This window comes from Lynx canadensis, chromosome B2 (genome assembly GCF_007474595.2).
Source record: "Lynx canadensis isolate LIC74 chromosome B2, mLynCan4.pri.v2, whole genome shotgun sequence".
NCBI lineage: Eukaryota > Metazoa > Chordata > Mammalia > Carnivora > Felidae > Lynx > Lynx canadensis.
Genome location: NC_044307.1, coordinates 141,243,240 through 141,387,418, shown reverse-complemented (window position 1 = coordinate 141,387,418; position 144,179 = coordinate 141,243,240). Strand labels below are relative to the sequence as shown.

General features: G+C 43.0%; 1 protein-coding gene and 2 long non-coding RNA genes across 6 annotated transcripts; 2 read left to right on the top strand and 1 right to left on the bottom strand.

Annotated features, from left to right (window-relative positions):
• Window positions 1-37,519: 37,519 nt before the first annotated feature.
• LOC115514555 lies at window positions 37,520-91,444 on the top strand. Of its 4 annotated transcripts, XM_030316659.1 has the most exons (4): window positions 37,520-37,635; window positions 40,714-40,864; window positions 41,860-41,960; window positions 65,522-66,292. In XM_030316659.1, exons 1-4 carry the CDS (start codon window positions 37,527-37,529, stop codon window positions 65,548-65,550), a joined length of 390 nt encoding a protein of 129 aa, XP_030172519.1. In that variant the 5' UTR covers window positions 37,520-37,526; the 3' UTR covers window positions 65,551-66,292. The 4 variants fall into 4 exon arrangements, 3 of the variants coding, with proteins under 3 accessions (XP_030172519.1, XP_030172518.1, XP_030172520.1); XR_003969025.1 differs by lacking the exon at window positions 41,860-41,960 and having other exon boundaries at window positions 40,714-40,925; XM_030316658.1 differs by lacking the exons at window positions 41,860-41,960; window positions 65,522-66,292 and adding an exon at window positions 90,900-91,444.
• A 6,210-nt stretch (window positions 91,445-97,654) lies between these two features.
• Window positions 97,655-110,317, bottom strand: LOC115514558. Its single transcript, XR_003969031.1, has 3 exons — window positions 110,296-110,317; window positions 109,664-109,670; window positions 97,655-97,754 (listed from the first exon to the last, which is right to left on the bottom strand). It is a non-coding gene; the product is annotated as an uncharacterized LOC115514558 (long non-coding RNA).
• On the top strand, window positions 107,219-123,060 carry LOC115514556. The gene is made up of 3 exons (XR_003969027.1): window positions 107,219-107,324; window positions 118,865-118,990; window positions 122,503-123,060. It is a non-coding gene; the product is annotated as an uncharacterized LOC115514556 (long non-coding RNA).
• The last annotated feature ends 21,119 nt before the right edge of the window (window positions 123,061-144,179 follow it).

The following is a 144,179-nucleotide window of genomic DNA, read 5'->3' as shown; positions in this document are numbered from 1 at the left end:
TATGAGCATGTGCCTTGCTTTCCCAATTACATTGTAAGACACTGGGGCCAGGAAGGAAGGGCCATACTTCCAGAAATTCTCCACAGTGGGTAGCACAGAGCTGTGCACACGGTAAGCGGGAAGGCTGTGTGCGTCGTCATTCAGTGAGGGCATCGTATTTCTCCAAGTATTGGCATTTGTGTTGGTTGGTGGATGGCCGGTCAGCAGAGTGGCCTTGGAGAGTGAATTATGTGTGGAAATAGCTCTAGGTTATGTGAAGAACATCCATTCATTCATTAGGTTGTAATTAACCCTACAGGTTCCCACCGTGTTGTTACGTTGAATAAAAACAGAGACAAGATGAAAAGCCCTTTCATGTTGACACAAACTTGAATAGGCCAGCTATTAACCACTGATGTTGAGCTATATTTTGTCAAGATAATTCATGCCTCACTTCGAGGCGAATCTAATACTAGGACCATTTCCTCTACTGCTCAGCTCATACACCCACCTTCCGGTAATAAGGTACCATATCCTAAGATAAGCTGTGGGAGAAACATCAGAGTCATCACTTTACTTATTTTTAAATGCCAAATGAAATGGATCTTGTGCTGTTCATTTCTGATGAAAATGAAGCTTTCTTGTCCTATATTTCTCATCCTGTTTAAAACGGAAACAATTCTATTTGTGGCTATGAAGACTTGAGATACTTAGATATATCATGCCACAGACGTATACAGTATAATTATTAGCATTGATGAATTTTCCCAGTGAATCTTAAAACAGTTGGAATCATTGCATCCCTTTAAAAAGGGAAATCACACATAATACAGTGATGGAGGCTGCTATGAATAATTTTGACCCACTCTGACAGGGAGGGAGACCGGTTTCATCTTAACTGTCCCCTCTAATCTGTTGGTAGGAAGTTAACTAGGGCCCTGGGGTAAGGATCACGAGGCTACCAGAAGCCAGGAAGTTGTTTTTACAAATGATCGTATGGTAAATATTTTAGACTTTTAGAACCATGGAGTCTCTGTTGCACTTGCTCAACTTTGCTGTTGTAGCATAAAAGTAATAGGTAAACCAAAGGGTGTGGGTGTGTTCCAATAAAAGTTTATTTACAAAAATGAATAGTAGCTGGAAATGGCCCACCGGCCATAATTTGCCAAACCCCTGCTCCAGACTCAGAAAAAGCAGTGGCTAATTAGTTTTGTCTGCTGTGGGCATGAGCGCAAGTAATGATACGGGTACCCTTCTTCCCTTTTCTGCAAGTGCCCATAGCTTTCAGTGAAAAAGAGTTCTGATCATCATTCTGGCTATGGATCATGTGTATAACCTAGTTATATCAATGGAAGTTTTAGATAAGAGTTAGCCCATTGTTCTCTACAAAAATTAATACAGTCCATAATTCCTTATTCATAATTCTAAAATCCTAAAAGCTCTGAAAACCCAAAGTGTTTTGTTGCAGGCTGCAAAATCCGAGCTGACCTGAACTCATTGGGCAGCAAAACCTGGCCAGAGTGGACATAAGGCCCTTCATCATCTTTATTTATCCTGCTTAATGCGACAATTCATGCGTCTTGCTGTTTGATTACAGAATGCCTTCCCAGATCCTGCTAGGACTGTTACATACTGAAAGGTATATGTACCAAATTACCCTTCTCAAGTCCCAAGATTTCTGAATCTCAAAACCATCTGACACTGGTTTTGAGTCTCTGATGAGGGAGTTTCTGATGAATTTCTAATGAGGGACTGTGGACTTACAAACACAAACTCTCCTTTTTTTGATGCTGTGTGTAAGAAATACATGTCAGAATAATGACGATAAATTAGTCTCATCAAGCCATCTGACCGATTACTGGTTATAATGGTGTGATCAGCTTAATCACCTGTGTTAATGAAGAGTTAAGCTTCCGATTTTTAAACCCAAGCAAAGCCAGGAAAATCAACATTAATCTTTCCCATAATGACCTTTTCTCTGCTTTTTTTTGTGTGTAAATGCATGTTGGAAGTACTGTTTGGAGCACCTCTATCCATGCAAAACCGTGCAGATCTTTTTGGCCAATAATTGGCTTCTACAAACTTGGGTTACCGCAGCAGGTGCAACCAAGTGTGGTGTGTTTCGGTGAATGTCAAGGCGATGCGCGAGCCATTGAGTCACATTAGATCTCAGGACCCATTAGAGCCAGAAGTTAGGACTGGACCCATTCTTGCCCTTCCACTGGCTGTGTCATAGGTTTGTTCTAGTTAATCCATAAAACGGGACTGGTGACATAAGAGTGGAACAGTACATCTCTCATTGTCTTTATTGTTTCTTATTGCCACCTTTTATGCACTTCTCTGCCGGCGTTTACTATTTTCCCCTTTCCATGGGACCATAATTTCCTTGAGAGTCAGAAAATATGTTTTGTTCCTTTTATATCTTCAGTCTTTAGCACAGAAGTGAAGATGTTTGTTGACAGACTGACTGAACGTTCCTAGACTCAAGGACTCAAGACTAAGGGGGACCTCAGAAACCATCTTAGCCAAAACAGGAGGAAACTGATATCTGAAAGGGTTTATTAGACCCTCTCGTGTACTGGGCACCATGACCAAGCACTGTGCTGGCACTCCATTAATCCAGCGACAGTTGTGTGACTTAGGTGCGTCACCAATCCTTTCACAAACAAGGCAACTGAATCTCAGGGTCGGCAACCTAGTAGAAAGCAGTGAAGATTCGACCCAGGGTCTGTCATGCTTCCAAGTGTGTGTTTTCCCTCATTATATCGTAGGATCATCCCTGACTATTGTCTGACCATCCCAGACTGATAGATGCTTCTAGATCCTTCTAGGATAGTCAACTCATTTTGATTCATATCCACTAAAGGGTATTAAGGTGAGCTAAACATGATCCCTGCCTGCTAACAGTTTACAATCGAGGAGAAGCAGATGTGTGCAAACCTGGAGTATTGCCATAGCTTCTTCCCCCAGTTTCCAGCCTTATTGAGGTATAATTGACAAAATTGTAACATGTTTAAAGTGTACGATGTGGTGAATTGATATGCATATACATAGTGAAATGAATACAATAATCTTTTTTTTTTTTTTTTTTAACGTTTATTTATTTTTGGGACAGAGAGAGACAGAGCATGAACGGGGGAGGGGCAGAGAGAGAGGGAGACACAGAATCGGAAACAGGCTCCAGGCTCCGAGCCATCAGCCCAGAGCCTGACGCGGGGCTCGAACTCACGGACCGCGAGATCGTGACCTGGCTGAAGTCGGACGCTTAACCGACTGCGCCACCCAGGCGCCCCTGAATACAATAATCAAGTCAGTTAATATATCTATCATCTTACATACTTGTGTGTGTGTGTGTGTGTGTGTGTGTGTGTGGGTAAGAACTTTCAAGGTCTAGTCTCTTAGCAAATTTCAAGTATACAGTACAGTATTATTAGCTGTAATTAACATACTGTACATTAGATGCTCAGAACTTATTCACTTAAAACTGGAAGTTTGTACTCTTTGACTGACATCTCCCCTTACCCCCCACCCCTCACTTCCCTAGGCCCTGGCAACTACCGTTCTACTCTGCTTCTACAAATTCAACTTAAAAAATTTTTTTTTTTAGATTCCCCATAGAAATGATACCACCCTGTGTTTATTTTTCTCCGTTTGGCTTATGTCACTTAGCATAATGCCCTCCAAGTTCACCCCTGTTGTTGCAAATAGCAGGATTTCCTTCTTTATGGTTAAATAATAAATGGAATATTATTTATACACACGCACGTGTGTGTATGTATATATATCACAAATATAAATATCAGATTTTCTTTCTGTGGATAGACACTTGAGTTGTTTCTATATGTAAGTGGTTTTAAATAATGGTGCAGTAAACACAGAGATACAGATATCTCTTTGGGAAATGATTTCATTTCCTTTGGTTACATACTTACAAGTGATATTGTTCTATCATTAATTTTTTGAGGAAACTCCATACTGTTTTCTATAATAGCTATACCAATTCACATTCCTACCAGCAGTATAAAAGGGTTCCCTTTTCTCTATATCCTCGACAAGACTTGTTAACTTTTATGTTTTTCATTTTAACAGCTATGGGGTGCTATCTCATTGTGGTTTTGATTTGCATTGCCCTGATAGTTTGTGATGTTGAGCATCTTTTCATGTGCCTAATGGCCATTTCTATCTTCTTTGGAAAAAATGTCTATTCAGGTCCTTGGTCCATTTTTTAACTGTGAGATCTATATCTGTACCTATATCATCTCTATATCTATATCATCTCTATATCTATATCTATATCTATATCTATATCTATATATCTATATCTATCATCTATCTATATAGCTATTGAGTTGCAAGAGTTTCTTGCATACTTTGGATATTAACCCCTTATTGGGTGGACAAAAAGCTTACTTTTTGTCTATTTTTGTACTTTATACAAATGGAGTCATGTTGTATGTACTGTTTTATATCTGGTTTATTTTGCTTCTTGTTTTTGAGCTCTGTCTATACTATTTTGTATATCAGCTGATAGATGATATACATTCTTATTTATTGCCAAGTAGTATTTCTTTTTTTTTTTTTTCCAACGTTTATTTATTTTTGGGACAGAGAGAGACAGAGCATGAACGGGAGAGGGGCAGAGAGAGAGGGAGACACAGAATCGGAAACAGGCTCCAGGCTCTGAGCCATCAGCCCAGAGCCTGACGCGGGGCTCGAACTCACAGACCGCGAGATCGTGACCTGGCTGAAGTCGGACGCTTAACCGACTGCGCCACCCAGGCGCCCCTAAGTAGTATTTCTTTATACACGTGTTGTTTATCCATTCTCCTGTTGATGGACTTTTTGGGTTATTTCCAGTTCTTGGCTATTCTTATGAATAATGCTGCTATTATCATCCTTATATATGTCTTTTTGTGGAAATACATTTTAATTTTGCTTAGGTAAATATCTAGGAGTTGAATTTCTAGGTCACAGGGTAAATTTATGTTTAACTTTATTAGAAGCTGTCAATTTGTGTTTTTTCTTTCTCTCTTTATTGTCAGTCACGCTAGGGATAAATCAATTTTACTAGTATTTTTATTTTTACTATTTATTTACTTATTTTGAGAAAGAGAGGGAGAGCGCATGAGCAGGGGAGGGGCAGAGAGAGAGACTGGGAGAGAGAGAGAATCCCAAGCAGGTTCCACACTGTCAGCATGGAGCTTGAGGCGGGGCTCAAACTCACAAACTGGGAGATCATGCCCTGAGCCGAAAGCAAGGGTCAGTTGCTTAACTGACTAAACGACCCAGGTGCCCCTTACTAACATTCTTAAAGAAAAAACCTTTTGATTTTGTTAGTTTTTCTACTGTTTTTCATTTTATTTATTTGTGCTCTGATCTTTATGATTTTATCCTATTTATCTTGGGTTTAAATTCCTCATTGCTTTCTGGATTCTTAAGGTGAAAATCTAAATCACTAATTTTAAACCTTTCTTCTTTTATCATATAAGCATCTAAAGCTATAGTTTTTCCTCTAAGCAGTGCTTTAGCTGTATCTCATACAATTCAATATGTTAGATTTACGTTAATGTTCAATATGAAATGTTTTCTAATTCTCTTGTGATTTCTTCTTTGACTCATTGGTTGCTTAGAAGTATATCGCGCTAAGTCCAAACACTTGAGGGACTTCTCGCTTTTTAAAACTGATTTAAGATTAATTGCTTTGTGGTTAGAGAACATACTTTGTACAATTTAAATCCTTTGAAAGTTATTGATATTTGTTTTCTCCATTTATTTTTTGTTCCATTTTTGCTCTTTCTTGCTCTTTGAAAGTTAATATTTTTCATATCCCATTTTATCTCTTCTATTCGCTTTTTAGCTTAATTACTGTTTTAATTTCCTATTGCTGATATAGCAAATTACAATAGATGTAGTGGCTTAAAACAATGTAAATTTATTATTTTATAGTTTTAGAAGTCAAAAGTCTAAAATTAAGATTGGCTACATTTCTTCTGTAGACTTGAGGGGAGAACCCACATTCTTGCATTTTCCAGCTTTTCGAGGCTGCCCATATTCTGTGGATCATTGCTCCTTTCCATCTACACAACCAGCTATTATGTCACTCTGACCTCTGCTTCCATTACCACATCTCATTTTCTGGCCCTCTTTCACTTATAAGGACCTTTGGGATTGCATTAGGTCCGCCTGGATAAAACGCGATAATTTCCTGATCTCCACATCTTTAATTTAATCATTATCTGCTAAGTCACCTTTTCCACGAGAGATTATGTATTCACAGGTTCTGGGGATTAGGGTCTGTACATCTTTTGGGGGCTGTTATTTCACCTATCACAATGACTTTGTCCTATCTATTAGTATTTGCTGAAGGGATTATAATACACATCTTTTATTTATCGTAGTCTAGCTTGCATTAATATTTAATCACTTTATGTGTCATTATGTGTTATGTAAGAACTTAACAAGCACATAGTTTTATACCCTCCAATCCTTTGTGATACTGTTGCGACACATTTTACTTTTATGTGCGGTATGCCTCCCAGATACTTTGTTATTATTTTTTCTTTAAACAGGAAATTTTCATTTAAAGGAATTAAGAAACAATAAAGAGTCTTTTATATTTAACCATATATTTACAATTTCTGGCATTCTTCCTTCCATCAGGTAAACCTGTTTCTGTTTTATACAATTTTCCTGTAGCCTGAAGAAATTCCTTTAATCCCATTATGAAGGTCTCCTGTTAACTAATTCTTTCAGGTTTTGTTTAGCTCATAAGGTCTTTATTTCACTTTCATTTTTGAAGAACATTTATGCTGAATGTAGAATTCTAGTTTAATAACTTTTTTCCCTTTACCACTTTAAAGATGCCATCGTATTGTCTTCCTGCTTTGCATGTCTGATGAGACTGCATTCATTCTTTTTGGTGTTCTTTTGTATAGAAGGTGTCTATCTTCTTTTTTTTTTTCTTTTTGGTTTGTCTGCATTTGTGATTTTCTCTTATTTTTGGTTTCCAGCATTTTGAATATTATGTATCTTTGTGTGGAATTTTTGTGTGGGTTATTGGGTTTCACTTATTTTTTTTTGGTTCTGTACATTTGAAATTTGGAAAAAAAATGGAAAAAATCTGCCATATTTTCTTAATTTTTTGTATCTCAATTTTTCCTTCATTGTTTTAAGTTCTAATTACCTATATGTTAGATTTTTTGATATAATTCCACATACTATAAGGGTCTGTTCATTTTTATTTAGTCTATTTTCTCTCTGTGCTTCAGTTTCCTTGGTTCCATATTTGTCTTCAAGTTCACCAGTATATTCTGCAATGTCAAATCTGCTTTTAATTCCATGCAATGAATATTTGACTTCAGATATTTTATTTTTTAGTTCTGGAAATTCCATTTAATTGTTTCAAATATTTTCCCTTTCTCAGTTTAGATCCCTTATCCATGGAGTCATTTGTTCATATTTTCTTTTAAATATCTCAACATATTTACAAACCTGTTGTACAATTTTTATCTGATAATTCTAACAGCTATGTCATCTCTGAGACTGTTTATATCAATGTTTTTTTCTACCAAGGATTATGAATCACATTTTCTTGCATTTCCATGTATCTAGTGCTTTTTGATTTTCGGCTAGGCATTGTATATGCTAACCTATCGATAGTGTGGATTATGTCCTTTACTTGTAAGGAATATTAGCTTTTGTTCTGTCAAGCAGTGAGTTAAGAGGCTTAGTTTAATACAGAGCAGAAGCGCTCTTAAAGTGTGAACTTTCTTAAGTGAATGCCCAGGGTGTCCATCTTGGGATGGCCACTTTGCTCGGTCAATGTCCCATGTCATACCGTGATAAAACCTCCAGAATCTTGGTTGGACCTCCCCATGTGCTAGGCTTTCTGAAGTCTTTCAGTGAGCACGCACTGCATCGTTTTGTTTGAAGACTCACAGTGACCCCATGCAGATTGCTGGGAATCCTTCACTTTTCGCCTTCTCCTGATCTGCAAATTCTGGCTGCCACAGTAACCCCAAGCAGATATCTGTTTCCTTTTTCCAGTGAGACCACCAATCTCTGTTTTGGTTTTACTTTCATGTGCTGCACTTTGTCAAGTGCTTCCAGGCAGAAAACTGGGGTAGATGTGAAGTTGATCTCTTGTATTTCCCTTTTATCATGGATCACAGCCTTGTGATTGGTAGTGCCAATGTTTGAGATTATTTGCTTCGTACAATTTGTGAAGTTTAGTGGCTGTTTACAGTGGCTGAGTAAGTCTGATACTCCTTCCTCTATCACGGCCCAAACTGGAAGTCTATCATCAAAGCTATTTGAGTTTAATTCCAATTATGAAAACCTGCTAGTTCCCTTCTTGGTGGCTAAACCACCACAAGGTGCAGAGTTGACTAATAGTAGGCTGGCTATGTTGTAAGTCATATATCTATAGACAGATCTTATTTCATATGTGATTTAGTGATGGGCCTAATAGTGTAATCTCAAAGTATTGTTGAGTATAAATATTAAGACATCTGCAATAACTGTGATGGGATTCTTATTGATGATAAGATCACAGGCATTGCTAATATTACTTGATTTATAATTTCTATTTGGCCTAGTTTCAGGTTCATTGATCTTTTCTTCTTCAGTGTCCAATTTGCTATTAAGGCTATCCAGTGAATTTTTAATTTCAGATATTGTATTTTTCAGTTTTAGAAATCCCAATTCTTTTTTTTTTCCCTCCGCTCTCTGTTTTTATTAAGATTCCCTATCTTCTAATGCTACTGTGGTTTGCCATCTACATTGATGGTTAAAGGAAGTACAGAATTTCAGTAAGGGTACATAGATGTATTTTTTTTTTTCCTATCCAAATTCATGGGTCGCCTGGGATCTAAAAATATTAGTAACGGTTACCTCTGGGTGAGGATTATGGGAGATTGTTTTTTTCTTCTTTGTTATTTTCTGTTTTTCTCTCCTAACATTTCTTCAATGAGCACGTATTACTTTGTAATTATAAAGAACAAATGTAGCTGAAAATCTATTAACACTTAAGTGGCATGTAATATTCTTTTCAATAATGCTAATGTGAATTGAAAATATACTGTATAATTTTTTCATTATTATATTCTATTTAAGGTGAAATGATTAAACAGACATGTCAAAATGACGGTGATTTTTCTTAAGGATGGAAAACATAGAAAAAAGCAATATGATTAAGATCATATTGATATCTTTTGTAACTGTTTTTTCAATTTTAACATATTTCATATCCTCTAATAAATTCATTTCATATATAGAAAAACCATTACTTTAAAAATGATAATTTATATGACTAGTATAACTGCAAATACTATGTGATATATATGTGCATCTTTAGTCTATTACATTTTATTTTTCAGTGTTGGAATTCATAATAATTATGTCTTGTCATTGAGAGGAGATGGTTACTTGATTATTCATTACAGTTAACCACAAGTATCTAACCAGATTATTTAAAGGTATGAGTTATGTCGTGGGAGTAGGTTAAACTCTTGAGAAGTGAGTATTTTTTCCTTCAGGATATGTATTAAATCACTATTATGTGAACTGAGGTCATAAGCCAGTACTGATTAACTTCCAAATAATCATTTTAAGCAATCATTACTTAATATAAAATGATGCCACTTTCCTTTAGCTGTGTGTCTAATCCTGCTAGGCTTGGGCAGTGGTGTAGACAGAATAGATGCTGAAGGAAGCAGCGTTTCTAGATAAATAGTGAACTCTATTTAGAAGGTGACCTATTTACAGATTTAAAAACATGAGACAGGTGAATGTTAAGTGAACCATCCCATGGGACTTTAATAAAAGCACAAAGTCTTTTCTCTGAAGGTGAGCCCTCTTACAACTTGGGGTCTGGGGCAGTCTGTGGGATTCCAGCATGTTCCTCAAACACTGCCCTTCATGGGGGAAAAGGTGACCGAACTCTGGATTTTGTCTGCCTCTCCAGTGCTTCACTGCTGTGTTCTGGGTGCCATTATTAACATTACTCAGTTGTACATGGCTAAGTGATCCAGCCCGGGACCATTAGTGCATTTCCCTTAACGCGTTGGCATACAAATTCATTTCTAGGGGTATGGAAACAGCACTCCATCTTGAGCCCGAGCCCCAGTGATTTGTAGTACATTCTGTATTAATTGCTCACTATTCTGGGAACTTCACATATCAATTTGACTCTGTCATATAGTGTGATCATTCACCACAAATGTGTTTGAAATATATCCTTGCAGCAGCAACTGCTGAAATGAACAGATATTCCTTTTTATCATAAAATGAGTTATATCCTAGGCCCTCAGGCTTGAAAGGGGGTGTGTGGAGCCACCTACATAAATAACAAGGGAAAGAGAGACCTTCATTTATAAGTTTAGGTGAAACATCTGGCAAGTGGGCGATATTTAGATTGTAGGAAACATAGATGCTTGGCATCTTCCACGGTGGAGACGGTCAGGTCCTCCAGAAACACAGTCAGCTCACAAAATGTGGTCGGGAAGCGTGCTCTCTGCTCGTCTCAGGAGAGGCCCCAGGACAGTGAGGGTGGCTGGGAGATTCCTGGGGCTTCGCATCACTTTTACATCAAAATGAAGAGCAGTGAGAACAGGTTCCATCACTATTTTCCTCTCCAAGGCACTCCAGTTGCAAGAACTTTCTGGAATTTCTGTCAGGGCACAAATTCCCAGAATTGCATTTGGGCCCCTCACCTGTATTTCCTCTCTCTCCGCTGACCTCAGAACGCAGGTACCTCTTTATTCTGGGTCCTCCACAAAAGAGGATAGGCTGTCTACTACTCTTAATTATTCAGACTCCCCTTTCTTGAGTATATAAAGCTGTTGGCAGGGGCGCTTGGGTGGCTCAGTCGGATGAACATCAGACTCGATTTTGGCTCAGGTCGTGATGCCCACATCAGGCTCTGTGCTGAGTGTGGAGTCTGCTTAAGATTCTCTCTCTCTCTCTCTCTCTCTCTCTCTCTCTCTCTCTCTCCCCTCTACTTGTGCTCACACACTCTCTTTTAAAAAAATAATAAATAAAAGCTGTTGTCTTGCTAATAACTACAAGAAGAGAGATAGGTATAGTATAAAATGACAAATCAGAGAGCTCATAAGAAATCTAAAAAAAAGTAGAGTAACGGTCCCCCCTTCTCTCCTGGTCTACACAGAAATGAAAAGTGAGGCAGGATATCTCTTAGGGCTTGCCTATTTCTTTGTGTGTTCCTTCCAAGTTATTTCCGTCCACATCCCTCCCTTCTATTCTTTAGGATGAGGTGAATCCTGATTTTGCCCAACCGCACAGAACACAGCTTGCTGAACCACCCAATTATAGGAAATAACCGAAGCTCTGGGCAAAAATATGGATCGAAAGGCCCCACTCATGAGGTAAAACGTCAGCCTCTTCAGAGGAGAGGGTCTGCTTGTCTGTGTTTTAAATAATTGCTCAGGTAATTTATATTATCAGACAAACTTGGGAAACATGGTAGAGACCGGCTTTTAGCACCAAGTAAAAGTCCCTCTCCACCTTTCTATCCACTGGTGGACTTCACACGGAGTGGGGGAAAGGTAAGGCTGCACAAGCTGGTGTGCAGGGCGCCTGGGTGGCTCAGTCGGTTAAGCGTCCGACTTCGGCTCAGGTCATGCTCTTGCGGTTTGTGGGTTCAGGCCCCGTGTCGGGCTCTGTGCTGACAGCTCGGAGCCCGGATCCTGTTTCGGATTCTGTGTCTCCCTTTCTCTCTGCTCCTCCCCCACTCATGCTCTGTCACTCTCTCTCAAAAAGAAAATAAACATTTAAAAAAAAAAAAAGGAAGAGTATGCCTGGTGTGATCTCCTCTCGTATGTGTGGAAATTCACGGAAACGTCCGTGAGAACACAGCCCCCTGTTACTGGGGTGCGGAATGGGTTTGGGTTTTGGTCTATGTAGTTCAGTCTTTGATGGTCTTCTACCCATACGTTGCAATACACAATAAATATTGTCCCTATTTTTAGAACTAATAAGAGTTTTTAAAAAAGACAGTCGCCTTTCTCAGCAACAGCCTGTTAAGTCTTCTCCACCTTCAGGAGGCCAGCACAGCCATTTGCGACTGATCACAGACAGCAGCTGAGGCCACCCCTCTGTGAACTGAATTTGATTGACGCTTTCATTCCTGTGTCTGGTTCCTTTTTGGCCATGATTAGATTTTCCGAGCCTCTTTTTTTTCCTGTGGCCTTTTCAGGGAGCTCTGCAGAGGCCCCTGCTTCTCAGGAGAGCCATTCAGGAAGCCCAGAGATGGGCTGGATCAGGGCTGCATGAAAACAACAACAACAACAACAACAAAAAAACCCAAACGCCAAACTGCATAAGAAAACAATCTTCCTGCCATCCAGCAAGTAGCAAAGTGCTCTTTTAATTGTAGCCGTTGCTATAATTTAAACGGAAAGTATTTTACATCCATTTTTCTCAAACTGCTCTAATCATAGTAGTTTTCGTTTTGCCTTAATGTAGCAAATACATCCAACTACTTAATTTTGCTCCTTTATAAGATCGCACTTTACAATTAAGCGTCGCAGGCTGCTCTTGTGTGTTTCCAGAGTAGAAATAGACCGAGACATCTCCCTTAGTTATGCTATGACTTTAAAAAATTAAACTGTACTTCCAAATGACTTACTTCGTTCAACTCCAAATGAAATAATGGCTTTAGATGTCTCTTGTATTTTAAATTTAGATAATTAAATTCAACACAAATCACATTGGGTATATAATAGTCAAATATCATTTTAAGAGATTATTATTTGAATGGATCATTTTCTCAGGGGCTACTATTTGTAGCTAAGTGAATAACACTGGATTCTGCCTATGCTTATTAATGCCTGGATATCTTTTCTTGTTTTCAATCCTACAGATAAAAATCTTTTTCCAAAGACAGATATATAGGGAGAGACAAAAATTCCCACGGGGATATTGTACTTTTTTTTTTTTTTTTTCTCCTAGGATAGATAAATTTCTCCATACACTTATCTTGAAATATTAGCTTACCCATTGTCCAGAGAGTGGCACTAGATTGAATGATTTTAAGTGCACTTTGAGATTATAATTTTTCCTGTAAACATTGTGTTTCAGGTTAATCAGCATCATGGGTGGGTCCTCAAATGATCGCAGATCCCGTGCGCCGTGAGGGGGGGGGGGGGCCGGGGCGGAAGTAAGCAATCACGTTGGACGGGAGTCTGAACTTGATAATGTTAACCTCTCAAACTTGATACAGTCCTCTTCCGATTATTCTCTTGCCAAATCTGGACCAAGAGCCTGAAGAAGTGTAGCAAACCTGCCACTGAACAGAAGACTTTCCTACAGGTGTCGGTCACGGTCGGCCATGTCGTCTTGTAACTTTTGTGATAACCTTACGCTGCTTGACGGGACTAGTTTACCTGTCTGTTCTCACTCTTTTCATTTTAATTAAAATTTATGAAATGCACGAAGAGTATAATTAAGAGAAGTTAGCACCATTGGGCACAGATGTCAGCCTCAGGCCAAAGAAAGGGCTCATACCTGAAGGTAGAAGGTCTACACTTCATCATTTTTCTGTGCTCATTGCGATCTGGGGAAGGCGCCGAACATTTCAGGGCTACGTCCTCCTCATCTGCAAAGTGGAGATATGCTGGTGTGGCCCACGATGGACTTCATCTCTACCTGCTCATCGAGCTAGATCACTTTTCCAACTGTGGTTCCCCCTCACTGTGTCCTACCATGAATTGTTTAAACATATGAAACAAGTCTAAAAGCATCTTTAAATATCTATCGAATGCAAAGCATTGCCTTTAAGAGATTTGACATAGATCTTGGCCACCTTAAAAAAGATAGGATTTCGAGGCAGGATTCTGACATGAAGAGGGGAGAGGCAGTTATTTTTGGAAATCCTAAAAATTAAGCCTTATCTTTCCTGAAGAGAGAAAAATAGCTCTTAAATTTATGTTGACATGGATATTAAAAAAAAAAAAAAATTCCTCCTTTGGTTCTGTAGGCAGGCCTCAGATGGACTAGGGCTGATAGGCAGTTTGTGGCAAAGGCTTTCATCTGTAGCTTGGCTTAACTTTTTCTGAATTACATTAAAAAAAATCGCTAAGCAGGTAACAAATTTCCTTAACTGGTTGGATGCAGCTTTTGCCTGTATTTAGGGTGTGCGATGCCTATTTTTAAAAAGCAGGACATAAATAAAAGATATAAATAAAATATCATTTCACTAACGTTTTTCTTTTTTTTTTTTTTTTTCCTCCGGCTTTTTCCAAGGGTGTTGAAATCTGCTGAGATTTATTTTGATGAAGGTAAGTCGCTTCTCGTTATCAGGCAGTAAAGATGTTCTGTTATTGTTTACTGTTTCAGCAGCTCTGAAAGGTGCCATCTGAACACTTGTGGTTATAATAGGCAGAAACAATGAAAAGCCATTTTTTTGCTGGTTATGTCCAAAGCTTTGATTTACCTCTTCAGAAGGTGAGAGATTTATTAGTGACACCTAAGGTGGTTTTGAAAGATAACGGGTCACGGAGCCTCGTGAGAGACTTTCGAGGTTTGATCTTGGGAACAATGGTTAGTAGATGGAGGACGGTTTTCAGAGATGTAGATCATGGTCATGGACGCTGTGAGGCTTGTGCGGACCAGGCGACCGCTAGGTATAGTAATCCAGGTCAACCAGAGAAGGTGTAAAGTCATCACCTTGAGTTGCTTCTCGGAAAATGCCATGTGTTAAAGGGAGCACGTGTCTCAAGGGCAGTAATGAGGCCTGATCGTGTCCGTATATAACAGACAACCCTAGACTGGGGAACAAGAGGACCTACCTGGGTCTGATACTGGCCATGTATGTGATCTTGAGCAAGTTGTCTGCATTTTCTGGAACCCAACCCGGACTAGATCGATGACCAGGGAGCTCAAATCCCCCGAATGAATTTATTTTATTTAAATATGCATTTGTTGAATATCTAGATGTTAGGCATCTAAATATGAATAAAACTCGGTTCTGGTGGCGGTGTTGAGCTAGATACAAAGGTGAATATGGACAGTGCAGTGTAGTGAGAGACATATTGGAGAATGGATATGGAATGACAGACACACAAATTTGGAAGCCATTTCTTTAGGGGTAAAAGGACTATTCAGGGGAAGTGAGGTTGCTTCTGGACTTCCTACGTGATGGTTCAGAGAAAAAAGGCTAACAGGGAAACAAAAGTGTTTCCCATAAAGGGCCAGACAGTAAATGTTTTTGGCTTTGCAGGCCACTTGGTTTCTGTGACAACCACTCTACTCCGACGTAGCACACAGGCAGCAATGGTAAGCGAACATACGTGACCGTGTTCGGATAAAACTTTATTTATGGAAATAGGCCAGCTTTGGCTGGCTTGCAGTCTTTAGTTTGATGACTCCTGCTACACAAAGATGATTTGCAAAGATGAACTTCATCAAACACCCTGGTTAACTCATTGTGGTGCTTTTTCCCATCTTCGGGATTTTTACGAACGTGACTTCACAGACTTGTATATGGGGGTGTATGTCTAAACCTGGGCACGTGCATCAGGAAACTGCTCATATCCTTGCAGCGCTTACAATTTCTAGGCGTGGGAGCCCCGCTTCCCTCTCCCACACTTGCAGCTCGTTGTCTGCCAGAGCTATGGGCCATGCATGGGGAGCGGGGCAGGCGTGACTCTCCCCTCCCCTAGGTTCTCAGTCAGTGACTGACTAGATGTGGCGGAGGAGCATCTGGGCTCCTGACCCCTGGGGGGGGGGTTCCCTCTCAGCATGGGCTCCATGGACTGTGTCTGAGCTCCCCAGTGGGATTAAGTCCAATGGCCCGCTGTTGTACCTTGCTTTACAACACGCTCTTACTGGCTTATTTCCTCCCCTGTGTCCCGTACCTCCTTCGCCTATACGTCCACGCTTATCTCCTAAAGCACCACCTTGTACTCAAGCCCATACATTAACATTCGTTTCTGGAGGAATGCAAACCAAGACGGTATTTGGGACATGAAGGACATAAACTCACCTCTATGTGATTACTTAGAAACTCCTCATTAAGCGAGGCTGTGGGAAAATAACAACAACAACAACAATAACAACAACAACAACAACAAAATGGTTCATGAGTTCAAACCCCGTGTTGGGCTCCGTGCTGATCGCTCAGAGCCTGGAGCCTGCTTTGGATTCTGTGACTCCCTCTCTCTGTGCCCCTCTCCTGCTCATTCTCTGTCTCTCAAAAAATAAATAAATGTTAAAAAAAAAATTTTTTTAAGAGATGGTGTGGAAAGCCCTTCTCCAAGTAGGGTCGCAGTGCCATTATTGAAGATTTTATTTGGATGCAGAGACCCAATATTTTTCTTAACGATTGACAGATTTCCCTACTTATTGGTTAGGGTCAGTAGCAGAGGCCGTTGATCTCCCTCTTGAAGACCCCCACCCCTGCCCATGGCTGATGATAGTACCCCCCCTGCCCCTATCTCAGGCACCTACATTCATCTCTTTTCCTCCTACTTTAGGGCCGGGCACAGGTGCATCCTGGAAATGTTGAGTGATCAGGGTTGGAGGAGGTTTGGAGAGATGGGGCTTACTGGGAGGGCTTGGGAGGAGGTGAGGCCGGACCCACTGCAGAGGAGGGGTCTGGCCGTGATGGGCCCCGAATGACTGGCTGAAGAACTTGGATTTCATCTTGCACCTAAGTTGAGCTACTGGCCATCTTTGAGGACAGTGGCAAGAGAGCTCAGTAACATTCAATAAGTACTTGTTGATGACCGACATACGCTACAAATAGTGAACAGGTGCAGCAGCGGGGACAGGGAGAGGCTGAAGCGTCACCTTAAAAGTCACTTTATGAAACCCCTCCTGATCCTGCAGGTGGACGGCACCCCTCCGCATCCCACTGTTCCTTCTAATATGGCACCTCCCTCACTTTGGTGCATTTATGAAATACCACCCGTCTCCACCCCTACAGCCTGTCTTATCCACTTCCGCATTGAGCTTTGTGCTACAGTTAGCCATAATTAATGGGCTTCCCCAACTTTTTTTTTTTTTCCTTTATGTGTCACTAGGTTAATAAAAACATTGAGCTCAGCCTCTCGGGAGAGAGAAGTCATAATCAGTCAACACGCTTCCTGAGAGGGGTAGTCTTCTTGCCCAAAGATCATCGATCATCTTTACCCTAATGCCCGAGACCTCAGGGCTCTTTAAGTGGAGCTTAGTTAGTGAGCTGTCTCTTTCTCCCTCCGCCAGATAAACGCCCAGGAAACTCTTAGACCCCTGGTTTATGGATCTGCAACCTTTTTGAGTAAGGGGAACTCCATTAAGTATTCATTGTGAAGATTTTCAAACATACACCAATGTCTTAATAATGAGAACAGTAATAATGAATCCTCATATGCCCTTGACTCAGATTCAGTTGTCCAGAGTTTCCCTGTCTTGTTTCCTCCATTCACTTCTTTTCATTTTTGCTTAAGTGTTTTAAAATAAATCCCAGCCAGTTCTCATTTCACCCATACATACGTGAATATGCAGCTCTTAAAAACATGGCCATTTTCGGGGCGCCTGGATGGCTCAGTCGGTTGAAGGTCTGACTCCTGGTTTTGGCTCAGGCCACGATCTCACAGTTCCTTGAGTTTGAGACCCACGTCGGGCTCGGCCCTGACAGTGCAGAGCCTGCTTGGGATTATCTCTCTCTCCCTCTCTCTCCGCCCCTCCCACACACTCAGTCTCTCTCTCAAAATAAATGAACTTAAACAAAAAAGAAACAATGGCCATTTTCTCTCATGTTACTAACAAAATTAAAAAATTAACCATAATGGGTATCATCTAATGCCCCGTACTACACTTGTTTCCCTGATTTTTTTTTTTTTTCCTTTTTTAAAGTTTGAATCGGGAGTTAAATGAAATCCACATGTCACTTCCTTGTGTTTTCCTCAATTTCCCTTCTGTGAACTCAGCGTTCTCTGCGATGTGACCTGACTTCTGCTGGGGACATCTAGACTTGTGACAATCCTTCTGTGACAGTTTTTCCCCACCTCCTCTTTCTTTTTGCCCTTTCTTAGTAGCAGAAAATTAGGCTGAATGTAGATCGTTTGGGCGGGGTACTGAATTTGAACCTGTGTTTTTATGTTAGAATGCTGGTTCTCGTCTTTGAAGATTTGGCCGGAAGGTTAAAGCATCGTGAAAAATAAACCTACAGGTGTCAACCTGCAGTCTTTTTACCCCTTACAGCTTTGGCCTTATTACCGCAAGCAATAAGTCTGACCCTTTTTCCTCGGTGTATTGAAACTAAAGAGTAAGTAGTTGATCCCCACTGTTCTTCCCACAAGTTTTCAGCAGGGTAAGGCCAATTCACTGCTTGTTTTAGGCTTAAAACTGCTCCTGACATGTAGGGATGAAAGGTGGTGTGTAATTGAAGTCGCTGGGTATTGTGTGCCTAAGATGGGAGAGTGAGTTGAATTTCATGGGCTTTTCTGAAGCTTTCTCTCTTAACTAAAAATGTTGGCATTTTCTGCGAAGTCTGCTGTATGTTTATGGAGAAAGAGAGACTTCTCTTCAAGCACGGTGTGACATTTCTACAAAAATCAATGATTTAGAGGCAGGTAACCGAAATGAAATGTGCAACTTCACTTTCCATCTGTTGGAAAGCCTGCTGGGCTGGTTTTGAAATCTTCATATATGTTTGGTGTCCCTTCGGGGGGTAAAAATTATATTGACTCTGCACTTTGGAACATGTAACAAATATCTTTCGGAATGTGGCAACAAATAGAACAGCCACCTAGTCCTATGTTTTCCAAAATGGATTTTGTAGTAATGTCTTAATTAAACAAACAAACAAACAAACAAACAGAAAAACACCCACTTTTAGGACTAGGGTTTGCTTTTTCCTTTTTTCTTGAAAGATTTTCATCTTTATTAAACCTGATTACCTAATCCAGTGGAGGGGACGGTCATGAATGTGGCTCAGCACTGCCTTATCCGTGTGTCAAGCCGAAACTTGTTCTTTGATTATTAGAGGTAGTGAAGCTTATAGGAGCATGATGATGTTTTAATTTGAATTTTGAAAATTAAAAAAGCCAGGCGTAACTATTGACACAATGAACAGGGAGAGCTCAAGCCGCTTTGAAATCCAGCCCCTCCCCCCGGATCCTCGAGAGGTTTTATATCTTCTTTAAAGTCTTTAAAATATAAAAGGATTAACTTCTAAAGTGACTGATAAAGCCAGAGAGAAAAATACGGAAGAGTATGGAAAGAGTCTAATGAAAACTCAGCACAGGGCTGGCACTTAATTCCATCTCACAATAATAAGAGAAAAAGCATAATGGAGAGTGAGAGGCAGAGCCATTTACATAATAACTTCCTAGCAACAGCTGTAATGAACAAATACGGGCAGATGAGTCAATTCTCCAAGACACCACCTCACATCAGAGCTTAGAAAAAAGGGGGAAAGGAAGGCACAAGTAAATATGGGAGAGCCCCTGAATTCGGGTTCTTTTCTATGCAGTTGCAGACCGGATCGCTTGCTCTTTGCTATTGTGGCTTAAAACCCGTTTGGCAAAGGAGACGCAATCTGGTGAGAGAGAGAGAGAGAGAGAGAGAGAGCGAGCTCGTGCGGCCATCCAGGCCCAGCCGCGGGGGATGGGAGCTTCCAGGGGGAGGTCTACCTTTGCTGCAAATGGGTGTTTAGGGCTGATGCCTGTGAATTTCCTGGCTTGGCTCCAGGGGCACTAACATCAAAATCCTCCTCCTCCTCCTCCCCCTCCCCCTCATCTCAATCCTCAGCATCACAACCATCATGTGCTGAACATTTCCTCGCTCGGTCAGGCACGGGCGCTCCACGCTCCACGTCTGTTTCTTGCAGACCTCGCAGGGCTCCTGTAAACGTACGTATGATCGTCGCCACTTTACGGATAAGGAAGCGGAAGCTCAGAGCAGGAAAAGCGATTGATAGTGAAGTAAAAATAGTTCACTTTCATGGAGCGTGTCCTGACCCGATGTGCCCGGCACCGTGCCGAGCGCTTTCCACGGGCTGTGGGATGCGACCGCGCTCAGATCGGAGATGAGGAAGGAGAGACTCCGGGAGGGCAGATAATTTGCCTGAGGTCGCATAGCTGCTCCGGGTGAGAGCCGAACTCGAATTCAAGCGGTTGAGTCAGGAGGGGGGAATGTTAGGAGTCAGACCTAAGGGTGCCTGATGCTGGAGCTGGCGCTGGTGCAGCCGCTCACGGGCGTGCACTCACACTTGGAGAGTGTAGCAGCCAACGATCAGACTGGATGTCCTCATGGCCACGCCAGCGGATGGGACAAGATTATGAGCGGGCAACCTGGGCTTCTGACATCTAAGTCCAATCCTGGCCAAAATCGTAGAGAGTCTGCGTGTCTCAAAGTGTGGCGTGTGTGTGTGTGTGTGTGTGTGTGTGCTTCTTTTGGTGGCACTCCAACTAGACAGTATCTCTCACCCTGGGACTTACCGTCAAGATGTACTTAACTCACTTACCTGTGCCTCGTTCGAGTAACTGGCCAGATACCCTGAGAAAACTCTTTGTGCCACAACTTTAACAACTAAGAATGGACCAAAGGATTCTCCTTCCAAAGTAGCACACACATTTTTTTTTTAGATGCAGATGTTTTCAGTGCTTTAACCAAAGATAGGAACTTCAGGCCCTTGACGGGGAGCAGGGGATATCTTGGTGTGTGTGTGCAGATGCACAGGGGGAATGGCTCAGAAAGGATTTTCCGGGCAAAAGAGAGACCTGAGTCTCTCTCTCTCTCAAAAAACTGTCAAGCAGGCCCCTGTTGCTTATTCCATCTACGTTGTGATCCCCAGACCTACTCTTTTCTCCCTATTGGTTAACAGGAAGATTCAGCGAGGGGCAGGGATCTGGGGAGATGTAGCCCAAGGAAAGTGGGTCAGTAGGCTGAGAGACAGGGGACAAATCCCTATTCAATTTCCTAGATTGTGCCCTTTGTCAGAGTTGCCTACAGATATGTTGCCTGTGTTCCAATTTTGCAGAATTACCTTCCCTGGTTAGCACCTACCCCCCAACCGCAGGCTCTGCAGAAATCCTCCCGACCTACACCCTCTTCCCTTCCCCTCTCCTTCAAGCGGTTCATCCTCCTCCGGCTCTGCCGGCGATTTGGGGTATCTGAGGAATTCGCCCTTTATCGAGCAGGTCCTTAAGCACAGGTGAATGTCTCCACTGCCTTATTTTAAGCTGGCTCCTTGTCCCAGGGCACCTCTGAGTTCTCTTCACACAGGAAGGCTCCTCGGCCTCCCCGCCACCTGGAGGTGGGGGGTGGGGACTGGGGCGCAGTCAGCAGCCTGGGCGCGGGGCCCTGGCGCGCAGGGACCGCGGGCACCCGGCTCCCTGCGATCTCGGCCCGGCCAACGCTGCTCCACGGGGCTGTCTGCTACTCACACCTGAGGCCATTAAAAAAGGCCTAAGGCTTAACTCGCTGGCGCGCGGGGGGATGAATTACCCAGTAACCTCAGGCGCCGGGGCTGCGCAGAGACAACAGAGAAAACTGGGACAGCGGAGGTGGGCGGTGGCGACGTCCCCCGTGGAGTTCACCTGGCGTGTGGGCACCACCTCCTGGCAGCCTTCCCCTCGCATCCGGGGCGGGTGGAGGCGCTCCCCCTGCGGCTGCGGTCCTGGGGTGCGGGGACGCGGGGGTGACAGCCGCCGACTCCGTTCTCCAGCGCTGGTGTCTGAAGGTCGCGTGAGCTAGAGTCTCTTAAACATGTTTTTCTTTTTTTCCCTCCCTCACGTTTTCGCTCTCGGTTCCTCGCTAATCCTGGGATTGGAAACATTCTTTGATTTCCAGCCTTGAAATGGTCGGGGTGGCGAGGGTGGGGGGTGGGGTGGGGGGAGACCCATCAGGCTTGTTTTTCCAGCTTTTGTTTGGGGTCCATCGGAAAGGTTTTGCATGGACAGAATGGTGCCCCTGCAAATTTCTTCTTTCTTCTTTCCCAGGTGGAAAAAAAAAAAAAAGCGCAGTTTACCTTCACAGCGAGAACCCCCCCACCTCTCTTTTGGAGAATTTCGTTCACAGCCACGAGCATCCTATATTAATAGACCAGTAAGGGCTACATTTCCCACCATGGAGGTTTCCCTCCGAAGCGACAGTCCCGTTGGGAGACTGTGGTGGGGGCTTAAACGGAGCACCTAAGGTCCTGGGCCGGCGAGCATTTCCCCACCTCTCATCTTTTTCCCCGAACCTTTCAATGGAACTTACGCTTCTCTGGGTAGGAGCAGGGCTTCCAGTTGGAGTTCCATGGCTTAGTTCGGTTCTTTAGAGAAGATTCTAAGACCCCCCAGTTGCATCCAGAGATGCATTGGCGGGCCTGGGTGTCAGAGGAAAGCGTGAAGCCTCACGCACATGCTGCGCACCGTGGTTTCAAATCGGGGCTTTGGAGATGAAGCCGTGAAGCCTCCCAAACCCAAGCCCTTAGCCGAAATCACCGGCTTCGATTTGCACGTTGGCTTTGCCACAACGTTTTCGCTCAGCCCCGTTCCAGGGGCTGTGACGTCTGGCGAGTAAGAATATTTTCTGATGTTTAAGCCTTCTTGCTCTTTTCAAAAGTCAGCTGCCTGAGACAACCGAGGCACCTGTGCTGTGGTTTGCACAGTATTACTTCATGTACTCAGGGGCTGGCTGTTCCTCCAGACTAAATAAATCTGGTGTCACCCTCTATTAAGTTGAAAAAAGTATCTTTCCGCCGACTGAAATACAAAAAGAAAATGCAGAAAGCTTGGGTCTTCCTTTTGTTGTGCCTTCTCTTTTCAATCCTTGCAGAGGGTTAAAATACATATTTCGGTGTTCAGCCAGTGAGGCTGTGTTTTATTAACGGCTGTTGGCATCGTAGGCTTGAATTTACCATTTGCTGTAGGGTTGATTGACCCGGTCACAGCCAGACCGGAGGAAGCCACTATTTCGCTGCACCTGTCGTCATCTTTCCCCTCCCTTCCATACTGGAAGGCAAAGCAATGTCTCTAATCTCAAGGGGTGAAAAACATGTTTATTGGTTTTTCATTAATTGGTAAAAGAGAATTAAGTCCGTTGGCAACAGGTGTCTATTCTACCATGCGTCGGGAAGGGAGGCACCAGCTGACGCGGGCCTTTGCCTGTGCCTGTGGATCTAGGGCGAGCCGAACTCATAACCGCTACCAACCCCCTAGCAAAGCCCATTTAGTTCCAGCAGTTGGCTCATTTGGCAACTGTTTGAATCACTACCCAGGGTTTCACAGATGCATTTCTGCTGCAGAGACCCTTCTCTTAGTCACACAGGAAAAGAAAAGGAGAAGAAAAAGAAAGGGGAGGCTATCCAGCAGGCACACTGCTCATTGCTCAGGGTTGAGCACTTGCAGGCCTGATTGTTACAGAGTTTGTGGGAAGATGGCCTTTTCCTCCATGACCAAAACTGGTAAAGAACTATCAGGTGATGAGGAACCAAAAAGAAGGTTGGCATCTTTGAAATTTTTATTTTTTAATGCTGAGTTAGTTTTTAGAGAGAGAGCGAGAGAGAGAGTGAGCAAGTGGGGGAGAGGCAGAGAAAGAGGGAGACACAGAATCTGAAGCAGGTTCGAGGCTCTGAGCTGTCAGCACAGAGCCCGACGTGGGGCTTGAACTCACAAACCATGAGATCATGATCTGGGCTCAAACTCACCACGAGATCATGACCTGAGCCGAATTTGGATGCTTAACCAACTGAGCCACCCAGGTGCCCCTGAAATTTTTAACTAAGGGTTTTGTACTAAGAGCGTTACATGAGGCCCAGGTAGCTTAAGGCCCCTTTAGACCTTTCTGCTCTGAGAGCCTTCTTTTAATTACTTACAGGAAAGAAAGCTCTTCGACTGCTGGTTGAAATATATGTAAACAGATCAGACATCCCACAAGTTTTTGATCTTGAACATTGCTGTAATTGAGTATCCCACATAGAATGTTAAGGTGAGGGGTCATTCTTATTGAAATATATTCTAAAATCTCTGATGCGGAAGCATTCGTCTCCTTGTTAAAGATGTTAGTCACGAAGGAAGTTCTTATCTTGGAGACTTTGATAGTTGATACAAATCTTGAAAGCTCTGTTTTCTTGAACTGATTTTGTCAAGGCAGATTTCATTTGGAGTAATAATTGTCCATCCTGGTCTTACGATATCTCAAGGCACTACTAATTCTTTGGTACTGAAAACTTTTCTGTTTTCAAAACTTTTCATAGATCTTTTCAAGACAACATTTTGTCCCATCACCTTGTCTCAAGACTTTTGATGGTTCTCCATTGCCCTTTGAATCTCGGAATGGGAGGGACCATCGAAGGTGGAAATAACCTCCCCAATAATCTTTTTTTCTGTCCCCAATTTATCGTTTCCAGCACTAGGGACTTCACTACCTCATGAAGTAATTGGTTTCATTATTAGGCAGTCTGAGGTATTAACATATTTGATTTTGTATTGTGGTGAGCTCAGTTCCTTGAAGGTTGCACCAGTTGGACCCGATTTTGCCCATGAGAGCAACTATCACAATATCTGATCTCTTTTAGATATGATATTTGAAGACCTTACTCTGTCTTACATTATTCTCACCGATGGGGGCTCAGAGTCCTTTCACTATTTCACATGTCTGGTGGCAAGACTAGGAAAGCCCTGGGGACGGTTTCATTCACCATTGCTTCTCTCAAAGTGCACAGCCAGATCAAGCCCACGCTTACCAGCTTCCGAGAGCTGCCCTGCCAGCCTATTGTATCTTATCCACATTTGCTTCCAGGACTTCCCAGTACAAACCCCCCAACTCAGGCTGTCTCTTCACTGTTCCCTACATATAGGAATGATAATTCTTTTTGGTCAGTGTGAAAGAAACAAGAGACATCTAAGTTATGGTAATATAATAACATCATGATTTCAGGATATGTGGAGTGCTGATGCTGGATGAATGAATCATAGTCTCTGCCATCTTGGGGCTAACAGTAAGCTGCTTAGATGGACGGTAAAAAAGAGAACAAAGAGATTAGTGATTGCAAATTTCAGTAAGTAAATTTCAGCCACAAAGCTGAGAGCCATGGGGCGCTGTGCTGGAGAGTTATGCCTTGGGTAGGTTTGTGTATAGGAAACCCAATTTAGATAGGATTGTCACGAAGGCCTCTCTAGGGAGACAGTATTGAAGTGATGTCTGAAGGATGGTAAGAAGCTGCGGCTCTCGGAAGGGTGGAGGAAGAAGAGGAGAGGAGAAAGAGAAGGAGGAGGGAGAGGCGAGGGAAGAGGAAGGGGAGACGGCTGCAGGTGCAGGCGTCAGAGGCTGCAAGGGCGTCCGTGCTCTAGGAACCTAAAGAAGCAGCAACGGGCTGGGGTGTGGAGAGAGCGTTAAGGGCAGAGGCCAGATCTTGAAGGGCTTTGCTAGCCATTTGCAGATTTGAATTTGTCCCTAAAATCAAAGGGAAGTTCTACTCTGAAAGTAATAAAGCAAAAGTGTGCCTGTGTGTGTGTGTGTGTGTGTGTGTGTGTGTGTGTGTGTGTGTGTGTGTGTGTCTGTGTGTGTATGCATGCATGCGTGTGCTTTTGTGCGAGAGGGAGAGGGGAGGAGAGAGGGAGAAAGAGGAGGTTCAATTTCAGAAAGATTACCCTGGCAGCAATGTGAAGAAGGATTTGTATGTCCAGCCCTGAGATGGGTGCCGTGGTGGGGGAGCCTCGCCCTGGAGGGGGCGGTGGAGAGCATGCCTGTCTGGTCAGAGCTTGTCCTGAGAGTCTCTCAGGGTCACTGGGTATGACGTAAGAACACTGTAGGAGAGCTCAGCGTGCGCCTGCCCACCAGGCGGGTCTTGTTCGGAGGAAACTCAGGCAAGAATGGTAAGGAGCCGGCACCTGAGGTCTGGGACCGTTGGTCAGTTCCCTCTACTGTCTTGCTCTCTCCTAGGGACCTGGAAAGCCACCTGACAGTAGGGTCTTAGTGACCCCAGAGGGAAGGATTGCTCTATTTGGAGGAGGAGATAGACGTGACGACAGGTGCATACGTGGGTCTTCCTGAGTTGTGGGTGGGAGGCACCCGGGAGAGATGTCAGGTGAATGGAGACCAGACTGGCTTCCTTCAGTCTGTCCTCCTGACCCTCATCTTTTCAGTCTGGCTTCCTGGCTTCTCAGAAGTTCGGTGAGGATCAAGGTGGTGAAGAGGGAGGGTAGGTTTGTTCCTCACCCCAGCCTCAAGGAGGGGTATTCCTTCCCTAAGCCCCCTCCCCCATTTCCTTCCCATTGTTTTCAACCCCCCTGGTCCTTCCTTAATGGTACCTGAACTATATAGTCCACACCACAACCCAGCGAAATGAGAGGAAGGATTTAGGCGTACGCGTGCCTCTAACCTCGACCTCTGCAGGTAAGGCATCAATCTATTAAGCAGACATCACAGGAAGAAAGAGTCCTTGTTTTTAGTTATTAGGCTTCTGCACTTGAGGAGAAACAACCTACTCTGGGTCCGAGTGGATGAGGCCCCGGGGGAAGGGCAGTTAGCGGTGGGAGAGCGGGAGCTTAGAAGTGGAGAAAAGCCATTGAGAAAGTTCATCCAGCGGCTCCTGGGTTGGCTCAGTGGGTTGAGTGTTCAGCTCTTGATTTCAGCTCAGGTTATGTTCTTACAGTGGGTGGGATTGAGCCCCGAGTTGGGCTTTGCGCTGACAGTGCGGAGCCTGCTTGGGACTCTCTCTCTCCCTCTCTCTCTGCCCCTCCCCTGCTCATGCTGTCCCCCTCTCTCAAAATAAATAAACATTAAAAAAATCTTACCCGTTTCTGCTGGGCGGCTTCTGTAATGAGACTCCTCCCCTATTTCTCCAAAAGAAAAAAAAAAAATCAGCTGAATATAAATTTCCCCCTGATCTACAGAATTGGACTTCTTTTTGGCTGCCATGAGTTAAAATGCTTCTTGCCAGCTCGATGCCGAGGGCAGGGTGTGTCTGTGGGGCGCTGTGAAATCAGTTCACAAACATGCGAAATAAAGGGTGTGCCCGCCGCACGCACATGTGTTTATATTGGTTTTGTCTTGAGTTTTGGTTGCCTACAGTTTTTGGTTACTCACGAGGCCCGTGCGCCTTAAAATTCTGCATTATCGTTGATTCACGAAAGAGAAGAATCTGGTACTTCCAGAACCCTGGCACGGTATTCTGTAATTGCATTATATTTCATAATTGTTTGGAGCTGGATTATTTGTCCAATTCCATCACACATGATTATTTCCTTCTCTTGCCTTATAAATTGGATAAAGCTCTTATCAGTATTCGCTCAGCCATAGGAAACAGACTGAGTTTTTCAGGCCCTCACATCGTGCTTAAAGAGAATTTTAACGTATCTAAAAATACCAGGCCCGGCGCTATTTGTTTAACACTGTTATTGCAGAGCCTTTTTTTTTTTTTTTTCCAACTAAACCAATCCCAGCTGCAGAAAGCAAAGATTACAATGAATGAAAATCCAGAAATCGGGAGCACTGCTAGCTGGCAGATGGGAGATGGAGAAAACTCAGCGGCTGCTGCCTGGGGTCAGTAGACAGGGCCTTTGGCACAGAAGGGGCAGCTCGCCATTCCCACAGGTGGACGGCCGGGAAACCGGCCTTCTTGGGTTTCCTCGTGGAGGGTCTCAGAGCCTGCCCGTGTAGGGACAGAGGCACTTTGTGTGGCAGGCAAGGCTCTGGACCAGCGGGGATATGGGTACCATGTGGCCCCGATGTCCGCCTCCAATGATCTCTCCATCACCTGTATTTGTAGATACCATGATGCATGTTTGAACATACTTTTGCTTCCCACCAGCCTTAGGAAGAATGCAGAGATGGTGGGATTTCTGTGTACAGATGAGTGATTCCCGTCTACAGGCTCAGAGAGGGCTCGTAGCACAAATGCAAGTCGGAGACTTCACCGGGCCTTGAACCTTTGCTTTCTGACTCTGCTCTGAGCGCTCTTTCCACAACATTTTGCTGGCTTATTCCGCTCCCTGGGGCAAATGCTTCTAGCTGTGCAATAAAAGCCTTGAGTCAGGGAAAGGCTGAGATGGCTGGGTTTGAACATTCTTGACGTCAACAGAGATTTTAGCAGAGAGAGAAGAGGAGGGTTTGGGCTTTCGCCCAAGGGATTGGCTCAAGCTGTTTTGTGGACGTTGTATAGACCAGAACATTCAATAACGCGGCCTTGGATCTGGACAGGTGTAGGTAGCTGAGACCCACACCTGGGCTTGAGGTGACCTTTGCATGACGTTCCTTTGGATTTGGGTATTCCTAGCTTCAGCCCCTGGGTGTTATAGAGTAAGTAAGGATTTAAAAATACCCTGAATCGTGAATGTTCACGATAAGGGCAGCAAATCCTTTTAACGGAAGGAACCATGAGCACTGCCTGAGTTCGGGGAATCTGATATAATTTCAAAGAGAACACTCACTATTTTAATTTTTGTTGTTAGCTGTAATATTCTTAACAATCCTAATGTATCCCTAACCAGTTTTTACAGAGTTTAAACAGTCTGGTTAAAAAAAAAAAAAAAATGCCAAAAAAAGTTAAAATTTCTAAAACGGGTTCCTGGGTTGGATTTATTTAAACTCTACTTATGTATTAGTATATACAAATAACAAATATAAACAATGTCACAAAGCAAGAAACACAATCCGTGTTTAAAATTCTATTATTATTCAACTAAGAAAAAGCTGTTCTATTTTTCATTTGAAAGAACAGCTTTCCTAAGTGAGTAGTCACTAAGATTACAGATAATATAGCATGATGAATTTCACAATGTTACAAGTGCTTCTTAATTTCTCTTGTGTTTCTTTCCTTCTGCTTTTCGACTTTGCCTCCCATTCAGTTGTACAAGTTTTCTGTTCTTTTCTGAATGGGCCATCTTTCTTTCTTTCTTTTTTTTTTTTTTTTATTAAAAAAGTTTTTTTAACGTTTATTTATCTTTGGGACAGAGAGAGACAGAGCATGAACGGGGAGGGGCAGAGAGAGAGGGAGACACAGAATCGGAAACAGGCTCCAGGCTCCGGGCCGTCAGCCCAGAGCCCGACGCGGGGCTCGAACTCCCGGACCGCGAGATCGCGACCTGAGCCGAAGTGGGACGCTTAACTGACTGAGCCACCCGGGCGCCCCAAATGGGCCATCTTTCTGTGTTTTCATCTCTGCTTCCTGTCCACCTTGGGCCTGGCTCCCTCAATGTAAAGGTCCTTGATTTGTATATGACATCTCAACTCTTCTTTTAGTAGCTACGACTGGTGGAACCATCTCGACCGACCGTGGATGTGGTCCCCCCTCAAGGATAATGCTTTGGTCCCCGGCACCTGAAGCCTCAGGTAGCTTTCAGCCTTCGTGGCATTCGCTGCTGACCTGCCTTGGGATCTGAGTTCCCCGATCAGGGGCTTGGCCAGGTCTAGCTGACCAAGGTGATGGATGGCGCCAACATTTCCTTTGTTCTTCTCTTTCGAATTCAAAAGGAGACCTCAAAGGGAATTCAGAGCTATTACAAGTCTCCAGGCGGATAGGTTGCAAGTCAGGAAGACTTTTAAATGAAGATACAACCGAGGGTGTCTGGGGGGCTGTCAATTAGTATCACATGGAAAGGTGTTTTGGAATCTAGCCTAGACCCCTCTCGACTTCCACCGAGAATCTCCATGGGGGCCTCCTCTTTGGAAAAAGTTGTCGGGGGATGCCGGCCGACCTCACATTGAAGAGCCACTGGTTTAGAAAAAATTACCCCTCGAGTTGTCTGGAGGCCATCGGACATCTGGGCTGTGGGGGTATTCCTCCCGGCTTTCATCCCCTGCGGCACACATTGTTTCCTAGGGCATCAAGGTATCTCTCACTCAGAGCGCCTGACATGGTGCTGGAGGGCGGACCGGTGGGTGCTCACTCAGGAAAACAAGTATTCAGCAAGTTCCGTCATCCTTCACTGTGCAAAAGAACGTAGGCACCTTCACTGGGGAAGGGCTGGGCCGAGAGCCATGGGCTGGTGATAAGCAGACAGATTCTACTCCCAGCTCTGTTTTTAATTAGCTCACTTGATTTCTCTGGGCTTTGGTTTTCTTGCTGCTAAAATGATTAGATTGAGTAAGGGTAAGGTCCTCTGAAGTTCTAGGCTACTTTGAGTTCAACTTAAAAAAAACCTTAAAGTGTTAGACAATTGACCTATTTTTACTGTAGAAAACCATAAAACGTTGGGGTAAGCAAAAAGGAAAGAAAAACCTCATTATCCCATGACCCCGCCACCCTGAGATGACCTTTAAATATAATTTTTTTCGTTCTTATGCGATGATAAACACAGATTTGGATGTGTGCACATAAACATAAAAATTCATATATTTTAATGTGATAGTATTTTCCCAAAAGGTGTTCGTCCTGTGTGCTACCTTATGATCTGTCTTTTTAGTTAATATAACAGGAACACGGGAAGACCTTTCCAGGGCACTAAATGCACATTTGACACCTTTAACTTGGGGGCAGATAACTTAGTGATCAAGAGCCTGGCCTTGGCGACTATCACTGGCTCTGCTGTTCACTAGCTGTGTAACCTTGAGCAAATCACTTCACCTCTCTAAATCTCAATGTCCTCCCGTGGAAAATGGCCATAATAATAATACCCACTTCATAAAGTGTTCTGAGGGTTAAATCAGACAGTGCATGTTAAGTATTCAGTGCAGTGCCTAGTAAGGGCCCATAGCAAGGACCCAATAAATGGTAACTAAGAATGCTGCATATCATTTCATTTTGTTAACGTGCATAGTTTAACCAATCCTCTATTGCTTATTTAGATTTTCCTTTGCAATTATACATAATGCCGCATTGATTGTTTCATAGATAAATATTTGTATCTATTCTTAAGGCATACTTCTAGAGGCAGAATCACTGTGCCAAAGGACACTTACTTTTAAAGATGTTGATATGTAAACCCAACGTGCCCAGTAGAAGGTTGTAACAGTCTAGGAGAATGCCCATCCCCCACATCTAAGGGGCGCATTAGTTCTCCTTTATCTTAATGTGTATTTTTTTCAAATGCTTTTTTATTTTTTTTTATTTTATTTTTTTTATTTATTTTTGAGAGAGGGAGAGACAGAGCATGAACAGGGGAGGGTCAGAGAGAGGGAGACACAGAATCTGAAACAGGCTCCAGGCTCTGAGCCGTCAGCACAGAGCCCGACGCGGGGCTCGCACTCGCTGACCGTGAGATCATGACCTGAGCCGAAGTCGGCGGCTTAACCGACTGAGCCACCCAGGCGCCCCATAGGCAAACAGAAGAAAAAAATGGGTGAAAATGCCATCTTTTTATTTTGCATTTACTTTCGTAAACGCACTCACTTTGCCCAGGCTTCTGCAGTGTTTGCCTCGTTATTGAGGATTTGGGACGATGTTCACGCATCTAGAGACGCAGCCCTTTACTTCAGGTATTAATTCATGAGCGTGAGCTCCGCAGTCGGGGGCTGGGGTAGGCGCCGGTGGTGAAGACAGCAGTCCCAGGTCCTTGCCCTCATGCATGTAAGGTTCAGGGAGGAAGTGGATATTAAAGGAATAATTAAAACCTGCGACGAAGGAGGAAGACAGGACCATCCTGGGAGACTTCGTGGAGACGGCGGTGAGTGAAGAGAAACTCAAGAGGACTAAGCTTGGCACAAATGGGGTTTCAGGCGTGGAGAAACATTTTCCTTAGTTGGTTCTTCGCTTTTTTTTTTTTTTTTTTTTTAACTTGGCTCATGGTCTACGTTGAAATCTCAAGGTTTTTAAATGAGTAAAATTTATAAATGTTTATATTCATGTGTATTTTCCACCTTTGGTGTTTTGCTTGGCAAGCATATCCAATTAGGTTTTTCTTGTAAAATTTTGATACTTCTAGAACCCTTCATCCTACGTAAGACAGATGCATGTTTAAAATAAACACCAAAGATTGTACTTCTAGAAGTATCTTGTGGGGCTAGGTTCATGGACAGTAAGACTAACATTTAAAACCTGTGCTCGGTGGTAACAGAAGCTGGATAAGAGGGAAAATGTGATTCACAGGAGACCTGGGAAGAGGAAAGTTTATTTTCAGATCTCTCTTTTGAGGTATTTGATTTGTGGTACCTCATACTGTTAACAAATCTCTATGGCCCCAGGTCTTGGTGCAAGAAAGTTTTCTATCAAACTAATTCATGCTAACATGTGAATGGCTGAATAAGCTGTCTGTCCTCAGTCTATTTAAATTTAACAGAGCACCATAACGAGAGATCAAAGCTTACCCAAATAAATGGGAGAATTTCAGACATCCAAGTCAGACTGAACGTAGGAAATAGTTTTGGTTAAACGAATCCTCCCTGTATTCCTAGACCTATCCACGAAAGCATCAGACTTACTCACCTTAGATGCTAAAGGCTGAGAGGTATTGAGTATACTGGAAAAAAAGAGAATGAACCCAAGAGGCAGAATACCAGGGTCTGGTTCTAGGTCTTTCATTGACTCATTATGTGACTGTGGGCAAGTTTATTAATCTCTCTGTGCTTCAGCGTCCTCATCTGTGACATGACAATGAATGTACCCATCTCATAGTAATGGTGAGAAGACTGAATGACTTATTAAATGTCTGGTACCCAGACTACTGCCTGATACAAAGCCGGTACTCAACAGATAATAGTAATTGTTGGGGCGTCTGGGTGGCTCAGTTGGTTAAGGGTCTGACTGTTGATTTCGGCTCAGGCCATGATCTCACAGTCATGGGATCCAGCCCCGTGTCAGGCTCCACACCCTGCTTAAGATTCTCTCTCTCCCTCCCTCTACTCCGCTCCAACTTGTGCACACACACGTGTGCATGCATGCTCGCGCTCTCCCCACCCTCCCTCAAAAACAGTAATTGTTATTTTGACTGAGGACTTTCCTTAAGGAAAAACTAGAAAGCTGGAATCTTCCCTTTATGCATGCCCTGGGGATTTCAATATTTCATTATCTTGGTTTTCCTCTTACCTACCTCTTTGTTTCTTTGTTTCTTTCTTTCTTTTTTTTCCTTTCCTCCTTCCTTCCTTCTTTCTCTTCTCTTCTCTTCTCTTCTCTTCTCTTCTCTTCTCTTCTCTTCTCTTCTCTTCCCTTCCCTTCCCTTCCCTTCCCTTCCCTTCCCTTCCCTTCCCTTCCCTTCTCTTTTTTTTTTTCTTTTCTCTCCTGACTCCTCCGTGCCTCAAACTTCCCTTACACATGATTTACACAACCTGATTCTTGTTATCTTTTATCCCTCATTCCTCTCTCCCTGGACCGCCCTCGCTCTCTCACTTCATGTATCACCTCTTTGAACTGGTTTCCCAAATGTGTATGACCAGCCCACAATACCAGTACATAGCATTTGGATATTTTGTCAGTTAATTGGCTGGAAAATCCAGAATATATGGCTTCAGGTATGGTTTGACCCAGGGGTCCCCATGATATAATGAAAGCCCTGGATTTTCTCATGTTTGCTCTGGCCTTCCCTGTGATTGGACCCATTGTCTGACAGCCAGGAGCTGAGCTAGAATCAACAGAGTGCTCATGCTTCTTTGCCTACCATACTACTGATGGAGAAGGGAGAGCCTCTGTCTCTTATTTTTGATGGGAATCAGTTTTGCCACAGTGCACAGCTTAATATCTGGGCACTGCTTTATGGAAAGAAGTGTGAATGGATGCCGATGTGCAAAGCAGCAGAAATTCCCTACAAATGTATCGCTTTTCCTCAAATTTATCATAACACAACCAAGAGTGTACTTAATTCCTCTGTTTTGACTTGACTAATTCTAATCGGGCAGTTATCATTATCCATGATCCCATAGGTTCAAATGGTCAGTATACACATTTGTGTTCCCTTCTTGATGACGTCACTTGTGTTCCAGTTCATAGATCCTAGAATACACTCCCACCTTGATGTTGATGCCCCACCGATTGGTCCCGTTCAGTATAAGACCTATCTGCTCTGTGCAATGTTCTGTGGACACTGGGATCCACACTGAATTCATCTGCCCAACTCTTATAACAAGGATATTCATAGTATTCATGCATTTCTTATTCTATTCTGTTTTATATTATTATTTATCTCTACTTTATGTCCTTTCCCAGTTGGACTTGGAATGCCTCAGAAGCATATCTCCTATTTCCCGGAGTCTTTCCACACTGCCTGGTATAAGCTCTCTGTGGTATGGAGACTCAGTTAAAGCTCCTGTTGACTGGGAGAGACCGGACCCCATGGAAGCATGCTGGGGTAGGATTCTCTGCAGTCAGCATGTACTTTGGGTCGGCCCAAGTCTTCACAGAGCTGCCCAATGATGTGCACTGTGGAATTGTGTGTCCACAGCATATGAAGAGATGTGATATGGAAAATGTTCAGGGGTCAGATATGTTGGAGGAATGGCGTCTCAAACAAGGTTAGCATTTTCTTCACTATATGAGTTTTCAGATCCTTGATAGTGTAATATGTGTGTGAATCTGCATAAAAAGGGTTGTGATGGCTAGACTGTATACCCCCCAAATTCATATGTTAAAGTCCTGACCCCTTGTGGAACGTGACTGCACTTGGAGTAGGGTCTTTTCCCCCAAAATGTTTATTTATTTTTGAGAGAGAGAGAGAGAGAGAGAGAGAGAGAGAGAGAGAGAAAGAGAGAGAAAAAGAGAGAGAGCACACATGCCACAAGTAGGGGAGGAGGAGGTGGCAGAGAGAAAATCCCAAGCAGGTTCTGCTGTTGGCACAGAGCCTGATGCAGGGCTTGATCTCATGAATCATGAGATCATTACCTGAGCTTAAATCAAGAGTTGGTCATTTATTTTCATTTTTCCCCCATATTTATTTTTTTTAATTAAAATACATGTTAACATACAGTGTAATGATGATTTCAGGAGTAGAATTTAGTGACTCATCACTTACATATAGCACCCAGTTATGTATAATACCCAGTTGTAATGCCCATCACTGATTTAGCCCATTCCCCCACCCAACACCCCTCCAGCAACCCTCAGTTTATTCTCTGTATTTAAGAGCCTTTTATTTAACAGCCTTTTGCCTCCCTCTCTGCTTTTACCTTATTTTTTCTTCCCTTCCCCTATGTTCATCTGTTTCGTTTCTTAACTTCCACATATGAGTGAAACCATATGATGTTTGTCTCTCTCTGATTGACTTATTTCACTTAGCATAATACACTCTAATTCTATCCATGTTGTTGCAAGTGGCAAGATTTCATTCTTTCTGATGGCTGAGTAATACTCCATTGTATACTGATACCACGTCTTTATCCATTCATCAGCCAATGGACATTTGGGCTCTTCCTATAATTTGGCTATTGTTGATAGGGCTGCTGTAAACAGTGGGGTACATATGCCCCTTCTAACCAGTATTTTTTTATCCTTTGGATAAATAGTAGTGCAATTGCTGGGTTGTACAGTGGTTCTATTTTTAATTTTTTGAGGAACCTCCATACTGTTTTCCAGAGTGGCGGCACCAGTGTGCATTCCCACCAGCAGTGCTAAAGGGTTCCTCTTTTTCCACATCTTCACCAACATCTGTTGTTTCCTGAGTTGTTCATTGTAGCTATTCTGCCAGATGTGAGGTGACATCTCATTGTGGTTTTGATTTGTATTTCCCCGATGATGAGTGGCGTGGAGCATCTTTTCACGTGTCTGTTAGCCATCTGAATGTCTTCTCTGGAAAAGCGTCTATTCATGTCTTTTGCCCATTTCTCCACCGGATTATTTGTTTTGGGGTGTTGAGTTTGATAAGTTCTTTATAGATTTTGCATACTAACTCTTTATCTGCTAGGTCATTTGCAAATATCTTCTCCCATTCCATTGGTTTCCTTTTAGTTTGGCTGACTGTTTCCTTCACTGTGCAGAAACTTTTATCTTGATGAGGTCCTAGGAGTTCATTTTTGCTTTTGTTTCCCTTGCCTCAGGAGATGTGTCAAGTAAGAAGTTGCTGCAGCCAAGGTCAAAGAAGTTGTTGCCTGTTCTCTCCTCTAGGATTTGGATGGTTTCCTGTCTTACGTTTAGGTCTTTCATCCATTTTGAGTTTATTTTTGGGTATGGTGTAAGAAAGTGGTCGAGGTTCATTCTCTTGCATGTCACTGTCTGGTTTTCCCAACACCATTTGCCAAAGAGACTGTCTTTTTTTCCATTGGATATTCTTTGGTGCTTTGTCAAAGATTTGTTGGCCATATGTTTGTAGGTCCATTTGTGGGTTCTCTATTCTATTCCACTGATCTACTTGTCTGTTTTTGTGCCAGTACCATACTGTCTTGATGATTACAGCTTTGTAATACAGCTTGAAGTCCGGAATTGTGATGCCTCCAGAATTGTTTTTCTTTTTCAACATTGCTTTGGCTGTTTGGGATCTTTTCTGCTTCCCTACCAATTTCAGAATTGTTTGCTCTAGCTCTGTGAGGAACACTGATGTTATTTTAATAGGGATTTCATTGAGTATGTAGATTGCTTTGGGTAGTATCGACATTTTAACAATATTTGTTCTTCCAGTCTACGAGCGTGGAACGTTTTTCCACTTCTTTGTGTCTTCAATTTCTAACATAAGCTTTCTATAGTTTTCTGAGTACAGATCTTTTACCTCTTTGTTTAGGTTTATTCCTAGATATTTCGTGGTTTTGGTTGGCCATTTAACTGACTGAACCACCCAGGCACCCAGAGATAGGGTCTTTAAAGACACTATTAAGTTACATTGGGGTCATATGGAGGGCCCTAATCCAAAATGACCGGTGTCCTCGTAAGAAGAGATTATGGCACAGACCTGCACAGAGAAAAGACCATGTGAAGACACTGGGAGAATATGAAGAATATGGTTGGTAGACCCCAACCCTGACTACACTTTGCTCTTGGAATTCTAGTCTCTCGAATTGTGAGAAAATCAATTTCTGTTGTTGAAGCCCTCCAGCCTGTGGTACTTTGTTATGGCAGTCCTAGCAAACAAATACAGGGGTGTATTTGAGTGTGTTTTTCCAATGAACTTGACCATACAGTTCCTCTTTTGAACCAACAAAATTCCCTAAGGTGACATCTGCTGTCATTCCTTAGGCTACAAGAGTTGTTGGCACTGCTGGGCATGGCAGATGCCTCCTAGGGAGAGACTGACTGGTGCTGTGTGCTCTGCCCTTTACACACGTCCATACACTTGGGAGCTCTGCTGTGTCTCATACCCACATTCATGTTCTGATAAGCTGTAGAAAATGGTGGGTCCTAGTTTTGATCTTCATAAGCTATGGAAGACTCTGATTTCTACAACCACACAATCTTAGTTGGGAGTCCCTGGGAGTCAGAGATGGTGTTTAATATGTATGCTATAAAGTGGACACTTAATCCTGAACTTAGGAAGGAGATTTAGATAGGCATGCAATATATTTCTTTTTCAAAAAAGATCTGTATTAAAATCCTTGCTTTGAGTAGAAGTTTCTTTCTTTTCCTTGACCATTGTGTTGTCCTTCTGGAGCATACTATCTCTTTTTTAGTGAAAGGTTTGCCCTATGACATAATGGAAAGGTTGAATGACAAGGAGATAAGCTCTTTTCCTTCCTCATGAATATTTTCTCTTCACCAAGATTCCTCCTGGTTTCTTTCTTGTTGTTGTTGTTGTTCTGTATTTCCCTATTTGGTAACAATAATGGTAGATTGGAGGATGGCCAATGAGACAGAGAAAAGAGACGGTGCTGTTTATTTATCAGAATGTGTCAACGGATGCTTGAGAGTGGTGTCAATGTCGAGCACACATGGTAAGTAGTTTTTGTAAGACTTTCATGGAGGAACAGAGAGGCTCTTAAAAACAAAATAATCGTTGCTATTGGAAGTATAGAGAGAAGAGGTGGGGCTCCTGTTTTTCTCTGATAAATGCAGCACTTGTTCATAGGGTCAAACTAACTTCTCTAGAAAAGTCACAGCACAGGCTTCTCCGGAGAAGAGAGTCAGGTAAGGACTTTTACTCTCTTTTATAAGTGCACGGCTGCATATGTGTTTATGGATTCAATGGAAAATAGCACCTCCAGTGAGGATGGTGATGGTGGAGAGTGGGACCAGGGAAGTGGCTGTGGACACTGGATTTGAAAGGTGGTCCCCCAGCCTTCTGGCGCTCATATGGGGTGACCGGGACTGACCAAACACAACTCAACACGGACGGTCTCTGGACATCAGGAAATTAAGATGCATATCAAGGTTCGTATATCAGTCTTCTGAGGTCAGACTACTACACTGAGCTGGAGAATCACCATTGGATGTTTGTTCAAATACAGATTCCAGGAACTCTTCTCCCCAAGATTTGGATTTGTTACACTGGAGTCTGCATTTTTAGCGGGTGCCCAGGTTATTTTGACATAGTGAGTCTACAGACCCAGCTTGGAAACAACTGGCCTGGAAGCTTCCATTTCTGGGCGGTGGATGGGCCCAGCTGTCTCTCTCCTGCAGAAGGGCTGCCAGGAAACCATGCAGCCTGGCTGTGTTATTGAGATAATACTGCAAACGGAACCCAGATGAGTCATATGTAAACTTATTAAGTTCAAATGTTTTCATAAGCAACTTGTCCTTTCCAAAAATCAGGTTATAATAGATCTGAGAGGAAGTCTTTGGGTTTGCTTGTCAGAAGCGATACCAAATGTAGATTTGGGGACGTTGCCACCCAAGCAACGGATTCTGTCATCGTAAGAGCGCAAATCTTTTTGACAATCAGATGACAATTACACTGGACTTCTCTGTAGGGGCCCAGCTGCGTGTTAACACATATTTGTGGCCTCTTATTTGGAATGCGATAAGCTAGATGCCTATTAAAAGCCCTTCATTCACTTTAAAATGGTCTCAGGAGATTATTTCTTTCTGTCCCACAGAGTTTAGAGACTTGCCTGAGGAATGGGCCTCAATCTTTGCTAAATTAGCTCTTCAGGTATTATTCCTCAAGAAGGGGCATCTCAATTGTTCACAAATGACAGAGTCCGTACTCGGTGGGTCCCTTATGTAATTTGCAGCCCTGTGTTTAACCTAATCCTAAAATGGCTTAGAGTTTATGCAAAGCTAGTTTAGTACTGATCACTGCTGTACTCTCTTTCAAGCCGCCGATAAAATAATGTAAGAAAATTACAAAACTTTTCTTAAGGTTTCTTGCTGTTTCATTGGTCTTTAACACCTAGACAGGAATTTTTTTTGTTTGTTTGTTTTTTATGGTTTTTAAAACCTCAACACGTATCTCAGGCCATGAAGGTGTCTCAAAGTCCAATTCGTAATGCTATTGCCAAAATCAAAGTGGGAGAGACGTGTTTTTTGTCAAGTCAAAATCCAGTTTAAGTGATATAAACCAAGGCCGTTCTTCGGTTAAGCATGTATGTAAGTAGTGATGCAGGAATTAGATAATTTGGGTGCTTCTCTGTCTGTCATGGGAACTGAGAAGACACATATCCACTTTTATGTTGATGACATAATCTTAATATCACTTATTGGAACAGCTGCAAAACACTGATGAGCCTGTTGGCTGATCATTATCAGAAAGAATCACTATCAACTGAATGAAAACTGAAGTGGCCGTGGTTGGCCGAGATGTCTCAAGAGTTGAGCCGGATTTTGTCATAACTGGAGAGTTTTAAATGAAAAAGCAACTCATTTAATGTTAAAGAATGATAATGAATGAAGGTTTTGTCACATTAAAGAGTGTTTTTGTATTCTTGGGTCTACCTATGGGAGCTAATATTGTGGTGGGCTCATCAGAATTCAGAGCTATCGAAAATCAGAAATCCTCCTGGGGCCATGTTGGGATTTTAAAATTATTGAGGTAGCCAACCAGTAAGACTTAACCTTAAAAAGTTTCAGACCAAAATCCTTTGTTTTCTTTTTTGACATAGAAATTTGGGAGTTGCAACCCCAAATCTATGGGCACTTGGCAGGTTAAAAGTCCAGTTTTTGTGAAAGTCTTTGGCCCAACATCTAGGCCATTGGTTCTTAACTGGGGTTATTCTCCCTACCCCCAGGGACAGTGGACATTTTGCTTGTCACACCTGAGCAGAGGTACTACTGACATCTAGTGGGCATCTAGTAGGATACTAATCATGCTACAGTGCAGGGGACAGCCTTCTCCCTGCCCTACCCACCTCCCCCCCCCCACCCATGTCCTAGAGTTTATCCCCGCTATGTGTCAATAATACCACAGTGGAGAATCCCTATTCTAGTCCATTGTGGGACCACATTGGGTGTGGTTCTGGGCTGGCATCCCCTCCATGACTTACTGATAATGAAGACCTTGTCAGCGACATTCACTCCAAAAGCGATTCAGAATTTGCCAAAAGGTCAACTGAGTTTTGATCTGAGTGGTATGGTCCAAGGAAAAATTTTGCCCATTCACTCCACTAGAGTCTCTAAAATCTTTCCCTGCATTGCATAGATGTTGAGAGAAAACAAGCAGACAAACTCAACATATGTGCATTTTATTATTAGTTTTCCGAATATTTCCCAATTGAGGTGATGAGATGATAAGCCCCTAGGATGGGTTCAGTTAATGAAGGAAAACTGTAGAGTGCTCTCTGAGTCTCCTGTTGATGATGATGATGGAAGGTTTTCTTATAGCTTTTTCTGTGGCAGTATTTAGGAAGCCTTCATATGAGGAAGATTTCTGTGACTTTATACATCCCACATGTATAACTGTATGTATCCTACAAGCTAACAGTGTTGAGTTCCTGAGAGATACAGCACAAGGAAGATTCCAAGCCTGCTTTCCACACTTATTAAATCTCCCCAGGTGACACAGGAACCTCAGTGGCCTTCATAACCTGGACCAGACCCAGCCTCGAAGCTTTAGACCTTTACCTTTCCATCCCCAGGTGCTGGCCTGGCCCGGTATCCAGACCCAAAGCTCTTCATAAGGGATCAGCACCCTGAGTCCCAAGTTTCATCTTCCAGAGAGAAGGCGGAGGAAGCTGGAAGTTTCTTTAACCCGCAGCTTGCTTCTGAAGATTCTGCGGGATGCATTAGGTGAACATGAGGCCATTACAACCTCTCTGAGAGGCCTTTGTGCGGAGTTTGGGCTGAGGTGGTGAGTAGGGTGTGGGATGGAACCCACATTAGAGGTGGAGACATCCCTTACCTATCACTTTTTTAAAATTTTTTTTTCAACGTTTATTTATTTTTGGGACAGAGAGAGACAGAGCATGAACGGGGGAGGGGCAGAGAGAGAGGGAGACACAGAATCGGAAACAGGCTCCAGGCTCTGAGCCATCAGCCCAGAGCCCGACGCGGGGCTCGAACTCACGGACCGCGAGATCGTGACCTGGCTGAAGTCGGACGCTTAACCGACTGCGCCACCCAGGCGCCCCAACCTATCACTTTTTATATAAGCATGCCAGCAGTAGCATCATCCTGGAATATGGTACCTGGAAGATCAATTAATTTCTTTTCAGTGAACTTGGATAGTTCCTTCTACTAGGAAACCAGTGTCAGCTAATAGAAAGCCAGTTGGAATGCACGGTTGTAGCAACTGATTAAACTCAGACGCCTGCCCCTTAATTGGTTTTGATCTGTTTTTTGTTTTCTGTTGTTGTTGTTGTTTTAAACCTTGAATTTTTCTACATGATTTAATGATGTAAGACAACTTATCTACTTGGGAATGTGAGCAGGGTAGAAAGGATAAGTAAGTGTCAGGTAAAAAAAAAGATATGAAATTTTTCGTTTGTTTTCTGAGAGGGGGTGCAAGTGAGTGAGGGGCAGAGAGAGAGAGAGGGAGAGAAGGAGAGAGAAAAGCGGGACTCACCCAAAGCGGGGCTTGTGCTCACCCGAATCGGGGCTTGGACTCATGAACTGTGAGATCATGGCCTTAGCCAAAATCAGATGCTTAACCAACAGAACCATCCAGGCCCCCAATATACGAAGTTTTAAAGTTAGTGCCTTTTTAGTAACACGAAACTAACCAGGAACTTTTGCTAGCTGTGGTATGAATAAGGAAATCATGGATCATTTGTGTAATTTTTTAGGGTGCGAGTGGTTCCCATGGATGTGAATGGCTTCCCCAGCAATACTTTCTTATCTGCCTTGCTCATCTCTCATGGACTGGATGCGCTCTGCCATTCCTACTGTTGGTATTCTTCTCCCTTCTCCAATTCTACTTGTACCCTTGCCCAAGCTTCGATAATTTTAAGACCCACAAAGCCTTGAAATAGGTTAATTCCTTTGCAAAGAAGATTGCCTGTTGGTTGTCCCTACGCTTGTTACAAACAGCACTCCAAGAGAGCAGAAATCATGTTCAGTTCCTCAGTTTCTGAGATGACTGGTTTTAATGCTGCCAGTGTTGACTGGGGTCCTCCTCTTTCTATCCTTAGCATCTTCTGCTGCACTGAAGCTTCTCTTTCCCTTAATTCTAGTTCCATCTGCCACAAGGAACCTTGGGGATTACCCATCCTCTCCCGTTGGATAATGGGACTAAGGCCCCCAAAGCATGAGGACCGTTGTAAATTCTTCTTGCGGTCTGACGCCCTTCCTGTAATACTCTGCGGGACTAACTCCCAAACCATTTGAAACTGAGTTCTGGCCATTGTTATTTCACAGAGCAAAGGCATAATAATTCAGGTGTCCTAAAGTTAGAATTTATGGTCACTCACCTTTAGTTAGCCAAAGTGTGATCTTGTGCCAGATATATAGAAAGGGTTTGCTAAGTCAGCATTTCCTATGGTGTGCTATTCTGTCAAATGCTGGAAAACACAGTTTTATCATCAAATAAACAACGTTTGGGAACCACTACGTATTATGCCTAGCTCTTAAGAGATTCAAAATGTACATTATTGGTACATTATAGGCTCAGAGCATTCTTGCAGAGTTCGAATTTATGTATTTATTTAACTCCGTATTTCCCAAACGTGCTTAACCATAACTTCCTCTACTCCCTCTCTATCCTGCCCTCCACCCCTCCATGTATATATAATCAGCTAATAACATTCTGGGAGTTACGATTCCCTGGAACACAGTTTGGGAAAAGATGTTCTAAGCAAAGACATGGGGGGACTCTCAGAGCCCCTGACACTGTAAAGTTATCTGGAAAACCGTGTTTTGCCATTCTCCATGGAGTCAGCCTGCATTTCGCATCCGTCTCCACGTAATAGAACATCTACACGCATCCATTTTATCTGGATACTTTGAGGGCTCAGTATTTTTCTGGTCCATAATCTCTCTGATGGCACCAAGTTATAAACAACTGGCAAGACAATGTATTTTAACCACAAAATGAAACTGCAGTTCCTGCAAAAAAAGCCGGGATTTCATGAAGTCCATGAAAGTGATGTTGGAAAACAGCTCAAAGCTTATGGAAAGCCACCTACAAATGAAATTCCGTGAGAGTTAACCTACATAAGAGCCAAAGAAGAAAAACTCAGGAAGAATGAAGACTAGCCGGATCTTCCCAGCAAAAAATGTTCTGAATCTCCAATGAATTCGAGAGGCTGCAGGCAAAACCCATCATTCCATTAAATATGTTTTTGCAAGATGACCTTCTTCATATTCATGCTTTGGAACTCAAATGCAAAATAAAGGGTATCAGAGAATTTTATCAGAAATTTAGTAAAATTGGTCTGCTCAAGGGTCATTTGCTGTTTATCCTAAGAATTCATGCCTTCCTAGTTTACCTCCAAAATGAAGTCTTCAAAGCTATCACCTTCATCATCATTGACCACTGAGTTTTGGCCACTGCATTTATTTTAAGTGCCCTTTTCCCCCTGGTATTAACTATCCTCAAGGGAGAACGGTGGGTTTTGAGAAATAGTACTTCAGAGGACAAGTGGTTTTAGGGACTCTCAGACGTTCCGTATGTTACCTGGGGATGTTGCTGATTTAAAATGGGTACTATTTTTTTTTAATTTTTTTGTGTGTATTTATTTTTGAGAGAAAGAGAGAGAGAGAGAGCACGAGCAGAGGAGGGGCAGAGAGAGAGAGAGAGGGAGACACAGAATCTGACGCAGGTTCCAGGCTCTGAGCTGTCAGCACAGAGCCCGACGCGGGGCTCGAACTCACAGACCGTGAGATCATGACCTGAGCCGAAGTCGGCCGCCTAACCGACTGAGCCACCCAGGCACCCCTAAAATGGGTATTAATGAATGCCGGGGCAGCTCCACTGAGTAGGTGTTGTGTGGTGATGGTGAGCATGGGCCTCATGGGAGTCAGACTGTGGCATTCAAGGCCCAATTCATCCCCTGCTGCTTCTGTGACCTCGGACGCTGTTCTTAGTCTCTCCGAGCCTCAGTTTTCTCTCTGAGATGGAACAGGAAAAGCACTCACCGGATGGGAGCATAGTGAGGATTTAAGGAATCACCTGCATTGGTTTCCTAGAGCTGCCACAGAAAAGTGCTGCCAACTGCGTGGCTAAAACAGCAGAAATCACTTTCTCCCGGTTCTGGAAGCTGGAAGTCTAAGATCAAGGGGGCAGCAGGGCTGCTCCCTTCTGAGGGCTGTGAGAAGTCCATGAAGCCAGGCTTCTCTCCCAGCTTCTGACAGCGTTGGCTAGTAGATGGTGTTCCCGGTCTCTTCAGACCATCTTCTGCCTGTGCACTTGAATCTCTGTGCCCCGATTTCCCCTTGTATGAGGGCACCATTCATATTGGATTAGGACTCACACCAATGACCTCATCTTAGCTTGATTACCCCTGTGAAAACTCCAAATAAGGTCACATTCTGAGATGCAGAGGGTTCAGAGACCAATGTATCTTTTTTGGAGGATACAGGTCAAACTGTAATAATGTTTAGGAGGAGGTGTTAATAACACAACACGTGGTAAGCCTTCATCAAATTTGAATAATTATTCTTGGGTTCATCCACATGAAATTGCTGATATTGACCATTTTGCCCTATAAAAAATGCAGATATAATATAATTAACCTTTTTTTGCTTTCCTTTACTTCCCGTGGTCTCCGGCTAGATGCTCTTTGTCCCTGACACAGATCCCTGCCTCGGGCAACCGGCAAGAGGCAGGCTCTGCTTAACCGCAGAAGGAGAGAGTGCTGGACTGACTCCTTTTGCCACTTGCATTCAGAGGCATTCATCTGTCTCAGCGCTGGAATTTCTTTCCAAATCTTTACCTCCTGAATTTAGTAATAGATGTACCATGAAGCTTACCTGTCAGGCCCCCCCACTTGTAAGGGATCTTTCCAAGGCCCTGGGAGAGGCTCCCCAACATGTATGTGTTTTTGTAAAATTTGCGGAAATAACATATTTCATCCCGGCCAGATTAAGATCACCATCTCTTTGCCCTCCAACTTCTGCCACGCTTTCCCTCATCTTGGGTAGCACTGGGGTGGCCCTGAACACATTTTTAAAAAGAAAACTTAATTTTTTAGAGCTCTTTTGGGTTCACAATAAAATTGAGCCCCAAGTGCAGGGATTCCCCATATACCCTCTGCTGCTGCCCATGCACAGCCTCCCCCACTGTCCCTCACGAGTGGGACGCTTGTTACAACCAGTGACTATGTCAACATATCCAAACCCATAGTTTACATTAGGGTTTACTCTTGGCGTTGTACATTCTCTGGGTTTGGACAAATGGATAATGACATGTATCCACCATTATAGTATCACACAGAATAACTGTGCCTTAATAATACTCTGTGTGCCACCTATTCTTCCCTCCCTTCTCCCGACACCTGCCGACCACCGACCTTTCTCCTTTTGGCACAGTTTTACCTTTCGCAGAATGTCATATGGTTGGAGTCATACAGTATATAGTCTTTTCAGATAGGTTCTTTCTCTTAGTAATACGTATTTAGGGCTCCTCCGTGGCCTTCATGGCGTGATAGTTTGCTTCTTTTTCAAACCGAGTACATTCCAACGTCTGGAGATACCGTACAGTCACCTACAGAGGGCATCATGATTGCTCCCACGTTTTGACAACTATGAACAAGACTGCTATAAAGCCCTGGGCAGTCTTGAGATAACTTGAAGGAAAGGAGTCGGGAGCACATTTACAGTGGGATTCGTGGGATTCACGTCTATGAGTTGCGGTCGCTCCACGTATCACCAAGCACTCTTAGCTCTCCTGGTGTAGGAATGTGCCGGGTTGTGGCCCGGATGTGCCGGGGTGGACATCACCCAGCCATATGACTGTGTTCTCCTTCCCTGCTTCCCGAAGTGTGTGGCTCGGTGGGGGGAGAAACCAGATTTGAAATGTATGGAGTCAGAGGCCAGTTAGTGAAAATTTCATCAGACGTATGACCTTGTAAGTGGAAGAGTTGGTCCTTATTAACACCTCGTCAAATGGAAGTTCTCTCTGTCAGGAATATATCTGTTAAGGCAGCACCTTCCTATCAACTCTGCTAGAGGAAAGATTGAACTATCATTCTCTATGTAGAATACATATAACCTTTTTGTCTTGTGAAGAGGTGCTCAAAGAACATCCACCCCCCCCAAAAAAAAAGTGAAGGAAAAAGAAAGTATTATAGAGTTATGTTAGTTATTTGGCTTAAAAAAATATGGTTTTGTTGGATTTTTATCCTTGGTATTTGTCAGATTAAATTACATAATTTGTTGAGATTTCTTTTCTCAATTATATATTAAATATGCTTACATAGAAAATTTTAATTTTGTATTCTTTTTTCTTAAAGAGGGACTCAGATTGTGGAGCCTTCTAGTCTGCTGAGCCTAGATCCTTCTGTGTCCCTGGGCCCCTTTATGTTAAGATCTGGCTGCTTTTTGTGTGGCATCTGACCAACTCTTTTTATTACATCTGGGCCATTTTCATACCGAACAATAAAGCAAATATTAATTTTAATATGCTCTTGACTTACAGAGAAAGTAAAGGCAACTGTGTATAAAGTTGTGTGTCTTAGTATGAATGGAGGGATCTGTATGAATGGAAAGATGGAGAAATAATCTTTTATCATATAATTTTACAAATGTTGCTGTTATGCTCGTGGAACAATTAAACAATGCTTTATAATTCTGTAAAACTCCTATATTTTCTTGATGTTAAGATAAATTCTTGATCTTTTATCACAACATAGGTGAGGTCTACTTTTAACTAGGGAGTATCTGACTCTGGTTAACTATATTTTAATTTATTTACTATAAACTTTCTATACCTGCTTTTCCACTTATTCATAAAATGTTGAAAAAGATCATAAATAATGACGTGGTTTTGTCTGTGGAGGATGCTGTTAGGACTGGCCTTAGTTCACAGCTAGTGGAGAGATGATATACATTTCTAAGTAGCTCCGTTCCCCAAGCCCCACTTTTGTTGTCATTTATTTGTTACTTGAGATTCAATTTGGTTATTTTACTTGAGCTGAACACATTTTGGCCTCATTTAGGGGGGCAGCCTTAGCTTCAGATAGATGAAAATTTGCATATTTTGGTTCTAGAAAGAGACACAATAAAGGATTTGGGATATTTATGTGGCTAGTTAAGTTTTCTTTTAATGTTTATTTCTGACAAGAGTGTGAGTGGGGGAGGGGCAGAGAGAGAGGGAGACACAGAATCCGAAGCAGGCTCCAGGCTCCGAGCCGTCAGCACAGAGCCCGACGTGGGGCTCGAACTCACAAACCGTGAGATCATGACCTGAACCGAAGTTGGAAGCCTGACTGACTGAGCCACCCAGGCGCCCCGTTGTGTGGGGTGTGCCTAGAAAAAGGCTGGGCTCCCTTTTAGTTCTGTTAGTTTCCTGAGTATTGCTGAACGTGTGCAGCCAGCCTTTGTTGCCAGCAGCAAAGGGACCGCTGCTGGTTTACGTCAGTCTGTGTCAGGACATTTAAACCTTTGCTCCCATTCTTCTTTCCAGAGTGGAATGCATATGGTGTCCACGTTGCATCTCACGCCTTTACCGTGAGAGATGTCGACGTTATACAGAGCCGGGGAGGATTGCAAATCCTAAGACTCTTGAAACACATTTTCTGGCATTGCCTTCAATTGTGCAAATCTTACAGAGTTGTCCTTAAATTATGCAAATGGTGTTATAAAAAGGAAACAACATAAGAAGAACTATGCCGGTGTCACATCAAAATGACTATAATGCCATATAAAAGAAAAACGGCTTTTAAATTTGATTTCATTCACTCATTATTGGCAACATGCTTTGAGGTACAGAAAATGTTTCTAGTCACACAGGCCTCGCTGGAGTTCTAACCCACAAAACGTGGTGGATCCCAATCATCCCCGAGGGGTGGTAATCAAATCGTTAATGTTTTCAATCCTCAGCTCCTTCCTGAGCCACTGCTGTATGTTTGGCATGGTTTCCAGGCCTACAGAGGCAGTGGTCAGTGCGGCACAGAAGTCCCTGTTCTCAGAAGGTTTCTCTTTTAGCGTGATGGGAAATAAACCAGTGAACAAATGCGTGTGTCACACAGGCGTCACACAAGCAGGGTGAGGGAGCGGAGACTGAGGGAGACGGTACTTTAGGGACAGCTCTCCAAGAAGGCTTCTGGGAGGTGGTGACATTGGAGTAAGGACTCTACATGCAGGAAGAGAGGACGTCATGTATGTTTCTAAGAGAAGAGTTGTCCAGATGGAGAGAACGTCAAATGTCTTGAGGTGGGAACAAGCAGGGTCGTTTAAGGAATAGCAAAGGGCTGGCGTGACCAAATGGAGTGTCGGGGCTGGTGACGTAGGCGGAGAGGAAGCCGGGGAGGGGAAAGGTGCGATTTATTTGGTTTGTCACTTTAAAAAGACGGCCTGCTGTCCTCTGGAGAGGATGTCCTACGGAGAGGACACGACCGGGAACAGTGTTTATTCGTTAGTGTTTGCAGATAAACCATCCCAAGATGTGACAGTTTAAGGCAATAGCCATGCATTTTGGCTCCCAAGACTGGGCGATAATAATGTGGGCTGAACTTTGCGGGTCGTCTCCTCTGTGCTGAAACCTTTCGGATCAGAAGGGCAAGGTATTCATGAATGTTGTGTGGGTAGAGAGGCATAACGCGGGAGCTGATACTTGACCCTCTCAGACAGATGTGGTGGGTAGGTGGACAGTGTGGTGAGGGCCTTCGGGAGGAGGGGGAAGCATGAAGAAAGAAGCTTGAGGGGTGAATGCACATGGTGTGTTGGTCATAGGGTGGGAAACCAGTCCAACTGGAGATGATGAATCTCGGCCAGTGCTGCATAGGTGGGAGGGTATGGCCAGGCTTTGGAGACACTGGACAGCAAGAGGATTTAGTTCTGAAGTCAGAGGAACTAGCCACAGAAGGCTTTTGACTATGAGAACCGCATAGAAGATGAAGGGGAACCTTGCCATTGTGCTTGATGATGGGGACTGGGCGGGGACTAGGAACTTCCCCCGCCACTGGAGAGCCTGGCACTGAGAGAGCCCCCCTCCCAGGAGTGATCACCATGGAGTCGGGAAGAAGATAGGCAAGCTAACTGGTAAAGTGAGGCGGAAGGACTTGCCGATGTGCTGGATGAGAGAGGGAGGGGAGGGGTTCACAAGAGGTGATCCCGTGGCATTCCCGAAAGTGTGTTCTCTGTTCCATAGTATAATGCTATGTACTGCTGTTCTCCTATCATCATGATGGTCAAATACAAAGGAATGACTCTAGGGTGTTCAAGAAGGAAGAGATTTAATACAGGGAATACTTAGCTTTTAGAGAGACGGGAGGTTGTAGGCGTCTCCAGGAACCATCAGAGGCAGCTGCCTCCAGCACAGAAAGTTTAAAAAGAGAGAAAAGAATCCCTGTCTTGCCAAAGCCCTCACTCACCACGCCCCGCCTGTCAGAGGAGCACTACCGTGATGACGGTTTCTCTGGTGCTTCCCAAAGCATGCATGAGTGCTCCTCCTGGGTAGAATCTGGCTGGGAGTCCTGCAGGCAGAGATTCTGGAATTGTAGGTATTAGATTTCCAGCTCTGAAACGCGGGGGGATAAGGGCAACAGAGACCGATTCATGTGGGTCATTCCTTCCTTTCAATTCCAGTTGCAATTCCTACAGAGAGCCTTGCCATATTTTGTAAGATTTCTTTTAGCAGAGTTTGGTCAAAATCCACTTTGGCACTTCCATCGAAGTTGCAAAGAAGAATTTAATTTTAAAGACCATTCAGCGGTGTTTCTTATTGTTTCCTCTTACGGACCAAGGCTGGATAGAAAATTTGGTGAAATAGCTTATTGGGTTGGAGGTAGACTCATTTGTACCTGCCCTATATGTGTTTTCAGCCTGTACATTTGTGTATCTATACATCTCTCTCTCTATATATATATTTATATATTTATTGAAATAGAGATACTGATTTTTAACTTGCTAGCTGATTGAATTTCAGACTCTCCTGCTATGGACCGTAACATCAGAACATACAGAGATGGAGAGGCGTTGCTCAAAAATATTTTTATAGAGCTCTAAGGCCAGCTTTCCTAATTTTTTTCTCCTGAAAGCTTTGGTGGAACAAGAAAGGAAGAATTAATAAAGGAGAACAGAGACTAAGAAAAGTTAGAAAGAAGGCTCATCAGAAACCAAGAGTGAGAGGTAGATTTCTGGGGCGCCTTCTTGAATCTTCATTGCTATGAAGTGTGTCAAGAATGCTCAGTGGTCATTCTCACGCCGTCTCCCCCACCTTGATTTTTCTATCCCTTCATTTTACAAATGTTTATTAGGGGCCTATTGTATGCCCAATATTGTGTTAGAATTGGAAGTTGAAAATCCAGTCTTAACTCTCAAAACCTCAATTTAATGCGAGGGAATAGATATATTGATACATAATTACAGTGTGAGCCTCGCATAGCAGGACCACAAATTTACAAATATTTCAGGAGGGTAAACTTAGCTTCTCTGTGTTCCACCAGTGTCTTCTCTGTAAGTCACCGTGATGGTTAACTTTATGTGTCAACTTGACTGGGCTATGGGATGGATGCCCAGAACATTATTAAACCATTATTTCTAGGTGTGTCTGTGAAGGTGTTTCTGGATGAGATTTGAACCCATGAACTGAATAAAGCAGATGGCCCCTCCAGTGTGAGTGGGTATCATCCAATCCTTTAAGGGCCAGAATAGATCAAAATGCAGGGGAAAGGAAGGGCAGCTGGGTGGCTCAGTAGGTTAAAGTCTATGCTGTCAGCAGGGAGCCTGCTTGGAATTCTCTTTCTTCCTCTCTGCCCCTCCCCCACTTGTTCTCTCTCTCTCTCTCTCTCTCTCTCTCTCTGTCTCTCTAAATAAATAAACTTAAAAAAATTCATAGGAAGGGTTTGCTCTCTTTCCACTTGAGCTGAGACCATCATTTTCTCCTGCCCTTGGACATCAGGGCTCCTGGTTCTCAGGCTTTTGGACTCAGAACAGGACTTATGTTGGTCCTTGGTTCTCAGCCTTTTGGTCTGGGACTGAATAACTTCACCGGCTTTCCTGGTTCTCCAGCTTGCAGGTGGCAGGTTCTGAGACATCTTGTCCTCCATCATTGTGTGAGCCAGTTCCTATAATAAATCTCTTGTATCTACCTACCTACCTACCTACCTACCTACTTACCTACCTATGTATCTACTTATCTACCTATCTTCTGTCTGTCTATAATATATCTATCAATTATCTATCTATCTATCTATCTATCTATCTATCTATCTATCTACCTATCTATCATCTATCCGTCATCTGTCCATCTATCATCTGTCTATGTATCTATGTATCTATGTATCTATCTATCTATCATCTATCTTATTGGTTCTGTTTCTCTAGAGAACCATGACTAATAAAGTCCCCGTCCCACTCGATCTGTGTTTCTGTCTGTGTGTCTCTATGTGTTTTAGACTCTAACAGGCCAGTTATCTCCGTCTAGCTAGTTAATTTAGTTACTAAATTAAATAGTAAACTAAATACAAAATACTACCAGTTAGGTAAATTGTCTCACCTTCTTCTAGCATAAGTAATCTCTTACGAGTAATTTAATTCCTTTTCAGTTATATGTTTAACCTTTTTGCTTTCTTCCCCCCATTGCCACCCATTCTAAAATGGCATGAGCACATGGTTGCTGGTGGTGGGGAAGAGAAATGGCTCATCGGCTTCTGTGCTGGTTCCTCTGTGGTCCTTTATGTCACCTGGCCTCTTCATGTACTATCTTCTCTCTGGGACAGATGTTACTTTGGCCCGGTGCTCTTCCCTCAATGACAGGGCTCCTCCTCAGTGCTCCCCGGCGTTTCCCCCAGGCCTTGGCAATGTAGTGACTTTTCCCCCAACTTTCCCACATTACCACCCGCCCCCTCCCACCCCCCATCTCCTCACCTTGCTAAGAAGCACCATCAGCAGCTACCTTCCATTTCCTGATGGGGCAGGTGGGAGCTTCTTCCGCCTAGAGAGGTAGAGGGAACCATGGAGGTAACCACTCAGGTTCTCTTTCCTTTACCACGGCGTGTACCATTTTTACTCAGTGCAGATACCCCACATTGCTAGTGGGCTAGCCTGCCAAGCATTTCCTCTTTCATTTTTATTCCAAATAGAAACTGGGGCACAAAGCCCATCTCTTTTATTTTTTTTCTCAACCTAAGCCTTCAATCCACAGGTGAGAAGCCACAATCTGTATATTTTACCAATTGTACCCTGTCTTCCTCCAGTTTTTCTTTTTCTTTCTATCCTTTGCTAGGCTGGAAAGGTCAGGATTTCCATTTCTTCTTATCCCTGGAAAGGACATCCTCGTTGACATATGCTCATTCTTGCCATGGGAAGTAAGTTTTATTGACCTGACTTCAATGGTAGATGGTATGCAGGGAGAGAACGAGGTTTACCACGGTTTACCAATATGTGTACAAAGGCACACATCTTGTGAATACTGAATCACCGTCTCTGTGGTACATGCTATCTGGGAGAATCAGTGGGAGCTTCACAGAACAAGTAATTCTTTTTTTTTTTTTTTTAATATTGATTTTTGAGACAGTGCAAGCAGGGAGACAGAAGATCTGAAGTGAGCTCTTCGCTGACAGCAGTGAGCCTGATGTGGGGCTTGAACTCATGAACTGTGAGATCATGACCTGAACCAAAGTTGGATGCTCAACCAACGGAGCCACCTAGGTACCCTCAGAACAAGTAATTCTTAAATTGGGACTTGAGGAATAAGCTAGAATTTTCTAAGTAGACCAGCGTAGGAAGAGCGTTCCAGGATAAAGCACAAATATTTTCAAAGTCCTAGAAGTACACAAGTTTGATAAGCTCAGAAAAAGAGTTTTTGGTCTCTGTTATTTCAGAAAGTCCTGGACAAGAGTTGGTTTTTGTTGTTGAGAGTAAACCAGGCAGCACAAATGAGCTGAAAATCAAAATGTGTGGCTCCAATTTAAGACAGACTCTGAACTTGTGCATGCCTCTTTCTTCTCTCCAAAATTTGCCTTTCAAATGACAATAAAGGGATAGCAACAGCAACGATAATGATAATAATACAGAAACAAATGACAGAAATGTAGGAATTGCCTTTTATGACCTGACCCTTTATATTTTTAAATTATAGTTCCCGGAGTGAAATCTGAGGGAAAAAAAAATCATATGTAACACCTGAACCCATAAAACATTGAGGAGGAAACATAGGCAATAAGCTCCCTGACACAGGTCCTGGGGATGACTTTTTGAATCTGTCACCAAAATTAACAGCAACAAAAACAAAAATAAACAAGTGGGGCCACATCAAACTATAAAGCTTTTGCACAGCAAAAGAAGCCATCAACCAAACAAAAAGGCAACTTACTGAATGGGAGAAAATATTTGCAAGTCATTATGTCTGACGAAGGGTTAATATTGAAAATATATAAAGAATGCATATAACTCAATAATAACAACAAAAATAATCTAATTAAAAATGGGAAGAAAGTCTAAATAGATACTTTTCTAAGGAAGTAAGATAGATGGACAACAAGTATGTGAAAAGATGCTCACATCATTAATCATCAGGGAAATACAAATTAAAATCACAATGATATAGTACCTCACACCTATTAGAATGGCTATTATAATAAAGAAAAGAAAGGCAAGTTAGGAATGCCCAGGTGGCTCAGTCAGTTAAGCATCAAGACTCTTGATTTTAGCTCAGGTCATGATCTCACAATTCGTGAGATCAAACCCCACGTCGGGCTCTGTGCCCGACAGCATGGAGCTTGCTTGGGGTTCTCTCTCTTCCTCTCTCTCTGCCCCTCCTGTGCACTCTCTCTGTCTCTGTCTCTCTCAAAATAAATAAATTTAAAAAAACAAAAGGTAAAAAGTTTGGGCTTTGAAATTCTACAGAACTAGGTTAGAATTCTAGCACTGCACACAGTAAAGAAAAAAATCGTAAATAGTAAAAGAGTGAGTGAGTTTTCCTTGGAAGAAAGAGAATACCCCTGCGAGCTCTTTGGCATCCACTACTCTCTTGCTTATTCCCCCCAGCCGGAAGATGGGTAGTTTGACTTCTAGGGTCTCAGTTTCTGCAGTTCTGCCCTCACCTCTCTTCCCAGCCAGAAATACCCTGCTCATCATGTATTCTCCAAGTACTGCTTTTGTATATTTTATTCTTGAAAAAAAATTTTTTTCGTGTTTATTTATTTTTGAGAGAAAGACAGAGTGTGAGTGGAGGAGGGGCAGAGAGAGAGGGGAACATAGAATCTGCTCCAGGCTTGGAGCTGTCAGCACAGAGCCCGATGTGGGGCTAGAACTCGTGAACCATGAGATCAGGACCTGAGCCGAAGTTGGACACTTAACCGACCGAGTCACCCAGGTGCCACTGTGTATTTTATTTGTAACATAGCCTTCAGTCCTGTACTGTCTCTGCTCTTCTGAACCCTGAAGTCTCTTCTGGCCCCATAGTTCCACTATCTGACCTATCCTGGACTTTCAGCCATACCTCACTTTCCCTCTCCTTCCTGTTTCTATGCAACCCAGAGTTGCTGAAGAGTGTCACCAAAATGTGTTGATTGAGTCTCCTAAGAGTTCTTTTGCTACATCATACAGAAAGTGGGAGTGTTCTTTTTCCCTAGCTAAATTCTTTTTCTCAAACTCTCAACCCAATGCCCCTCAAGCTTCCATGGAAAATGGCCTTGACTCAACTTTAATGTGAAGAGTGTTCCCATTTATTTATTTTTTAAGTTTATTTATGTATTTTGAGAGAGAGCATGCATGCAAGCAGGGGAGGGGCAGAGAGAGAGAGAGAGAGAGAGAGAGAGAGAGAGAGAGAGAAATAGAGAGAGAGAGAATCCTAAGCAGGCTCTGAGCTGTCAGCCCAGAGCCCCACGTGGGGCTCAGACTTATGAATTGTGAGATCATGACCTGAGCCGAAACCAAGAGTCAGATGCTTAACTGATTGAGCCACTGAGGCACTCCAAGAGTGTTTCCATTTACATTCGGCTCCCTCAACATCTTTCCTCTCCAGCACTTGTCTGTATTTTCTCCTGTCCTTTCCTGTGTCCAGGGAAGAAACTGCCGTTCGCTCTTACACCCTCCTGTACCCAAGCTGTGGGTTGAATTCCCTTCTACCTCCTAGCACAGCTGGCACCATCAGTTTTCTGCACTTTTAACCCCTTTCCTCAACCTCTCTCTTGCCAGGGCCTGTTCTTTGTCTTTATATATATTAAGATTTCCCAATCATAAATCTTCCCTGTACTCTGCCATCTCCTTGAGTAACTCTTCTAAATCCCCCTTCTTTCTGCCTCCAGAATTCTTGAATGACTGGCCAACTCTTCCTGTTCCTTATCCCGTGCTTCTTCACTCTAACCCTTAAACATTGGCTTTGCCTCCAATCGTCTATTGGTATTTCTTTCTTGAAGGCCATGAATGAACTTGACTTTCCGTATCTACGATCTTTTCTCAGGTATAATTTCCCCAGACCTTGTTTTAGCATTGGATATTGTTAATTAGCCTTTCCAGTTTTAAACCCTCTCTGCTCTTTGTTTCCGTGGCAACTCATTTTATAGGTTCTCCCCTTTTTGTTTTCTTTCTTCTTTTTTTCTTTTCTCTTCTTCCCCAAATGAGCACATCTGTTTATGATGATGATGATGATGTTACTAGTATTGCCATGATTATTATTACTAATATATTTTCCTTGAGCCCTAAATATCTACCAGACACCCCTCCAGGTGCTTTCCATATGTTAGCATAGTTAATAACGACCACAACCCTTGGTGACTACCATTGTTCCCCTTTTACAGATGAGGATACTAAGGCATGGAGAGGTTAAAAAAAAAAAGCCAGGCATTCTGACTCTGAAGTCCAAGTTCTGGACCATTTTGATAACCTTTTGTACTCACCTTGACGTTTTCCAGGCTATCTCCTCTCCTTCTAGGCTTTGACTCTCACTCTTAGTGTATGGTGAGCATCTGTACCTTTTTTTTTCTCTCTAGCCTCACACTATGACCTCGACAGTGCAGCTTTGACACCCATGTCCCATCAAGACTGTGTATTTCCTCCCCCAACAGTTTCACCGACCTGGCATCATTACATTTGTTAACGGTCCCACCTGGTTCTAAACTTGTCATTGTCACTGATGTTTCTGCAGGTAATCACACCTGTAAATTAATCTCATCAACATTGCTGCCTCTGCTGACATCATCAACTTCATGCTCAGTGTTCTTCTCCTTCTAGTGGCCTCTAGGCCAGTTTACCACTCACAAGAAAGCAAGATTGATGATGTATGAATAAAATATATAGTTGCCATTGAGTGGGCTCTTTGGCCAATTTCTCTGTGTTTGATATGTCACCAAAGGGTTGCTCCCATTTTAACATCCCTTTTACTCAACTCTGTGTCTGTGGGCAAGAGCCTTAGCCAGGCCAGGTCTCAAACATAAATGTTTACAACTTTGGAAAATAATCTCCCATTTGCCTCCACAAAAAGGTGCCAACAGCTCCGTGAGTTGGCTTCCAAACCCTCTTGAAACACACGGATTTTGTGTGATTGATAGAAGACTGAGACAAAATGTTTTCCCATGAGATGGAGTTGGCTGTATGCCAGGCTGGAAGAGCAGACCCCGTTGAGGGGGAACCATGGAAGTTGGTCCTCATGATAAGTCCTCTCGACAATGTGCTGAACCCTGACTTTGGCGCGTTGGTTCAGCTCCTGTTCTCATACCTAGTTGTGCCCGGGGCACTGTATCTTGGATTTTCCCTCCCCATCCTTACCATTGTGGCACATGAGTCTCCTTCTCTACATTCTTAACCCTAAGGTTGCTTTTCTCAATGATCTAGTCTAGTGTATAGAGTACTCTAGTCTATACACTAGACAGAGTGCTCCCTCAGAGCCTGGGGAACCTGGGGGATCCCATCTAGCCCCTGCCTTCTCTCTATGCAGCTCTTGAAGAGGCCTTGGTGGGCGTGAAAGGACAGGAGTGTGGAGGAATGATTTACATGGAGTCCTTGGTGTGGGGTTTCCTTCCTTGGTGTCCTTGGGTAAAGCACTCAATCCCCTGGAACCTTGGTTTCCTCGTGTTTATGACTTGTCTAGTAAATAACACTTGCCTTACCTATCCATACCTTAAAGGATCTTATAGGTAAAGTCTTTTTTTTTTAGAGGATAATATTAAAAAAGGGGGAAATTCCTGCAAAACTAGGAAAAGTTTTGCAAATTTTAAATGCTGCATTTGGATTAAAAGAACTTTCCCAAATTTAATCAATATTTAATAAATGAATAGGTCTCTATAATTATTTGTAGCTACTTCTTTCCCATCGTGGCTCCTTCAGTAAACAATTCCATTACTGTCTTAGGCAAAAACACTATAAATGTGCATAACAAATCTCATTCTTTCTAATGTGAAATGGGTACACACTAGGGCATATTTTGTGTTATAACTGTGGGATGCTTTGAAAGTGTATCATTGACCGAAAAATACAGGTGTTATATTTGTTCTTATTTTTCATGTTCTACATCTGAGAGCTACAAGAAAAAATGCCCCAAGACCAAGGTAATGGGGGCTCGTTTATGTATTCAGCCCTTTATGCCCTGCAATATAATTCAATTGCTTGAATGTATTTTGCATGATTTTCCCATAGAGCATGCTGTATTTAATAGCATCTGGCACATCTCGGAGAGCCCCATTGCATATCATGAGATGTTTAAATTGTATTGAATACTTTATAAAAGCAATTTCCATTCTGTTGTGTTCTTTTTGCAGATGGTGATCTGAAACAGTTAACAGTGATAATACTCTTTACTTTCTTATTTGTGACTTATCACTGTTGCAGATGAAGAAACAACATTTATGGATCACTCTTTCTATTCCCTGATTTTGAGGCTGACTTCTCCTTAGACAATACACCGGATTTCACATTTAGGTCTCTAGTGCCAGATGGAAGCTAGGATTTGTGCGCGTGGACTTGATTTGTACCTGTAATAGTCAAGTAGAGTGCTCGATTTAATAATGACTGGTACCTACAGAGACCAATGAACTCGATTCTTAAGGTAGTGGAACCAACACAAATACCATTTGAAGAATGTGTCTGTCTTGCCCAATTTCAAATGCCCATGAGCACACACTTATTCAACGAACATTGAGCAAAGTGGTTGACTCTATGGGGATGCACTGTTAATAAGACGCACTTCCTGCTCTCAGGGATTATATAATCAAGCAGGGAGGAGTTAGGCAATGATAACAGATATATATCAGATGCCTCCTTTGTGCCAGGCATTATATTGTTCAAGACAGTACACTCGTATTTTATTTAGAATATTTCAAGGTAACTCAAAAAATGCACAAGTTGAAGCTTTCAGGGGGAAAATAAATGCTATGAAAGTCACTGTGATAGATTTAATAGCCTCACCCAGTAAGCTCTATCTTGGTAAACTGGACATTCTGGTTGGCAACCCAATCGTCACCTATTAATTCATTCACCAGTTACCAAAGATGTTTCCAACATTCTGCTTCCAAGATGCAGAAGCTAATGTTTTGATCTAGGGAAGAGAAATAAAACTAATATAAGGAAAGTTTCTTCTAATTCATTTAGAGAAATGTCCAGATTATTTACATCTTCATGATGGGATTTTTAAATATAACTGCATATGTATTCACACACACATGCTAAAATGCTTTTTGTATATAAAGTGTAACCATATCATAATGAAGTTGATGAAATACAAGAACACACACACACACACACACATCTTCATATATATGTATGTATTTCTATAGCTCTCAAATGTCCGTTGTCATTCTATAGGCAGATAGGTGTTACTGAAATCACGCAGTTGAGGATAGAGAAGAAAAAATGTCAACATTCATCTATTTGTTCATTCCATCATATAGTCTTTAAAAATATGTACGTACTAATACATATAAATGTTTAAAGAGTATCTATTATGTGCTAAGTAAATAGTGGGTGTTGGAAAGAGAAATGAATTAGGCAGCATCCCTGCCCTCAAGGAACATGAAAACAAATGCCTTTAATACAGTGTGAGGAGAATTTTTGCAGAGGTAAGCAGTGGACAGAAAAGGATGACTTCTGCCTTGGGGGCAGGGTGAGTGGTGTGGACCGTATGAGTTAAGCTTTCTCAGAAGAGAAGATGGCAAACGTGGGACAAATCAGAACTGTCCAGGCAGGTAACAGGTATGAATGCACTTGGGTGGCGGCACTAAGGTGCAGTGTGTGTGTGTGTGTGTGTGTGTGTGTGTGTGTGTGTGAAGGCTCATGGGCTCGAAAGCTCACTCTGTGTGTCCCATGGTGGGTCATTAGATCGGAGCACAGGTGACTGGAGACAACTGGCCAGAGATGAAGGCCAGATGATGGAGGGTTTGCACGTGGGTGACACTGAAGAGTTTGGACTCCAAGAAGTTCTCTAGGCAACGAAGGGCCAACAAAGGGTTTTAAGCCATGTCATGTTTTCATTTTATAATGATGCCTCTGCGAGTAGTGTTGAGGATAGATTCAGAAGGGGTACATTTGCAGACAACTAGTTAGTTAGGAAGCTGATCACACCACAATTAGTGAAGGGCCAGGGGGATGTTCAAGAAGGGGGCATTGTGTAGGGATGAATGGATGGAGGCTGGGATGAGGGAGAGGAAGGTTCTTAGGGCAAAAGCCCGATTTTGGAAAACCAGAGGGGCGGCGGTGTGTACTTCTCAGGAGAGAGAAATGGCGAGAGAGGCGATCTTTGGGTGCAGGGTAGTAATTGAGTTTTGTGTCTGTTGAGGAGAAGGGGATGCCGGGCCGTGTGGGAGAGAAGTCCTACAGGCAGGGTTTGCAATATATGACTCACTCTACTCTGCAGCCCGGGAATATGAAGGTAAATAAAACATGAGTTTCTGCAAGGAATTCACAGCTCAGTGGAAGACTGAGTGTCCACATTCTAGAAGAACGCAAGCCCAGGCTGACCCTGAGCTATGATGGAAGACATTCCCAAGCTTCTGCTCCTACTTATCTTTCTGCCTCCAGCCTCTCGGCAGCTCTCCAGCTCCCTGAAATCCAAGCCCCAACCCCCGGCCAGACTTTGGAATACATATTTAATTACATCACTCCCTAGTTAAGAAAACCCTTTGATGGCTCTCAATTAACTGTGGGAGAAATCTCGCACTCCTCAGTGTGTCCTTTAGGGATCCTCAGGGCTCACACTCCACACACCCCATAAACACGGATAATTGGAGCCTGCATTTGACAGGCTATCCTTGTGCTGGTGCAGTTCACGATCCTAAACTTGGCCTGATGCCTTTTCTCGGCTTGGCCGGGCATCCCTCGCTGCTCCGTGGGGACAGTGGTCCTTACTGACACTCGGCCTTGACTTCGTCGCACCTAGAATAATTGCTGTGTGATAGAAGAATATGTAATGAGGGGTGGATACTAGTTGTGAGACGCGGGTTCTTGTCTCGGCCCTGTGCTTTCCAAATCACATGGCCCGTGGTCAGTCGTTAAATTTCTTTAGATTTCATTTCTTCATCTGTAAAATGGAGGTAAAAATGGTCTTGCAGTTTTCCCTGGGTGATGGAGAAGTTCAGAGTGATAAATAGACATAGAGTAACTTGTAAACGAAATGCTTTATGAATGTATTTTATATGGACATTTCACTTTAGGCATTGAAATGCCCATTTCTAAATAATATGGCAAAATGTACAATTAATGACGTCTTTCGATTGCAAACCTTTTTTCTTCCTGAGACATTTTTGATGAATACGTACTGCAAATAGGGAGGAGCCATCTATCACCAGCCTAAATCGATCACTTGCTTTGTACTTGGGGCCCCGCTAGGTACTGAAAACTTATCATTTATTTTCTCCTTTTGGAGATTATGCGTATTTATATGTCACAACTAAGAGACCATGTTCTCTTCTGTTTGGGAGAAATTCAGCTTGGTCTCGGATTCCACAACCAACTCTTCCTTAGATGTGGCTGCACCGTGGGTAATAGATAAGTTCTTGTACTTTGGCTGGCTAGTCCTCAAATATTTATGATTTGTTCTTCTTCTCTCTGCATTGAGAGACGACGCACTTAGCATATGATGGCACTTGGCATATCCCTCCGTGAAGACGGTGCAGCTGGAACGACGGTGACGGGTAGCCCCCTTGGCAATGACATTCAACTTTTTATCTGCTTGTCCATGCATTTGCAAAAGTGAATGCACAAACACGGAGAGAGAACAGACGACGAGGCTGCTGTGCAGATAAGCGTTTGAATGTGTCATCTGAAATGCGAGTCCTAATTGGCCCTAGACAGCTGTTAAAAACATTCCCGTGCCTCTGAGTTGACCAGAGCTTCTGCGTCGGAAGTAATTATTTCTTTTTTCTTTCATCTAGGTTTCTGTACCCACCAGCAAATATACGCGAAATATACGCACATCTCCGTTTTCTGAAAATTCGTGTTTTCACCCGCCACCCATCCTTAGCTGCTGACCTTTGGCTTCCGGCATCACTTAGCAACACTAATAGCAACACTTATCTTACCAATATCGTAGCTGGTTTTATCGAACATTCCACGCGCCAGGCTCGGTGCAGAGTGCTTTGTTAGCATCATCTCTTTTATTCTTACAATGTAGGTCGGTAGGAACAATTATATTAATAGATAAGCACTAGGATATCCCTACTTCCCTGATGACAAAAAGGAGGCATGGAAAAGTTAAATAATTTGCCCAAGGGCCCCCACCCTACACCAGGTAGGGGGAGGGCAGAGTGGAAAATCCAGAACTTTCCGATTCTGAAGGCCGGACAGCTAACCACTGAGCCCACACGAGGTCCTGGGGCTCTGTTTAAGGGACGATGCGTTAGTTTACGTCACAGGCTGCTTCTCTCTCCTCCTGTCTTTCTCTCTGCCTAATTAAATCCCAACATGCACCTGCCTGAAAGCAAAGCGTCTGAACCGGAGGGCTTTGAGTGGGTGACCAGGGGTGATGAGTGATCCCCTGTGTCCCTGGGGCTGCCAGTCCTGTCCTAAGGTGGCTGGTGGCTCGGGCCATCGCTGGCTGTGAGCGGCACCTGTTTACTCCACGAGGTACACAAAGTTGAGGGTCGGTTAGAGTCTACGCCAAGTCTGTCTCCTTCAGGAAAGCCTTCCCCGAGTTCTGGCTCCTCTGCTCTCATGACATTACATTCACTGAATCCAGCTGCGAATGGATCATTGTTCACATTCACTGATCTTTCTAGAGTCCGAGTGTTGACTTCAATTAGAATAAAACTTCCTGAGGGCAGTGCCAGGCACCCGGGAGTTACTTGTTGATAGATGAGCATTATTAATAAATAAGCAAATAAGCTTCTGCCCTGTACAGTGACCTGTTATCATCCTGCGACTAGGTTTCTAAGTCAAAGCGAAATGGAAAATTGAGGTAATTATCTGGGCAATTTAGCAGGAAAATAGTGGCCGGCTAAATTTTTCAGATAACGTGTGAGTGCTTCCCGTAGCACTTAGATTAGGGGATCTGCCCTATGTTTGCACACCTGGTCCTATATATTAGGATTCGGCTTTCAGCCCTTTAGGAGAGGACTCTGGCTGTTTATCCAGAGAATTCATCTAAATTCACGTCTCCAGCCTGGCCTCTGGCAACGTCCGCAGCACGGTCATGCATCACGCGGTCTGCAACTCCCCTTGACCGCCCTGTTGGAGAACCAGGTAACCCATGTATAAATATACATGGGTCACATGCCCCCCGAATGTTCATATACGGTGGGGGGGGGGGATGTTTGCAAATGCCGTGATGTGCACGCCACACGTGGCCTGGGTAAAATGCTTTCTTTATAGAACCATCCCAGGCGCAACAATCCTCATCTAATTAAGGCACCAAAGCCCAGTCCACCAATAGCAGCAAAGGACACAACAACACCGAAGCATCTCTTTCTCCCCAAAGGCACGTTATTTTGTGCTGGAGACTCTCCATAGGTGGAAAAGCACAAAGAGAGACAGCACAGCATTTGGGCTCTTCCATTAGGGCAGAGCGGTGGGGGGTATGAGTAGGGCAAGAGGGTGGGAGACGACTTATTTCTGTTTCTAAATCACACCTGCCACTGGCCTCTTTCCTTGTAGCAGTCGCGATACCCACGGGCGTTTCCCTTCCTGCCCAGCTCTGCAGTTGGGTATTTCCTCTTTGATTTCTCAGATCAGTCTGTGGTAGCTGGTATAAGCCAAACAGATCCTTAGAGCACTTAATAAATCCAGAAGAGGCATATAGGGGAGCCCTTATAAATATATAATAGCCACCTCTGGATAACACTTAGACATTTTAACTCCCTGAAAGTGATGTATTTGGAGGGTCCCCAGTCGCAACCTCATGAAAGGAGCCACACGGGGGACGTGGAAATGGAAGAACATAATGCATTTAACATGGCTTTTTCGGACCACTCTTTCATCAACTATTGATTTGATTGCAAAAGCCTTTAGTTAGTGCAGGAATTCCACTGGTAATAATTAAATTTTCAAGGGATCCGCTGGTAGAAGCAATGAGGGGAGCAGGGGAGGGAGGGGCTGCATTGTGGAGTGGGTTCCACGAATGTTAATGACTCTGTTAGAGTTACATAAAATTAACAGAAATTAGATCTATGGTTATTGAAGAGCCTCCTTTATATTGAGAAGAGCCATTTAAGTATAACGATTGGGGATTATGGTTCAGTGGAGCCTTTTAACTGTTCATTTGCCTGCCTAACTGACCGCCGGGCGGGCGCGATAAATTCAGGATCTTGTCAAGCGGCCCCCGGTTTCCCTTTCATTTGGATCCTTTCCCCAGTTCTCCCCGGAACATCACAGCGAGGGTCAGGGCCGGGATTTGTCCTTTGCTAAGTGGGGTGCCCTGCAACTAGTAATTCTTGCGGAGCCTACAGTAGTGAACTGTCCCCCCAGCCCCATTTGCCTGGATTTCTGTCTACAGGACCTTCCCCCTCATTTCCGAAGAATCGAATGGGACTGTCGCGTTCGTTAGGGTTTCCCTCCCACACGGTCCCACAATCGCTGTAAAAGGTTACCATGATCCGATCGTGCCTTATCTCAAGGTGGAGGTGGGTGAACGTTCTGACTGCCAACAGCAACGTTTAAGACAATGGAGGGCAGCTCCTGCAATCGATGGGGTTTTTTTTTCTTCCTATGGAAATATTTCGTATGCTAATGTGTGCTTCTGATGGCGAGACCCGACTTTTTACTGCTAACTTCAGCACTGCTTGCCGAGTGTGTTAGCTCAGGTTTCCTGGGAAAAGATATTCTTTGTGAGTAATGAGCTGAGAAGTGAGGGGAAGGATGTAATCTGACTGCTCATGATGGAGACTTGACAAGAAAGAGTTAAAACCCAGTCTATTGTCTGAGACGCGCTGAGTGTTAGGAAACTGGGGCATATAGATGAATTCACTGGGGGCCAACTGTTTGATTTCTCTCCCTGCTGCTTGGCACAGGAATGAAATTGTAGCTGCGTTAATAGCAGAAGGTTGGATTATATTCTCTTTTGTAGGAATTAAACCCCGCAGAGTAATTTATGGACAGCCGAGCAAAATTAAGCCAAAACCTGTAAAGAGAGGTTGGTGGAGTTATCTCGAGGCAAATGCCCTTGCTTTCGGTGTTAAACGTGGGGTTCGTGGCGAGTGCCATCTTTGGATGACCCGTGTCCTTTGGGAGAGAAATGTATGCAGAATCTGCTGTCGCCCCTTGCGTGGGGTTCTCTTTTCCACTTTTCTTTCTGCCAGAACCCAGGGAAGCTGGACTCCTTCAGAGAATGGACAGACTCTTTCACAGTGCCCCTAGGATTCACCACTAGCTGACGGACATGATGCTTTTACTGGGATATGAGTCCATAGGAAAAAGTGTGTCACCCATGAGCCTGTGACTTAATGTGCATTTACCCAGGGTAAATAATTCGGGTGGTATAGGGGGAAAGCTAGGTTTTTACATCAATGTTGAAGGATCTGCTTTAATTGCTTATTGTGCCCAGACGGCCACCACCTATTAGACATGCGAAGGCCAAAGTTAAAATGATGAACTAAGGCACGGGATGACTATTGTTCTAAGGGGCTGTGCCAAGAAGCGTCAGGAGGATGAAAGGAAGATCAGTTGCGGGACGTTCAGCGCCCCTCCCCCCAGTATGCGATGCCGTTTTAACAAGTGCTCCCCAAAGTACTTGAGTGGATGCGGCACTCATTGCCAGACACAAAGGAAACCTCCCTGAGGAGGGGGCCAAGGGCCCTGGTTCTAGATCAGGTTTAAACCCATCGGTATTATTGTTCCTATTGTAAAACCACAGGTGATTTTTTGGGGGAATGTGGTGTTTTTTGAATTGAGGAAGAACCCCGTCGTTGCCAAAGAGCTGGGGTGTGAATGCGTATATGTCCGTTCTGCTCTAACCCTTGTTTTGAAACCTCGAATTTATTCCAGCGCCATTGATCCACCAGGGGACAGGTTGAATACCAAGCGAATTTTGTTTATGTGGCTTGCGCCCGGTTTCGTCAGCAAGGGACACTAGGTGGATGTGGGCAACTGTGCCCAGCTGGATCAAGCCGCATCGGGACACACGAAAGGCACACGCCTCAAATATCTGCCACCGGGCTCAGTTCGCCTCGTGTGTCATGAGCCACGGCCACGCACAAGGAGAATGGCGGTGCACCTTCCCATCCGGTTCACAAAACCTGCAGCCATCACCTGAGAGTAATTCACAACCTTCGACACCCACAACATGATGATGGTAAAATGCCTTTTTTCACTGTGGTATGCTTGTTTCTTAACCATCTCCCCTGGGCGCCACTGTATTTCATAGGTTCTTATTGAAAACATTTTGAAAAACATGTCACTAAGTTGGTTTTTTTTTTTTTTTCCATGTCACTAAGTTTTTGAGTGTTGTGTCCTAATCTCATTTTCCCCATAAACCCTGTGGTTTTTACTGTGTGATTTTGCATAGTGCAGTGCTATTTAGGAACCCATATGTCACATTATAGCAGAACTGACCATATTTGTTCCAGTCATTCGGCAAAAAGTGAAAGTTTTTGTTCTCTCTCTCCCCTTTAAAATATGTGTTTCCTGGGTTCGTTAGAACCTCTCCTAGTTCTCAACTAGTTTAACATAAAATAACATTCACCATCACCCATACATTTGGTTTTATAAAACCATAGATCTCTTCATATTGAATAATCTCAATAAATGTTTGTTGAACTAATTTGAATTGGCTTATTCACTGTTTAAATAATAGAACCCGCAATTAGGGATGCTAAGATTCCTGTCTTAGATATCTGTCCAAGCTCACCACACTCATGTGCGTGAATCTTCCAGATCTTATTTGCAGAAATAAAATTCTATGGAGACAGCAATATTTCCAAGGATTGGATTTCATAATCACCCACTGACAGCAAGATTTTGGTGACCAACGGTGTAAGGATCAATCCACCTTGCCTTCTCTGTGGCTTGTAAATGCTCTCAGTCACAGCTTAATCTGGAAGTGGGCTTACCAGGAACTCTCAGCATGGTCCTTCCTGTGTTAAGTTCATTTTCACCTTGGCGTTGGCCAGGGTATATACGTGGCCACAGCTCTAGCATTGCAGGCTGGATTGACAAGGGTAGTGTGAGGAATTGTGTGTGGAAGTACTTCACACATGGTTTATGAATAGATGTCATTCTCTACTGTTTTCAGTTATTTCATAATTCCCTTCCTTTTTTCAGAGGAAGAAAAAAAATGCGGTAAGTATGAAAATTCCCAATACTTTTTCTTTTCCCAGTATGGGAAATAAAAGTTTCCCATCCTTGTACAAGAAGAGAGAAGCACTTAAAACAGATATTCCCACCAGTTATAGGCTCAAGTTTAAATTCGGTGACCTCCTTCTTCCTCTGGGGTTACACGAAATGGAGGTTAGGGCAATCCTGGAGCAGATCACAATGTTCTATTTGGTTGACGAGTTTCTTAGAACAAATGTCTTAAAAAACTGCATTTGCTGCCAGTGAGGTTTGAAGCATTCAAAAATATTTCTATAAGATTTTATTCTTAAAACATTACCTTAAAAACTTTAAAAACATTTAGAAATTCAAAATTCAAAAAAAAAAAAAACACAACAAAACTTTTCCTTCAGGGTGATTTCATTTCCTGGCATTTTTCTGTCATTTTTTTCCTGATTCTTTTCTTTTCTTTGCTATCTTAATATTTTTGTATAGCTTTTATGCTAATTCCTTTTTTATTACTGCTCCTAACTATTCGCGAGGAGTTCCTGTCATGGAGAGGCCAGAATCATGGCTATCAGCCATGATATTCTATGGAATAAGGAATAGTTCTCCTTATTCCATAGGGAGTATGTGAGAGAAAATTCTTTTACTGCTTACTTCTCTTCAGCCAACAGAATATGGAGATTGTAGACCTGTTTACAATCTGACTCTCTCCTTCACCATATCTCATTGACAGATTGCTTCCTACAAATATGACTTGTTTGTGTAATTCTTTGTTCAGACTTAGTATTCCGCATATGACTGAATAAAGCTAGAGAGGAATATTGCCCAATGGGAAGTCGACATGCTGTCTCTTGGATGGTGAGAAAGAGAGATTGATTTTAGGGAGGCACTCAAAAATGTTCAAAATACTCTCACATAACTTGGAACTAATTATACTCAAATTCTACAGATAATTCTCCAAATTGATTTAATTAATATTTTCTACTCCCCCAATACTGGGACTTCACCAGAAGGGTCACTACATTGGAAAGGGACTGACGGTTCTAGAAACTCCCTTCCCCCCCCCCCCCTTGTCACATACTCTCTGGAAAAAGTATTGAACATAAGACAATAAAAAGAACAGATAAAGGGAAGTCAAGGCTGAGTACAAAATCCATAAATTAAATCCTAGTGTTCTCATAAGTGATGAACTGTCTTGTATTTTAGTTAGTAAAGTGGAACAAAAATAAATATGAGGACCATTGGAATAAACAATGGATCTAGGAATTAAAGAATTGTCGGCCATTTTCATTACTCTGTCTTTTCTTTCATCTAGTTGTACAGTCTTGAGTAACTGTATCATAGTCTCCCTGATCTTTATTTCTTCATGTATATACCTTGGTTTTTAGTGCCAGATGCTTCTTTAAAAATAGAATATGTTAGGAGCACTTGGCTTGCTCAGTCAGTTGCGCATCCGGCTTCCTTTCTGGTCATGATCTCGTGGATCGTGAGTTCGAGCCCCATGTGGGCTTTGTGCTGACAGCCCAGAGCCTTGAGCCCGTTTTGGATTCTGTGTCTTCTCTTCTCTCTGCCCCTCCTCTGCTCATGCTCGCTTGCTCTCTCTCTCTCTCTCTCTCTCTCTCCTTCAAAAATAAACAAACATTAAAATAATTTAAAAAATCAGAATATATTAATAAACTTCGCCGCTTGGTTCGTGTGATAAACAGGTTCGAAAGTCGTTCTAGGAATTTCAAAAATGTAGAGTCCTAGATATCCACAATAAACACAATATGCATACTGAAAAAAATGTGTTGGTGATGATCTCAAATGTTCAGAAAAGACTAACGGTAGGCAGCGGATGTTTAGAAATCGCAAATAAATTTCCTCAGCCAGGCTTGTTAACTTGCTCTCGGTTTGCCAGGCTCTCCTCTCTCCCACAGACTGACAGACTGAAAGTCCAGCAGATAAAATCATTCTGCAATACAGAAGCAATCACACCAACATTGTGCCAGATAATAGCCCTGTTTAAGTCTGCAGGTGGGATACTTTATTGACTGTAAACTCTTCGAGCCTACGCACAAATATTGGCAGGCAGGTAAGCAACTAACAGTTGGAAAAGGTAGGCAAATAGATGAGGTAGAATCAGAGTCTGAAAAAAAAGGCCCTCATTACATGGCCATGTGAGTGGAGACTATTTTTCCTTATTCCTTTGCTTTACCCCACAGAATTGCCATTCAGTCATTCTTTCTCCAATGATTGCTTCTGGCCACACCTTTGGTCTACACCAGTGGTTTTCAATCTTGGCTGCACGTTAGAATCACCCTGGAGGTTCTGAAAAATACTAACGCCTGGTCGGCACCTCTGGAGATTCTGATTTACTTGATGTGGGATGGGGCCCGGGACTCGGTGAGTTCTAAAGCTCCCAAGGTGACTCTCATGTGTAGTCGGCATTGAGCGTTACCGATCCCATCAGTTTCTTCGCACCGTAGAGGTTCTCGGGTCTAGAGAAATGACTCTTAGCCTTGGCCGTATATTAAAATCACCTGCGCAGCTTTAAAAACATGCCTATGTCCAGGGCACGCCCCTGAGCAATTAATTCAAAACCTCTGGAGTTGGAATCCAGGGATTGTTATTTTCAAAAGCTCCTTGGATGATTCAGCTCTGCGGCCGAGGTAACGCACCCTGGATGGGGAATGATGTGGGGCCACACAGGAGAAGAGTCCGGGTGTGAGAAATACCTAGGCGTGGAAGGATGTACTCTGACGGCGTAATTGGCTCTGTCATAGAGCAAAAGAAAAATCCCTAGCACCTAACAACACATAAAGAGTTGAATTGAGTTCCCTACTTTGCAGTTTCTGGAGCTGCAGCCCAGCCGTATAGGAATACAGGAGCCATCTAGTTTATTCATGAGAAAATAGAAGTGCAAAGAGGGAAGTCACTTGTCCAATGCCACACAGGTGATTTAGTGGTGAAGTCGTGATTCAGATCCTGATTCACCTGAACACCAGCCTGGTCTCTCTCTACCCCACCCCCATTTTCTCGGGAGGCTGCCCTGATGAATGGGGGTAGGGGAAACAATGCCATTCTCTTCCTGCCCCTGCCACACGTGGGGTGCAAGTCACGGCAAGTCCTTCGTATGGGCTCAGAGTCTGAATGCGTCATCTGTCTTCTCCCTGAGACCTCCTGCATTTAATTTCCTTTAATTTTGAGCTTTTTGTATGCATGCCTGCCTTGAAAGAAAGGATTCTACAACTAAAATAAAGTTCCCAAACTGCAAGACTAGAGGATTTCCAAGGTTGTCTCCATGCTCCCTCCCAGCACTTTGATTTGAAAATTCTAGATCTCAGAATTGGCTCCGAGGCCCCAGATAGAGGACTGCAAATCCTCTTTGCCGTGATTTGGAAGGTGACCCTTCCTCTTCTCATCTCTGACCTCTCATGACCAGCTTACAGAGGGCAGAGGAAAATTCTGGGGTGCTCGCGCTTGGGTGTGGCCATATTAGGTACCACACTGTGATTTATCAGCACAGGAAAATAGAAGTGGAAGCTCCCATGCGGGGGACTCACAAGAAGACAATCGTTTCTAAATGGGTGAAATCCCCTTTATTGGAGGATGGTAGGCAAAGATGCGTGAGATGGAATTCAGGGCTATCATCTGTCTCACTTTATCAGTCCTGTTTTTCCTCTTGAGGAGGAAAGCACAGCTTGTCACTTAAAGCGCAGCTTGCAAATCTCCCATATCAGCATCACCCAAGAGCTTGTTAGAAATGCAAGACCTTGAGTCTACACTAGATGCACTGAGTCAACATTTTCGTATTAAAGACTCCCATGAAGTTTGTGTACACATGAAGGTTGGAGAAGTCTTGCTCTTGAGAAATACTGAAAGCCACCGTCATGTCGGATCAGAACCCTGTCACAGAGGGAGAGGGTGGTAGACGATTGGTCTTCGATGTGTGATGGCCCGCATAAATCCAGTGAAAATGCATTGCGAAGCTTAGCAATCGCAAGGACAGATTCTACTGTACGATGCAATTCCCCTTTCCTCCTCTCTTTCTAGGATTCTAATCCGTAGGCAGACGCTTGCTGGAATGCCCAAGTTGGGTGTGATATGGAACTCTATGTTGGGATATAACCGGCAGCTCAGCAAGGAGGCAGAGCCGTTTGGGACCGGTTGGGGCCAGGGGAGAGAGGATTCTCCCGGTTGTCAGTCACTTCTCAGTGTCTGAACAATAAACCTTGGTAGGATTTGGCCCAAACTGCAGGAAATCTGCTGCTTGGTTTAGAAATAAATCACGCGGGATTGCACTTCCATGAAGGCTGAAGGTCCTTAGTACCTGTGGCTCTGCCAGATTGAGGATGGTGGGGGCTGACCCCGGTCTATGGTGAGCATCAGCCACGAGCTTTATGTTGCTGTTTTCAGAAGAATAAACCAGACTAGTTGCCATAACAGACACGCCACCTCTCAGTAATAGAAGCTTATTTCTTGCTCATGTCGTAGTCTAACGTGGGTCAGGTGGCTACCCCCCAAGCTTCGCCTGAGGGACCCAGACTGCTTCCTCTCTGTGGCTCTGTCCTCTTGTGGCTTCAGGTCACCTTGACCTCATTCAGAACTGAAGCAAGGGTTGTGTGAGACGCTTTCATGGACCAGGCCTGATTGGTATCCATCGCCTCTATCCGTCATCCAGAATCTGGTCACACGGCCCTACTGAATTCGAGGACAGCCTGGGAAATATTGCAGAGAGGGAGGAGATGTAGTGGCCATCCAGCAGAATCTGACATTGTCTGAATACATAGAAGAATGAGTACTGCCTCACTCATTGGGAAAGCGATGAAAAAAAAATCTCTTTTTCCTGTGTTTTTTTAGGTGAAACCCATTTGTCTGCGGTAAACGTATTTTGATGCGTGTGTTCTATATAAGTGAGTGTGGGGGATACAAGTTTGACAGTGTCCTTGAATTGATGGGTAAAGAGTGCACGCTGGTGAGTTCATCTGAAGACCGTAAGGAGGAGTTAGGGATCCCGTAAGAGTCCCGTATGCCTCCTTGATATGGCACTTAAAATCAAGAGGTGGCACAAATGGGCACTTTTTTAAGATGATCATGTATGTGTGTAAATGGTGGGAGGAAGGGAAGAAGGAAGGAGGAAGAGGAGAAAGGAAAGACTGTTCTCACTAGCTTGTTCATACCACATGCTTCCCTGGAAGAATCCCAGTTGCTGAACTGGGCTGGCTCAGCTTTTGACTCCTTGTTTTCCTTCCTGGCTGTCCACCATGACTTTGGCCATGTGATTGCTGTCTACCTGCCGGCTCTATACCTCCCTCTACCCTTTTCCGATCAGGTATGCCTGCTCTCCTACAAAGAACCACACTTCCTTTCTGCCCCAGCTCTGTCCTGCTATTATTTCCCTTTCTTCTACTTCTTGATTTCATTTTGAGTTTTTCATTTTCATACCTTGACCGGTTTCATCGTGGAAGGAAGGAAACCAGTCCTCACTGAGTACCCGTGTGCCTGGGGCTGTGAAACTGGCCTAGTTTTCCAGTCAGTCGTTGAGGTGGGTGTTAATAATCCCGACTCTGATGCTGAGAAAGGGTAAATAATCTTTCTATGGCCACGCTTCCAGTAAGTGCTGGAGTGAAACTCTGTAAGAGCGGGATGTCTGACTCTAGAGACGGGCCTGTCTATTCCAGCTCAGACCAGCCTGCTGTGGACCCACATTACCACCGAATGGGAATGTTTGTCTCCATCAGTGACACATCTGAAGTTCAGTCCCGGTGTCGAGAAGCCTTCTCAAGGTGTGGGAGAGTCTGGGCCCAGACTGGGGTAAAAACCGTGATCCTGAGACTCAGAGAAGAAGAGGTTAAAAGTCAGGCACAAGAGCTAGCATGAAGGGGCAGAGCCTATATCTTTTGGTTCTTCTGATGACACGATTTGCGTGTGGGAAGCACTTAATAAATTGTTGTTCCATGAAGGAAAACCCACATCTCTAAAACAAGAGCCGCGGGGCTGACTAGAGGTGAAAACCCCTGTTTGGGTTTCTCTTGGTGACCTCCCCTGAAGCAAGGGCAACCAGGGGCACAGAAAATCATGGCAAGATCATTGCTGTTGGGAAGCAGTGTGCACTAAGCCCTTCTATGCGCTGCCTTGTGCCATGGGACCTTGCGCCACGCAGAGAAGCAGCGTGCTGAGAGAAAAGCATATGAGTCTGGAGAAACACAGGTAGGTTTGCGTCTGGCTTCGCCACTTCCCGACAGTGTGACTTTGGGTAGGTCACAGAACAGATCTGAGCCTCAGTTCCCTTAGTTTTAAATTTTGATTAACAATACATTGCAAAGGCTATTGTGTGGAGTGTCTGTGTGTGCGCGCGCGCGCGCGCGCGCGCGCGCGCGTGTGTTGGCAAAGAGCAAGCTCTCGATAAATTGTAGCTATTATCTCCATTCTGAGCAGACGTAACTTCTGCCCTGTAGAAATGTGTGCTCTGAACCGGCTAATATTTACTCCGATTCCTTATTGAAATGATAAATGGCAGTGATCGGACAGGGTCGGCTTGATGTGTGGTAGGAGCTAGTGTCGTCTAAGGCTTTGCTACTCAACGTGTGGTCCGTGGACCAGCAGCCCTGGCATCACCTGCGAGCTGACAAGAGATTTAGGCGCTCAGCCACCGCCTCCCTGCTCCAGACCTCCGAACCAGAATCCGCATTTTTAACCAGATCTCCTGGTAATATGTCTACACGTTAAAGGCACTGGCAGGATCTGCAAATCTTACGTCCACGTCTTCAAACTAAAAAAAGGATAACTGTTAACTCATAGCTCGAGGAAAAATGTTGTCATTTTCTTAATTTTCTCTCTGGGGGCAAATATATTTGTCATGTGGTGTGCTGGGTAGCGTCCGATGGCTTCTCTCCCATCACATGAAAGAGGGAGCCACCATATTTCCAATGTTTATTCTCGGTCTGGTAGAGAGATGGAGAGAGGAGCTCCCGGCTGGCGTCTACTTTTGACCTCGATCTAAGTGATTGCTTTTGGTGGCTTGTGGCCGGGGTGTGTGACCGGTGCTGCTGAGTCAGGGCGTGTTGGGGAGGGGAGGAGGGCATGCGTCTGCTGGTGGTGGCATCTGCAGTTGTGACCCGTGGCCTCCATGGAGCACAGTGCAACGGTTGCCATGGTAACTGCAGCGCGTGGCCAGGGGTGACTGGCTGCGCTGTAGGAACTGGACCAACGGCCCCTCCCCAGTGTCCTCTTGTCGCTGACACAGCAGGACAAGCGTGGTTTGGCTCTGCCCGCGTGGGAATTTGACAGAAAGGCAACGAGCCTCTTGGTCCTTGTTTTGTCATACGTCCTTCACTCTGGGGAAAACCAAGAGCCCAAGAAATTGAAATGAAAAGAAATTAATATGAACTCGAAAGTATTCTGCGAGAATGAATACGAAGCACACACAATGAACATGGAGCGTGGATGGTACATAGGAAGTAAAGGCACAAAGGGATGCACCCCCCCACCTTGCTCCCCGAAATTCCCGTTTCAGAGCTAATTGAGATGAAAGTTCAAGGGGCTAAGAGGTCGCCTTCTCCAAGCCCTCCATTTTACGGATGACAAGTCTGAAGTCCAGAAAGGGTCAGCAATTTGCTCAACATCACACAGCAATGGGCAAATAAAACAAGCTCAGTTTATGATCTTTACAAGCTTAAAAGAAAGGCTGATTCTAGAGCTGGTTCCGATTCTAGAATAAGGGTTCCTTATTCCTAGTACAGTGCTCTTTCCAGTATCACACACAGCCTCTTTGACTTATTATTTATGTTCTTTGGTTCTCAGTTTTCCCCAAGCAGAGGAGAATAATGTCACCTGTCCTCTGCTGTGTGGTGATGTGGTCCCGAGGAAGGGCTGTGCCAACTTAGGCTCCAGCCCTGGTTCTGATACCTACGAACAGTGGCTTTGGTCAGGTTATCTTCCTGCTCTGAGTCTATAGGTATAACACGGAAATAATAAAACCAATAGCTAACTTACCGGGATGTAGAGATCATGGATGGAAAGTGCCTGGAATAGTTGGTGTTCGATCAATGTTAGTTTTCATTTCTGCCCTAGCCTTGGGGTGGAAGGGGCTTCCCCTTTGTGTACGTGACCTAATTACTCTAGAAAATCGGTAATATTGAATGAAGTGCGTATTAAATGCATGTCATTAGCGTGTGATTTCAGACAATGAGGAAGTGGGGGGCCAACAGCAAAGGGGTTATAACCTCTAAACTCCCAGCAGTCTGTGGTTCCCATGTAACAGTAGCTGGTACTTGAAACCACAATGATAAAGCAATACAAAAATGTACCAACAGCTTTGAGAGGTGTGAATAGAATATATTGAATTTGAGTCAAAGAGAATTATTCTACCATTATATGAAAGGGCTAGCAGAGTCTCATTTTGAATATCATCTTCAATTCTTATCACTTTGGTGTAAAAAGGATGTTGTAGCAATGAAGAAGGTAAAGCAAAAGCAGTGAAAATCATTCAGGGACTAGGGGAATTTGGTCATATGGAAAAGCCAAAGGATCTAGGTTCTTGTCGATTAAAAAAAGAGAACATTCCGCTGGTGCCATAGAGGCGGAGGCAACTGTTTGGAGACCATGAAGAATCACTACTCCAGAGATACTACGTTTGTGCTTATGTGAGGAGGGATGATGCAGGGGGCGGAAAGTAAGTTTTGTGCAACAGAAAAGCAAATTCCCAAAGATTCTGGGGGGTTTATGTACATGGTATACCAGCTTTCTCGGGCTGCCAGACAAAGGGCCACAAACTGGGTGACTGAAAACAATAGGGATGTATTCTCTCACAGTCCGGGGGACTTGGGGTCCAAAGGCAGCACATAGAAGGGCTGACGTACGGTACGTTCCAGAGCCTTCCCCCACATGGCCCACCGCATGGCCCTCAAAAACCCAAAATCAAGGTGTTGGCAGGGCCAGGATCTCTGAAGGATCGAAGGTGGAATCCTCCCTTGCCTTTCCAGCTTCTGGCCTCTGGCGGTGTTCCTTGGCTGGCACCCGCGGTATTTCCGTCCTTGCCTCCATTTCCATGTTGCACGCGCGTGTGCGTGTGTGTCTTCTTCCTATGAGGACGTCGGTCCTATTGGATTAAGGGCCCACCCTACTCCAGTATGACCTCACCGGAACACATTACGTCTCCTATAACCCTGTCTGCAAATAAGATCGCATTCAGAGGTTCCAGGGATTAAGACTTGAACACAGATTTTGAGGGGAACACAATTGAACTTACAACATGTAGAGATAACTCGTTGAGTTTTCTATTGAAAATTGCCCTCTGCTACCAGGAAGGTAACCTGGTAGATATTTCTGACTACGGGGCTGTTGTTATTGTTATTATTATTGTTGTTGTTAGTAATTATTGTTAAACTTGAGAAACGCTTTCATTTAAAAAATTGTGGTAAAAACACAAAACAGAAATTTTACCATCTTCCCCATTTTGGAGCGTACAGTGCAGTCGTGTTGTCATACGTGAGACCACAGGGTTTTTGAGGGCCGTGTGGTGGGCCATGTGGGGGAAGGCTCTGGAATGTACCGTAAGTCAGGCACCGAAAATGTGGGCAAGAAACTGACTCTACTCCAAGCAATGGGACTTCCTTTTTGGATGAATATTGATTGTGAAAGTTGGAGAATGGGCAAGAAAACACTTACCCGGAGATGAAAAACGAGAGCTGGCAAAAACAAAAGTTGAAATACATTGAATGGAGAGCAGAGGTGGCGATGTTTGGCTGTGATCCCCAAAGTAGAATTGATGAGGAAAGCAGCAGAGGCCTCCTGGGACACTCATTCTGTCAGCTCTGGAAGCTTCCCCTCTGTTGGTTGGGACCTCTCCCACACCAAGGGTATATGCAGTGTGCTACCAGGAAAAGTAGGAGGAGGAAATGAACACTCTGAAGATCCCAGACCTGCTTCAGGACTTCCTGCTCTGGTCAGGGTTGGGGGATGGGGAACAGGGATCCCCCGTGTAGAGAAAGGACTACCTTCTTCTTTAGCTGGGCTGTGGGAGTTGGGGGTGGGGGTGGGGGGATGAGAACCAGCCCCAGAATGAAAAGAATGAGACCAAGAATGAAGCTGGTACTTTCTGTCTGCTTGTCCCCATCCTACTTTCCTTTCCACTGGATAAGAAAACCTGGTCATTCTTTCTCAGAGAGAGAGAGAGAGAGAGAGAGAGAGAGAGGGAGGGAGAGAAGGGGGGACAGGAAGGAGAAGAAAACCATTACTCTGACCCCCCCCCCACTTCTCTTTTCTTTCAAGTATTATAACTGGGTTTCAGGAGACAATCATGACTATTTCATGAAGTAGTTTTGAAGGCTGCCCAGAGGCGGTTGCCATGTTTTGTGTTGGGATGCAAAGGTGACTAGCAACTTTACAGGACAGAGTAATAAATGTTTGAATGGGAGAGGGCCCAGTGCTAGGAAGCCCAGAGAAGGCACATGTCCAACTGGAAAATGAGGCGTTACCTAAGCTGGGTCCTGAGGGGTGAGTAGGAGCAGCCAAGTGAGAGGTGAGGGGAGTAGGGTGTCCTGGTGTGAAAGGTGAGTGGGTGGGCCCACTGCGCAAAGGGTAGGGTGTGGGACCCCCGTGGGCAGTGGAGGACCTCGAGGCTGGGGGGATGAAGTTCCACGCTCTATTGAGAGCTCCTTATGCAAAGTATCCAGAGAAAGACTTTGGTTAAGGGTAAAAAAACAAATGAAAAGGCTGTTCTAGTAGGTTACCTCATGGTAGGTAAACTCTTAGCCAAGAATTACAGGCTAAATGTATTCACTCAAAATTCGAATGTTGAAGCTCTAACCCCCAATATCATGGAATTTGGAGGTGTGGCCTTTGGGAGGTAGTTAGGTTTAGATGAGATCGTGATGGGATTCGTGTTCTTTACAAGAAGAGGTAGAGACACCAATGTCCTGTCTGTCCCTGTCTTGACATTGGAGGACACGGAGAAGGTGGCTGTCTGCAAGCCAGGAAGAGGGCCGTCAACAGGTACAGAATTGAACCTTGATCTTAGACTTCTCAGCCTCCAGGACAGTGAGAAGTCAGCGCGTGTTGTTAAGCTACCCAGTCAATGGTATTTCCTTACGATGGCCTTAGTGGGCTAATCCACAGAGTTTGTGATTGAGTTTAATGTAGAGCTCAGACCGTAATTGGGAATGCGTAAGTCTATCTGAACGGGCAGAAAGAAAAAGCCCCTTAACATCCACAGCGCGGAAACCCTATGGCTTTGAACCTCATCTGAACATTTCCGAGTCCCATTGCCCTGCCCTTTACTGTGCCTTTCTGTATCTCTGCATCCTTCTGTTCTCTGGGTCCAAAGTCAGACCTGCATTTGCCTGTCATCGGAATCCACTCCTCCGCCCTCACCATTTCAGCAGTGCGTGGAAGGCCAGGTCAAATTTTAAATACTAATGGTTTGGAACTCTTTCACAGAACAAGTCGGGGGTGGTCCAGTGAGCCTCCCCCTCTCCTCCTCCTCTTCTCTGCCTCTCTCCCATTTTCCGTCAGTTCTGAGTCATCTGAACTCCTCAATGACCTGTCAATGACACCTCCCCGTACACCTCATCTCAAAGCTCACGCACAAGGTGCTGGCCCTATCTTTTAAAACCCTAAGCAGAGAAGGGGTGTGAGGATTGTAAATGAGTCTTTCCCACCGCGTGGATGAGAGCTAACCTCGCTTTCAGAAGCAGCCTCAAGCCAAAATAACTCTTGGCTGCCTGGAGCCATGATTTCCCAGGGTGTTGTTGACAGTGAACACATCAATGCACAGCACTTGCTGACATCAGGAGATGTAAATGTGCAGGGAGAGGCAGGCCAGGAGGCAGCTGACTGGGGAGCTTAGCGCAGGGCAGATAATAGTGCAGCGTAGTGAATTATTTTTACGTGGATAATTAATACTGGAGAAACAATATAGCGACAGAGAGCCTCCCACGAGAGAACACTGTCAGTCTCCTTATTCATTTATTCTTTTCTAACCAAATTGATGGGCCAGTCGGCCGCCTTTCTAGATCCACACGGATGATGAAATTGCAAACAAGTTTCATTTAAATAATGGGCAAATCTTCCAATTAGTCAAAGCCTAATCCTCGTGCCTTAAAAATGACAAACTACTCTTACCACCGCCTCTGTTTGTTGAAAAGATAAAAAAAGGCGGGGGGGGGGGGACCTCAAATGAAAACATTGATTGAAAAAAAAATTTAAGATGCACAGATTCTATTGCACATTAATCTAGGGGGAGCTTTACAAAGTCAATAATTGTCATAAAGATTCATTGGTCAACGTTTAAGACCTAATTAAAAAAATATATATTTTTTGATGGTTTTATTCCTAGAGCCTATGCACTTTCTGACTATCAGACTGTTTTAATTTCTCTGTAAAACCAAAGGGGAGTTTTCAATAACGGGACAGGTGTAGCTGATATAAATAAGTAGGCATTTAGAAATAAGGACTTTAAAATGAATTTATTGTCTATGTGTTCAAATGTCTCTGCTGCTGACAAAGACAAAATGAATCTTGTACTGGGTAACTATTTGGGTTCTGGTCTAGAAATTGTTCCCAAATGTGCAAGAGCAAATCACCTTCAACATGTTCTTTAGTTAGTTATTCCTGTATGTATCCAGCAAGCGTTAAACATCTATGATGTAGCCGGCTCTCTGCAAGGAACCTGTTAGCCACAAAAATGGCTGTCCTCAAGGAGAACGATATGTAAATAAGCGACTGTTGCACTATTATGTTGGCCAGTTCTCTCATTTCTTGTGCTTTTCAAATTGTAATGTGAATAGGAATCACCTGAGATCTTGTTAAAATGCAGATTCTGAGGGGCGCCTGGGTGGCGCAGTCGGTTAAGCGTCCGACTTCAGCCAGGTCACGATCTCGCGGTCCGTGAGTTCGAGCCCCGCGTCGGGCTCTGGGCTGATGGCTCGGAGCCTGGAGCCTGTTTCCGATGCTGTGTCCCCCTCTCTCTCTGCCCCTCCCCTGTTCATGCTCTGTCTCTCTCTGTCTCAAAATAAATAAAACGTTGAAAAAAAAAATGCAGATTCTGAGTTAGTTGGTCTGGAGCAGGGCCCAAGCTTCTGCGTTCCTATCCTGCTCCCAAGGGATTCTGGGTCCCACTCTTGGAGGCCAAGGTCCGCAAGGAGAGCCCCAGGAGGCTGGAGAAAGGAAGAGGGCACCTCGGCAAGGGGGGAAGAGGCTGGGGATCAGGAGAGGGCTTCCTGGAGTAGGAGATGGGTGATGTGGGCGAAAGGAAGCAGGAGGAAGCGTGGTTGGGATCCTGTGGGAAGATGGGCGTGGCCTCATGTTGCAGCCTCCATCTCTGAGGTTAGAGAGAGAGCTTGTGTCTGGAAAACGTGGATCAGCTTGATCTGGCTGGAATGGAACTCCTTGAGTTATCCATTGTATGCGCCTTGGTGTTCTCTCCCCTCCTTTTCCCTTGGCCCCAACCCTGAGCAACACCACACGTGCTTTCTTGAGCTAGTATGAATTGGTTTCCAGTCACTTTGAACTGAGAAACTCCTGAGAAGGTGGGGTAAGTGTCAGGGGATGAGGTTGGTGAGCGGTCAGGGGCTGGGAAAAGTGTTCTGAGTTCATCTTAACGTCCTTAGGATGAGTTTAGAGGTTGAAGTCGCTTACGCAGTCATTGGTGCCACACTTTGTGTGCGTGCGCGCTTGGCTTTGCAGTTTCAACCCCAGAGGGGGTGAGTTCCACTTGTGTTTCTCTAGAATGTGATATGAAAGTCTACTGATCCCTTTAGAAGGTAAGGGTTACAAGCGGGCGGCTGGACGGTGACTCAGGCCATGGAGAGGCTGTGCCACACCAGCAATTGGGGTTGTTTCGTCTCTTCTCTTGGTGTCATTTTCCTCATTTGTGACATCTCTTTTACTTACGAAACTTTCCACCCAAAAGTTACAACCTCGGACATGCTTTCACTGCCAGCCTCCCGCAGTGCTGCTGGTCTCTGGGCCCTGCCTGTTCCCCTCCATTTACACTGGGTCAGGGGAAGTTTTCCTGCAATACATCGTTTAAAAAAAAATCATTCACTCTTCCGGCCAGGATCTCTCCGTGACTCTTTTTCTGTTTAAATATTTAATCCGAACCTCTTGGCCAGCTGTTCCAAGTTCTCCTTAAACCGCTTCTCAGCTTCCTCCTTTTCAGACATCACTTCTGAATACCTGTGTGCCCTTTTCATCCCATTTCTGCTGTTTCACTTTGCCTGTCCTTCCTCCAGGCCGTGTCAAATCCTCAATTCCCCTCCTCCCTCCTCCACTTCCCACTGCATCTAATGAGAACATCTAAAGAGAGCCTGCCATGCGATTGGACATTCTGCGAAGCATTTTGTACCTATGGTCACATTACTCCTCATGGCCATCCAATGGAAGAGATACCGTTATACCCATTTCATGGCAGAGGATACTGAGGCATAGAGAGATAATACTACTCGTCCTAAATCATAGTGCATCTATAATCATACCAAAACCTGGCAGAACCAGAACTCAAGGTCAGGTCACTTGCTCCCCAGAACTGGTATTTGTACCCGTTAATGATTCTATCTTCCATATCAGGCTCTTCTTTGTATACACAATAACTTCTATATGACAAGTCTTTCCTCATTCCTGCTCAATCTTTGTCTCTTTTTGCCCTTCAAAATTTGGCTTCCAGGAGCCTTTCTACTCAGATAGCCATGCCATTCGGATCTTTCTCGCATTCCATATCCCTCTGCTCTCCATGGTGGCATTGGGGTCTTGTCTCATACCCAGGCCAATGTCGTTCCATAACTGACCCCTAGATTTTCATCTGCAAATGTCTGTCTTTTCGCCTTTACTGTGCTTTGGACTATTTTTATACACACAAATTGCTTTCATTGATGTGTGTCCAATACTTGTCAGAGAAATGACTTATTTTTGCAGTGTACTCTTGAGATGGATATTTCCTCTTGCACATACATAGTGGGAGGGATTGGGGAAAGCAAAATCTTTCTGTAGATATTCATGTCTCTAACTATATTAATTTTGTCTATATAAATTTGCACAGGATAGGTTGACTTTCAAAGTGTGATGCACAGATCTTTTGGGGTCCCCAAGACTATTTAAGGGGGGAAATCTGTGGAGTAGAAACTATTTTCATAATAACCTTAGATGTCATTTGTCTTTGTTGTGACATTTGCACTAATGGTGCCAAAGCAATGATGGGACAAACTATTGGTGCCTTAGCAGGATCAAGGCGGTGGCCCTAAACTGTGCTACTATTCATTGCATTCCTTACCACTGAATGCTCATAGCAAAAGACAACAAACAAAATAAAACCCAACGAAAACGAAATACCAATTTCACCTAAAAATGTTTTTAACAAAGCATTAAAAATTATTTTATTAGATCTTGGCCGTGGAGTATGCATCTTTTTAAATACTAGGTGTAAAAAAGCAGGAAGTACAGGGGTGCCTGGGTGACTCAGTCAGTTAAGCATCCGACTCTTGGTTTCCATTCAGGTCATGATCTCACAGTTTGTGAGTTCGAGCCCCACGTTGGGATCTGTGCTGACAGTGCGGAGCCTGCTTGACATTCTCTGTCTCTCTCCCTTGCTGCCCCTCCCCCTCTCACTCTCTCTGTGTCTCTCTCAAAAAGAAATAAAGTTTAAAAAATTTTTTTAAAAAGGCAGGAAGTACACAGAAAACATTTCTCTTGCATAGTGAGGTACAATATTGTCTGGAGGAGAAATAGGTATGTGATGGAGCTGTGAGCTGAACGAGCTGCTTTTTTCATGAAACACTAGTTTTTACTTGAAAACGTCTGACAGGCAAACTGGTTATTCAAACTTGAATATTTGGCAGACATTTTCTTTTAAAAATGAATGAGGGGAGCCTGTCACTTCTAGGAAAACAACTGACAGTATTTGTTGCCAATGATAAAATCTGAGCTTTCAGGGAAAATTAGAATTTTGGAAAACCTGTACCTGCCATTATGAGGTTGACAGCTTCCCAATGCTTAAAGGCATTTTTGATGAGGTTGGTGGTGATATTAATGAATGTGACTTTTTGATGTTATGTAATGACAGAGTCAACAATTGGAAGACTTGCATAAATTAATGAACCAATCTTTTCCAAATAATCAATGCATGAGTCAAAGATCCATTCAAAGTACAGAATAGATGAATAGATTTTAATGTAACCAAGTAGGGAAAAGTTCATCAATATAGTCCCCGATTCCATATCACAAATAACTTTTAAGAAACGACCACTGTTGAGTTTTGGTATAGTGTTGAAGAATATCCACAATTATCTGAAAAAAGCTATGAAATGCTCTTTTCCAACTACGTAACTGTACCAGACTGCATTTTCTTCATAGGCTTCAACTAAAATAAATATCTCAACAGACCAAATGCAGAAGCAGAAATGAGAATTCAGCTGTGTTCTATTAAGCCACATATTAAAAGAGATGTGCAAAACCACAAAACAATGTCGTTCTTATCACTCTTTTCTGTTTTAGAAAAGTTGTTTTTCATAAAATTGTATTATTTATGGTGATAGGTAATAGATATTTGTTGTTTTTTTAAAAATGAGTCGTAAGTATTTTAAAATATTCATCATTTAAAAATTTAAATATATTAATCACTAGACATCATCCCCACGAATAAAAGCAATTTAGCATTCTGAATGAGTTTTCAGAGTCTGAAAGGGTCCTGAAACCAGGCATTTTGAGGATGGTTATTGTACACAGTTGTGGACACAGAGGTGGGAAAGGATAGATTTTATTGCTTCCCCTACCGTCTATTCGTGAACAAATGTCATTACATAGTTGCTCAGACCCCAAACCTAGAAATCACCCAATGGTTCCCCATTCCCCTCATCCTCGATGCTAATCAATTACCTGGTCCTGCGGGCTCCACTTGCTTCGTATAATAGAAATCCATCCACTTCTCACCGTTCCCATCTCCATTCCACCACCAGGGGCAAGGTCACAAGAGGGAGGTTGCAGTAATAGCCCCGTGATTCTTTCATGCCTCCCTGTATCAAGCCCTGGAGTAGTTTTCCTGTTGGATGATTCTTGGCACGGCCACATGAATTGCTTTGGCTAATGGGATGATAGCAAGCATGATGTCGAGCGGAGACTTGAAAGTCGCTTGTGTTTGGGACTGGCTCTCTCTGACTGCTTTTGGAACACCGTGAGTACCACCACACGAATCAGCTTGGATGGTTAATCCGCGGTTTGTTCCCCTACATCACCTCCTTAACTTAGTCACACCAGTTGACCACAGATCCACATCCTAACCCAGCTGAGATCGGCAGAACTATCCAACCGAACCCAGCCCAAATTGCTGACCCACAGAATTATGTGCTACATAAATGATTGTGTTTTAAATCTCTAAGTCTGGGGGGCAGTATGTTAACTAGTAAGAGATAGCCGATGTACCACAAAACATGTAATATGCTGTGTTCTCCAAACTTGCACGGACGCAGGAATCACTAATATTAATAAAATACGCAGTTTGGGTTCTATGGGATCAGAATCGCAGGGGAAGCTGCCTGGGAATCTGTATTAAGCAAACACTTCAAGTGATTCTTATGATTAGCAAGAAGGAACACAGGCTTGGAATCAAACAGCATCAGTTTTAAATTCTTCCCTGGGTCTTACTGGTTGAGTCATCCTATTCTCTTCCTCCCTCTGTCACTCATTCATTCACTCCCTCACTCCCTCACTAATTCATTTAATAAACCTTTAGTGAGTACCTACTATGTTTAGACACAGCTCTTGTAAAGCAATGAGCCAGTGGGTAAGGTGCCTGTTCCCATGGGGTTACTTGAGGGGAGACAAATAAATGAACAAGGTAATTTCAGATCAGGTAAATCCCATATATGGGATGAAAAGAGATACATAAATCAGGATGACGGAATAGGGACTAGAGGGTGCTTTTAGATTGGGCAGTGAGGAAAGGCTTTTCTGTAAGGCAGCCTTCGTGTCGAGTTTGAATGACAAGAGGATCCAGCCTGAACATGAAGTGTCACTAAAGCATTCATTCGGAAGGAACAGCGCAAAGCCCCTGGCCTCAGTGAGTCTTGATTTCTTCATCTTTGAAACAGTAGGAACCCAGTGGTGGTGTTAGGTTATGAAAGAGTGTTGGAGAATACAGTATATCCAGTGCCCGATGCATGGTCGCTATTCAGCAGATGTTATTTTCCTTCTCGCCTGGGGGCAGGAGCTGAGATCATTTCCTCCTTCACTTCTTCAACACGTGTTTATATGTGTGAGGCACTGAGCATAGGAGGGTTTCTCTCCTCAAAGGACTTGTAGTCTAGGAGGTAAGCTAAAGCAAGTGTATAACCTCAGGCAAAACAGAAAGTGGGAAGTGCTTGTAAGTTATTCCTATTGTCAGCGGAGATTTGATGGGACCAAGGGGGCAGTGAGATGGGGTGGGAAGGAGGGAAAGATCTGGGGATATAGCACGATGCCCCAGACCCTCTTAGGGTATTCATTCCAGGGCTGTGCATAGCTGAAGTCACCTGGGGGTGTTGAGAAGGTTCTTAAAGGACAAGAGGTGATTGGAATGGTCTTGAAAATGACCTTCACCTGCTTATTAATTTGCTTTTGACTCCCTCCCTCCATTTCCCGCATCCCTCAAGGTCCTGAGAATCACTTGCCAGAAAGTTAGAGTCCATGTCAGGGGCCAATATCCATCAGGGAGCCCCTTGGCTCCTTCTACTCTGTGCCTGCCCTGGTTCTTACCAGCCATACACAATCCAGTCACCGCTGCTGGGGGACACGGGCTCCTTCAGCTCGTCAGCAGGCAAAGGGGGGAACAGGAGAAAGGGCAAAGGAGAGTCCCCTTCCCTGCCATGCCCAGGTGACAAATATCTCAGCAGGCCAACAGGGCATGTCATGTACTATTTATTTATATTTCTAGTATTATTTCTAGGAATTTGGGTATGATTACAATTTTTTATCATTAAAATTAAAAATTAAAATTTTTTTACAGCTGTAGACACCGAGGTAATATAATAGGTAATGGAAACCTTTCTCCCTTAGGTTGATTAAGGACAGGACTTTATTTTCAGTGTATAGATTCCTTCGTAAGCACAGAACTGAGATCTTGTGATGCCGCAACGGACGATGGAGCTGACCATCTTAGTTCAACAGCTGCTTCGGTAGGGCAGGGGGATCAGGTATTTGATGGAATCAACTTGTAGTTGAGATGACAGCCTGGTGTTGTTTAGAAATATGGCTGAAAACTAGTAGCTTGGTGAGGGTAGATTCTGAGCCACGTGCTTTATTTATGTCATACGATATGGTTATTTTGGAGGGTATGTTTATCTGACGGACCACCAGGCGAAAGGTGGAAAGCGCTTTGATAAAATGCTTCAGTGAAAGAAGAAACTTAATTTCATTAGAAACGCGGGAAGCAATAACAGTGAAGCAAGTCTCCGGTAGGATCATGAGCATTTTGGGCTTTTGAATCACCAGACTGGAAGCCATTAATCCTTGTGATACTGTGGCTCTGAGCCAACCTCAAAGTTGTGAAAATTATTGCTGTTTCGCCAACTCAAAAAGACACCGCTATATGCGTGTTTAGCATCACTAAATGGCGTGTTTGACTTTGATCAAAATTACTATTACATTTTGCATAGTCCTCATTATGGTGATAAGTAATAATAACATTTAAGCATCATGAAGTATCTCATTCCAATTGCACTCACATTTGATATTTTCCTGTTCTTTAATTTATATTGATATTTTGTTCCATTTCTCTATCTCTCCATATTGATATTTATACCCATCTATCTCATCTGTCTGGTTAAATTCCAAGTTACTTTTTATTACCTAATTGTTCATGGAATGCTACTTTTAGTGGAAAGCACCCTTCTCCTGCAAGTCTCACTAAATTTTATGGACAATGAAGGCTAGTGCATATTTAGAAAGGAATGAGCGTTATTTAGAATTCAGAGAGGAGTCAAAGTAAAAACAATTGAGCACAGCAAAAGAACCTTGACATTCGTAGAAAATAATGAGCTGTATCTTTCAACTTCCAGAGCCTCCACACACGTAATCAAGCGTAACACTGGGGAGAGAGGCGTTTAACCAGCAAAACTGCATGGAATGGCGCAGTGCGGAATAGCAATGTCACCAGCACTTTGCACTTCTAAGGGTTCCTGTTAGAACCTCGGACCCAAGAGCATTCGCCTTAAACACAACAACACCCTCCTAGACTTTTAGATCTGATGCTGCCTCTAATAGCTGTGTGTGATTTGAGGGAAGTCAATTCACATCTCTAAAATCTCATGTTCTTGCCCTTTGAGAAAGGAAGAGATTGGACCAGCGCAGCGTTTTGCAAACTTATTGTAGCTGTCAAAGGTTTTCTTACTTCCGTTTACTAGGACGCATGAGCACCCCATAGGTAATGGGGGGCGGGGGCAGCTCTGGCTGCAGGATGAGGGTGAATGACCCTGAAGTTCCTCGGAGGAATGTTTAGGGTTCCAAGGAACACAGTTTGAAGATGCCTGGGCTAGTCAGGATTTAGAATCCTAATACCCCATTGAAAATAGGCATTGGTAACATACCTTTTCACTACTTGCCACGTGATTGGCAAAGTATACTGGTATACTAGTAAGAAACTAGTAATTATCCTCACCATCCTAGTTATGTTCTACAATATTCAGGTTTTGACCCACATCTTGGTTTTGTACAACAAAATATAAAGCTTTGAAACAATGGACAGAAATATTGTGATGATGCTTTTCCAGTCGTGGCTCTGCCCTGCGCATTAAAGCAGGGCAGTGTCATGCGGGAAAGAGTTTGGGCTTGGGCCCAAGTAGACCTGGGCTTAAATCCTAGCCCGCTGCTGATTGATTTTGTGATTGGTCTATTCTTTTACTAGTATAGGGGGAAGTACCTCAAAAGTTTAGATGATATTTATATATAAGAGCTTCTAGAAGGAGCCGTGAGTAAAATAGTGCTCAATAAAATATTAGTAATAGTAATATAATAATAATGATAATTATAATAATTATATAATAATATATAATATATATTATATAATATATATAATAAATATTATATATATTATACAATAATTATATAATAATAATAATAATAATAATGATAGTCATTGTTTGGCCCAACCTTTTTTTTGGAGTCATCTTATTGTGCAGACATGAACAACACAAACTGTTTTAATTTCTTTTAAAAAAATCACTTGTTCATATTATATTAAAAGTGGTATCACCTCATCCTAATGCCTCAATAAACAAGGGAGAAAATTAAATGAGGGAAGGGTGTTTTTTTTATTGTATTAAAACACATCACATTTTTTATCATATCTTTATTTTTCTTGAAACATAGGCTCTCTTAGTCAATCTTTCATATTTTTCACTTTTTCTAGAGATACCGGTACCAGAAATACATCCATATCTTAGCTTCCATAAGAAAATCATTGGCCAGAACATGAAAATAAAAGGCAACTCTCTCCGGTCTTGGTAGCAGGAGAGGTTGGAGGTGGGACCCCTTGAGGGGGAAACAGCCCCCAGCCCCGCTCTGCCCCAACCAAATATTGCCACCTGTGAATCAGGGTCCAGTATGTCTAGACGGCACAATTTTTAAAAAAGGAGGTGGAAATCCAAAATTTTGTGTGGAAGCTCCTAATTTTAAATGTTGACTCTGTTTTTAAAGATGTGTTACGTAACAAGGAGACCATCTGTGGGCTGCTCAGATTCAGCAGCTAGAAGCTGATAGGAGACCAGATGGATGTCATGGCGCATTGGGTGTCATGGCTGAATCACTACTGGACACCCGGGTCTGTCTAACCGTCCCTCCTCTGCCCTTTGGGGTTCCTAAGGTAGAGATACAGATATGGGATAATACCTGGATGGGAAGTGAAGTTCAGCAGTATTAGCAGGACAAGCTCCTGGCCCCTCTAATACAGTCTGGTGGGTCCTCAGGCTGGAGGCTAAGTGGGGTCTTCCTCTCTCTTACTCTCCCTGCTCTGCCCTTCCCTGGTTCCCACTCCTTGGGGTCTAGTCCTGGGGACCAGATACTCCTGTGTGCCCACAATGGGACAAAGACAGAGAGGCTGAAGCCCTGGAGGGCCCAAGTCCACTTTTGCCCCCAGCCAGATGGGCCCTGGAAGGGGCCAGGGCTGGGGCAGAGCTTAAGAAGAGTGAAGTTTTAGAAAGAACATTGCCTCCTTCAGAGGCACAGCAACCCCACCCACCAGCGCATGTGGCCCGTTCAAATCAATACCTCCGGCGACTCTAGCAGTGTGATGATTAGAGGCTTATCCTTTCTGGGGGAAGGGGTGTAGAGGGGGTTCACAGGGAAAATGGGCAGGAGCAGGGCTCCTGTGGTGAAGAGGGAGGGCACATGCGACCTTGGGTCGCATTTTTCTTCAGCCTTTAAAAGAAGTCTTTTGGCCAGTCTTGTCACTTCATAACTTCCAACGTATCCGAGCCACATTTCTTCAGCATCCCCATGTCTGTGACCTTAGCCCGAGGGGTGGACACGTCGTGCCTGGCGTGGTTCCGCATGGCCACTCTCTCGTCCAGCTCCCCTTATTCAGTGACTTCTCTGGGCTTTCCGCAGCTGGGCTTCTTCAGCGCATCCTCTTGGCCAGTAACAGCGGCTTCGCGTGTCTTATTGCGACCAGCATACACCCCCTCTCTGTTCTTTCCCCCCATTCTCCAGTCTGGTCCCATGCTGCTCTTTCAGGGTTGATTTTCCATTCCGCTGCACTCCTCTTGGTCTGACCAGGCAGCTTTCTCCCCAAGGAGACGCTGAAGCCACCATGCTTCACACTCGAAGGCCAAGGCTTCCATTCTCTCCGTTTGACTTTGGCCAAGCATTAGGGAGAATGAACACTGCCGCTCAATCTCTCACGACTTGGAAAAAAAAGCTGGATGCCAAATTTTATAATTACCGTAATTACAATAAAGTGTTTACATGTGGGGAAATCCTGGAAAGAAGTTTTTAAAACCGCGTTAAGCGTGTTAGAGGGTAGAAATCAACAGGAGGTTTTCTATCGTGTAACTTTTCTGTAGCGCTCTCATATTGCTTTGATAAGTACACCGAAACAAAGGTGATGCGTTTTATTTTTTAACGTAGTTAAACTCTGCACCGATGAAGATCTCTATTAACCCAAAATCTCCAAAAATGTCAAGAGGAAACGAAAGGGTGATTCAGTTCACGGATTGTTTGTAGCTCTCCACAAACACAATATTCACATATACAACCATAGCTAATGCAAAATAAGAAAAGGTGAAGGTGAAAATTTCTCTGTTGAGTCAAGAACCCGGATGATGAGGTATAATTATTTAAGAAAGGGGGTGTCTGGGTGTCTCAGTCGGTTAAGTGCCCAACTCTCGATTTCGGCTCAGGTCATGATCTTGTGGTTTGTGGGTTCGAGCCCCATGTCAGACTCTGTGTTGGCAGTATGAAGCTGGCCTGGGATTCTCTCTCTCCTTCTCTCTGTGCCCCTCCCCTGCTGTTGCAATTTCTCTCTCTCTCAAAAATAAACCTTAAAAACAAACAAAAAATATTCATGTGCCAAGCTTTGTGCAGACATGTTTTCATTTAAAAACAAAAAAGTGGGGCATCTGGGTGGCTCATTGGTTAAGTGTCCAACTCCTGATTTCGGCTCAGGTCAGGCTCTCATGGTTCATGAGTTCGAGCCCCACATCGGGCTCTGTGTTGAGAGTGCAGAGTCTGCTTGGGATTCTCTCTCTCTCCCTCTCTGTCTGCCCCTCTCCCACTCGTGCTATCTCTCTCTCTCTCAAAAATAAATAAATAAACGTTTCAAAAAAATAAAAAAAGAAAGAATATTATATTTCAGAAAAAGGTTCTCAGCTATTTTTTTTTTTTTTTTTTTTTTACCAAGCATGCTATTAGAGACGAGCTCTCAAGGTTTATCCTTTTATTTGTCTTTTTTTTTTAAACATACTAAGCCAACTTTAAAAAAAGATGGAGAAAGAAAAAAACAGCCTCTGATAGATTGCCCAGTAGAGAATTATTTATATGAAAAATCCTGCCTAAGCATAATTTTTTGAGATAACATGTGCTTTGAAAATACAATGTGATTTCATCTTGAATGTAAAAGTCACTGTCTTTTTTTTTTTTTTTTTTTTTTTTTGCTGACACCAAGTGATACAGAACCTGCTGATGTAACACGGATGATAGCTGACTCAATCAATCCGAACACCTATAAATCTAGGTGTTCTACAGCGGACGGTATCGTATTGAGGGAAAGATCACTGATTTATGTAATTGCAAATTTGAGTAATACAGTTTTACTTAATTACGTTTGGTTTTCCTGCCCGAGAGCCTGCCTCTCTGATGAGTGGGGACACGGTCATGATTCGCACAGAGCTGCCGTTTCTTGCCACCCGGTCCCTCTCTGGAGCGTAAGTTTGGGTCTATTAGCGCTGCCTTTGTGGCCCGCTGAGTGTGACATGTGCAATGGGCTGAGAAGTGAGGAGGTGCGCGGGTTGCAAGGGTTCTTCACGCAGAAAACTCCAGCACGTGGCACTCAGGGAAACAAAAACACAACCGGATCAAAGCGGGCCCGCTGACCAGCGTGCTGACAGAACAACCTCAGGCAGGTACCAGCCTTACCTCCGTGCACATGGGCGTTTTCGTCGCGTGTGATCTTTTGCTTCAGGAAGGATGCTTGTTCTCTGTTAGCTCCTCTCGTGCAGAGACTGTGTGCTCCAGACCTGTTTACGGAGTGAATGACTTTCCTCTCCTGGGGAGCCCACACTTCTGCCAGGAACACCTTTCTCAAATCACTTCCCAAACCTCAGTGGTCCCGCTGCCCCCAGAGCCCACACTCATTCCAGGTTCTTTGCAGTTTGGGCTCCCCCTCCCCCTGGCTTTCTGACTTTGTCACCTGCTCACTGCTGCCCCGGAGAAGCCCCCGACTGTGCCTGATATCCAGCTCCCCGCGGGCTCTGGAGGGACGGGCCCTACCAAGAGCTGTAGCGGAAATCTTCTCACCCTTTTCCCTCTTCCTGACATCAGAACTTTCCCTGCTTAATCCTGAATCCTGGCTGCTTCTATGAGACTTTCCCTTCAGCTCCCCACCCATAAGTGGTCCAGCCCAACCTGTAAGCGGTCCCTAAAGCCTTCCTTTAAAGTCATACCGCCACCGGCAGCAGCAGGAGCAGCCGCAAAACTTTTCGTTTTGCCCCGAATCCCGGGCTTTGCTGTGATAACTGTGCAATTGCTAATGTTCGTGTGTCCGTCGTGCCGCGTTCTCTGGGGCAGGAAGCCTGATCCTATTTGGGATCCCCGACAGACCCTGACACGGTGCTGTGTACAGGGACATGTACCGTGGGCCGAACTGTGGCTCCCCCAGATCCCGATGTTAAAGTCCTCATGACGAGTACCTCGGAATGTGACTGTATTTGGAAATAGGGGCATTGCAGATGAGTAGGTAGTATGGGCCCCTAAACCAATATGACTCGTGTCCTTACAGCAAGGGGAAATTTGGAGGCAGAGATACATACATACGGCAAAAGCCACGTGAACACAAAACAGAGATCAGGAACTCCAGAAGCTAGGTGGGAGGCATGGAACAGAGTCTCAGAGCCCTCAGAAGGAATCAACTCTTACCTATACTCTGACGGTGGCTTTCTAGCCTCCAGAACTGAGACAATAAATATGTGTTGTTTACACCCCCCAACTCGTGGTACTTAGTTAAGGCGGCTCCAGGAAACTAATATCACATAATAAGCGTTTATTAAATCACGGTGGAAGAGAGAAAGGGGCAAAGGGCTCACTATGGGCTTTTTATTTATTTATTTTAAAGAAAGCAATGTGTTTGTCAGAACAAGACTTTTAAAAAATAGACTATTTTTGGAGGTGTTCTAGGTTCGTCACAAAATTGAGCGGATCAGAGACTTCCCACACTCCCTGTCCCCACATACAGGCAGCCCCCTCCACTATCAATAGCTGTTTATCAAGTGGTACATTTGTTACCATTGATGAACCTACGTTGACACATCATTATCATCCAAAGTCTATAGCTTGCCTTCCGGTTCATCCTTGGTGTTATATACTCTATAGGTGATGACAAAGGTGTAATGAAATGTATCCATCGTTCTAGTAGGACGTTCAGTGTTTTTACTTCCCTAAAAATTCTCCGTGTCTTGCCTGTTTATCTTTCCCCCCAGCTCCCCTCAGCCCCTGGCAACCACTTAGCTGTTTACTGTCTCCATAGTTTTGTCTTTTCCAGAAGGTCACGTAATTGGAATCGTACAGTGTTGTGATCTTTTCAGATTGACTTCTTTAACTTAGGAAGTTTCTTCCATGTCCTTTCATGGCTTGATAACTCATTTCTTTTACTGCTGAGTAATATTCCATTGTTTGGATGGGCCACAGTTTATTCATTCACCTGCTGAAAAACATTTTGGTTACTTCCAAGCTTTAGAAACTACTCATAAAGCTACTATAAGTATTCACTTTCAGGTTTTGTGTGGACGTAAGTGTTCAACTCATCTGGGTAAATATTGAGGAGTGTGATTGCTGGATTGTATGGTAAGAGTATATTTACCATGTATATATTTACCAAGAATATATTATAGATTTGTAAAAAAACTGCCAAACTGTCTTCTAAAGTGGCTGTACCATTTGACGTTCCCATCAGCAATGACCCAGAGTTCTACTTGCTCGGTACCCTCGCCAGCATTTCGTGGTGTTAGGATTTTGTCACTCCAATGGGTATATGGTGGTATCTCGTTGTGGTTTTAATCTGCATTTTCCCAATGACATATTTTAAGCAGTTTTTCATACGCTTCATTGCCATCTGTTTATCTTCTTTGGTGAGTATCTTTTCAGGTCCTTTGACCATTCTTGAGCTGAGTTGTTCATTTTCTTATTGTTGAGTTTTAAGAGCTCTTTGTATATTCTGGATACCGATCTCTTATTAGATATGTCTTTTGTAAATATTTTATCCCAGTCTGGGGCTTGTCTTCTCATTCTCTTAACAGAGTTTTTGCAGAGCAGAAGTGTTTATTTTATGCAGCTTAGTTTATCAATTATTTCTTTCATAGATCCCGTCTTCGGTGTTATATTTAAAAAGTCCTTGTCATAAAAGCCGAAGTCACTTACGCTTTTTTCCTATGTTATAGGAGTTTCCTTTTGAGTTAATTTTTGTGAGGAGTGTAAGGTCTGTGTTTAGATTTATTTTATTGTTATTATTATTATTATTTTGCACAAGGATGCCAAGCTCTTCTAGCACCATTTGTTGAAAAGACTACCTTTACTCCAATGTAGTGCCTTTCCTCCTTTGTCAAACATCAGTGGACTCTATTTATATGGGTCTATTTCCGGGCTTTCTCTTCCGTTCCATTAATCTATTTGTCTATTCTTTCACCAATACCACCCTGTCTTGATCACCCGTAGCTTTAATGTAGTGAGTCTGAAGTCAGGTCTTGTCAGTCCTCCAACTTCGTTCTTCTCCTTCAATATTGTGTTGTCTATTTCGGATCTTTGCCTTTCCATATAAACACTAGAAGCAGTGTGTTGATATCCAGTGTCCCCATGTCCTTAGGTGGGACGTGATGCCTTGAGTGGGCTGGAGTTGGGTATTTCCCTTCTCCCAGGTCAGTTAGGCTCTGATAAAACTCCACTATTTTAGGCACCTTAAATAGTTTCTCTTGAGGACAGAGAAAGAGAAAACTTCTTGTTAAGAACACAATGCTCTGGCATGTTTCTAAATCAGTCCTTCCCCTTCTCCCATGCCAGAAACACAGGGTTGTTTTTTTTGTTTTGTTTTGTTTTCTGATAGTCACCGTAAGAACCTGGTCCATCTCCTGGAGGTAAAACTCACAAAAGTGCGGGGCGCCCCTCTGACTGAGTCCCCCTGGAGTTTTTCTCTCTCTGACTTGTCCACACCGAACCTCCAGCAATTTTTCAACTGTAGTTCAAGTTTCCCTACTCCAGGACTCGTTCCTGTGAAGGTTTCTGCTCTGGTAATTGTGATTCTCTGTATCCTCCTGTCTGTCTTTCCAGTTTTTGAAGCAGTGGTTTGCCCTGTGACCCCACTTCTTTGACTTGTTATCAAGAGTGACAACTTCCAGGCTCCTTAGATGCTGGACCAGAAACCAGAAGTCCTGTGGATTGTATAATTACGTGCTGGAGTCACACACAGCTACTCTGGCTATGCGTTTAAGGCAGAGATGGACTCCCTGTGTTTTGAGTATTGATACAATTTTAAAATTACAATCTGTTATTGGAATTTCAATAGGAGTTCATTGCACACAACAAGAGCTTGGATTAAAATATCACAAGAGAAGGTTTTGCAAGTAAATTAATTGCTGCAAGAAGTGATCAAATTCATGAAAACAGAACAAAAACAAATTAGGTAAATTTAATCATTTGTATTTCATTAAGAGCCAAGTATATATCTGTGTGTGTGTGTGTGTGTGTGTGTGTGTATATATATATATATATATATATATATATATAAAACGTCATTCATTTTCCCTTTTTCTGCTGTAATATGTGGCATTCAAAAATACTTCCATTAAAAAATGAGCACAGTGTATTTTAGCATTTTTAGGATCACATACTCATCTAATATCAGAGGTCAGGCTGGATCATTATGGTTGGCGTAGACTCAGATATTCCTCTGCTCTCACCCCCTTTCTTCACTCATAGCTCAAGAGTATAAATCTCATTTCACAGGACTTTCTCTTTAATAAATGGAAGAGAAACATCACTGCACATTTTACAGTAGTTGCATTTTTTTTTTGAATTAGGTTGCTCCGAAAATTAATTGGTTCCTCTTGTAGAGCTCCCATCCTGACTCTTTTAGAAATGGGAGCTATAGTTTATCTTCTTTGAAGTATTCCATCATTTTGCTTGTTTTGTTCTGACAGTTTGAAAATGAAATACGACTTTTAAAAATATTTTAGTGTAAAATGTCTTTCAGTCATGGAAACATTTAATAGTAATATTAAATATGCAATAAACTGCAATGTCCCAAATCTATCTTGAAGTATAACTATATAGTAACACAGAGGAGAGGTAAGTGGCTGCCATTCATATATCTGGTGGTTTCCCATGCTGTTCTGGGCATGCCTACCTAAAGGCATTATTATGTATTTAATATATAATAACAATATATATAAATATAATTGCCAGTTTGGACTTTTATTTTTCTTTTATTGTCACTTTGGTCCACAGAATGACTATTGCTGACTCAAAGAATGCTGTTTCATCAGGGATTAGTATTCTTTTCCTCATGGTGGGTACACCCAGATAGGGTTTATTTGGGTGGTATAATTTATTTGTGTACTTGGAGAACTTATCAAATTACATTGTGCATATACATATTATATATATATAATATATACATGTTATATTGTATATACTATGTATATAAATGTAGTATATATGTATAATATATATACGGTATAGCTATGATTCTTTGGAAGTGGAGAAAGAAATCTCTGCACTGGGATAGAGTTAAGCTCTGGATATTGTCAACTTCTTCTCTGACTTGTTTCTTGATTTTGCTGCTTCCAATTTGATGAACTAATGTTAGCCCCATGACTACCCATTTCTTTGAAACTCTGTAGGAGGCAAGCGCTTGATGCTACGTCTAGAAAACCCCGGGCCCTTCGGACTTGGCAAGGTCTTCCCGTTTGACTTATTCTAGCTCAGACTGGTTGGTGTGCACCCTGCGTTCCTCAGGGAGGAGTTTGAACCGTTACCTCATCTTTACTATGGAGACGAGGCTCAAACAGACAAGCATGCCGCGTTTCCACTCAGCATGTGTTCTGTTCCAGCCTCTCCCTCAGTTGGCCATACCCCGTGTCTCCTGTGGGGGAAGTCCCAGAGATGAGTTTACAAAGGACAGTTGCCCAGGTCTGCGGCCATCAGTTAAGCCTTTCCCTCCAGCCCTCAGCATAGCATGGGGTGCGACCTGTCTGGGCCACATTATCCAGAAGAGAGGAAGGCACAGTGGAAAGTTGGCACATGTATGGAGAATAATGTAATCACGCCCCTTGCCAGTGTCTCGTCCTATCTGACTTTCCTCCAATGAAAGAATGGGAAGATCTCGGTGAAGGTAGATATTCCAAACTTTTGTGACCCATGCAGCAGTTGCGTTTTCTTTCCCTTGGGAAAACTGTTAGCCGCAGTTGTTGGATGAAATGAAGCTTTATTTCTGCCTCTCTCCGGTTTCGCCAAATAACTTTAAAAATTGTGCCGCTGCTTTTAGGATCCTGAGTGTGCGTGCATTCAATATATACCTCTCTGATATATGGAGGTGGTTTGAGTAATTAGCATCATATTACATTTTATCACTCAACCCTACAGTATTTAGTTATATACTATCAATTAAATCATGCAACCTGACAAAAAATTCTAGAGAGTGGTTCTTATTAATAGCTGGTGTTTGGTGTAACGCAAAGAATCAAAATAGCATAGACCTAAGGTGCACATTTCTGTTGTTGCGATAGATACTACTTTCCCGGATTCCAATAATTTTTTTCACGTTTGAAAAATACCAGAATAGCCTTCTCCACCGCTCACCAGCCCTCAGTTTCTTTTCTTTGTTTTTCTACACACCAACATTTTTATTTTTGAGGATGGAAATACACAGAGATGCTGACATATGAGAAGGAGCTTGTTCTGACAGAATTTCCAGATTAGTTCAGTGGATGAATTTCATGAGAACAATCACTTTTATAAGAATTCTGGGATTTCATCAAACTGGTCAGGGAAGGTAGTAAGGAAATGAATGTCCACCTGCAATATTAAGTAATTTTTGCCTTGTTCTTCCCTTTCCAAGACATATAAAACCGGGAATAAACAAGTCCCTGAAAAAAATGCTAGTGTGTGTGATTTTTTAAATTTATTTTGAGAGAGAGAGAGAGAGAGAGAGAGAGAGAATCCCAAGCAGGCTCCACACTATCAGGGCAGAGCCTGACCTGGGGCTGGATCTCATGAACCGGAGATTATGACCAGAGTCGAAATCAAGTGTCGGGTGCTTAACCGACTGAGCACCCTCATGCGTCCCACCAGTGGTGTTTTGCCTTGGAGTCCCCAAATAATGAAAGGTACTGGGTTCATAACCTGCAACGTCCTCCTTTCTTGCAGAGTGCTTCAACAGTGCTGGCACCTTCCCGCTCCATTTGTCGTCCCCCAGCAGGATCTGAGCCGTTTTGCTCTCTGACTCCTTCCCGTCTGCTCTCCAGGGGACAGGTGCCTCAGAGCAGCCTTCTGGTCTCCTGACCAACTTCCAGGGGCTGGGGAGAGGCTCTGTGAGTGCATTTCAGTATCGTACGTGAGAGCTCAGCTGTTCTTGTCAGATAAAACTCGCAAGGACTTCAGCTGATTCCTTCCCCAGAGTAAACGTTCTGCTACCAAAGAACATCTTTCATTGGAGTTTGGGAAGCCACTTACACTTTTTAAATTTATTTTTATTTTTATTTATTTATTTATTTTTAATTATTTTTAAATGTTTACTTATATTTGAGAGACACACACACACACACACACACACACACACACAGAGCATGAGCAGGGGAGGGACAGAGAGAGAGGAAGGCAGAAGATCCAAAGCAGGCTCGTGATGTCAGCAGACAGCCCCATGTGGGGCTCAGACCCACAAACCACGAGATCATGACCTGAGTCGAAGTCGGACGCTTAACCGAGCCACCCTGGTGTGCCCCCCACTTTTTTTTTTTTTTTTTTTTTAGAGAGAGAGTGTCAGTTCTGGTGTTCAGAGGCCCATCTCTCCATCCAATGTTTTCTTCACCTTCAGAACAAAAAACTAAAAAACAAAAACAAAAACCCAAAACCAAAAGACCAATTCGAACCTACAGATTAGGGTTCCCTTTTTGTTACAACTGAAGCTGTCCGGTTTATAATTAGTGGTTAAGAAAATGAGTGTGCAGGTATATCACGAGTAATCCCACAAATTGCAATATCCGTCACTCGTCTACCTAAGACCAATAACAACGCGTGCTGTTACTACGTTTCTGGACTACATCCTGGAGTGAAGAAAATTTAGAAGGAAGATTAGTCTCACTAAATCATCTGTACTTGCTTGTAGTGGTTTACAACGCACACATGTGTTTGGCACTTAAAAATTCATTTTGCCCTCATTTTCTGTTTCTCAGTGCTGCTGAGTCATTCATTGATTTATTCAGTATATAGGTGTTGAGTACTTGCTACGTAATTGCACCGTGTTCTGTGCTACAGACACCATAGTGAATCAGAGGGACATGAACTTGAACTTACAGCCTTGTAGGCTAGTGACTGTAGATCACATTAGTAGTTAAGTTCATTATAACTGCCCATCTCAACTTAGAAATGATTATCTTTAGCCAACTGGGTGGCTCAGTTGGGCAAGTGTCTGACCCTTGATTCTTGTTACGAACCAGCACTCTGGTTACTTTCAAGGTGAGAGCAAATTCTATTTTATTTTATTTTATTTATTTTATTATTTATTTATTTTATTGAGAGAGCGAGTGAGGGAGTGTGAAAGCGTGTGTGCACAAGCAGAAGAGGGGCAGAGAGAGAGAGAAGGAGAGAGAGAGAATCCCAAGGAGGCTCCATGTAGTCAACACAGAGCCCAATGTGGGGCTCGATCTCCTGAACCATGAGATCATGACCTGAGCTGAAATCAAGAGCTGGACGCTTAACCCACTGAGCCACCCAGGCTCCTCAGAGAACAAACATAATTTTAAAGCACAGTAGTCAAATAACTCAGACAGGTGCTGGTAAACGTGACTGTTTGAACAATGTTAATTTGTAATATGTTCCGCCTTTGGCACTACGCTATGAGACTTGTCCAGAACCGTATCTGCTTATCAAGGCACAACGGTTAATTGTAAATATAAGATGCTTGTTTTGTATAAAATGCAAATTGACATGTCAGCAATACGTTTGGTCTTTCTGAGACATCAACGTGAATCGTAGAATGCCGTAGGGGCCCAGAGAATGTCTTATCCCAGCCCTTCATTTCACAGAGATTCCCATGAAGAGGGGCGCAGTGAGAGCTCTCCCCTACACCCTGCTTCACACGCAGGGTTTAACTGAGATCAGCTGGGCCCGAATGACATCGCCACTGGCTCCAACTATAAAAAGAGAATCGCAGAGGAAAACAAAAACTTCAAAGAGGAAGCTGGGCTGTCTCCCGAGAATTGGCCTAGTACAAAGCCTTGTCCTCCAGGATGGCTCAGAGGCAGAAGCCTAATAAAAGAGAGGAGGTCTGCTTGAGATTTCCAGAAAGAGGAGACAGACACCTCTGAAACCCTCAAAAGTAAGATCACCAGGGGCCAGGTCTCAAAATTTCACTCTAAAGGTAGAATTTCCTTGGGAAGTCTAGCCATTTAAGAATAAAACGCAAAATGCTTTAGAGGGAAAGAATTGGCTAAAATAATTTATTAAAAGGCAGTTATCCATTTCATTAATTCTAAGTCACAATTGCTTTTAAATGGCCTGTTATTTTATATACCACTAAGAAGGAAAGATCACTGCCCATTAAACTATGATGCCATGCTCTCTCATCACTTAGAATTTCTTTAATACTCATAGAGCCCTTGGAACGTAGACATGGGACTTTGTCATCTGTCACTCTTTTGTCGACAGAAAAAAAAGGAAGATATAAGGGAAGCAAGTCGGTTGAGGTGTCCCTAAAGCTTCTTCACCTCCAGAGTCCTGGTCTCCTGTGTCACTTCTCATTTATTGTCATTGCTGTCCACGTTTGCTGATATATCTGTGCCTTTGAAGATGCCGACGACGCATCGTTTCTTAAAGAATCCATGAGATAACTAAAAGCCATTGGTGCAGAATGGCTCTGTTGTTAAGTAGTACAAGCCTGCTTTGACTCCCAGGTCAGTACCATTTGGTACCATGGTACGATGACCATTTAGTACCACCGCAGACCCGCCCCCCCACGAACACTTGACTGCGCGCTCTTTTACAAAAGTGCATTTCTCATTTCCCAAGAATTCTTCTCCAAGTTGCTGATGTTTGGCGATGCTTGGTCAATGAGAACTCTGTCAAGATTGTCACAGGACAGACAAAGATGGTCAGACACCGACTCTGAGACACGTCCCGATTTTGGATTTCGGAGACGTAAACATGTAAAACGAAACGTGACTCTCAGAGCTAATGAAATATGGCACTAAGAGATTCCTTGCCTTTAAAGCTCCCCCCCCCCCACCCCGTGTGGTATTTGACCCATTTTGTTGCACACAAAGTAAATTAGCTGCTTTAGTTTTGTTATTGCACATAATTGAGTTTGGGGTTGTGTGTGGTATCTGCATGGCATTCCTCTTGGTCGGCATTTCCTACACTGCCTTTTTGGAACACGGGTGATCTCGGGGAGTTGTTAGGACGTGTTCCATGTGGAAAGAATTCTGTGGTTACAGAAGTTTGGAAGATGCCATCCACCACATTTCTTTCTGGGAGAAGCACAATTACCATGAGCATATTGAAGCCTCTGAGAAGTCCTGTAGTGAAGAATCCCATTTAAATGCTTACTTCTGTGTTCTCAAATTTATGTGACTGTAAAAGTCTTCCCCCCCCTTTTTTATGAGTGTGTTCTAGCAGAGTTTGAGAGATTCTCCTCTAGGGTATTTTACTGCTCAATCAAAATAGCTAAGCCTGAAACACCACCGAGGGCCTTCGGTAAGGTCCTAACATTTATTACGAAGCCATTGAAAATGGCTGCACCCCAGGGGAAGGGCATGTCCACAGAAGAACTAACAAGTCCCAGGGGATTTTCCCTGTCATCCAGCAGCATGGGACTGTCACAGAAATAAGACTTTCTTCCCCCAAGACTCTTTTCCAGAGACTCTTCTCCTCATGCACACCTCTCCTCTCAGACTTTGTGGCTGACACCTCTTATAGACTTCCTCACACATCTGTCCTCACCTATGGTCCTGCACACTTACACAGCTTTCCTGGATCATCTTCTCCATGTCAAGACCTCACTGCAGTCATCATGCTGGAAATTTCCAAAGCTGTTCTCCATCCTGGATATAATCTGGAGCTATCAATTTGGTGATTGATAATCCTCAGGCCAGCATTTCATATGCCCTTTGACCTCAACGTGTCCCGAAACAAATTAATAATATTCACATTTCCCTCAAACACACAGTTCTTGGGTTCAGTCTGTTGGTTAATAAGCGTCTGGGAGATAAGGTCCCCATCAAAGCACCTGCCTTAGTCCCCCACTGTCAGCCTATGAATTCACACTCATGGATCCCTAGGCTGGGTCCTTCCCTGTCTGCCCACTGCAGCCTTAATTCAGGCCCTCTTTGACTCCAGCTGGAATATTGGTGCCCTTGGAATTCTTTTTTGTTGAAATCCAGCTTCCATGCTGCTCGGGTTGTTTCTTCACAATTATATCAAGCCATTCCTCCTCTTAAATTTTCAAGTTCCCATTGAATGAGAATACCCAGGATAACTTGTTTGGAAATCATGAGAGGGGTTGGCTAAAAAGAAAATGACATAGGCACTTATAGTAGGGTACTAAGCAGACTTTTAAAAAGTTGTACTTTATTTTTATGTTTTAAAAAATATTTGTTTAGGGGGCGCCTGGGTGGCGCAGTCGGTTAAGCGTCCGACTTCAGCTCAGGTCACGATCTCGCGGTCCGTGAGTTCGAGCCCCACGTCAGGCTCTGGGCTGACGGCTCAGAGCCTGGAGCCTGTTTCCGATTCTGTGTCTCCCTCTCTCTCTGCCCCTCCTCCGTTCATGCTCTGTCTCTCTCTGTCCCAAAAATAAATAAACGTTGAAAAAAAATATTTGTTTATATATTTTTGAGAGGGAGAGAGAGTGCAAGGGGGGAGGAAGAGAGAGAAGGAGAGAAAGAATCCCAAGCAGGCTCTGCACCGTCCACACTGTCCACGGGGCTCGATTCCATGAACTTAAACCAAAAATCAAGAGTCAGATGCTTAGCTCACTGAGCTCCCCAGGCACCCCTATTTTTATATGTTTTGATACAGAAATATGCTCGTGCTATATTTTTAAGCGAGAAAAGTCGGATCACGAAATAGTATGTATCACCAAGAATACATATAAAAGTTGTTTATCTCTTGGCACTGGGGCCCCAAACAGTTTTAATTAATTTTTTCTCTTTTTGCCTGTGTGGTTTTAATTTTTGAACAGTGAAGTCGTATACTTTTAAAATAAAAAAAAAATGTAAAAACATATCGTTTGAAAGATTTGGTGCTAACAAAGCTCTCCTCTGTGAAAGCTTCTCTTTTCAGCACTCACCACCCACATGCTTTGTTACTTGGAGAATTCTCAGAGCACAGACCGGGAGGTGCTGAAGTTACCTGCTTCCATCTGTGGCCTGAACTGGACTATAAACTCCTTGAGGACAGAGGCCACACCTTATTCATCTTGCATTCGGATATTTAGCCCAATCTGGCCCTTAGTGACCGTTCAGTAAATATTTAATGAATGGTTGAGGCTGACGTTTTGTTAAGGAAGACTGGAATGAAGATTCCCTTCCTGCTGGTACATAAATGGGTGCGTGTATATATGCATGCATATGCTCACGATAGGCTGCACCCTGTTCTAGGCGTAGTGCGTGCATTATCTTTGAGGCAGAGAACGCGATTATTACTGCTATGAGGAGGGATAAATGGAGGCTTGGGGGTTAAGAGTTGTCTGTGGATTTGCTGTGAGCTATGTGGGCCCCGCTTGAAAGCTTGCTCTTAAAAACTGTTGAACCGTCTCCTAGGGATCTACATTATCACACAACCATTTTGGAAACAAACAAGCTTCGCCACAGCTTAGGCCACGAGACAGACAGCGGGCTCCTGATGGAGGGGAGGGTGGTTCTGACCAGGGTGGAGACTCAGCACTGGGTTTCTCCTGCACAGTTTCACTCAACGCTGGCTCGTGAGTCGAAACTGGTACGGACTGGAGTCAATGTGCCGTCCCGAAGCCACATCTGTGTCTTTCAGTTGGCTCCGAAAGGTGTGCTCCTGGCATTTCTGAGTTCCTAAGACCTGAGTAGCAAGAGGTCTTGCTACTTTGGGGAAAGCAAAGCAAATAAGTCTATACTTTTCTGTTCTGATTCGATATCAAATGGCTTTATTACCTTGACATGAGTCGGCAGAGTGGCTCTATAGATGAAAAAAGAAAACACGGTTCCAACACAGGGTTACTCTTACCTTTACGTGGAGTGGGGGAGGGGGTGGTTGTTTGGCCCTCCAAATTTAAGGATCCAGAGCAGTTCATCAGGCAGAGGTGATTGGTTTCCAGTTGGTAGGAAGAATAGTGGCTCTGGTATTACTCCCACGTGGGCAGCATCTGCAACATCTCCGGACCTGGTTTCCTCTGTGGTGACCAACCATCCATGTTTGCTGGGGACTGAGGGATCTTCTCCGCTTTAGGGCTTTCCGTGTGGAAATTGGGATGGTTAGTCACCCACCATCTCACTCCCGTATAACCCCAATGGCAGCTCCTCCTTGCCCCTTCCAACACACACACACACACACACACACACACTATTTATTCTTTTCTCATGAAAAATTAATACATAATAAGAGGTTTGGAGAATATAGGAAAGTATAATGAAAGACAAAACACACATGCACACAATGCTACCATTATCCAGGGATAGCTGCTATTGGCATTGTGATATATTTTCTTTTAGTCTTCTTTTTCTATATAGACAACCTTTCTGTGACTTATTTTCACATTTCATAGCTGCCCTCAATACTCCTTCCAACTGGATTATCTTCATAACATTATTTGCAGGAGGGAGGGAAGCCTCGTCTGATTTATGTCATCCTATATTCCTGAGATATGGCCCCAGACAGATGTCGAAGGTGTAACAAGTAGTACCAAGGACTTCGGTATCAGGTAATTAAATCCTTAACAGGGGTCAGCTCCCATTTTTGAGGTGTGTAGATAAAGGAAGGTAGGTGACGTTGCAGAACATTTAGCAGAGAACCATAATACATTTGGACTCTTTCATTATGAGATCGCAGAGCCGATTCTATAATTATTATCAGTATATGAGTATTTCTTATATGAAAGAGAGTGATAAATTTTTCCCCTTGCCTCTAGTGAATAGTTAGACAAGAAAAAAATGAGTCTTAAGCATAGTGTGAAGGATTTAGGCTAGATAATAAGAAAAGTTATTAACTACCTTAGTGGGTTAGAGAGAGTATAAGAAATCTCCTCTGAAAGTCTTTAGAAACGAAAGAGATTTTCCTATCAAGGAAGGATTAAGCGTGGGCCTGCCTAATGCCGAAGAATAAACAAAATAGCCTGTCAGGGTCTCAGCCAGGCCTCCGGTTCTAGGATTCTGTATAATAGAGAACACAGAAAAATACGGGTAAAATTGATTTTTATTTTACATTTTTCCTTTGAGGAACAAAAATAAATAGATAGTGGTATTTTTAAAGTCTGAGTTTGATTTTCAAACGGTTGTGCAGCGACATGTTGCTCTGGGTTGGACGGTAACATCACGGAGGAAGAAGGCACTAGAGTATGACGACGTTGACTGTCATTATTTTCCCAAATTGCATTCTTGTTGCTTTCCCTTGAAACTTTAAAATAGGTTCATTTAGTTTAGTGACTGTCTTAGCTGGGATTTTAAACCCTATTTGTATTTCAAGGGATTAAACCAAATCTACATGGCTTGCAACACCACGGGTAACTTCCGGCCTTTGCTTCTTCATGCCTGCTATGTTGATCATTCTTAATTGTTAACAGCATTCACTTCAACACTCTTTATATTTTCTGCCGGCCCTTCTTCCTCTTGCACATTCATGCGGATAGTGTATTAGCTGTAAATATGGTCCGTAGAGAAAGCATCCCTTTCTATGCAAATTGGCAGCTCAGGGAATAGTTGGAAGCTTACAATGTCATTGAAAGTCACACAAATCAATTGGCAAAAATTACTTTCTGCGATTATCTTGTTTTTGCAGTTACGTTTTTAATTTTGACAGCTTAAGTGTGTTTAGGGTTCACGGTAGTGAAAGGCCAACCAGAATGTGGGGCAGGTCACTGCTGAGATCCCCATTGCTTGGCTAATGAGGTTTTCTTTGGACTTCTGGTGTCATTTAATCTCATTAAGATTGAAGAGAGATACTTTAGAACAAAACAAACGAACAAGTATTTATTGGGTGCCTATGATGTGCGAGGGTTGCATTAGGTAGAGTGGGGCATGAAAATTAGGAGCGCTTGCTTTCAAGAGCCTTACTATCTAATTAACAAGAAAATAAGTAGTAATAAAATAAAAATATGGAGCACGTAAGAAAAGGTGCCACAAAGCAGGGCACGATTGAATGTCAATTGAATTATACAGGTGAAGATTATTTGATTTTGGAGAGAAAATTGTGTCAGGCTCCTTTCCTGCAGGTGATAAGCTATGAGTTGGTCTCAAAGGCCTTGGCTAAACAGAAAAGGGGCCTTCCAGCGCGGCAAATTAACGTGTGTAAAGGCTGAGTGGGAGAAAGCAAAAGGTATGTTTAGGAACCAATAAATACATTTTGTTTGGAAAGGAGACTTGGAGCTGAAGAACAACGGAGAAAGCTTGGGGACCCATTCTCAGTGAATACCAAGTGTGTTCTTTTTCTTTTTCTTCTTCTTTTTTCCTTTAATATTTATTTATTTTTGAGAGAGAGAGAGAGAGTGCGTGCGTGAGCAGAGGAGGGGCAAAGAGGGAGACACAGATTCCAAAGCAGGCTCCAGACTCTGAGCTGTCAGCACAGAGACTGATGCGGGACTCGAACCCACAGAGTGTGAGATCCTGGTCTGAGCCGAAGTTGGATGCTTAACTGACTGAGCCACCCAGGCGCCCTGAGTGTGTTCATTTTCTATTGCTTTGTCATAAGTCACCATAGATTAAAGAACGTTGAACACCACCCATTTAGCATCTCATAGTTCTGTGGGTCAGGTACAACTGGGTTCTCTGTTTAGGTTCTCATAACATGAAAATCAAAGGGTCAGTGGGCTTAAGCTAGAGGTTCTGGAAAGAGTGCTTCCAAGCTCATTCAGATTATTGGCAGAATCCAGGTCCTGCGGCTGCAGGAGTGAAGTCCTTGTTTTCTTGCCGGCTGCTGGCGGGGCCCACCCCCACCCCTACAGGACACCCTCAGGTCTTTGCTCCACGGTTCCTGCCATGTCAGCAACAAAGAGATACCCTCCTGAATGCCTCCCCTTCTCCTGATCTGTCTTCTTCTACCGCCGCCAGCTGGAGAAACACAGTGTTTAAAGGTCTCATTTGATTAGCTGAGGCTTTCCCACACAATCTCCCTTTTGAGGAATTCAAGGTCAGCTGATTAGTAACCTTAATTACATCTGCACAGTCTCTTTCTCCATGTAACGCAACATAACCATGGGTGTCGCGCAAGGGGATGAAGACCAAGGGGGCCAGCTTAGAACTCTGCCTACCACACCAAGTTGTGAGACGATGCTGCCATGTCCCTTTCTGTTGCCAGAGAGCGCCGACCTCAGGGTGTGTGAAGAAGACATGCCTGGTTGAAATCGTGGCGGACGTGTGGCGGAATTTCGCACTTTTGTCAGCTCTGCTTTATTTCCAACCAGACGTCCTTTGCATGGAGGAAAAACGAACATGTAAGGAAAGGTCTTAGATGGTTTTCCATTCATCTTTCAAGGTTATAAGCATGTGAAAGGCTTCCTTATGCCCATAAAGACTTTGGCAGCGTTACTGACTTGACCTAGAGGGGAAGACAAACTTGAAAGAGCAAGAAAAATTCCTCTGAGGGTGTGTATACTATTCACAAATCCCTTTTGTCTTTCCCCGGACCAAGTATCCTTGCCTTTGCTACATTTTAAAAGAGTCACGTCATTCCAACAAAAAGTACAAAATCTTATCGCAAGGGGTAGGCGGTAGAGTTGGTGTCAGAATTCAGTTAAGAAACAATAACTCAGACGTTTATAAGTAAAATGTACTGTAGTAATGGTATTCGCTTTTCCAGCATGGCTGTACCATGTTGATTCATTGAGGGAAGAAATGGTATTTATATTCTCTTACTGAGTCATGGCATCCGCTCTGAAATTTGACAGTCATGCGAGTGGGCAGAAGAAAAGGGGAAGGCTGAGTACCTAGTGCGGCAGAACAAGGAAATAGTCTCTTGTCCAATATCCTTGGAATCAGTTGCTGACAGTGTAGCCAGTTGGATGGAAGTAGGATAAAGACTGCCAGTCAACACATTCATAATGCTTTGGGCAGAGCCTTGGGCAGAGCACTGCATAAGGTGTTGCTGGGATTTTTCAAAATTGTCCAAGTCCTTTTTGACTATGAAAGGAGCTCTTTCCTTTCATTGGGGTTGCTTAACTTCATTTAGGAAGAGTGTTAGGACCTTTCTCATAATCTGTGAATCCCAGCTAATGGATGAATGCAAATATTGTTATCATCTCCCATTGACAGAGAACTCCATTGTTACAATGGACAGAAGTGTTAATCCTTTTGTAATTAATACCTTATTGGGGTCTGCGTAGGTCAAGGATGTGGTTGGATTTTGGTAAATTAACTTTGAAGTTGTTTCCTTAACTCCCATACTCCCATTTTTTCTTTATTTCTTTTTTAAAAATAACTATTGCATATAACTTTGTCCTTTTTCCTTTACCAATGATATAAGACCTAGTATATATATTGAAATGAAACTAAACTGGACAAAAGGCAAATATGAAGGACACATGTCTTTTTCTAGAATACTTGCTAACAAATCACATAGATAAATCCAACACAGAGGAATTACTGTGCTCATGTGGTAAAGATTAACCACCGGCATGATGATTTGCGGTTTATTATATCGGTCTCCCCAAGAGTGATCAGAAAGAATGTTTCTTCTAAATTCTATCACTGACAACATTCTCTTAAATCCAAATGGAAGCTGAAGCCCAATGTATTATATTAACTAATGAGCTCATCAATTCATGAATATTTGTTCCTTTAAGGATTGTGTGACCTATATTTTTCTGTCTTGGTTGTAACGTGCAACTGGGGCGATGCAAAACCAGTGAAGAGCCTGATGGTGTGTTTCAGTTCATGAGTGCTCAGTGTGGCTCAGAGACGAGGGACAGGCGTCTGGGAAGGTGCCCAAGGGGAGTGGACATGAAGGAAGCCCACTGGGGAGTACGATCTGGATGGGTGGGGGCTCTGTAGGGTGGGCTTAGCAGGCCAGGAATGGCAAGAGTGAAGGCAGGATCACAATAGCATTGTTATAATTGAGAACCATATGTATGTATAGGTGGCGTACAAAATAGTGAGGCGCAACATGGGCTTAGCACACAGGAAGAGCTTGGTTTAAATCTACACCATTTTATGAAACGCAACTTGGGCACATTACTTAACTGCCTTGGATTTCAGTTTCCCTATCTGTAAAATGAGAATAAATTATCTAATAATTATCTAAAGGTTGTGAGGAGGACTGAGTGAGATAATATCTAGAAAGCACTAAGAATGCATCTAACATGTGGTAAACATTCAATATCATTTAGCTTCTATTATTATTATCACGATGATGATATAAAAATAGTCAAGGGGATGATCAACCAAGAGCTCCGTTACGCACATGGATAGAATTAAAACATCTAACAACTGTTGAATGCTCTCTACATGCCAAACATTCTTTGGGAGTACGTGACATGTATTATCTTATTTACCACTCACACCAATGCTATGGGGTAGGCAGCATTTTTATCCCCATTTCACATATGGGGCCAGGAGAGGCATGGGAAGTTATAGAAGGTCTAACAGTTTGTAAGAGACAGGGCTGGGATTTCAACCCAGGCAGTCCAGTGCTGGAATGTGGCTAGTCACTCTTCTGGACCACTCTGAACTCTCACTCAACTGCTTCTTAGGGAGCAGGGGGGCTATCAATGATTAATTCCCTGTCTGCATGGAGCATATTGAGCATCCCCCAGATTGTGGGGGCACCAACCTCTACCTCAACCCTTACTAAAAATGTCTATCCTTTATTAACTATACTAATGAGTGGTAATGGGTTCAAACATTTTGAAGAATTAGGAACTTTGTTTCAGACGAAGAATTAAAATAAATTAAGATACAGATTCTTTGAAATTTATTTATTTATTTTGAGAGAGCATGAGTGGGGGAGGGGCAGAGAGAGAAGGAGAGAGACAACCTCAAGCGGGCTCCATGCTGTCAGCGTGGAGCCTGTCGTGGGACTTGATCACACAAACTGTGAGATCATGACCTGAGCTGAAACCAAGAGTCGGACACTCAACTGACTGAGCCCCCCAGGCACCGCTAGAGTTTTTTTCAATAAAATTTTTAAAGAATTGTAAGAAGGGGTAGAGAGGGAAATAGAGTAATATATATTAATTCTACAAGGCTCATGAATCTGTTGAAAGGCCATTATTTAAAAAAATTTTTTTTTAACGTTTATTTATTTTTGAGACAGAGAGAGACAGAGCATGAACGGGGGAGGGTCAGGGAGAGAAAGACACAGAATCTGAAACAGGCTCCAAGCTCTGAGCCGTCAGCACAGAACCCGACGCGGGGCTCCAACTCACGGACCGCGAGATCACGACCTGAGCCCAAGTCGGCCGCTCAAACGACTGAGCCACCCAGGCGCCCCGAAAGTCCATTATTTTATTGCTTGTGTTGGAAACGCTTCAGCATACCCAATTAATGAATGTAGATGCCAGGCATTTGCCATGTGCCAGCCACTGAAAAAGGCTGGCCAGTCTCTGATTCTCAAGGAGTGGCCAGTCTAGTTGAAGATACGGAATACTAGAAGAGAGTTTGGTATCTGCACTGTATACAGACCCAGACCTGAAGCACAGGTTCCCGACTTGCTAGCTGTGTTCTCCAGGCTTTGATGTTTCTGAGATTGATGATGTTTTGATGATCGTTTGTTTGATTTCTTTACAGGGAAAATGGCGATAATAACACCTACCTCCCAAGGTTGTTAGAAGTAAATCCACTGAAGTAATATCTACAAAGCCTCTGGTACCATTCTTGGAATGTAGTGATTCTTATTAAATAATATCCATTATGATTATTATCATTTGACATACATCCTTATATACCTCAGAAGAGTAACCAGCCATGACAAGGACATCAAACCAGAGGTGCAAACAATAACTAGGCATTCAGTTCCCAGAGGCGAGAGAAAGGGAAGAGAGTGTCCAGAGGTGATTTTTCTGAAAAAGGTGGAGTTTGGAGTTTGGAGTTTGAGGTTGCTTTCCTGAATGGTTTCTAAAAACTCCTAATATTTTAGGATTAAAAGGGTCCTGAAATCAAATTTGTTTAGGCACCACTGGCTAAAAAAGGTTAAACAGGTTTCCTCACTGTGTGACTTCTCAGGGCCATTTCATGACAATTACGTAATAACTCTCCAAACAGAAGATTCAGTATGCAGTGTCCCCAACATATTCATCCTTCTGTTCTTTCATGGAGCTCCCATGGGCTGGGGTAGTGGAGCAAACTCTGGGAGATGTGAAGGGAGACTGTATCTGGAAGGATGGACGGCCAAGTAGCGGATGGAGATGGGGCAAAGGGCATGGAAGGAGGAGAGACAGGAGTGTGATGAGCCACCAGAGACCGTGCTAACGGGGCAGACTGGGGACACACTGGGGAGAGAACTGTATTGGAGAATTGGGGAAGGAATGGAAGGTTTGTTTTGGTTTTAGAAGTATTGTTTTTCTTTTTTTTTCTTTTTTTAAAAATTTTAATGTTTATTTATTTTTGAGAGAGAGAGAGAGTATGAACCGGGGGAGGGGCAGAGAGAGAGGGAGACACAGAATCTGAAACAGGCTCAGCTCAGAGCCTGATGTGGGGCTCAAACTCACGGACTTCGAGATCATGTCCTGAGCCGAAGTCGGACGCTCAACCGACTGAGCCACCCAGGCTCCCCGAAGTATTGTTTTTCTTAAGGAAGATTAATCAGACTGATGGTCCAGAATGTTGTGGATGGGCTAGGACTGCAGCAGGAAAGCCTGTCAAGTTTTTGAGTTAATCCGAGCCTGAGAGGACCAGGTTCTTCTCAACCTTGTTTTTATTTATTTCATTTTTTTTTTTTTTTAATTTTTTGTACTTTCTAAATGCCTGGAATTTGGCTCAGTGGAGATAACCACTTTTTTTTTTTTAATTTTTTTTTTCAACGTTTATTTATTTTTGGGACAGAGAGAGACAGAGCATGAACGGGGGACGGGCAGAGAGAGAGGGAGACACAGAATCGGAAACAGGCTCCAGGCTCCGAGCCATCAGCCCAGAGCCCGACGCGGGGCTCGAACTCACGGACCGCGAGATCGTGACCTGGCTGAAGTCGGACGCTTAACCGACTGCGCCACCCAGGCGCCCCTTATTTCATTTTTTAAATTGGAGAGAGAGAGAGCGCGCGCACGCATGAGTAGGGGAGAGGGGCTGAGGGAGAGAGCTCGAGAATTCAAGCAGGCTACACGCTCAGCGTGGAGTCACTTGGGGCTTGATCCTATGACACTGGGATCGTGGCCTAAGCTGAAGTCAAGAGCCGGATACTCAACTGACTGAGCCACCTAGGTGCCCCTCAACTTTGTCTTTATATTACGATTTCTTTAAGCTGATGATTGTGCGTTGACTGATGGGCTTGGGTTCTACCACTGCCAAGTGTCTGATTTTATCATAGGCACCCAGCATTTATACCACATCTCCAAGGCAACACCTTCATTAACTCATGGATGTATCTTAGAACATTTCTACTTCTCTAAGCACCCCCGCCTCTCTCTCTCTCTCTCTCTTTTAACAAAATCATTAGGAATAATAAAAAAAACCAAACAGGTGGAGACATTCACAGTTAGGTACACAGTTTCTGGCCAGCCTATCTAAACTTCCAGAGGCCACACACCCTTTATGGTACATTTCATGTTTGCAGGTCTGTCATTCGAAATGCCTCCTGGACAATGTCGGCAATAGACCAAGCAGAGCACACAAATGGGATGGCCTACCAGCCTTCATGGCCCATTGAGTTATCAAAGGAACAAAATCCGAGTTTTTTCAGTGTGAATGAGAATTTAAAATAGAACGAGAGAAAGTGCCGACAAATCACAATTTACAATTGCTGGAAATCCCAGCGAAGCAGGACTCGAGGACTGTCTCGTCTCGTGATCTTCATGGAAAGAACAATGATTGTTTTTGTGGAATTCTCCCCCTCCTCCCCACTTCCCATCCCCTTTCTCTCTGCCCCTCTCTGCTCCTCTCTCTCCATCCTTATGGGGATTAGCAGGCCTGCACCTGGTGAGTAATACATGCTGGATGAACTCCCTGTCTTCTTTCCCTCATTCACTTTGACCTTGACCTGGAAGATAGCCTTCTACCTCGCAGGAATTTGCAGCAATAGTTTCGCACTGTTTGATCACTTGGCTATTGGGCGTGTGAATTGCTTTTTAAAAAATATACACAGAAATTTCTATTTCCTTGTTTAACAAGTGAGGGGTGAAATAAAGGAGTTCTTCCTAGATCTAGAGATTACAAACAAAACAACAACAAATTCTAACCACCGTCCAGCCAACAGCTGCCCAATTAATGTCATGTGCGTTTACGGCAAAAGTGGCCAGTGACAACATAGCAGAAGGCAGCTCAGGTCACAAATCCAGAACAGGAAATATATTTTCATCTTGTTATTTATGACCCAGCCTTAAAGGAAAACAGATGGTACTACTTTCAGGACTGTTTTGCTCTTGTTTCAAATGGCTAATTCAAATCGAACACGGGATTCTATTCTTAGTCAAGGCAGCTGCTGCATTGTCTGAGCCGCGTTGTTTTTCCCAACAACATCCCCTCCCCTGAACAGAGCAGCCCAGCCGAGGGAGACCACAGCTACGTCACCAGCACACAGCAGCCCTAGGAGAATTGCCTCTGCTGGCAGGAGAGTCTCATACCGAGGGGGACAGCACTTAGGGCAAAATGTGACCCCCTTTTGAGTATAATCCACAGCTTCCATTCTCTCCACTGGGGCAGGGAATCCCGTCAAAAGCATGACTTTCCCTTTGAAAGCGGTAGTTCATTCCAATTTTAGAGCAGAGTGACCTCTCAGGGACCCTTCTAGGATGGGGAAGATTGCAAAGATGGGAACAGAAGTCAGAGAGGGCTAAGAGGAAATGGAATGTGAGAGAAGCTCCTACAAGACAAAGGAAAAGGCAGATACTGCTGAAGTGCTTCTCCTTGGGTGGCCATATTGCCCTGCTGGTTTTCTTTAGCCAAAGGCTGTATTCAGGAGACTCACTGACAAGAGTTGAAAAGTAAACATTTGGAGGAACCATTCTTCTAAAAAAAATCAATTTTTGAAAACCATCGAAATAACATATGTACATAATTTTAAAAATAAAATACTTCCTGTTTTTTTCGCCACTCTCTGAGAGAGAGCCTCAGCTTCATCCTCCTACTAGGCATCCCCTCCCTGCCATCCTACACACTAGAAATAGTCATCTCAGATTCTTCCAATGTCAACTCCAGGTATTCCATATTTCGGAGAAATATGCTTATATTGTTGACGCTTTAATTTTAGACAATATATCTCAATGTTCTCTAGTGGTGTTTGAGGATTTAGCTTGCCTACAACTCCTTGTCTACAACCTACTCATTCTCCCGATTGAGTTACAGTACACTTTTGGTTATCTGGCGGTTTTTATATTATTATGAGTAAGTAAATCTTTTTGTTGTTGTTGCCAAAACATATAGCATAGTGTTACTAGACTTCTTTTCTCGTACAGCCTTTTGTTTTTCCTGGAGTTGACTGTCGTGCAATTTTAAAATTTACTTATTTTTATGTGTTTTTTTAAACTAATTTTTCCTCTTTGGAATTAAAAACTTGTCAAATGCATAACCATAATTTTTTTTCAAATAATCAAACACATCCAATAATCTACTAGCTTTCCTCCCCCTCCAGGCCCCTTCTCTCTGTGAAATTTCCCTTCTCCCTCATGCCTCTTGCTTTGATCTATTTGTTGGCTAGGTCCTTTGACGAAAGCTTAATTTAGGACTTCCTGTTACTTTTTCTTTCTGTTGGCTCCTTTTCCCAAGATTCCATTTCCTATGAAAGCATACTAAATGCAGATATGCATGGGAAGCAAAATGTTTGATTCCTTACATTCCTGAAATTATTGTTATTTTACCCTCACATTATACTATTGTAGCTTGACATGGCAGAGACAATGAGAGTTCAAAACTAGTGAAGTTGAACATATACCAACAGAAATCCTTCAGAATAAAATGGAGACTTAAATGTAAAACCTAAAATCATAAACTTCCATATGAAAACTTAAGGGGGAAGCTTTGTGATCTTGGGGTTAGCAAAAAATTTCTTAAATATATAACTGAAAGCATGATACATTACAAAACTAAATTTTACCAAAATAAAACACTTGGACTCATTCATAATACTGTGAAAAGACAAGCCATAGACTGGTAGAAAGTATTTGCAAAACACATATCTAATAAAGAACCTGTAAGCAGATACATTGTTAAATTAATTAAACAGGAGGCCGTAGACTGAGGTTGCTCTAATGCCTTGGAAGCTGATGTTAGCAAACCAAAATTTAAGCCTGGTAGTGCTTCTAGGTTAAGAAATCAAAGCCTAATGGCAATCAACCACAAAGAACCTACTAGCCTTTTCCTAATAAGGCAAACGCTTAAACTACAGCCAACCAAATAATACTGCTTCTGTCCTTTCTCTGTACAGGTCTTTCCCCTGACTCCTGTTGGTAGAGTGTTCCTAACGGCTTCTGGTTTGGTGCTGACCAACTGGAATGAATTTTTGTTCAAATAAACTCTTAGAATTTTTAATATACCTCACTTTATCTCATAATGAACTGGTGTCACAAATGGAGACTCCTTGATGGCCCCCAGGAGCAACAAGTAATGAACCCACTGAGTCTGTGGGCTTACTGCTTTCTAACTGTCTCTGGAGATCATGTCAAGTCCGTCTTAGATATTCAAGCTCAACAGCTTTTGTGTTATAAGCTCTTAGACTTTGTACGAGCATTTCTTTTTCTGGAGTAGATCTGGAGTCAGACTGGGTTTGACTTAACATGGATAGGGTCCAGTGTGAGATCTCAGGTTACTCAAATTTTGTTTTAGGAAAAAAGAGGACAGAGGGAGGGATAGGGGTGGGAGGAGGAGAGAGAGACAGAGAAAACTCAGTTCCTCTGAGTCCAAAGAGTCTGGGAATCTTCCCTGTTGGACTCTGGCTAACTATATGTATACAGATTATGGGCCCAGACCTGTGTTAGTCTGAACAAGTGGGTTAACTTTACAAAGATAATTTAATTTTTTTAAGTTTATTTTTCTTTTTGAGAGAGAGAGAGAGCGGGGGGGGGGGGGCAGGGGGCAGAGAGAGAGGGAGAGGGAAAATCCCAAGCAGGCTCTGCACTGTCAGCACAGAGCCTGATGCAGGGCTGAAACTCACAAACTGAGATCATGACCTGAACTGAAATCAAGAGTGGGACACTTAACTGACTGAGCCAGCCAGACGTCCCTATCAAAGATAATTTTAAATTACAGTGGTCACAGTGGGAAACTTTTAACCTGAATAAGCATATCCATTTACTAGATGCCCTAGAGAAAAAGAGGTCTCAGCCTAGAACACACTGTAAAGGGTAGAGAGAAAATTACTTTTCTTCCTCTATAGTTTCTGGTGACTAGGTTGGGACATGCTGAGACACCACACTCAACGCTGGAGCCTGCAGATAAGATCCTGGGAAAACTGGCAGAAGCTGGGAAAGGGTGAAAATCCTTACCAAAGTCAGCTCTCTTGGATCTTTGCCTGTAGTGCCTGGTTTGAGAAAAGAAAGATGACGTTTCATGTTGTCCCTTATTTTTCAAATTCAGACTCTTACGGGTTTGGGTTTGGGGTACTCATCGGTTATTGATCCTTTCTCTTCCAGGAACAGCTATCACTTCCTTATGTAGTTCTGAGAATTTAGCTGGGCTTTCTGCCTGTCATACACATACTCCATTTGTGGCCAGTGTCCTATGGACTGTTGACACCTCTCATGGGACTTGAGACTTAAGGACTTAAGTCCAGATTCCAGTGGTTCTGGATCCTGGGAAGACTACATATTTGTACCCTCTTTGGGGAAAGTCTATGGGTAAGCCATAAAAGGCTTATTGGTTTTGGTTGGTATACCGTTGGTTTAAAAGAAAAAGGAAGTGAAAAGGGAGTTCAATACTGCCGGGAATATTTATTGTTTGTCCAAGCTAAAATGTGATAATAAGATATTTTAAAGGACTAAAAAAAAGAATGAGTTCCGTGGTCAAAAGGTGACCAAATTGGAAGCTTATATTAAAAGTCTGATAGAAATGTTTTTAGGCCTTTTCCTTTGAGCTAAAATGAAACTATATGCCCACGGGAAAAGAAAACATTCTGCCATTATGGAAGGATTTAGTAAAACATTCCAAAGACACACAACTCTGAACGAGAACATAGGAATCTTCCGATTTCCATCTTAATTGGAAATCTTCTCCCTAATAAGCAAATTGAAAACACTGTAGCTGGATGGGTGGGTCCATCCTTTGAGATCATTCAGGTTGCAACTGAAACCTTTGACGAATTAAAAATCACTTGTCTTACAAATCAAGTCCTTACAAGAACAGAAATGTGGCTCTAGGAGCAATTCAAGCTCACCTATCCTTTTTATTAATCCCCAAACCTCTCCTATTCATCTCTGAAGGCTTGCAGATTGTAAGAGATCTGGACTTTGGAAACAGAAGTCCTTCTTGGAGAAACTTACACTTTTTCTCTGCCTTTGAGATGGAAATGTTCTACTGGGGTTTCTCCAGGAACCAAAAGCCACCTCTTATAAATGCAAACTTTAGGGAGGTAATTCTTATCAGGACAACAAGGACAACACGCTATCTGGAAACCAGGTGAATGGAAACGTTAAAAGTCTTCTCTGCAAATATTAGTAAAAACTTATGCCCTCTGAGCAGGAAAACTTAACTTACCCCACCTGCCAGAAACCAATTTGGATTCAGCTGTTCTTTTATAAACTAGCAAGATTTGCATGATCTTACCTGTCTCATGACTAAAATTTTAAAATGAAAGCTATAAGATCTTTGTATCTGACTGTTTAGTTATGTCTATATATGTATGTTATGTATATGTTATAGATGAGTGATTTTTTTCCCCTTTGGATGGCAATACCAAAATTTGTAAAAGATCTCTATTTAATTGGCTTAAAGAAAAATAAGCAATTATATACATTAAATATTTCCTCAGAAATGTAGGAACTAACCCAAATGTTTTTCAAGTTCACACGATCTGGGATAATCTTCAGTAAATAAAACCTAACTTAAATTTGCTGCTTTAATCAGAATATGCATGTCTTCAGAGTTATTAAGATTAAAAACAGCACATCAGTAATGTGACCTTAATCTACCTGAGTTTCTTAAAAGTCAAATAAACGTGGGGTGCCTCGGTGGCTCAGTTGGTTGAGCATCTGACCCTTGATTTTGGCTCGGGTCATGACCCCAGGACCGTGGGATGGAGAGCCCATGTCAGGCCCCTCACTGAGCATGGAGTCTGCTGGAGATTCTCTCTCTCTCTCTCTCTCTCTCTCTCTCTCTCCCCCTCTGTCTTACTTGCGCTATCTTTCTCTTAAAAAAATAAAGTAAAATATGCTCATGTTATCCTTGTTACAAATTTTTCCGTCAAGAAAAATAACTTAAGATGATGGTTAGCTGTTTAATATTTTGTGAGATTTTCGTGAGTCAGCTAAACATAATTTGTTAAGAGCAAGTAAATTAAATAGATGTAAGTAAGATAAAAATTTATAAGTGAACATTTCAATAATAATTTAATGGTATAGCTACTTAAAAATAGTTCCCGAAGTCTTTTTGGTAACTTGAAACCTTAATGTTATAGTAAGTTTATTAAATGAAGGTATTCATGGATTGTCTAGAGCATTTCCAAATAAGATAAAATTCTTAAACATTAATTTCTGGACATAGATTTATCTACTTCCAGCTTCTTCTTAGAAGAACTTAACATACTGGCATTTATTTGTAAACTTATACCAAGTTGAAAAATTTACTCTAAGGTAGAATAGACTTCTAGAAATTATGAAATGTATTTATAAATTTTCCAATGCACAGACAGCCAGTTTGACAGTCTGTTATTGCTTATTGTGGTGTCTCCCCCAATCAGATGGAGGCCCCCAAATGTGGGGTGAATGGATCAGGTGGAAGATGGCAGCGTGGGTGGTGAAAGAATTCACCATAGGCAGAGCAAAGGAGATAGAAGTTTACTGAATAAACTGCAAGGGAACGACAGGTAAGACAGCAAAGCAGAGACTGCCACAAGGCAGTGGGTGGGGACCATATTTAAAGGGGGAAGGTGAGGAGGTATGGGAATGTATGGAATTTTCCTTTTTTGGTAACTGTGCCTGGCTGTAAGTAGCCCATTGGTCAGCTAAGGCTTGTGGGTATTTTGAGGTGGGTCACCAAATAAGTCTGTGTGTAATCAGCCAGGGGGTCTTACTCAGGTTTCCATTGCTCAAGCCTGTTGCCTAAAAGTGGCCTCTACACTCACTTCTTAGTTTTTATTAGAAATTAAGGTTTCTAAGGGTTAAGAATTCTAGTCAATATATGTAATTAAAACTTGTAGAAATAATAAAGGTGAAAGGAAACAACTGTGTATGAAAAGCAGCTAAGGAAAATGGTGGTCCTCTTTTTTGGATAAAGAAAGGTACTAAGGGCATTTTTGTTGTTTTTGTTGTTCAAGGAAAACGGGTAATTTTGTCCTAATGTAGAGTGACTGGTTGTTCCAGAGTGAGAAAAAGGAAACATATAAGACAACAGATGTAAAAAATTGTAGCAGGTTTGTGGAAAAGGACCCTTAGGAAAGGAATTTCACGTGTGATCAAGCTGGCTAAGATTAGAATAGATTTATTTAAAGAATAGGCCTTAATACCAAGAGTATCCTGATACAAAATCAGAGTGTGGTTTTCTCTTGTTAAAAGGACATAGTTTTCTTGGACTATTGGTCTTGATAAGAGATTGTGAAATGATTTTCTTTACCTTTTTGGTAGTCTGCTTAAAAAGCAAGGATTTTATCTTACCAAAATAATTTCCTGGGCTTAATGCTGTCTTTCTCAGGTCTTCAATTACTTGGGAGAACACAGTCTTCTCAATATTAAAAGAGCTAATTTCCCCCCACAACTATGTCGCCTTCTGCATTTGCCTTTAAAATCTATTGTCACTTTGGTTAAAAGATTATTATTTCATAATGATCTGTCACCCTATTTGATCAATGTTCAAATATTTTTCCAGTTTGAAAACGTTCCCCAGTCAAATTCCAAATGGAGTCTTTCTGGCCATAAACTAGCTTGGAGATCTTCTAGACGGTCCCTGGAAAATCTAAAAGGATTTGTCTCTCACCTTATAAAAGAGAGATATTAAATGAACTAGGTTTATTTTGTATGTTAAATTACATGGAAAGCATTGTCAAATAAGTGATGATAAACTTTCTTAAGTTACATGTGTATGGATGTATGTTACTAATATAGGTATTTCAGGAAGCTTTTACAATCCATAGAAATTTGTCAATGCTCTGATTATTATCTTAAATTACCGAATGTCATAGAAATAACTAAATCTCCTTATAATATGAACTCTCATCAAATTTCTAACCATGTTTTACTTTGAGGCTTTTGCAAAAGTGCTTTTTCTTCAGAGAAAGCCATGGAAAGGACTCTGATAAGTACTCTAGAATACATGTTTCTGAAAATCTCGAGCTGTACCATTGGCCTGGGTCAGAATTTGTAGAACTTTTTAAAGGGAAAATTAGGTTCAAGTAGAATAAGAATTAATAAAATGGATTGACAGAACAGGTAAGGATGAATATAATTTTCCATGACTCTTTGTTTGAAACATTGGCGGTTCTTTAATGTTTTGGTTTTCCAGGTGTAAGAAAATCTTTTGCTCTTTTCTTTTTAACCTATCTATGCTTTACAGCAGTTTGGCAAGGTATACTTTTATAAACAGGATTGAGACATTTATTTTTTCTCTTTACCCAATCCCTCCAGAATTCAGAAACTTACTGAATATTCTTATTCTCAGGGCATTGTAGTTATTTACAGAAGTTTAGTAAGAATCTGTTTTGCTTAAACCACAGGCCACAACTGGATACTTTGGTTATATTACACCAAGGTTTTGACTGAAATGTCATCTTTGAGAATGATATACATAAAACCAGATATGACCAGACAGTTTTTTTTTTTTTTAATTTTTTTTTTTTCAACATTTATTTATTTTTGGGACAGAGAGAGACAGAGCATGAACGGGGGAGGGGCAGAGAGAGAGGGAGACACAGAATCGGAAACAGGCTCCAGGCTCTGAGCCATCAGCCCAGAGCCCGACGCGGGGCTCGAACTCACGGACCGCGAGATCGTGACCTGGCTGAAGTCGGACGCTTAACCGACTGCGCCACCCAGGCGCCCTGACCAGACAGTTTTAAGAGACTAAGGTTGACTTTATGGAACCAATAAAGCTCTTTCAAGAACCCACCTGGTATCTTGCTTACAGGGTTCCAAACATTACCAAGAAAGGTGAGGAAGAAAGGTCACTGCTTGGCAGCCATAGGAAACTCAGGATATTTGGGGGACTTCAAAACAGAGAGGAATCAACCAAATCTATAGGTATTGTAGACAAAGTTTGATGCTGAGGCCTTGGCTTGGCTTCTTAGCCATGAGAGGCTTTTAAAAATCCAATGTATTTATGAGAAAATTCCAACAAAGATGACTTCTACAGAGCTGATATGGTCAATCACTATTCTTGCTGCCCTTACATAAATAATCAGGCCAAGTTTAACGAGACTGGAATTATTTTGCAAACAAATTAGTCTTCCTGTGATTATCTTTGGTAGAAATGAAGATGACTGTAGAGAGAAAAAAATTTTGTTTCAGTAGGAAACCATAACACAATCTCGTGGGTACCAACGTCCTGTAAACCAGTCCGGATCTGGAATTCTTCTAGTTTCCTCCAATATCTGGCTGTGACTCTCCAAACTAATGTCTCTTATGTTTTTCCAATTTTTCTGATTTGCAGTCACTAAGAACAAATGCTTCCCTGGAGCCTTGTTGGGAGGGACCATACCCGGTCCTCTTCCTTACTGTGACTGTAATATAACTCCAAGGTCTTGAACCTTGAAGCCCCATCTTCCAATTATACGGGGCTCCTCTAGACTCTTGGAACGCCCGCCAACTGAAGATCCAATATTGAAATACACTAAGGAGGTTCCTCCCCGGAAGCAGATGACACCGTGAGAGGTGGGTAGTTCTACCAGGATCATAGATCCAGATCCTCACCTCTGATACGTAACTATTATTCCCTTTGCCTTTTCATGACTTGTCTCTCTTTACTCTCTGTTAATGCGTGGGAAGACAATATTCCTTAACTCTGGGCAGCTATCACTAATTCTGCTGTTAAGGCTACAGCTGTGCAACAAAAGTCCCTAGGCTTTCTCGCCAAGGTGGTTTTCGATAATAGAATTGGTTTGGATTAGTTCTTGGCTAAACAAGGAGGCGTCTGTGCCATGGCAATACCCGGATCAATAACTCTGGTTTTGTGGCGAATGCAAGAAATTAACAACCCCCCTACTTGGCTAAATTGGGTCGATGACCCTTCAGGCACATTCTTTGATTTGTCTGATAACCAACTGGTTTGGTTCGTAGGAGCCCTGGGTAGGGGAACATAATCCAGTCCCTTGGTTTTATCCTCCTGATAATCATTGCAGTCTCCCTGGTGGGCTGTGTTCTCTCAAGGGTCTTGCATGTGCATTTGCAGCCACATCAGATGGCCTCGCTGTGCTTGGAGAAACAAATGAACAACCAGAAGGTCAACAAAAACAGCTCTTCCATGCACCTGACATTATGACCCATGAACTTCCCAATGAGACAAGAACAACTTTATCCTGATGGTGACCGAGAGTGGCGCTGATGCCACGTTTGGGGCCAATCGCTCATGTATGAGAGAATGACCAAAAGGGGGAACTCTTAAATTCTCAACAAAATTCTCCTCTTAGAAGGAGGCCATGAGACTGAGGTGGTTCTAATACCCCGGGAGTTTGGGTAAGCAAACCCAAGCCAAAGCCTGTAAACGCCTCAAGGATAAGAGATCAAAACCTAAGGACAACCAACCAGTTGAGCTTTTCCATGTCCAGCACACTGAAGCTACAATCAATCAAATAATTTCCTTGCTTGGCTTCCACATCTTTTCTATAAAAGTCTCTCCCCTAGCTCCTGTTGGGGGAGCACTTCTGGCCAGTTCTGACTGGGCACTGCCTGATGTGAATTGATTTTTACTCAAATAAACGCTTAATATTTCTAATATGTCTCTGTCTTTTAACCATGTAAAGAACTCTGACATTCAACAGTCAGAAAATACACAACGCAATAAAAACTTGGCCGAAGATTTGAACAATTCACCAAAGATCTATGGATGACAAATAAACACACGAAGAGATGCCCAACACCAGCCAATAGGCAAACATAAACAAAAGTCACAGTGAAATACCACTTCGCACCTATTAGAATGAAAAATTAAATAGACTCATCACAGAAAGTATCAGCAAGGATTAGGAAAGCTGGAGCTCTCATCTACCGCTGGTGGGCATGTAAAATGTTCCAACCGCTTTGGAAAGCAGTCTGTTACCAAATTAAACTTACACTTACTATATGGTCAGCCGTTGCACAAATAGATATTTACTCCAAAGAAAAGAAAGTGTGTGTCCATTGATATACATAACATGAATGACTCTCCAAGTAACGATGCCGAGTGAAGGAAGCAAAGAAAAGCGAGTGCGTGGCGTAAGTCCATTTATATAAAACTCGAGATAATGCAAATTAATCCCTACTCACAGGAAGCAAATCAGAGGTTGTGGGGGAGGGGAGAGGACTTGAGGGAAGGATTTTAAAGGGCTCCTTGTGTTGGTGTGGTCACGGTTTCATGGCTGTTTACATACGTCAAAACTTATCTAATTGTCCACTTTAAATGTGTGCTGTTTTTGATGTGTCGTCTAGAACTCAATAATATTTTTGTAAGGTTTTTGAAGAGAAAGCACCCCACAGATGTATCCGGACTCAGGCATTTTCTTAATTCTAAGAATACTTTCAAATCGCTGGTATCTATTCATCCATCAACATCTATTCAGCCAAGCACTGAGCAAAACCGGCCCTGACTTACCTGGCTGTCTAGTGGGGGAGAGAGTCAATTGTATATATAAAATAATAATGGTATGTTATGCTTACAGAGCACCTGTATTTGTGAGGGGGTAATTAAAATAGATTTTACTGATTTTACCGATTTTTTTTGTTGTTATTTTACTGATGAGGAAACGGAGGCAGGGAAGGGTAGGTACCTCACCCAACGTGGCTCAGTAAGTGACAGTGTGAGATCGGAACCCAGGCAGCGTGGCCACAGGGGTTGGATCCTACCCAGCTCACTGCTCCACCTTCTGGGTGGCAAACTGAGAGGTGCCTTGTGGTGCACAGGCCAAGACAGGTCACAAGGGCCCTCTGCCTCATGCAGGCGCCACCTGGAGGAGAGGCCGCCTCAGGGAAGTGAAGGGCAGTGAAGGCGGGTAGGAGCCACGCAGGTGAAAGAGGCAGCCTCACATCAGACCTGGTTCTGTGTCTCTGGTCACACTCTCCATTTCTCTCCCTGACTCTCACTGTCCTTCTCTTTCTCTGAAATGGGTAGGCCCGGGAGAGCATCTCTGCCTATGCTCTCGACCACTTCAGGAAACAGAACCAGGTGGGTCCCAAGGGCTGGAGGGCGGGCATTCCTTTTGCATCACTCTTTTCCGCTGGAGTCTCTGAAGGCTTGAAGCAGGTGGAGAGACATAAGTGTTGGCCCAAGACCTTGGCCTTTCGACAACCAGGGGCGTTCCTACCTTTTCAGATACTCCCATTGAGCCTTCTGAGTCCCGCAGCTACTGAGAGCTGCACCCAAATCCAAAATCCGATTATTTTTTTTGAGGTAAATATGTAACCGACTATGATATGGTAATAGCGTCATTCGTGGCTCAGTCGGTTAAGCCTCCAAGTTCAGCTCAGGTCAGGATCTCACAGTTTGTGCGTTCGAGCCCCGCGTCGGGCTCTGTGCTGACAGCTCAGAGCCTGGAGCCTGCTTCCGGTTCTGTGTCTCCCTCCCTCTCTGCCCTTCCCCTGCTCGTGCTCTCTCTTTCTCTCTGCAAAATAAATAAACCTTAAAAAAATTCAAAGTACTGGTGTGACCTTGTACTGTTCACATCATAATCTCGGATTTGCAATCACTAAGGGCCAGAGCAGATCGTACCCAGCTCCCCAAATCTCTAACCTAAACACATTACAGGATTAAAATTGACCATTAGCAGTGGTCCTAAAGAGGGTAGGGTACTATTGTAAAGGCTCTGTAACCTGCTGATATTATTATAATTGTTTTCAAGGAAAAACTGGTTGGAGATGAGGCAAGGCAGCACAAAGGCCATTCAGTTTTGGTGGGGGGTTGAGGCAGGCAGCTCAGGGGCCCCACTCAACCTCCAGTCCCTGAAAGGTATATTGTTAATACTACATGACAGATAAATCATACCATGAACCCCAAGAAATGCCTAGAGGGAAATCAAAAAAATGCCGTTAGCAGACAGACTTTTTATGATTTTCCCAGGATACCGTTATGTTTCCAGAAACTCAGCTCGCCGCCTTACTGAATCACATACGTCACATTACCAGAAACAGTTGCTGACAAATACTTCATTTAAATGCTATTGAGATAAAGGCAGGAAGGCTGCGAACAGTTAGAGGCAGAAAAGTAACATATGTGTCCATTGGTATATTGGCCCAAATGGGGAGCACTTTTATCATTTTTTTCATTTGGTGCTGCTCTGCCAGGGGACTGGAAGACATATGTCACTTTTCCACCTTAACGGGGCATTTTCTAGTTTGTTTGGATTTATGTCACAAGCTTAATGAGATTTAAATGGAATTTTTGTATGTGAATAATACGAAGCATTAATGCAAAAACTTTAGTTTGCTGTGCTGCTGGCAGAATTTGCATAAGGGTTTTTAAATATGAAAGAAGAATATGGAAGGCCCTTATCAATCACAAGGCATGAGCAATACTGGAGCCATAGAGGAAGCAGATCAAATTATGTAAGTAACTATAGTTTCGGAAAAAAAGGTGACGTCTGCAGATTTATGAAACTTGCCTCTGTTGGAGAACGGCAAAGTGGTGCCAGCCTGGATGGGAGACGAGGCACCCGCGGAGGACTCCAGCATCCTTGATAGGACTTTCAAGTTCTCACCTTCATCCAGACCAGCCTCCAACACATAAACGGACAGCCGTGCGCTCCTATTTCGTACTGTGCTGGGTAGACAGGGTTTCAAGGAGAGCACCTGGGGCCATTAACTCTCTTGGGAAAGGGATACACCTTGCTCCGCTTGCAAACAACTCAGCATTTGCAGTTCTGAGAACCAAGGCGCTTACGGGAGCATGGAGGTCATTTGACAGCTCCCTTGACAGCCTCAGGGTATTCTAAGACGTCTTTCTTGCACCCCCTGGGCCTTGGGGGATCTCCATGACGTTGCCTTATTTGCTTTAGCCTTGTCACAGTGGTGCCCACCCTGGCATTTTATACGCCCCCTCCAGCAGGGCTCAGGAACAAAAGTAGGACATTTGATCCACTCTTGGGGGATCAGAAGCTTTGCCGTCGAAAGTCAAGACTTGCCTTTGCTTCGTTCCCCTTCCGCGCTATGTCACCCTTCGCTGGGCAGTGCGTGGGAATGCCCTGCCGAGGCCCGACAGGCCAGGGCGAGGAAGCGCACGGTGTGCGGAGAGGACAGCCTTCCAGAATTTTTGAAAGTGTCCCCCATGCTGTCTTCAGTCCGAAGCTATAGCTTAATCAAGTCAGTGCAAGTCAGGGTACAGGGTGGCGCCCCGAGGCAGCCTGCTGGAAGTCTGTGCCCTCCCAAAGCTCTTAGGGAAATGAGATTATGATTTCAATCTTGATCACACGGCAGAGTCCTGATGTGAAGCCACATGAAGTCACTGTCTCCCCGGGACAACGGGAGGAGAATTAGAAGGAAGGCGCCAGTCTCTCTCACCGGTCGCCCTGAAATGCTCCTAAGGGGTTTTGCTGGTTGAACCTCCCTGTCCGGGTCTCAGGGGCTGGAAGATGGCCATGTGCCCGAGGAGACTAGAAGTCTAGCCCCGGAATGTTAGAGGTAGATGGTGTTTAGAGAGGATCTGGTCGGGAACAGACCTGTGTCAAGACCAGGAAAATCAGTAACCCTCTCAGCCTGTTATTATTGAATTGAAGCATTTGATATTTTGTTCATCATGGATTTTTTTTTGCGTGAATTTTCATTTTTGGAGCCCCTGTGCGTTTTGCATGGGCGGTGAATGCTGAGTCCCGGACCTGACTCACATCTAGCTCCTTTGATTTTCAGATGAGAAAACGGAGGCACAGAGCTCAAGGTGGCTTCTCCAGAGTGGCATAGATAATTAAGGAGAATATGAATGCAAGTGTATTTTCAGTCTGGTGGGTTTTTTACTTTTTCTTTGCTTCTACTTTACTATGCTGCTCCTTCACTTGCTTTTTTTTTTTTTTTTTTTTTTTAATTTTAATGGAAGAAAAAATTTCCAGAAGTCTAAGGAAAGTTTCCTTCTCATAGAGTTTAAGGTCTACTGTTTGGGGAGCAAGAGACATGACAGATGTTCTGTAGGAGGAAGAGACCTGAGAACCCTGAGCTGGTTTTACAGAGCAGGTCTCAGTAGAACCTACCTTTTCTATAGCTACAGGTTATTTCTTCTAAGGTAGGTCAAGTAGAATCTTTAAATGGCTGCTTCTTCAGATTTATAGCTATTTTAATTTAACTCCAAGTGCTCAGAGGAGTGCTTTTATTTAACTTCAATAGAGTATAGCTTTATTAAAGTCAAATAAGAAACAGGCAAAAAAAAAAATGAACCCAGAGAAAATATGCCAATGGAAATTCTCATTTGAGAAATGTCCAGATATTACATGTCTTTCATTTTAATTTATTTCTTAAGCATTGAATGAAATTTTAGGCCCACCTGAGAAGCAAAATAAGATTAGTCTACCGAACAATAGGTAACCAGGTTAAAAAAAAAAGACAGCAAAATTTGCAGAGATAAAAGTTTAATTATGTCCTAGTTGCTTGCTGAGATCTGGAAATCAATGTAGTTATTTCAATATAATTCTTGGTGGGCTATCAAATGACATGAGGGATCTTTGTACCCCTTCTGTTAAAATATAGCCACCATAAAATAATTAACAATAATGGAGTTGACATTAGATTAATGTAGCTAACCTCAGGTTGGTAGTGGAATTGCTTTTTGAATGAAACAGAAAAAAAAAAAATTAAGAGCAGACCTCTGTGTGAGTGAAATAGCAAGAAACGTGCTTAGAACTCTGAAGACATTTCATCCTTTGTCTCAGTGTGGAATAAAATTCTGTACCCTGCTTAAACACTTCTTCCAGGAATATTTTATGGAAAAATATCTTAAACGGAAAAACCTGGGTGGTGTGAAATTGATCACTTTTATACATCTTAGAATAGATCTAAAATGTTTAATATACCATATCGGAAAAGCTGATCAGCACATTTTCTTTTTTATGGGGAAGTAGGAATGGTGGTGGTCATGGGCAATGGACATAGATTTGAATTCACCTTGAGGCACTTAGCAGCCAGACAACTGAGCCTTTGGTTTTTTTTTCATGTATATAACTGTGATAATAATGACACCAACTTATTTATCTTTCAAAGTTGTTGTACAAGGCAAAGTCCCGAATCTTCTCTCTCTCTCTCTCTGTATGTGTGTGTGTGTTTATATGTAGATACATGTGTGTGTATATACTTCTATTATTTATTAAATATTTATTAAAGGTAAATATTTTGGTGGATTTTTGGAAGTTAAAAATATCTGCAGAGGTACTTGGTAAACTGATTCAGATAGTCAAGTAATATCACGTGGGTGGGATCAGGACACAAAGAAAGGACATTTTATTAAAAACAAGAGAAAAAACAAACAAACCTTGCAAGCGTTCTGTGCACGTGGGCATTCAGCTGGTTAGCTGAGTCTTAGCAATGAATTTTCCTGTGTTAATCCCATGAAAATACCAGTGATTTCCATTGATATCCTGCTACTTGACTTGCAATGCCACACTTTGTTTTCTGAACTTTCTGGAATCAGATTCCATGATGTCCATTCCAGAACCAGCTGCTTTAGCCTAAATACTCAAGAAGCTTCCCAGGGACCTAAAAATGTTGTGGATGTAGTTATTGTAAATTCCTTAATCTGCCCACTTTGCTAGGAAATGCTTTGGACTTCTGGTTCCAACAGATGTCTGGATTGGTCTTTTTGTACATCATTACCAGCTTGGTGAAATTATTTAAGTATGTATCGGTCAGAGAAGTAAAAGGAAACCTCCCATGGTTTAAAAACAACAAGTACAACAAGCCTGGGGTAAGAAATGTGGAACCAACAGATATAGGGGATACTCATGAATCATTGGTCTTCTAATTAATTTATGGATTTAATGAATATTTATTGAGAACGTACTATAATGCCAAACACTTTGCTGGATGATGGGGATACACTGGTGAGTAAAATTCAAAGGCAGAATCCTTGCCTTCATAGGGCATTCAGTACAGTAAAGAAGACAGATTTTAATAAAAGAATCACAAATGTGAACGTAAAATATGACTCTTGTAATTGTGTCATGGAAGGGACCCATGGTGGTTTGAGACCATGTGATGGAGGACGAGATCTAGACATGGATGCCGACCAAGGCTTGCTTGAGGGGGATATATGTGAGTTGAGATCTAAAAGCATGGTTATTACAAAAAAATGAAAAGCAAAGGAAGGGTAGAGGGGAATAAGCATCCCGGGAAGGGGGCACAGCAAGTGCCAAAGCCTGTGGTGGAGGGCACGGCGTGTTAGAGAAATTAAGGGTGGTCTGGGAGGCCAGAACACCATGTAGGATGACCATGTGGAGGCATAGAGGAGCCCAGCCATGTTGATAGCCACATTAAAATTTTTATTCTTGATTCTAAGACCAATGAGAATCAAATGGTTTAGTGTCGTTTGTGTGGGGTGTGCACGTGTGTGTGTGTGTGTGTGTGTGTGTGTGTATGTGTGTGACTTATGTTTTAAAAAGATGACTGTGGTTCAAATATGAACAGAAGATTGAAGATGGGCTCAAGTGAATGCAGGGAATTTTTTAAAAAGTTTCTTGTCATTATCTAGGGAAGAGCTGATGGTGGATGAGCTTAAGGTCAGTCGGGTGGGGGTGGGGAAAGGTAGAACATTTTGAGATACTTAGGAAGTAACTTGGTAAGACTCAGTGGGAAGATAGGTGATAGGAAGATAGATTTAGGAAAACCCATTTTCTTTTACTGATTTTTCATTTTCTATCATTTCAAATTGTATGTATGTATGTATGTATGTATGTACATATGTATGTGTGTGTATTTAAGCACACCTATAAGAGTCAAGGAGTGTGCAAGGCACTGGAGATTCCATGAAGAGCCAAAAAAGATGTGCCTACCCTCATGTACTTACAGCTGAATGATATGGTCACTGTCTTGTTTTTAATTTTTTTTTTTTATTTTAGAGAGAGAGAAAGAGCAAAAGTGAGCATGGGAGAGGGGCAGAGGGAGGGAGAGAGAGAATCCCAAGCAGTCTCCATGCTCAGCTGTAGCCCCATATGGGGCTCATTCCCATGACTCTTGGGATCATGACCTGAGTCAAAACCAAGAGTTGGGTGCTCAACCGACTGAGCCACCCAGGTGCCCTCAGTCACTTTCTTTATAGGGACACCATATGCTCATTTCTGTACTGACATGTTTTATAGGTTTCCCTCAACTGCACCTTAGAATGTCATGCAGACAGTTGGGCATTGTGACATTTGCCATCATGAACTGTGCTGAGCTGCTGAAATCTGTTCCACATACAGAGAATCAGGTTTCTTACAGTGTTTTCATTTGTGGGCTTCTGCCTTGCTCTTATACTTAATATTCTTGTTCAGATATATTGAAACTTCCCTGTGGTCTAAAAAGTGCGAGACATCTCATCTTTTTCCTTTGAAAATATGGTTTTCATTGCTCAAGCGACATCCATTTCCAGTGGCACTTGGCATCAGATTTTGAACAATGATGGAGAGACTGGGTACCCAGTACCTTAAATGAAGTAGATTGGGACGCCAAGCTATAAATGGAAAGTTGTAATATTAAATCTTGACCAAATAGCTCTACAGAATTTAACCTCCCACTGAGCAGTTCTGATATGTGAGGGATGAATTGTGCAGGCTGTTTTTTGGGAAAAACTGTCTCTCTAATAGCTACTTCAAAACCTTTCCCCTTTGACTGGTATGGAGTCTTTGTTGTTAAAAACAGAAGGAAGCTAACAGTGGGAAGAATATAAAATAAAGAATAAAAGGTACTCTTTTAAGCTGTTTGCTAATCACAGTAGGGACTGTAATATCTGTCTGTCTATCTCTCGAGTTATTATCTATATAAATTTTAAGATCTTTATTTCTATTTAGTAGAATAAAAAAAGTTAAACATCAAATTTGTCTCTATTGGAAGCGGAATGATTTTCTCATAATACCCTTTCATCTATCTCTGCTTTATTTAGATGGACACGTTTAATGACTTCCCATTTGTTCTGATCTTGAAAATCTCAGTTTTTAAAAAATACCACTTCTATTGGAGTTTAATTTCTCTGGGTTCTCGTGGGGGAAAATGCTTTCTGTCTGTGATGCATTATGCTTCTCCTACTTGATCTCTCACAAGTGATCTGTCTCTACTAGGGGTCCTCAGAGTCACCTGGCGATTGTTAAAATCCTTTGTGCCAAGGCCCCATTAGGTCTGGGATGAAGCTAAGGGATATGGTTTTTATGTAACGCCCAAGGCGACTCTCTTGTGTAGCATCCTTGGACCACTCTTTGAGAAAGGACCTTTTTGACCAAGGTGCCACCTTTTAAATAAGGCAGTCCTGCATATATGGCAAACTTAGTGCCTATTTTAAAACGTTCCTGAGATGAGGTATCACTGGAGTGGCACCGGCTGTCTACACAGTTTTGTTCTCCTAGTTTCTGGCATACTGCTGCATGTACAATTCATCCGGTTGAAATGTCATTCTTTATTTTCAAATACTCCTATTGGGAAGTTTTTCTCCCTCCGTCTCTGGGCACCCTATTATAAGAGAAAAAATAAATCTCAATATTCGTTCAATAACTTAAAAATATGAGAACATTAAACCCTGAATTGAGTCTTCAGATCGCTCAGCCCATTGCTAATTTTTGTGCCGTAAGTGATGTAGAGTTTCCATTGTTATCTTTTTTATTTGATAGATCTGTCATACAGCTGTCACATCCCAGGCTTGCATTTTGCCAAACTTTCTTTAAAAATACTTCACGTGGATGAACATCTGTAATGACAAATTTATCCTGTGAGTACGGAGTATCCTGAGCCATCATCCAGTAGGAAGTTCAGTTCCGCTGGCCGCCATGCTATGGGAATCGAGTTGTATACAGTGATCACTAGAATGAAGAGGACAACAGCAACAACAAATCATTTATTTGCTTTTGGAACGTGCTCCTGGCTCCTGCTTGTGGGACACCTGAGAACCTCAGGTGATACACAATGAACATGCCATTTGCAACAGTCCGGTAACGCTTTCGATCGTCTTGCTATTGTTACCTATGAGAGGTAATTATTTCCAGGTGCATCTTGAAGCACTCATTAAAACAGCCCCAGATGGGTTGTAATTGATTAACTGGAACAGCGTCTTCAACCTCTGTCTCCTGTGAGCAGTTGAAATAAACTGGCACGACTCACTCGCTAACTCACACATGTGGTGGTTTCTAGAATTTTGAAAAGATATTTTCCAAAATGTTTTTCTAAGGTGGGACTCAAAATAGGTAAGATCAGAGAACACGAATAAGCTGCTTATGTTAGAAATAATCCGGAAGCAACAGTTCATTGGGGGGAGAGGGTCCTAGGATGTATGGTGAGTTTTTGTTGGACTGTTTTGGCTAGTTAACTAAGAGTCTTGGCTCAGTGGTTGCTAAACTTATACTTCTTGGTGAGGCTGAGATTTGAAATATTTGTGCTGCATTTGAAAAATTGAACTAGAAGTCACTCATGGGTTTTTCCCTATTGTTACCACGGGGAGTATATTTATCGGGACAAGGGACGCAAGCTGCCGAAAGGGCAACCTCGAAATCTTAACGGCTTTCCAAAATCAGGCTTTCTTCCTTGTTCCTGTAACAGGTTGGGACAGGTTGGGCACTCTTCTGGGAAGCCCTTCTCTAAGAGATAGCTGGGAAGTCCTGCCCCGTCCAACCCGAGATGCCACCATGTTACACATGTGACCTCTGTGGATGCAGAAGGAGCAGAGCCAGAGTGGACAAGACTGGAAGGTGCTTTCTGGCCGGGTCTGGACAGGGCTCATGGTTAGTGGCCAGAACCTGGTCTCCTAGGCCCAGCCTATGTTCAAGGGGGGCCTGGAGTGTGGTCTCCCCAGGTAAGATAGGTAAGCCTCAGGCCGGTACCCACTGGGAGAATAGGGAAAACCTTCTTAGTCTGATGCCTCTCCTGGGTGTGGCTGTGTTTTAATAGAAAGCAAAGAAATTAATCTTAAAGTAAGGAGTTGGATTCTGTTTTGGGAAAGAAAGCCTTCAGAGTTTGATGGCCTCAGGTTCCACTTACTCCTATGTGGTGTGGGATACATTTATAACATGAGAACAGTATCAGAATTTGGTTCATAAGGTTGGTATGAAATTAAGGGAGTTTAGTGCTTAAAAGTTGCTTGTATATGCTCACTAATAATAGTAAATATTATAGATAATTTATGTTATATACCATATATACCATATGATAACAAAATACAACTAATAATATAATAAACAACTAATTATTATTGCTAGTTGTTTATTTCCTCAGTGACCTGAGAGGAAAGAGGTTTATGCAACAGTGGTTTTCAACCCTGCCTGCACAGGGGAGTCGTGAGTGAGGGTTTTGGGGGGTGTGCCGCACCCAGCTGTGTTGAATCTGAACCTCCTTCCATCAGTGTGTTGAGAAAGCCACTCATTGTGAGCTGCTGCACAGCTGGAATTCAGCAGGTGGGTCTGTATCTGGCACAGGATGGCTGAGGAGTTTCAAAAGTCTGGAAGAACAGTGTATTGGGGGAAAAGCCTGCCCAGTGTGAGTGTTTATGGGGAGTCAGAACACAGAAGATGGAGGAAAATTGGGGGCTTTCATAGTGGAAAGCAGGTCCGGTGTCCAGCACTACGTGGCATTCCAAAATGTCAAGGAATCAACCTAAAGGTTATTGGGAGACATAGCTGGTGAAACGATCCATCCATCATGCCTGGTGTTGGCTCCTCCGGGCCTGTCTCCCTATTGTTACCACGGGGAGTGCCCTTTGGTGTTCCTCCTTCCAGGCCTGTCTCATGATCCAACCTTATCCAGCCTGAGCCATCTGCCTAGGAGGGCTGTGTCGGTAACTGGAGAAAAGAAAATCTTCCTCTCCCTTGTAGGGTAATGGGCAGAACTCCATATGCTCTGGACGTAAGAAATCATCTGTCTTCTTTGAAACATACAAAAAGTTCACATCAGCAAAGGCCCCCAAACCCAGCAGAGGCCTGCTGAGGGCTTTCATTTCTACTTCTTCTCAATTCTCTTCAGACGGAAACACAGGAACATTGCAAGAGTGAAGGTAAAGAAGGTATCAGTCAGGATAGGCTTGGTTATGCCGTAGTAACAAATAGCCCCAGACTTTCAGTGGCTTATTACATCCAAAGGTTATGTCTCGCAAGGTCACATGGGAGCTCTGCTCCATGCTGTTCTGTCTCCAGGACTTAAGTGGAAAGTTCATCCACTGAAGAGAATATGGTATAATTTTGAAAAGGGAATGCTGAGCATGTCCGTGGACAATTAAATGCTCCTGCGTGGACAACACGTTGGTCTCAACTAGCATAGTCCATTTCCTCACACCCCACCGGAGGTCAGGAAGGTAGGTCTTTTTGATGGACCAGAATGACAGGGGAACGGGATTGTGGTTGAGATTATTAGCCGCTGCAGAGATTCAAAGGTCAAAACTAACATTTGAATTTCAACACCTGCCTACGAAAGCAAACTATCTGATTAAAAACCCTGAAAACAAAAACAAAAAAACAAAAAAACGGCCATCTCAGGCAAATATGTCAAGGCAGGTCCTCTCTCTCAAAACCTACATGAGAATCACTCATTTTTTATAAAGGGGATATTTTTTTCTAGGTTTGTGAAATTGGATAAAACAGAGATTGCCAGTGACTTGGTCTTTGGCTAAGAGCTGAATTCTCCTAAGATTTTTATTTCTCTATTTTTTTCTCTATTTAAAATTTATTGGGGATTAGGAGGATCTTTCCTTGACTTTAAGAACCAATGAGTGGACTTTTGTGTTTAGGGTATTTGTTTTGTTTTCCTGCTCCATGAGGGTGCGACTCTTATGAATTTTTTAATTCTGAGTCCTTATTGCCTACCCAAATGTGCCCAGCATAGAATAGTCAATCTATTTATATTGACCAAATAAAATTTATGATGAGTGAGCATGAAAAATGAATGAAATTGGTTTATAAATCCCAGTATGTCCTAAGTATTTCTTAGCAAGTTGTGAAAAATCTCAAAACAACTTAATTTCAATTGATTTTCATAAAAAAAATAATGTGACATTTTCGGTAATGTCACGATTACAACAGTAAAACCATATCTGTTATGGGCTTTGGGGAGGTCATATAGATTCCCTTCAACACCAGAGTGAAGATTGATTACATCTTGGTAAGAGATTCCTGCATGCATGTGGGCACATTGCATAACAAGTAGATATAGGTCCTGATTATGTGGGTTTCCCACGTCATCATTTTCTTACTTGGAAAATAATGGGGCCTTTTCTGTTGATGGCTATTTTGTGACGTTCTATTAGAATAAATGTACTTTCAAGGAGAAGAAGGGAGCTTTCTTACTCCTTAGTTATGAAATCATGCCTGAAAATCAGGATACGTGAATACAGGTTAATTGGTGGTCAGTTCAGCATTCAGCTGTGAGCCTAATTAAACAGATGAAATAATTTTCATTCAGAGTTTCGTTTTTGAATTCAATTCCTCTTGCCTTTCAACATGCTTTAAGAATTCCATTATTCTTATTATATGCCTTCTGTATCTCATATATTTCTCTCCCTCTTCATGTAGTGTTTCAAATGCTTCACAGTGCTCCCAGCTCCTACTCAGCCCAATGCCTCCTTCCTCCACCACAAAACCCCCGCCCCGCCCAGCACTGGAGTTGTCATGGCCATTGTTTAAATATTAGGTACAATTACCAGTGTCATTGCATGTGGCCGGTTCAGCTTCTCCTCTCTGCTTTGGCCCAGGCAGTGCTGTCATGCCTGAAGAGCCCCATTAGTCCTTCTATCCTCGATACAGAGAATAGATCGCACGAAGCCAATTTCCTCAGCTTTCATGTTCCCTGACTGTAGCTTTCTTGAGGTTAGAAAAGAACTAGTTTTTTAAAGAAGAGAATGCCTGCACTCACCAAATATGCTTTAAAGGTATGTCACAAATACTATATTGTAACAATTTTAAAGCTGAAGAAAACCATAGAATATTGCAACAATTAAGAGATGTTTCATTACTTCTGGTTGCTCTAGGAATGATATATTTGCGCAACTCTGTGGTGAGACTTAGCGGTCTCAGACCCCACATTTTAGTGTCCAACTCCTAGAAGCGAATGGAAAATCACAGGCTTTGATGTAGTAAAATAACTGAGAAAAAAGGTGGAGAGCTTATAAAATACCGGAGTTTAATTCTGGACCAGCCAGGAGCAAGCTTGAAATCCTCTTACTCAGAAAAAACGTAGCCAAACACTTGCCTTTTGAGGCACAAAATAAAAGAAACCTATAAAATTTGTGTGGTGCAGTGTCCCAGAATCAATTATGTATTTGGTACAATCATATCAGGTAGAGTACAACCCATTACTGAAACTCAGAGCTTTCAAACCTAATGGAGACTATTTGACATTCCTAGGCGAGCTGCCAAAGGCCCATTTCCAATTGCCAACATGACAATTATTGACACAGACAGGTTCAGGCAGGGAAGGGTTTTCAAGGAAATATGTCAATAATTTTCCACCGTGTTTTAAGCTAAAAATCAGTAGAAGGTGAGTGACTAGAATCCTTACGGAATCCTACATACAAATCCCCGAGTCTGGAATGACTGCGAAGAGTAATAGGGTAAGTAAGTGGGGGAAGTGGGTGTCTACGTGAAATCCAATAAGTTGGAAATGGAGAGTGAGGCTGTACATTCCGCCAGCGTTCAGAATTTGATTCATCTGCTGTCCCTAGTGTAGAAGATTACACCTTCAAGTGTCTCCGCTCCATCCACTGAGCAAAGTATGGCCCTGCTGGTCCTTCAAGACTCTGATTTCATCAAGTTTTGCCCCGCTCCAGGGCTCGTAATGGCCGCCCCGTGGCGCCTCAGCCTGCTTCTGGTGTGTCAGTCCTTTGTTTCTTTACCTGATCTTACCTGTCACTGTTCCCCCAAAGAATCCCTCTCGCCATCTAAGCCCTTCTCCTGAATCCCTCCTGTATCTGCTATGCTTACTCCTCCTTCTGTGCTGATCTCACGCTGCCCCCTCGTCCCGCATTATCCTCTCCACCCAACTTTACCATCTATTTCTGTCATTCCTTGAGGCCATGCTTGAATCTAGTCATCTTTATTCTTTTTTTTTTTTTTTTTTGGGTTTTTTCCCCAGCTATTTGTGAATTTATTTATTTATTTTTTTTTTTTATGTTTTTTTTTTTTTTATATGAAGTTATTGACAAATTGGTTTCCATACAACACCCCAGTGCTCATCCAAAAGGTGCCCCTCCTCAATACCCATCACCCCACCCGCCCCTCCCTCCCACCCCCATCAACCCTCAGTTTGTTCTCAGTTTTAACAGTCTCTTATGCTTGGCTCTCTCCACTCTAACGTCCTTTTTTTTTTTTTTTTTTTCCTTCCCCTCCCCCATGGGTTCCTGTTAAGTTTCTCAGGATCCACATAGAGTGAAACCATATGGTATCTGTCTTTCTCTGTATGGCTTATTTCACTTAGCATCACACTCTCCAGTTCCATCCACGTTGCTACAAAAGGCCATATTTCATTTTTTCTCATTGCCACGTAGTATTCCATTGTGTATATAAACCACAATTTCTTTATCCATTCATCAGTTGATGGACATTTAGGCTCTTTCCATAATTTGGCTATTGTTGAGAGTGCTGCTATGAACATTGGGGTACAAGTGCCCCTATGCATCAGTACTCCTGTATCCCTTGGGTAGATTCCTAGCAGTGCTATTGCTGGGTCATAGGGTAGGTCTATTTTTAATTTTCTGAGGAACCTCCACACTGCTTTCCAGAGCGGCTGCACCAATTTGCATTCCCACCAACAGTGCAAGAGGGTTCCCGTTTCTCCACATCCTCTCCAGCATCTATAGTCTCCTGATTTGTTCATTTTGGCCACTCTGACTGGCGTGAGGTGATACCTGAGTGTGGTTTTGATTTGTATTTCCCTGATAAGGAGCGACGCTGAACATCTTTTCATGTGCCTGTTGGCCATCTGGATGTCTTCTTTAGAGAAGTGTCTATTCATGTTTTCTGCCCATTTCTTCACTGGGTTATTTGTTTTTCGGGTGTGGAGTTTGGTGAGCTCTTTATAGATTTTAGATACTAGCCCTTTGTCCGATATGTCATTTGCAAATATCTTTTCCATTCCGTTGGTTGCCTTTTAGTTTTGTTGGTTGTTTCCTTTGCTGTGCAGAAGCTTTTTATCTTCATAAGGTCCCAGTAATTCACTTTTGCTTTTAATTCCCTTGCCTTTGGGGATGTGTCGAGTAAGAGATTGCTACGGCTGAGGTCAGAGAGGTCTTTTCCTGCTTTCTCCTCTAAGGTTCTGATGGTTTCCTGTCTCACATTTAGGTCCTTTATCCATTTTGAGTTTATTTTTGTAAATGGTGTGAGAAAGTGGTCTAGTTTCAACCTTCTGCATGTTGCTGTCCAGTTCTCCCAGCACCATTTGTTAAAGAGGCTGTCTTTTTCCATTGGATGTTCTTTCCTGCTTTGTCAAAGATGAGTTGGCCATATGTTTGGGGTCTAGTTCTGGGGTTTCTATTCTATTCCATTGGTCTGTGTGTCTGTTTTTGTGCCAATACCATGCTGTCTTGATGATGACAGCTTTGTAGTAGAGGCTGAAGTCTGGGATTGTGATGCCTCCTGCTTTGGTCTTCTTCTTCAAAATTCCTTTGGCTATTCGGGGCCTTTTGTGGTTCCATATGAATTTTAGGATTGCTTGTTCTAGTTTCGAGAAGAATGCTGGTGCAATTTTGATTGGGATTGCATTGAATGTGTAGATAGCTTGGGTAGTATTGACATTTTGACAATATTTATTTTTCCAATCCATGAGCAGGGAATGTCTTTCCATTTCTTTAAATCTTCTTCAATTGCCTTCATAAGCTTTCTATAGTTTTCAGCATACAGATCCTTTACATCTTTGGTTAGATTTATTCCTAGGTATTTTATGCTTCTTGGTGCAATTGTAATGGGATCAGTTTCTTTATTTGTCTTTCTGCTGCTTCATTGTTAGTGTATAAGAATGCAACTGATTTCTGGACATTGATTTTGTATCCTGCAACTTTGCTGAATTCATGTATCAGTTCTAGCAGACTTTTGGTGGAGTCTATCGGATTTCCATGTATAATATCATGTCACTCTGCAAAAAGCGAAAGCTTGACTTCATCTTTGCCAATTTTGATGCCTTTGATTTCCTTTTGTTGTCTGATTGCTGATGCTAGAACTTCCAGCACTATGTTAAACAACAACGGTGAGAGTGGGCATCCCTGTCGTGTTCCTGATCTCAGGGGAAAAAGCTCTCAGTTTTCCCCGTGAGGATGATGTTAGCTGTGGGCTTTTCATAAATGGCTTTTTATGATCTTTAAGTATGTTCCTTCTATCCCGACTTCTCAAGGGTTTTTATTAAGAAAGGGTGCTGGATTTTGTCAAAGGCCTTTTCTGCATCGATTGACAGGATCTATGGTTCTTCTCTTTTTTTTTGTTAATGTGATGTATCACGTTGATTGATTGCGAATGTTGAACCAGCCCTGCATCCCAGGAATGAATCCCACTTGATCATGGTGAATAATTCTTTTTATATGCTGTTGAATTCGATTTGCTAGTATCTTATTGAGAATTTTTGCATCCATATTCATCAGGGATATTGGCTGTAGTTCTCTTTTTTTACTGGGTCTCTGTCTGGTTTAGGAATCAAAGTAATACTGGCTTCATAGAATGAGTCTGGAAGTTTTCCTTCCCTTTCTATTTCTTGGAATAGCTTGAGAAGGATAGGTATTATCTCTGCTTTAAACGTCTGGTAGAACTCCCCTGGGAAGCCATCTGGTCCTGGACTCTTATTTGTTGGGAGATTTTGATAACCGATTCAATTTCTTCGCTGGTTATGGGTCTGTTCAAGCTTTCTCTTTCCTCTGATTGAGTTTTGGAAGAGTGTGGGTGTTTAGGAATTTGTCCATTTCTTCCAGGTTGTCCAATTTGTTGGCATATAATTTTTCATAGTATTCCCTGATAATTGTTTGTATCTCTGAGGGATTGGTTGTAATAATTCCATTTTCATTCATGATTTTATCTATTTGGGTCATCTCCCTTTTCTTTTTGAGAAGCCTGGCTAGAGGTTTTGTCAATTTTGTTATTTTTTTCAAAAAACCAACTCTTGGTTTCGTTGATCTGCTCTACAGTTTTTTTAGATTCTATATTGTTTATTTCTGCTCTGATCTTTATTATTTCTCTTCTTCTGCTGGGTTTAGGCTGCCTTTGCTGTTCTGCTTCTATTTCCTTTAGGTGTGCTGTTAGATTTTGTATTTGGGATTTTTTCTTGTTTCTTGAGATAGGCCTGGATTGCAATGTATTTTCCTCTCAGGACTGCCTTCGCTGCGTCCCAAAGCGTTTGGATTGTTGTATTTTCATTTTCGTTTGTTTCCATATATTTTTTGATTTCTTCTCTAATTGCCTGGTTGACCCACTCATTCGTTAGTAGGGTGTTCTTTAACCTCCATGCTTTTGGAGGTTTTCCAGACTTTTTCCTGTGGTTGATTTCAAGCTTCATAGCATTGTGGTCTGAAAGTATGCATGGTATAATTTCAATTCTTGTAAACTTATGAAGGGCTGTTTTGTGACCCAGTATATGATCTATCTTGGAGAATGTTCCATGTGCACTCGAGAAGAAAGTATATTCTGTTGCTTTGGGATGCAGAGTTCTAAATATATCTGTCAAGTCCATCTGATCCAGTGTCTCATTCAGGGCCCTTGTTTCTTTATTGACTGTGTAGTCTAGATGATCTATCCAGTTTCTGTAAGTGGGGTGTTAAAGTCCCCTGCAATTACCACATTCTTATCAATAAGGTTGCTTCTGTTTATGAGTAATTGTTTTATATATTTGGGGGCTCCGGTATTCGGCGCATAGACATTTATAATTGTTAGCTCTTCCTGATGGATAGACCCTGTAACTATTATATAATGTCCTTCTTCATCTCTTGTTACAGCCTTTAATTTAAAGTCTAGTTTTGTCTGATATAAGTATGGCTACTCCAGCTTCTTCTGGCTTCCAGTAGCATGATAAATAGTCTCCATCCCCTCACTCTGAATCTAAAGGTGTCCTCAGGTCTAAATGAGTCTCTTGTAGACAGCAAATAGATGGGTCTTGTTTTTTATCCATTCTGATACCCTATGTCTTTTGGTTGGCGCATTTAATCCGTTTACATTCAGTGTTAGTATAGAAAGATACGGGTTTAGAGTCATTGTGATGTCTGTATGTTTTATGCGTGTAGTGATGTCTCTGGTACTTTGTCTCACAGGGTCCCCCTTAGGATCTCTTGTAGGGCTGGTTTAGTGGTGACAAATTCCTTCAGTTTTTGTTTGTTTGGGAAGACCTTTATCTCTCCTTCTATTCTAAATGACAGACTTGCTGGATAAAGGATTCCTCGGCTGCTATTTTTGCTATCTAGCACCCTGAAAATCTCGTGCCAATTCTTTCTGGCCTGCCAAGTTTCAAAGAGAGATCAGTCACGAGTCTTATAGGTCTCCCTTTATATGTGAGGGCACGTTACCCCTTGCTGCTTTCAGAATTTTCTCTTTATCCTTGTATTTTGCCAGTTTCACTATGATTATGTCGTGCAGAAGATCGATTCAAGTTACGTCTGAAGGGAGTTCTCTGTGCCTCTTGGATTTCAATGCCTTTTTCCTTCCCAGTTCAGGGAAGTTCTCAGCTATATTTCTTCAAGTACCCCTTCAGCACCTTTCCCTCTCTCTTCCTACCTCTGGGATACCAATATGCGTATATTATTTCTTTTTAGTGTATCACTTAGTTCTCTAATTTTCCCCTCATACTCCTGGATTTTTTATCTCTCTTTTTCTCAGCTTCCTCTTTTTCCATAACTTTATCTTCTAGTTCACCTATTCTCTCCTCTGCCTCTTCCATCCGAGCCGTGGTGGTTTGCATTTTGTTTGCCATTTCCTTTAAAGCGTTTTTCAGCTCCTCATGACTGTTCCTTAGTCCCCTGATGTCTGTAGCAGGAGATTCTTGCTGTCCTGTAGGCTGTTTTCCAGCCCAAGCTATTAATGTTTATGACTATTATTCTAAATTCACTTTCTGTTATATTATTTAAATATCCTTTTGATCAGCTCATTAGCTGTTGTTATTTCCTGGAGATTCTTCTGAGGGGAATTCTTCCGCTTGGTCATTTGGATAGTCCCTGGTGTGGTTGAGGGCCTGCAGGGCACTTCCCCTGTGCTGTGGGTATAACTGGAGTTGGTGGGGCGGGGCCGCAGGTCCGACCTGATGTCTGCCCCCGCCCACCGCTGGTGGCCACAGTCAGACTGGTGTGTGCCTTCTCTTCCCCTCTCCTAGGGGCGGGATTCACTGTGGGGTGGCGTGGCCCGTCTGGGCTACTTGCACACTGCCAGGCTTGTGATGCTGGGGATCTGGCGTATTAGCTGGGGTGGGAAGGCAAGGTGCACGGCGGGAGGGGGGGCAGGCTTAGCTCGCTTTCCTTAGGTGATCCACTTCAGGAGGGGCCCTGTGGCAGCCCGGAGGGAGTCAAATCGCTGCCGGAGGTTTGGCTCCGCAGAAGCACAGAGTTGGGTGTTCCGCGCGGAGCGAGCAATTCCCTGGCCGGAGCCGGTTCCCTTTGGATTTGGCTGGGGGATGGGGCGGGGAGATGGCGCTGGCTAGCGCCTTTGTTCCCCGCCAAACTGAGCTCTGTCGTCCGGGGGCTCCGCAGCTCACACCTCCCTTTGTCCCTCTCCCCAGCCTTCCCGCTTTCCGAGCAGAGCTGTTAACTTATGACCTCCCAGACGCTAAGTCGCGCTTGCTAAGTCGCGCTTTGCTGTCTGAACACAGTCCGTCAGGCCCCTCCGCTTTTGCAAGCCGGACTCGGGGGCTCTGCTTGGCCGGCGAGCCGCCCCTCCGCCCCGGCTCCCTCCCGCCAGTCCGTGGAGCGCGCACCGCCTCGCCGCCCTTCCTACCCTCTTCCGTGGGCCTCTCGTCTGCACTTGGGTCCGGTGACTCTGTTCTGCTAATCCTCTGGCGGTTTTCTGGGTTATTTAGGCAGGTGTAGGTGGAATCTAAGTGATCAGCAGGACGCGCGGTGAGCCCAGCGTCCTCCTACGCCGCCATCTTCCCAGAATCTAGTCATCTTTATTCTTAATACCAGCTCTTGCTTGCTCAGGGTTTACTAAGGCCAAGGACTGCAGTAAGGGTGGTTTGTATGCTGCATCTATGATTTTGGAATCCTGTGTGGGTCTTTCTCTCATATGTGCATAAACAAATGGATGCATGCAATTAAATACATTCTTTTTTCCTTAGAGAAACGCATAATACACATACATAGTAGGTATTACTGTTCCCACTTGGCAGGGGAAGAAACTGAGCTTCAGAGGCATTGAGTTTCTTATGTAAATTTGTTTAGATAGGCAAATGTAGATTCAAATTCAGGCCCCTCTGACTCTAGAACCCATGGGAAATCCTGAAGTGTTCTGTATTTCTGGCATCCAGGGATCTCTCTTTCCCTGACGTTTCCTAACACTTGAGTGAGAGCTGTGGTGGCCACAAAGCAGTGATGCTAACAGCGAAAGTTTGCCAGCAGCTTGCTTGATGGCCAGCCCTTTGCTACATTCCTGACATCCATTATCTCAGTCTGCTCTTCCAATGGAATGTAGCAAAGGGCTGAAATTGCAAGCGAAGGGCTTGCTATTTCTAGATGAAGCAACCGATGCACTGAGACGTTCACTCTTTTGCCCAAAGCCATACAGCTAGTGCTGAAATAAATTTCCAGGCCCAAGATGGAGCCACTCCTGCCTGGGGTACCACATCAGCAAGCCG

Coding starts and splice junctions, on each gene's coding strand:
- LOC115514555 (XM_030316658.1), top strand. CDS start 37,527: ATGGTAGATTGGAGGATGGCCAATGAGACAGAGAAAAGAGACGGTGCT. Junction 37,636..40,713: donor GTCAATGTCGAGCACACATG/GTAAGTAGTTTT, acceptor TTCCATCCCCAG/GTGCTGGCCTGGCCCGGTAT. Junction 40,865..90,899: donor GATTCTGCGGGATGCATTAG/GTGAACATGAGG, acceptor GCTGACACCAAG/TGATACAGAACCTGCTGATG.